Source organism: Eucalyptus grandis, chromosome 7 (genome assembly GCF_016545825.1).
Source record: "Eucalyptus grandis isolate ANBG69807.140 chromosome 7, ASM1654582v1, whole genome shotgun sequence".
Lineage (NCBI taxonomy): Eukaryota > Viridiplantae > Streptophyta > Magnoliopsida > Myrtales > Myrtaceae > Eucalyptus > Eucalyptus grandis.
Genome location: NC_052618.1, coordinates 29,107,672 through 29,251,850, shown reverse-complemented (window position 1 = coordinate 29,251,850; position 144,179 = coordinate 29,107,672). Strand labels below are relative to the sequence as shown.

General features: G+C 37.9%; 7 protein-coding genes, 2 long non-coding RNA genes and 5 pseudogenes across 12 annotated transcripts in view; 8 read left to right on the top strand and 6 right to left on the bottom strand.

Moving 5' to 3' along the window:
- Positions 1 to 1,130, top strand: part of LOC120296042 — a 2,031-nt gene extending 901 nt beyond the window's left edge. The window contains exon 1 of the mRNA XM_039317687.1: positions 1 to 1,130. This exon is cut by the window's left edge and continues 901 nt beyond it. Coding sequence (XP_039173621.1) covers positions 1 to 1,130 — 1,130 coding nt within the window.
- A 2,237-nt stretch (positions 1,131 to 3,367) lies between these two features.
- Positions 3,368 to 7,072, top strand: LOC120296041 (annotated as a pseudogene).
- Positions 7,073 to 7,753: 681 nt separating this feature from the next.
- LOC104428037 lies at positions 7,754 to 8,737 on the top strand. The gene is made up of 2 exons (XR_005552738.1): positions 7,754 to 7,838; positions 8,483 to 8,737. It is a non-coding gene; the product is annotated as an uncharacterized LOC104428037 (long non-coding RNA).
- Positions 8,738 to 23,470: 14,733 nt separating this feature from the next.
- Positions 23,471 to 25,507, top strand: LOC120296040. The gene has a single exon (XM_039317686.1). It carries the CDS (start codon positions 23,471 to 23,473, stop codon positions 25,505 to 25,507), a length of 2,037 nt encoding a protein of 678 aa, XP_039173620.1.
- Positions 25,508 to 30,133: 4,626 nt separating this feature from the next.
- On the bottom strand, positions 30,134 to 36,810 carry LOC104426439. Its single transcript, XM_039317685.1, has 7 exons — positions 36,672 to 36,810; positions 36,323 to 36,420; positions 32,009 to 32,248; positions 31,815 to 31,937; positions 31,268 to 31,383; positions 30,902 to 30,969; positions 30,134 to 30,482 (listed from the first exon to the last, which is right to left on the bottom strand). Exons 1-5 carry the CDS (start codon positions 36,808 to 36,810, stop codon positions 31,315 to 31,317), a joined length of 669 nt encoding a protein of 222 aa, XP_039173619.1. The 3' UTR covers positions 30,134 to 30,482; positions 30,902 to 30,969; positions 31,268 to 31,314.
- Positions 36,811 to 47,229: 10,419 nt separating this feature from the next.
- On the bottom strand, positions 47,230 to 49,343 carry LOC104453236 (NAC domain-containing protein 71). The gene is made up of 5 exons (XM_039316812.1): positions 49,146 to 49,343; positions 48,874 to 49,046; positions 48,496 to 48,755; positions 47,917 to 48,021; positions 47,230 to 47,807 (listed from the first exon to the last, which is right to left on the bottom strand). The coding sequence occupies exons 2-5, from the start codon at positions 49,043 to 49,045 to the stop codon at positions 47,463 to 47,465; spliced, it is 882 nt and encodes a 293-aa protein (XP_039172746.1). The 5' UTR covers position 49,046; positions 49,146 to 49,343; the 3' UTR covers positions 47,230 to 47,462.
- A 12,122-nt stretch (positions 49,344 to 61,465) lies between these two features.
- On the bottom strand, positions 61,466 to 63,454 carry LOC104453235 (NAC domain-containing protein 74-like). 4 transcript variants are annotated; one of them, XM_039316770.1, is made up of 5 exons: positions 63,394 to 63,425; positions 63,108 to 63,307; positions 62,732 to 62,980; positions 62,156 to 62,260; positions 61,466 to 62,035 (listed from the first exon to the last, which is right to left on the bottom strand). In XM_039316770.1, the coding sequence occupies exons 3-5, from the start codon at positions 62,852 to 62,854 to the stop codon at positions 61,691 to 61,693; spliced, it is 573 nt and encodes a 190-aa protein (XP_039172704.1). In that variant the 5' UTR covers positions 62,855 to 62,980; positions 63,108 to 63,307; positions 63,394 to 63,425; the 3' UTR covers positions 61,466 to 61,690. The 4 variants fall into 4 exon arrangements, 1 of the variants encoding a protein (XP_039172704.1); XR_005552931.1 differs by having other exon boundaries at positions 61,466 to 62,052; positions 62,669 to 62,980; positions 63,108 to 63,453; XR_005552930.1 differs by having other exon boundaries at positions 61,466 to 62,052; positions 63,108 to 63,452.
- Positions 63,455 to 72,560: 9,106 nt separating this feature from the next.
- Positions 72,561 to 75,960, top strand: LOC104455383 (annotated as a pseudogene).
- A 23,046-nt stretch (positions 75,961 to 99,006) lies between these two features.
- Positions 99,007 to 99,638, top strand: LOC120286120. Its single transcript, XR_005552883.1, has 3 exons — positions 99,007 to 99,062; positions 99,391 to 99,472; positions 99,566 to 99,638. It is a non-coding gene; the product is annotated as an uncharacterized LOC120286120 (long non-coding RNA).
- Positions 99,639 to 102,874: 3,236 nt separating this feature from the next.
- On the top strand, positions 102,875 to 109,144 carry LOC104420334 (annotated as a pseudogene).
- Positions 109,145 to 116,446: 7,302 nt separating this feature from the next.
- Positions 116,447 to 117,306, bottom strand: LOC120296039. Its single transcript, XM_039317684.1, has 3 exons — positions 117,265 to 117,306; positions 116,680 to 116,816; positions 116,447 to 116,601 (listed from the first exon to the last, which is right to left on the bottom strand). Exons 1-3 carry the CDS (start codon positions 117,282 to 117,284, stop codon positions 116,447 to 116,449), a joined length of 312 nt encoding a protein of 103 aa, XP_039173618.1. The 5' UTR covers positions 117,285 to 117,306.
- A 1,562-nt stretch (positions 117,307 to 118,868) lies between these two features.
- On the bottom strand, positions 118,869 to 120,187 carry LOC120296038 (protein NTM1-like 9). Its single transcript, XM_039317683.1, has 2 exons — positions 119,645 to 120,187; positions 118,869 to 118,964 (listed from the first exon to the last, which is right to left on the bottom strand). Exons 1-2 carry the CDS (start codon positions 120,185 to 120,187, stop codon positions 118,869 to 118,871), a joined length of 639 nt encoding a protein of 212 aa, XP_039173617.1.
- Positions 120,188 to 122,689: 2,502 nt separating this feature from the next.
- LOC120286202 lies at positions 122,690 to 126,345 on the top strand (annotated as a pseudogene).
- A 3,329-nt stretch (positions 126,346 to 129,674) lies between these two features.
- LOC120286379 lies at positions 129,675 to 138,084 on the bottom strand (annotated as a pseudogene).
- Positions 138,085 to 144,179: the final 6,095 nt, after the last annotated feature.

The following is a 144,179-nucleotide window of genomic DNA, read 5'->3' as shown; positions in this document are numbered from 1 at the left end:
TAGATTCATTTCTCAACAAGTTGGTATCCACCACGGATTACCTAAGGAAGCCCAGATACGCCACATGGGAAGTAGAACCTAACACCAATGTTTCTTACAAGGTTATAGATACACCATTAATATTTCGAAGGTGGTCAGAATCCATTTCTGCTTGCAACCTTTTTTCTGAGGCATTGAGGAAGAATCCGAGAAAGATATGTAAATGCAATCAGTTCAGGGGCATCGTTGTTTTTAAAAATATATGTAGTTTTCCATTTCAAATGGTTGGCAAGATCATCTCTTGTGTCTATGAAGCTGTTCGTATGGTTGATAGATTTTGTGGTAAAAGATCAATGATTGCCAATGCGCAATACGTTTCCAAGAATCCGTTTATTAACAAGCTATGGATCTTTCTCTTTAACAAGGTGAAAGAAAAATCTAGGAATGCAGATATTCCGGAAACGGTGAGCCAAATAGTTAAGGCTAGTGGTAATGTGTTTTTACCAGCGAGATTGCTGACGAGCAATCTCAGTGAAATTTCTGAGCATATCAATAAGGCTAATTTCCACATCCATATTATAAGGGCACACATTGCTACTGAAATTTGGTACAATATAGAGATATGCATCGGAAGAAATGATGAAAGAGAATTTAGTAAGATCCTTTCTGATTATATGTTGTATCTTCTACTTAATCAACCTAATGTGATGTCTGCTGTGGCAACGGTTGGCATTGCCCAAAAGAAATCAGCAGATACGCTGCGCGAGCTTCGGCACCTGATTGTCAGTGATGAGACCAAGGATCTGGAAAGGATTTGCAAAAAATTGTACAACAGAGTGGGCCCTCGAGCAGGGGCCGTGTTGGGTGGTATTAATCATTCGGAATCCGCGCTCGGCAAAGGGTTCGATATGGCCCTACGAATGGAAGATCTTGGGAAAATGAAGTGGAATTTCTTGAGCGGACAATGGTTTGGGATGTTGCAATATGCGGCAGTTAATATTAAGGGAGAGGCACATGTGCAGGTGTTGAGCAAAGGGGGAGAGCTTCTTGCCTTTGTTTGGCTGTTGATGGCTCATTTCGGTTGCTTCTACAAACCTGAATGGGGCATGTATTACGAATTCTGGGATGAGTGGGGTAAGCTTCTAGATTAATAATATAATGAATAATCTACTAAGATATTTTATCCATGTCAATTGTCTTATTTACCATCCTCACGACATTTCTACAGATGTTCGTTTGAATAAAATCTTCTAGTTGTGTATCTTTGTGATTAATGTTGGAGAATCGATAGATTTTCATTCCTTATAGTAAGCTTTCGCCTGTGTCTACTCTTATTGATAGTAAATAATCACTTCATACTTACAATTATATTAAAAAAAAAAAATCTAATAGGTTATGCTTCTTAAGGTAAAGTGATAGATTGTAAATTTACACAAGGGATAGTAATTTTCTCATAGACGGGGATGTAAATTCAGCAATATCGCGATTTTGTATCCATATTTAAAGACACCATGTGCATAATCATCCTCTTATCGTTGTGCAATTTTGACCAACTAAAGCATCATTGCTATTCTGACAACGTAGCCGACCAAATAACTATTCTTCGTGTAATATACCCGACAACTGAATGATTGCTTTATAGGAAATAGATATGAAATGAAAAACATATTTCGTACAAGCCAAAAGGGCAATTTTCATGTAACGACATATAATTTTTCAAGGGGTGTAATTTCACTCGATTAGTAAAAATAATCTTAATTTGACTCTTTTTGGTTGCGAGCGTAAAATGACTTGGTATATTGTAACGGACATGATATCAATTATCCCCATGAGCTTTAGCAATGGGATTGATTACACAGACAAAGATAGATGGCATCCAAGCTTGATGCTTAAACGCAATTCACCAACTTCATAAAAAGGACAGCATAAAGCCAATTGGCGATACCCAAATAGAGAGCCAGATAGATCCATACGATGACATGCTAACATAGAAATAGCTAAAGCATCACCGAGTCCTCATCAAGCAATTCGCTGATCGATCCCATGAGATGCAATATTACACCTAAGAATCGTGTTTCATTTTCCCACAATTGTAGAGCTGCATGAACCCGCAACCCGGAACGTATCCACGGAAGGTTACGGCTACGTAATTCCACCATGCTACAACACATAGCCGAGTCCCATCTACGCGGAGTCCGATTTGAAGTGCCGATGTACTGCAATAAGTCAATACTGGTTTGGAAAGGTCCGAGTCAGAAGAGATATGATTGAAGCATCAGAATTTATTAATACACCACTAACATTGTTCCCTCGAATAAAGGCATCGCCATACTTGTTTTTCAGCTGCCATGTTCATACTTCGTATATCCATCCAGGCAAGGCTAGAATACCTGCATAAAAGTTGAAAACTCCAACCCATCAGAACATATAAGAAGGCCGCGTAACTTTAGACATCACAAGATTTTGGTATCTTGTAATTGAGTAGTAGAACGCATGTGCAAGATCCTTGGTTTTACTCTTTTCTGAAAAACAAAACGAACACCTTGTGTGATTATCATTTAATCTCATATGAGCAGCCGAGAACTCAACCCCATATAGATGATTCCCGACTAATTAAAGTTCGAGACAAACAGCACATCGGATTCAGTACAATTGGTAACAAACAAGGATAGGAATAATAGGTAAACTCAGCATTATCAAGCTACATCGAGTAAATTTTTTTTTTTTTTTTTGTTGAAGAATGCTCCTAGCACATAAAGAGACCATGTTGAGAGAAGTACCTCGATAAATGATATGGCCGGTCCTTTCTCTCTTTCTCCACTCATCCTCCTAATCCTCGACCGGTGTTTCCTCCACCCAAAACAAGGAAGATCAATAATCATAATTCAATCGAGCGGAAAAAGAAATGAAAAAATGCCAACTAACTTATACGGAGAAAAGGCTCATGACAAATTAGACGATCAATCCATCATACTGCATTTTTCAAATTTGTTCTCCTACGCTTGTCTTAAGTTATTTCTTGGAATAATGGATGGTGGTGATCTTTTAGGTGAAGAAAATCAAAAATTGGACAGCGATAATGACGATGGGGAATCAGAGATTCCTGTCCAATTATATAGATTTTCAACAGTTTTGGTTTAATTTTTATTAGAATGTTAAAAAAAAGTTCACTCTAATTGTTATTTTCCTTTCTTATTTCTTTAACTTCCCTTTTCAACCTTTTTTTTTTCCTTTCTCAACAAATAACTTTCTTTATACGATGTTGTCATATGTTGTGCAAGCTGGTTTGTTTAAGAGAATGAGAAATAAATTTATTGATTTTTTTACTATAAGTTATATGATTTATCAAAAATATTTCTTAAATTAATCATTTTCACTTGTTTGTCAAATCGTGGCCTCCGTACATCGTATTGGTTGTCCAACCTTTCGAGCCGTGGGAGTCGCATCGCCCCGATCCTACACCACGGCGGACGACGGAGCGTCCGCTTCGACGGCAACCGCGATTCCGGTGGCCTCCGCCTCCCCTCCGCCCATCAACGCCGGATCGTCGATTTGGAAGCCGATCAGCTTGTGGCTCAGTACGTACTTCTCTCGCCCGTCGCCAACGCCTCATGGGAAGCGAGATCCGAGATAATCGAGGAGGTCGGCGATGCCGGTGCGACCGAGAGTGCTGCGTCGCCGGAGAGCGAATTGGTTCCGAGGAGTCCGTCTAGGAGCAGGACGAGCGTTTTTTACGAGTTTTCGAGTGATTATGTTGCTCGGAGATCAGTATAGGAATCCTTGGGATGAGATCAGGATAGGTAAGTTGGCGGAAGATGTGGATGCTCTCGCCGGGACTATATGCTGCTATAAGGTAAATTAAACTGAGCTTTGAACAACTATAGGATGGTGATGCTTTTGTTTTCTGCGATGTTTCTCCAGCTTAATTTTCTCGGTTTGAATGATGGTTCAATTGTTGAAATGTGGTTTTAACCGAATTTCGAGCGTTTTTTTCCCGTGCCTATTGCTTGTATTGACGCAGTGTGTACTGTGGCATTGTAAAAGAGAGAGTTCCTATGGGCTTTCTCTGCAGAAGATGAATTGCATATCATGTCATTGACACTGCTAGAGTTAGGTAATACAGTTAAGTGGTGGTTCGATAAATTCCTGATATAAAACTGACAGATGCCGGTGCTTAGTCGGTGGGTAACCAGTTCTAGTATTCTGCTGTTCAGTTTGAATGTCAAGTCCTCATTTGAATAATCTAGAATCGGTCATCTGGTAATTAAAGAAAATATTGTAACGACCTGCTGCTGCTTTGGTGTAAGAAGCACTTTGTCTCTATCATTCGTACATGTGCATATCTAAACTCTCATCAATCTTTGTCCATATCAAGTTCTGCAATCAGAATGCCTAAGTTCTTTAGTCATTAGCCGTAGTTCATATAGAGTGGGAATTCATTATTAGAATCGTGTGTAACAGAACATCCCTATTGTACTCAGCCTTTTGCTTTTGCACCAGCATTGCTCCAACAACAATGGCAACACAAGGCCTCTATATTAGTCACTGCTTCTGTAGAAAGAAGGGTTCTCAAGAGGCCAATCCATATTGACACTGACTTGCAAATAGCGCGAACTGTTACATGGGTTGGGCGCTTATCAATGGCAATCTAACTGGAAGTAACTCAGTCCACAGAAGGTATCTTATGGAACAATACTTCCAATCAATAATAGTATGCTTCTTCCTTCCCTCAAGGTAGTGACATTGCTTGTTGGCTTGTAGGACAAGAATATACATTTCCATCTGCTGCCACTAAGCAGTTGCAGGAGTCATGTTACTCCTGATCCTGATGGATGGTGTCACTTTAATGGCTGTGCCTTAAATGTGTGTTTATTCTTTACAAAACCATATCTACTCTTGCATGTTTTCTTTACTCTACTCATAAAAACTATGGAGAAGATTGCCAATTTGCTAGCCAATTCACCATTCTCTTATTACCAAAAATAAAAATAAATAAATCAAATCCATCCAAACTATGGAGAAGCTTGATCAGGCCAAAAGGCGTAGTCGATGGACAACAGGTGAATATTCCTGTACTACCCCTTGTTGGTCCCGAGGGACCTAATTAACATCCTCTTGCCAAGAAATATTGGCAGTTTGTCAAGGTTTTCGACATGTTCAAGCACAATGCTAAGATGTCAGATGTTCATAAGTTATTCTTTCCATGATATGGTCTCATTACTCATCCATTCTGCTGTTTACCTTATACTGATAATTTCCTGCAGAAATCTGGGATTCCTCAGATTCAGTTGCACTTACTGCCAACTTCACATTTGTGGCTCGTGATTCTAGAACTGGGAAATCAGCTCCAATTAAGCCCATCTCCCCAGAGATAAGAGAGAAAATTTACTTTGGCAAGAGGCAGAAAAGAAGGAATAAAATGAGGAAAAAGAAGAGAGATGAAAGTAACAGAGATACTTAGGTGGAGGACTTGTCCAGGTTTCAAGCTTTATCGGCTGAAGGTTGTGTCTTCTGTGATATGCCAGCTTTGGTAGACAGTGATAGCATTCTGATAAGCGACACTTGTTTTGAGAACTCATTAGTATTTGGAGGATTTAAATGCGAAGGACTTTTGAATTGGTCCTTTCAACCACATATGCCTTTGCTGGAGTGGTACCCCAGTTCTTTGAAGTTGACCATGTTGAATTCTTGAGACCTGTAAGTAATTGATCAAGTGCAGGATGTATTTCTTTGTCTGGGTGCTGCTGTTGCATTACTCAGCTGCTGAGTGTGGATCCGTGGCAATGATTACATGATATGTCTGGCGTCAGTCTTCTATAAGCACGGATTTCATACTTGAACCTTCACTCTTGCAGTTATATGTATATGTGTGAAATTATGGATCTGTTCGGTGGAAGATCATAAGATGAAGCATATTATTCTTGGGATGTAGGCGGATGTTGGCGATTTTCTCTGCCTCAAATGCCGTGTCCTGTCTACGGAGCTTGACAATCCAGATGAACCCCTGACGAATGTCAAAGTTGTGGCCCATGTGATGCAACCTGAGCTCAGGTCAAGTGAGGAACGGGTGGCCCATGCATGTTACATTTTCTTTTAGAAAATTTTGATAGCGTTCTAACTGGTGTCAATCGAATTCTACTTTACATTATCTATACGTCCTGAGGCCTTGATTGATGGATTGAGGATTCAGAAGTCCCATCCATGGAAGAAGAGGCGTGGCATGTCCTTGAACGTATGGATGCTGAGAGTTGTCAGACTTCATCCTGAATACACTTCTCCAGTGCCTGAAGTGAACCGCAATGCTTACTCGCAGGTTGAATGATAATTAGTGGGGGACTGAAATTGATACTCAAAAAACAGGACAACATTGCCAAGCAAAAGAGGAACTCGGGGACATCAGTCTAGTTAGGAGCTTAAGGGATGTCTAACCCACCAAACATGTATCAGCGTTGTGAAGTCCAATTATTTACTACTTCTGAGATAGTCTCACTGTACGATGACATGAACCAAAGATTAGAAGATGCCAACTACAATGATGTTGAGGAATAAGAGCTCCTGCCAATTAAAGTCTTACAAGGACATGGGACTAAACATGTCACTGATTCAATTGATGGATGTTGAAAAGCTGTGAACTTCCACATCTGCTGGCAATGAACTGGTACTATGGTCAACATTGATATGTGAGTGTTTTTGGCTTTGTGACAGAGTTGTATGCTTTGTCCTAATGCTAGGTGAAGGGACTACACGCTTGCCATTGCATTGATAATTGATAGATTTCTTATGATAAGGCTTCTCTACGGTGGAATTCTTTTGAGAAATTGGCTTGAAAAATAAAAAATAAAAAATGCTTGGAAGCAATTGGCAAGTGGGCACCCTTCATAAGGTAATCCATTAGCATTTTGGATTTGGACTGGTCAATAATCTGGGTTCAGAACTTGGGAGTTTATTGCTACCGGATCTAGTCGCATTTATGAGCAATTTATTTGAGATAATTCTCTGTTGAACTGCTTATGCTTGCCATATTTCTATTCTTGAATGATTGAAAATGGAAAAGGTTGGAGCAGAGCATTCTTGCAAGAATTCCTTGTTGAAACCTTGTTCACTTGCCTTCTTTTTTATTTCTCCGTAATAAGTGTCCAATAATCTACTATGTCCAATCGGCCCACTCAGTTGACTCTCATAATCAGGTCCAACTCAAACTATGATGTTGGTTCTATACCAATGAGACCTTGCGCAAGGGCATGAAAAGCCCTAGAAAGAGTCCTGGTGAGCAAAGCCTCAAGATTGTCAGTGTTTCGCACAGTTGGTCACTTTGTTGATTCTCTCGGGATGGTTAATGTTATGTAGTTCCATAAACAAACAATTAGCAAAGGACGTACAATTGGCATTCATGAGTACATTTATGTCTGTTATAAGGAGATGCTTAACCCAGACTTCATGAGCCTTTCATGCTTTAATTAGCACTATGCGACACACCATGGTTCCAACTATACGGTCATCGACAAGGAATCATTAGGATAAATTCATTGCAGGCCCACATAATTTTTATGTGGAGACTTCTACTGAAAGTCTATGTGTTACAAGTTAAATAGAAGTAGGGAATTAAATTTTTGCCCCGGGGCGATAGGCGATTTTAGAACAAATTTGTATAGCTGGTGTTGTTGATACCATTGTGACTGTGTCCAAAACCACGAGAATAAAGTGGTTTGGGGAATGATACATGCTAAATCTGTTACAAATGCGTTTTGCTTAGTGAATAGCAAAAGCTCACCAATTCACTGCAAGCGCATGTGGCGGCTTCTTGAACTGCACTCTCGGATGTGTACCGAGCCTGATGATTGCAAGGTTCCTCTCTGTAGGTAAGTCAAGGAACTTCTATGTTTGTCACCTCAATTTTAATCTGAAGAAGTTTCGATGGATGCCGGATGTGTCTAAATGGGACTGCCCGTGATGTATGAGTTGTCTTTTGTTAACGTATTCTTTCTTTCTTTTTTCTTTTTTTTTTGGATCAGTCCTATTCTAACTCTTCTCTCTCTTAAAGTTTTACTTTGCCTCTTTGCAGAGGTGGGAGTCAACTTCACATTTGAAACTAAACATCCCCGGCCTACCCAATTCCCTTACTTTGCCTTTTTGTAAAGCCGGGCTCAATGGGTTCATTCACCTAATTAATTAGGTCCTAGAAAGCATTGGATATTGAGCAAAACTCTCTCCAAATGGTCAAGTGAGAATTGCATTGCTGACTTGTAAGTTCGCATTTCAAGTGTCTTGCACGGAAAAGAGTCCAACACTGATTTAAAGAAACTGGTTGATTAGTCAACTTTTGAGGGCAAGAGTGTTTCTTCCCAAATGATTCTTCTATGATTTAAAATTAAGTGATGATGCGAGATGCATATCGGGGCGAGTCATCTTATTGGGGCATAGAGTTGAAGAGCAGCACCATCGTTGAACTGATTTGTATGGTGAAATTGAGTGCTCTACATTATGTCTCGTTTGCTTTTGCCAGGCAATTTAGAGTGAAGATTCGGCATCAAAGCAAGAAAGATGACTCCAAGTGGAAAATGTTGGTCAACAAAGTAATTGCGGCTAAGAATACATTGGGACCATTCTCAGCTCGGTGCTCAGGTTTATTGTGATATCTTTGTTTCTTTAAAAACCATGCTTGTCCACAAGCTTGATTCATCCCAATTCAAAAAGAATAAATAAATTACTGGGAACTTATAGTTCTTTTTTATATTATAAGTCTTTACAGTGACCTGTACATTAGTTGGCTGGATAATGTATATACATTACTCACATTAGACTTTTAGCTTCTCTCTGTTTTTTTTTGGTCGGATCAGAGTGCTTTACTCCATCAACCACAAGTCTTTATCTTTTTGCAATTGTATCATGAGTGCAACTGGTATTGGCAGAATTCTTGCCTAGACCCAGGTCCATAAACCCACTGCGATCAAGAGGGATTAGATCTGGATCGGACCCGCATAATCAAAAGTATTGTCCCAGGCCAGACAAGAAGTTTTCTTCCGTTTGTGCATAATATCAATTGGATTTTAATGAATCGCCCTTTAAATCAACTTTAATAGTGGAAAGCACAACCTAAAAATTCGAAAGGCATAAACTATCATCAGGTATTAATAATAGTCAGCATTGATGAAGAACTTACCAGCAATCTAATATACACATTTCAAAGATTATCATCATATTAATGGAATTTACCAAACTTTTGGATAGTTAATAAAGTTAAATGATATCTACTAATCCATATGTGCAACTATCTATGTGACATGAATATCTACAGTTTTTTTTTACTCTTGACGTCATATGCGAGTTGATGAATAACTTATCAGTATAAATCTAAATCAATAATGTAAGCATGTTGCGAAAAGGTAAACTTAATATACTAACTTTTCTTGAACATTTACCAACTCAATTTTAAAGGTGTGCACGTTTTTTTTTTTTGTTTAAATAAAACTCGAAAGTACTTTTTTACTTCCCATCAATACTTTAAAAGATTACTAAAATTTCGGAAAATTATGAAAAAAATTAAATGTGAGACTTTGAGTTAACATTTGAGTACTATGAAAGTTTCCGAAGTTTTGAATTTAAAAAAAGTTAAATGTGCGTGAACCGTATGATTTAAATTAAGCAAAAAAGTAAAAGTTATTCCATACATCCTAGTAATTAATAGATATTTATCAAAATATACTGAGAACGTCTTATTAGTTATCCGGGACAATACATAAATAAAATGTTGACTGCGCAAAATACTAAAAATCAATTTAAAATAATAAAAACCACCCAACACCTAAGCAAAATGCTTAAATGAATTTGCAAGAAGTGGCAGTTGGTGTTTTTAATGTATGGTTTTGCTTAGAGGGTATGTTAATGGTATTTGTATAAATAGAGGTAATAAGTGATCATTGGGTTCACAGTGAGATATGTTTTCGACACTTTCCCAAGTAGAAAAGGCCCTAGTCTAGGATCAATATAAGCATCACTTTACAAAATTGAACAAATGATACGCAAATCTCCAGCAGAAATGATGCAGCAAACTTGAATTAGCTACTTTAACGAGCGAATCATTTTCAAATATTCAATAAAGATGTACAACCTCTTTTACAACTTGATTCATATATTTCTAGCATTAATAAAAGAAGAGACGCTACCAAATTTAGTCCTTGAACTCTTAATAGATGTTCAATGATCGTAAATTTTAATTTGGTCAAATTGATATTTGTACTCTGTGAGTCGAATCAATTTCGTTTTTTATATGGTTCTATAGACAATGAATTAATCCTTTATAATATTTTATGAGTAATTTGACTAAGCTATACTAGCCCATTCTTAAGCAAATAATATGGCTTTGACAAATAGCATGGATTTCTGGTTTCTTGGCTCAATATACTATGATGAACGCATGCAAACCACTGTATGCATCTGTATTAATTATATAGCATTGTATAAGACTTCACCTATAAAATGGTGAGCACAGTCCAAAGATTATTTCAATTGAGAAACACTAAGATCCAAATATGATTCCATCATATCTTCATCAAATGCGTACCTATTTAGCCAATTCGTTGGGTATTACATGATTTTGTTAATTCTTGATTTGAATGTTTATTTGACATTTTGTAGAACTATCAAAATCTTCGAGTATGCTGATCTATATTGGATTAATGTAAAATCATTAGACATATCAAATAGAGTACTCTATATATAATTATAAATTTGAAACATTTTACTCGTTAAGTTTTTTATATTCAAGAGATGAGGACATGCAACTAGCGCGAGGTATTACCTCCTTTGAATCTAACCCATGGAAAAACATAAATTTGGCCAACTTATGTTCTCAATTTTAAGTTGATTTAAGAGGATATTTTTTTCCTGATATGGAAGATAACCTCCGGTTGAAATCTAAATTTTTGCTTGTACATCCTTATTACATTTGCCAAAAATTAGGGATTGAATTTGCAGACAACAACACAATTCAACCCCTAGAAAACAGTGATTTTACAAAATTTTGCACTATTTATCTTGTTGCATTTAGAAACTAGAGATTTTGTAGTTTGTTAATACCCAAGTTTCCATTCCCATACGCTCTTTATGCATTTTATAAAATTTAGGGACCGAATTCACCTCCCTAAAAAAAGCGACTCTACGTAATTTTGAATTCATTTATCTTGTTGTATTTTTTTTTCTACAGATAGAAATTAAAGGCATTGCAGTTTATAGATACCTAAGATTCCCCTCTTATGGACCACTCATGCATTTTATAAAAATTAGGGATCGAATTTGCCTCACTTTGGATCGTAGATTGAGGCCGAGGTAAGCTTGCCTTGCTCTCGCAGGCACTGCAAGCTCATTACCTCGGTCTACTGGTTCTATAACTCTCCTCTTAGCAATGATACCTTTCTATAGCATTTTGTTTAGTTGTTCTTCATGCCTTTATATTTATTTCTAACCCGTAATATATGCTTGTGGAGTCTAGGTTTCATCTTGGTTTATGGTTTAGTGTGTTCCATTCCATCACCATAGACCAATGTTGTAATCAATTTTTCTTGGATATTCTTACTTGGCTGTGATTTTAGGAGAAAATTGTCTAAAAAGTCCTAAACTTATCAAATTTTTTAATTTTACCAGTTGAGTCATTTTAGGAGAAAATTATCTAAAGAGTCCAAAACCTATTGTACTTTTGCTAATTTAGTATTGAATTTTTCAATTTTATCAATTGAGTATTAAATCTTCTCACTTTTTGCCAATAGAGTTTATCTAGCTAATTTTGGCCAAAAATTACTGACGTGGACATCCGCCGTGCTATGTAGATGGTTGGTGCTAATGTGGACAATTTATTATAATATTTTAATATTTTTCTCAATTTTTAATATTTTTTTTTTCTTCCCTTTCTTTTTTGTCTTGCCCCCTTTTCCCGCCACTAGACCTCATCTATGGCCAGAAGAGGTCACCAGCCTTGAGCGAGGAACACTCGGGCCTGGGCTAGTGAGGGCTGCCTTCACCCAGGCAGGCGAGGGCAACCTTCACTCGATCGCCCTTGGCCAGCGACGGGCGACTGGGTCAAGGCCAGCAGCTTCAAGGATCGTCGAATGTCAAGATTTGGGCTAGTAGGACCGCAATTGTGGAGAAAATCTCTCTCTCCGTCACGGCTTGCTCAAGGAGATTGGGACTCAGCATCCATACACCAACGGGGGAGGTACGAGAGAGCACGATTGGTTTTGAGGCGAAGGAAGGAATCTTCGTTTTGGGGTTTTTCTTAGAGAACACCATCAAAGCAACCCAGTCGTGGCCAAGAGATTTCTCCGTGCCGTTTACTGTTGTTCCTCGCAGTAAGCCAAAACCATAGCTATACCTGGGACCCCTTTGTTCTGCTTTGTTTTGCGGCCATTGAAGGTGAAGAGCTCGAATCGAAAGTACCATTGTCCTGCTTCAATGCTCCTTGAAGTTGTTGGCCTCGGCCAGTTAACCGTTGCTGGGAAAAAGGGAAAAAGAAAAGAAAAAAATGAAAAAAAAAAAATGAAAAGAGAAGAAAAGAAAAAAAAAGAAAAAGAAGAAGATTAATAAAAATTTGGAAAAATTAAGATATTATTAATATTTGTTTACTTCAGTGTTAGCTGTGCCACGTAGGCACAGTCAGCGTCCATATCGGCAATTTTTGGCCAAAATTGAATGGACTCAATAGGCAAAAAGTAAAAAAGTTTAAAACTGAATTAACAAAACTGCAGTAGGTTTATAACTTTTTGGACAATTTTCTCATGATTTAAGGGTCATGCTTCAGTAGATCCTTACCATTTGTTCATGCTTGCTTTGATATATTGCTTGTGTGCCTTGGTTTAGGCCGGTATTGAAGCTTGGCCTAGTGTCTCCATGGATCATCTAGGCTCATCCTCGTCTATGCTGATGTCGTTATACTTGTAATATTAGATTAGGGTGTTGTGATGTCTCTTGTGTTGGTTGTTATATATGTTTAGATTAAACCATTTGTTTAGTTTGTATATCCCACGTATGTCACATGCAAATTGGTTCTTAGGAATGATTTGAAGGTATGCTTGGCTTCATCTAATGTGTTACGAATGTTATCTATCCTTGCATTTAAGTGGAGTTGCATGTTAGAACCAATTGCAATCAAGTTGTTGTCAAGTTAGCATGTTTCTCAGAAATCTTTTGGGCTTGGTTCGCTATAGGAAGTTCTCGGTTGAGACTTGGGCTTGCTGAACTGTGGCTTGTATGGCATGTTCATGGTTCTTGAGTGTTCATTCGATGTGTTTTAGGTTGGTTCGGGGGCACCTAGTGGGTGAATAGAGGTCCAAACCTGCTGCCTATACCGCCTAAGGGGCTGACAACGAGCCTAGAGCTTCCATTCGGCCTCACTAAGGGTCTCGACATATCTCAGGACATTCCTTTTATATGACTACATCGTCTCCACGTCATAATCACATATTTGCATGATATCATAGTTCAATTTCTAGCCTTGTATCTAGTTTATTATATCTTAACATGTATATAGTATAGCTAGAGTTTAAATTATATTTATCATGGATGAAAAGGAAAAAGAAAAAGAAATAAATAAAAAGGATAAAAAAAATTGGAGAGGCATTTGGTAAAAAATGGTGTTTTTAGCGCTAAGTTTGATTTATTCTTAATTGAATTTCATTTTGTTTAATCCGGCAACGTTATCCCCTTGCTTAGAAAATTTACTTGTCTTAAACTAGGTTGATTGTGTATATAATTTAGTGTACGGGAGTCCTATCTGTGGCTTAAAAGTAAGGTGTTTTTATATTTATGACTCAGGTTCTACTTACTGTATTGCTTGTGATTATGTTGTCGTAATTTGTTTGATATATCACATTGTTTAATTTTTGTCATATGAGTTCTCCTCGCATGAAAACTTAGGTTTACATGTTTTTAGGAAAAAAAAAATGAAAATGAAGAAAGCCTACTTATCCCTCACAAACACACTCATTTGACTTAATTAGATTGTATCTTGTTTATCAATAATATCAACTGTCTTGTTAGACATGATATCACCAAACATTTCACCACACTACCTATTGAAGTTTGATAGTTTGAAACCTAGGTAATTATAGATGGATGTGCACATAAAATGGAGATAAGAACAATTTGGTGATAAAACATGAACTTGACACAAAGCAAGAAGCATCGTCCACATATATGATACTTTTCTTCTGCCATTTAATGCATGGGATACTTATAAATAAGTAATAATCTTTACCCGAAATTTTCAATCCTTTCAAATGATAGATCTGCATATAAAGAGAGGAAAAAGGAAAAGGTGAGGACAAGAGGAGAAGAAGAATATTTTGCCCTACAAGGACAAAAGGCAAAAGAGCGATGGAAGAGAAGAAAAGAATAGTTTGCTTGTTATATGGACAAAGCTTATTGAGCTCATGCAATCTTAACATACAAATTTTATATTTCTATAAATTTTAATTTTATGACATTTAATCTTGTCTAATAAAAAAGAAGAGAAAGTAAGGGAACCACTTAAGGTCAAAGCAATCAATAGTCCAAAAATAGAAAGAAAGATAATGAGAGATCCCTGAGATTTGTGGAAAATTTGTGCCTCTAGGAATGATTTGGCGATAAATATGAACTTGGTGCAAAGCAAGAAGCATCATTCACGCATCTAATACTCTTCTTTTGTCATTTAATGCATTGGATACCTGTAAACAAGCAATAATCTTTACCCAAAATTTTCAATCCTTTTAAATGATAGATTTGCATATAAAGAGGGAAAAAGGTGAGAAAGAAGAAGAAGAAGAAGAAGAATATTTTGCCCTACATGGACAAAAGGCAAAAGGGTGATGAAAGAGACGAAAAGAATCGTTTGCTCATTATTGGACAAAGCTTATTGAGCTCATGCAATCTTAATGGACAAATTTTGTATTTCTATACATTTTAATTATATGATAGTTAATATTGTCTAGTAAAAAATAAGAGAAAGTAAGAGAACCACTTTAGGCCAAAGCAATCAATAATCCAGAAATAGAAAGAAAGATAAAGAGAGATCCCACATTTGTGGAAAACTTGTTGACTCTAGGAACGATTTGATGATATAATATGAACTTGGCACAAAGCAAGAAGCATCATCCATGCATATAATACGTTTCTTCTGCCATTTAATGCATTGGATACTTGTAAATAGGCAATAATCTTTACTTGAAATTTTCAATCCTTTTAAATGATAGATCTACATATAAAGAGGGAAAAGGTGAGAAAAGAAGAAGAAGAAGAATATTGTGCCCTACATGGACAAAAGGTAAGAGGGTGATGAGTGAGAAGAAAAGAATAGTTTGCCCGTTATATGGACAAAGCTTTTTGAGGTCATGCAATCTTAATGGACAAATTTTATATTTCTATAAATTTTAATTTTATGACTGTTAATCTTGTCTAAAAAAAAAAAGTAGAGAAAGTAAGGGAATTACTTCAGTTCAAAGCAATCAATAATCTAGAAATAATATTAAAAAAAGATAAAGAGAGATCCTTTAGATTTGTGGAAAATCTATTGCCACTAGGAATGATTTAACAATAAAACATGAACTTGACAAAAGCAAGAAGCATCATCAACGCATATGACATTTTTCTTCCCTCATTTAATGTATGGGATACCTACAAATAAGCAAAATCTTTACTCGAAATTTTCAATCCTTTTAAATCATAGATTTGCATATAAAGAGGGAAAAGGTTAAGAAAAAAAGAAGAAGAAGAATATTTTGCCCTACATGGACAAAAGGCAAAAGGGTGATGAAAGAGAAGAAAAGAATAGTTTGCCTATTATATAGAGAAAGCTTACTGAGCTCACGCAATCTTAACAGACAAATTTTATATTTCTATGAATTTTATATTTTATGACAGTTAATCTTGTTTGATAAGAGAGAGAGAGAGAGAGAGAGAGAGAGAGAGAGAGAGAGAGAGAGAGAGAGAGAGTAATGGAATCACTTCAGTTCAAGGCAATCAATAATCCAAAAATAAAAAGAAAGATAAAGAGAAGTCCCTAAGATTTGTGGAAAACCTATCGCCACCATGAATGATTTGATGATAAAACATGAACCTAACAAAAGCAAGAAGCATCACCAATGCATATGATACTTTTCTTCTGTCATTTAATGCATGGGATACCTGTAAATAAACATTAAGTTTACCCAAAATTTTCAATCCATTTAAATGATAAATTTGCAAATAAAAAGGGAAAAAGGTAAGGAAAAAGAAGAATAAGAAGATTTTGCCCTACATGGACAAAAGTCAAAAAGGGTGATGAAAGAGAAGAAAATAATAGTTTGCTCGTTATATGGACAAAGCTTATTAAGTTCATGCAATCTTAATAGATTAATTTATATTTCTATAAATTTTAATTCTATGATAATTAATCTTGTCTAATAAAAAAAGGAGAGAAAGTAAGGGACCACTTCAGATCAAAGTAATCGATAATCTAGAATTAGAAAAAAAAGATAAAGAGAGATCCCTGAGACGTGTAAAAAACTTGTCACCTCTTGCTTTTGGTGGGAGATGCCTTCTTGGAACGTCCTCCTTATAGTAACTCCATTATGGCTTTGGCTCATATCAATCATCCACATTAAAGGGCAAGTTTTCTTTTTTCCATTTCTTTGGCTAAATTAAACTTTCTTATGGATTTTTGTCATTGGTTAAATCAAGGTCATAATTGAGTGAAAGGACATTGTCATTATCTTGCCAAGTACATAATAATGGTCGGGTTTCACAATTAATAACCTAATGGCGTCTTCCACTTTTGGGGACACATGATGCATTTGCAAAAATTTAATTTTACCCACTAGTGATTCAACCAACTCAAGTTAGATCTATCTTGAGCTCCATTATATTTGAGGAATGGATGGTTAATAATTCTTTTACCTTCCTAGATTTTTGAATAGATAAAGTTTTTTGACAAACAAATAAAGAGTTATCTCAACATGTATATGTTACATTTTGTTGCAATCCCGTTAAATCACTCGAGGTTTACTAGTCACTTGAGCTAAACATTCAATGTCATAATTTCATTAATTAACATTAATGAAATCCGCTGATATGAACACTAATCTCATAAAATTAATGTCCAAGGAGAAAATCTTTCGAGTAAGTTTCATACGTGTAGTTATTCACTTGAATTGCAAAAACAAATTGCACACAAACCATTTCTGCACGTACTGCTCAATTTGGATAGACCCTTTTTTTTCCGTACAATTACTTTAAACAGAATTTTCATCCACGTAACCCTAACTACTAATAGTGGGTTTTAGAAATAATTCCATAAAAACACAAAAACGACAAGAAAAACAAAGGAAAAGGCAATATTGAAATCTCTGCTTTTAACAGATACAGAGAATTTACTTCATCCTTTCTTTCTACATTTAATATGATCTCAAATGTAGATTTAAGGAAGAAAATGACATTGCTTTTCGCATGTTTATTTTCTTATGGCTCTCTCGCATTTTAACAATTATTAATGTTAAACACATGAAATCTGGGAAAACATACTAGAATGTCCGATACAATTTTCTATCCTTTTCCAAACCTCAAAACACCAACTTTTTTTCCAAATTTTGCAAGGAAAATGGTTAATGATTTTAAGGTACAATCGTACAATATATTAATTTAATTATTCAATAAGTTTATTTTGGAATAAAGAGCCAATAGTTGTGGATCAACTATACGACACCAACGTGACTCACAAATTCCTGTCAAAATTTTTTCTAAAGGAAAAAGCGTGACTCTCAAATCACGTAATCTCGTAAAAGTTAAGAGCATTGCGTGAAAAGGGGAAAAGAAAGAATATAAATGGGTCTGAGTTAAAGGAAAAAAGCAAAAAATAAAAATAAAAATCTAAGTTAAAGGAAAAAGGAGTAAAGAAAAAAGAATACGAAGTGGGTCCAAGTTGAAGAAAAATAATCAAGCTAAGAATTGTAGAATCGCTTCGTCGGATAGCCAATTTTTTGCACCACTGATTAACAAGCCTAATTTCATTATAAAAACCTTTATAATCTCAATTCAAACCAAATATTCTTTCGTCTTTTAAAAATTATCGACTTGCACTTTAGTCCAAATCTACCCTTGTCAACCCTTTATCCAAAAATTGTCATTAGTTTCTTCGATATTATCAATATTAGGAAGTTGCTGTCGTTTCATACAAGGGAGAGAATATTTATGAAGACGCAAGTTTTGATAATGAATCTCTAATTGGCCTCATTATTCATAATTTTGAAGAAACTATTTGCAATTTTTGGACATGTGGATAGGTGTAGGACTAGAGTAAAATTTGGTGAATTTTTTTAGAAAAAAAAAGTTAATGGAAAATTTGGAATTGCACCTAAAGTTGGGGGTTTTTTTTAGAGAATTAGACCCTCATTAACATGACCTGAAAATGACACGTGATTGTAAGTTTATTCAAATTGAGTTCAAACGGAATAACTTTTTCTACACAAATAAAAAATTGTGTTCTTTGCTAATTGACCTTTGCAATCTGTCTAGGACAGGCCAATACATGATTAGTTAATTGAGTTAACATATTACCTAGGTCAATGCGATCTAGTTAGATACACTTATTACTCATTTGAACATATTTTTGTAAGGGTTTATTCCTTAAACGTATCATGTTGAGTGACTCATTTATAAAAGTGTCATGTTGGGTTTTTAAAGGTATGGCGTGATTAATAAATGAGTCAAATATGTATGAGTGATGTAGACAAGCACATATAGAAAAGCAAACACATAAGAGATAAGTACAAAAAAAGTTATAAACTTGTTATATGAATATTAATTTAGTTCTAAATTTTGAATTTGGTCAATTTAATCCTAAACTTTTTAATGATTTGCTAGTCTTTATGGACAAATTTTCGCCTGAAATCATTGACATGGACGTGGTACGATTGGCATTAATGTTGACAATTTATGCAATTTTTAAAAAAAGTTCTGAATTTTTTATAAAACCTTTTTTTTTTCTTTTTCCTTTTCCAACATGATTAGTGAGGGTCATCGGGGCCTCGGTGATCGCTTGCAACCCTCGCCGGTCAGTTGATGAGGCCATTGTGGTTGCAGGCTAGGCAGCCCTCGCCCAGTGATTGACGAAGGTCACTAGCCATTGCGAGGCCCTAATGACTCTCAATGGCCACGGTGGAAAAAAAATGAAAGAAAAGAAATGAAAAGAAATATAAAAAAATCACAAAAAATGTCAATATTAACATTGATTGTGTCACGTAAATTATCAAAAAATTTAGGACTAAATTGATCAAATTGAAAATTTTAAAATTAAATTGGAATTTATGCAATAGGTTAATGACTTTTTTAATAATTCTTTCGAGTTTTGCAAGGAAATGATGTCAAATATGGAGAAGGGTTCAAAGTAAATGCTCATGCAAAATATATTCACACGTGGATGAAATAAATTTGAAAATAGAGGCAGTGATAGAGAAGACAATGAGTGGGCCAAATGCAACCATAGTAACATCCTCAAGATAAAGGCTTGCTCACTCAATGAGAAAAGTGGCTGCTAACTGTTCTACTAGTTTTCCTTTTGGTGGTGGGAAGTTTTGATTGCTAAGTCCATCCGTGCTAGAGACAAAATTCAAAATTCGAAGCTTGTTATCTTTCTCTAGGAGAAACAATGATGAAATCAAATAGTTGATGATGAGATCAATGCATCCCGTTCATTGAATTATGTGGACTCGGTATGGGACCCACGTAATTCAATTTCCACATAATTCAATTGTTGATATTGACTAAGCTTATTTGCATCGGGTTAATGCAAATGTCGACCAAACTTGACTCACAAACTTTGGCAAAAAAAATTCAAAAGAAGAAAAAAAAACACGACTCACAAATCATGTCCTAATTATCACTTATAAATCTCCCCTTTTGAAAATATCAAATACATTCTCGAGTTCTATCTTTTGGAGGCCACTTTACACATTTACATCAATTATATATAAAAATGTTATTTTCTTCAAAATCCTAAATTCTCACATTAACCCAAAAGAACTCGAAACAAAACAAAAACCAAACCACCCAAACCCTAACTAAGATGTTTAAATGAGTATGTTAGAAGGGGCAATTTGATCTTTGTAATTTAGGATTTTGCTTAAAGGTATGTGAATGGTATTTGTATAAGTAGAGGGTGTAATTAGTCACTGGGTCAACAATAAGATACATTTTAGGTATTTTCCCCATAATAAAAGGACCCAGTCTAAAATCAACATGAGCACCCCTTTACAAAAGTGGAGAAAATGATAAACCAGTTTATAAAAGAGATGATGCAACAAACTTTCCTTAACTATTTGAATGAGTGAGTCATATTTAAAGATTCAATAAAGATATATCACATCGTTTACTACTCGATTTCATCAACTAGTATTGTATTTTTAGATTAATAAAAAGAAGAGACAAGACAAAAATTTAGTCTTTGAATCCTTAATAGATGTTCAATTTCATCAGTGAACTTTAATTTTGGTCAAATTGATGCTTGTGCAATCAATTTTGTATTTTTTTTATATGGTTCTATAAACCGAGGAATTAATACTTCAAAATATAGTAGTGTGATCAAATAATACTCATTCTTCAGCCACATATGACTACATCGTATCTTGATTAAATGTCTATCTATTGAGAAAATCTTCGGCGGTTTATTACCACCGTATCAGCGTCATATGTGGCATACATTTTTCACTCATTCCACTAAAATATTGACACGTCCATCATTCCGTCTCAGATGACAGGGAATTTAAATAAAAAAATTTAAAAACTTTCACCCCTAAGCTCTCTCTCCTCTTCCTCTTCCGGACACCAGTGGAGTTGCCGGCCATCACCACTAGCAGAGTCGCCGGCGGTGTGATCAAGGCTGCGCATGACAACGCTTCTGTTCTTGGGAAGAGTTTTTTTTTTTTTTTTTTCAGAAATAGTTCTTTTTTATTTCTGCTCCGGGGAACAATTTCTGAGTAAAAGAACCCGTTTGGTAACGACACAAAATTTCTACTCCTGGAATAGAAAAAGAATAGAAATGCGTTTGGTAACGCAACAATTTCTTTTTTGTATTTATTCATTTTTTATTTTTGCCGACAGATTGCCGCCCCCGCCGGGCGGCGACCAGCAGCGGCGGCAACCGGCGGTGGCGGTGGGCGGTGGGCGGTGGCTCCGGGCGGTTGACAGTGGTTGCGGCAAGAAAATAAAATTAAAAAGAAAATCAGCTTACTTCTATAAATTGTTCCCGGAACAAGAAGCAACTTTTTTGCTTCTCAAAACTGTTCCCGGGAACAAAACGGGAACAAAAATTGAGAAATTGTTCCCGAACAAATGTTTTACCAAACAGGTTTCTGTTTTTTTTTTTTTTTTTTTTGTTCCGGGAACAAAAAAAAGAAATTGGGAAAACATGAGTGTTACCATGCGCTACCCAAGCAGATCACCTCTGCATCCAAGCGAGCATGGCCAGCTCCCTCTGTTTTCTCCATCTCGTCGTTCTCGAGATCTGGCCATCCATGGCCAACATCGTTGCTCGTCCATGTTTGTCATCGTCATTGTTCATCCATGGTCGAACTTGTTCAGGCGTTGTCTCTATCGTTCAACAATGGCCGACCACAAGCCGACTGCAAGGGACGATAGATCTCGATATCTGAGCTCTGTCCATGCCTTCGAGATCTCAACCTCGCCCGTTGCCATGGCCGATCACGAGCCAACTGCAAGGGACGACTGCAAGGAGATGGCTTCCTCTTTTTTTTCTCCCCCTTGATATCTAGGCTCTGTCCATGGCCTTCGAGATCTCGACCTCTCCTGTCGCCATGGACGAGACCAGATCTAGAGGCACGATCCGGTCTAGATCTGGACGGAAAACCACTGCGAGCCATCATGATGATGGAGGAGTGGCTCGGCTGTCGACGGGGCCAACCACGAGCTGACTGCAAGGGATGACAGAGCTGGCCGCGAGCAAGGACAGAGGAAGACGGAGAGCACGACGGAGGGGAAGCTTCCACGAGTGGACAGATGCAGATTTTTTTAGTTTTACATTTATTCCACATCAGCGGATTATTGGATTTTAGTAAAAAACACACACCACCTTAGCAGCCAATAAATATTTTCTCCTATGTATTTCGGTATTACATAATTTTGTTAATCCTCAATTTGAATGCTCATTTGATATTTTGCAGAACTATGTTGTTCTTTGACTAGGTCGATCTACTTATCCTATAAAAGCACACTCATATAACTCATCAATAATATCAAGTGTTTTGCTTAATGCTGGATCACCAAATATTTTATTTAACTCATATTGAAATTTCATAATTCAAAACTTGGATAGTTACAGATAGATGTACAAGTAGAATTGAGATAGAATCAATATAAAGATAAAACATCAACCCAACACAAATTATTTGCTGATAAACAAATAAGGAATAATCTTAACGTGTGTTTCTATATATATATATGCCTACTATTTTTCAATATATGTTGTAGTAACCAAAAATATATTAGAGGGGAGTGACAATATTCAAACTAAGCAAAAATATGGCACTCAATTTGCATATGTGCAATAAATAGAACATTCAAGGCTTCATCATAGGGAGCCTCTTGCTTTAGGTCTTTTTGAAGCTTTGGCTTTAAAACATTTGTGCATTGGCTTGCTGTCTTAATTAGAATTGTTGTATTAGGAGGGCATACGTGGACTCATAATTAACCTATCTAAGGCTGACCTGTTCATGTCGAGTTTTCAATGTTAAGATAAACTTTTTTAAGGAGGGATTTGAGGTGTTTAATATTTAATTTGCTGCGACCATCAATAAAATTAAGTTGTCCCCATAATATTATACCTTTTGAATATTTTTTTTTAAGTATACGATGGAGTTTTACATGACTTTAAATGTCTGTTTGCGTCAGTGTTTTAAAACTCAAGCTTCGATTAAGAAAAATGATGGGCAAATATCTTGTTTTCATTACGATGGTAGAGTGATAATATCATCTATTCTAACGGAGGAAAAAGGACAACCACAGTACAAGGCCAGCTATATAAATTCTTGTGATCCTTGCGGGAATGGGAGGCAGAGTAAGGCCAGTGCCCTGCACGTGCTTCTTCATCCTCCCAAGTCTCAAAGTCCCAAGCATTGACCCTCCCCCAACATCACCCAAACCACCTCCCAACCATTTGCTTTGCTTGTCAATTTCTACTTCAAGGCTTCCTTATAAAGTTTGCAATGCATTATTTTCTTGATGCACGTAAACTCTCGTGATGGATGTTGAGAGGATAGTTTTGTCCTAACCAACATTATATTAGAGAGAAGATACAAAATTCAAACTACGCAAAAATATGGCACTGAACTTTATCTTGGATTTGTGGAGAAAATGGAACATCCGAGGTTTCATCGTACTGAGCCTGTTGCTTCAAGTTTTTCTCATTTTATTTGCACCCCTCATAAAGAAAACAACGGATCGCCACATTGTTTTCCTCTTGTGGTTGGCCTATTTGATGGCTGATTGGGTAGCTGCATTTGCGGTTGGGCTCATTTCTCACAACCAAGGCAATTCAAGTGCTCATGTAGTAGAAGTCGATGAAGGACTTCAGGCATTTTGGGCCTCATTTCTCTTACTACATCTTGGTGGTCCAGACACCATCACTGCCTTTTCTCTTGAGGACAGTTCACTTTGGCCACGGCATCTGCTCAGTCTCATCTTCCAAGTCTACACTGCCATCTACGTCTTTGTGCGGATATTTCCTAGCGACAAGTCGTTGGTGATCCCAACGATTTTGGTGTTTCTTGCAGGGGTTATAAAAATTGCGGAGAGGACATTGTCACTTTATCTCTTGAGCCTTCCAAGGGTTAGGCAATCGACGCTTTTAGAAAAGGAGCTAAGAATGGCCGTAGACTCGCAATTGCTTGAAGAACTCAATGTTCTAGGGGATGGACATGGATGTTCCGATGAAGGAAGAGCAAAGCTTGATGAGAGCATCGTGATAAAGCATGCTTACTCATTATTTCAAATCTTTAAGGTTTTCATCGTAGATCTCATCTTCACAAGAAAACAACGCGAAATGAGCCGCGAATATTTTGCCAAAGTTTCTGCAATGGATGCGTTGAGAGTGATATCAGTTGAACTTGATTTCATTTATGAAAAGCTCCACATAAAAGCGTTGACAATACGTCACAAGTGGAGCTACATTTTCCGCATCATAACTTGCACTAGTGTTGTGGTGGCTTTGGGCCAGTTCAATCGCTTGAAGAAGTATGGACTCCCCAAGCTTGATGTGAAAATTACTCATTTCCTTCTTTTCGGAGGGATTATTCTTGATGGGATAGCTCTGTTGATGCTTGTTTTCTCCGATTGGACTATTGCAGGAATCAAGTATAACACCACAGGGTCATCTAAACTAGATTCATTTCTCCACAGGTTGGTATCCACCATGGATTACCTGAGGAAGCCTCGATATGCCGCATGTAAAGTAGAATCTTACACCAATGTTACTTATGAGGTCTTAGATACACCTTTAATATTTCGAAGGTGGTCAAAGTCCATCTCTATTTGCAACCTTTTTTCTGAGGCATTGAAGGAGAGTCCGAGAAAGATATGTAAATGCAATAAGTTTTGGGGCATCATCATTATTAAAAATATTTGCAGTTTGCCATTTCAAATGGTTGACAAGATCATCTCTTGTGTCCATCAAGCTGGTCAGACAATTGAAAGATTCTGTGGTAAAAGATCAATGATTGCGGATGCGAAGTATGTGTCGAAGAATCCCTTTTTTAAGAAGCTATGGATTATCATCTTTAACGAGGTGAAAGAAGGATCTAGGAAATTGGATGATCCAGAAATGGTGAGGCAGATAGTTAACACTAGTGGTAATCTGTTTTTCCCGCGTAGATCGTGGACACGAAATCTCAACAAAGTTTCAGACCATGTCACCAAGCCTAATTTCCATATCCATATTATAAGGTTGCACATTGCTACTGAAATTTGGTATAACATAGAGATATGCATTGGAAGAAATGATGAAAGGGAGTTTTGCAAGATCTTGTCCGATTATATGTTATATCTTTTACTTAATCGGCCTAATGTGATGTCCACTGTGGCGGCGGTGGGTATTGCCCAAATGATATCATCAGCGACGCTGCACGAGCTTCGGGACCGCATAATCAGTGATGTGACCAAGGATCCGGAAGGGATGTGCAAAAAATTGTACAATACTGTGGGCCCTCGAGCAAGGGCCGTGTTGGGTGGTAATTACCATTCGGAATCCTTACTCAACGAAGGGGTCCGATTGGCCCACGGAATAGAAGATTATGGGAAAATGAAGTGGATTTTCATGAGCCAAGCGTGGCTTGGGATATTGCTATATGCAGCAGTTAATATTAAGGGAGAGGCACATGCGCAGGTGCTGAGCAAAGGTGGAGAGCTTCTTACCTTTATTTGGCTGTTAATGGCTCATTTCGGTTGCTTCTACAAACCTAAATGGGGCATGTATTACGAATTCTGGGATGAGTATCTACGTTCACAATCTAATGAATAATCTACTAAGATATTTCATCCACATCATCTTATTTACCACCCTCATGACAAAATATACTAGTTTGTGTATCTTTGTGACTGATGTGGAGAATGGATGGATTGTTGTTCCTCATATAAGCATTGCATATGTCTACTCTTATTGATAGTAAATAATCAGTTCATACTTATAATTTTTTAAAATAAGAAAGTCTAATAGGTTTTGCTTCTTAAGGAAAAATGCTAGATTTTAAATTTACACAAGAGATAGTAATTTTCTCAAAGATGGGATGTAATATCACGATTTCGCATTCATATTTAAAGACACGAATGTGTATAATCGTCCTCTCATTGTCATTCTCATAAGGAAGCTGACCATATGGCTACTTTTCCTATGACTTTTTTTCTGGACAGCTGACTGATTGTTTTGTAGGAAATAGATTTGAAATGAGAAAGTGCAATTTTCACGTAAAAAAAAAAAAAAAAAAATTCAGGTGGTGTAATCTCGCTCGATTTGTACTCTGATCTTATGCTAAGTGTCAACTCGACGATGGAAGTTTAATAGATGAGTTTTTTCGGTCCAAAAAAAAAAAAAATCTCGCTCGATTTGTTAAATAATCTAATTTGACTCTTTTTGGTTGCGGAGTGTAAAATGATTTTGTATATTTGTAATGGACATGAAAGCAATTATTCCCATGAGCTTTAGCAAGGGGATCAATTACGCAAAGATAGACAGATGGCATCCAAGGTTGATTGAACACAGTTCGCCTTCTTCATAAACAGGACAGCATAAAGCCAATTGGCAATACAAAAATCGAGAGCTAGATAAATCCGTACGATGACATACCAATTAGGAAGAGCTAAGGCATCGCCGAGCCCTCGTCAAGCAATCCGCAGATCGATCCCACGCGATGTGGGATTATATGAAAGAATCACAAATCAGCTCTTAAATTTGGAATATGTTCACTTTCCGTATGAATCCTCTGCCCGGAATGTATCTATTGAAGGTTACTACGTAACTCCCATCATGCTAGTGTGCTAAGCCCCATCTGCCGGGAGTCCCGATTTGAAGTGCTGATGCACAGAAAATATATGACTAAAACATCAGAATTTATGACATTTAATGATTTTTTTTTACCATAAGTTATATGGTTTATCAAAAATATTTCTTAAATTAATAATTTTTACTCGTTAGTCAAATCGGGCCCAAAACTTGGCCCGCATAGCTCACGGGGCTGCTGATTTTCCTTGGCTGTTGACTGCTTTGCGCGGCTGATTTCGCACGGGATGCCAAGCTCAATAACACACGGGACTTCTCGCAGACGAAGGAGGAAGGTGAGCCGGCGGCGTGGGCTTCGGTGGGACAAAAACGGAGACAGCACGGAGGAGAAATCGCGGGCGAAGGGTGGACGGCAGAGAAGAAAATAAAGTCGCCGAATGGGGGGTGTGAGTCGGCCAAGGGGACGAAGATAAGAATGAAAAGTCAAAGGTGTGGGGGGAGGAAAGTTGGACACGGCAGAGAGGAAAGGGCAAAGGAAAAAGGGAAAGGGGACGTCGGCGTGGGGAGGGGTTCGTGTGAGAGAGAGAGAGAGAGAAGAGAGAAAAAGAAGGGAGAGACGTGGGCGTGAGTGGACCGAAGGGAGGGAGAAAAATAGGAAAAAGAAAAAGAAAAAGAAAACTAAAGGAAAATCCTACAATCGAAATTTCTTTGTCCCATTTGCTCTTGTTTAGTCCAATTTGATCCCCAAAAATTTCAATGCTAAAGCATTTGATCTTCACTTGCTTTCTTGCACCAAATTTCCCCAAACAACAAATCTCAGAACAAAAACAGCTATTTCCTTCAATTCCAAATTTTATTTTATTTATTTTTCTCGGAATCCGATTTTCTGAACAAACTTCTCCGATTGAGGTCAGATTCGTTGAGGAAAAAGCCCACGAAATTTCCTGTAACCAATTCAATTACACTAGATGCCAAAAGTCCCTTCAAATTGGCCAATCCGAATTTCTGCTCATTTTCCGAACTGTTCGAATCGAATTTCCGTGAAAATCTCAAACTCTCTGAAAAATTCTTGAAAGATGAGTCGACGTTCCTAAAATGACCTGTGACAAGACAGGACTTTCAATTTCTGAAATCGGATTCAAATTCGCGGTTGATTTCAATCCGATGCGATTTTAACGTGACATGAGGTAACTTTAGAAATTTTTAATGCAAATGACTCACGGTTAATTTTCCGAGCCACAATAAACCCATTCGACAAATTGGCGACTCTCGATTGTAATGAAAATCTCGATATTTCAATTATAGACACAATATACCAAAATGATAGAAAAATTAATCTAGTGTCGATCGACGAGAATTTTACAATTTAGTGAATTCACCCACGTTTAACCACATATCTCAATCAAACCGACCTATCTTTGATTTTTAATCAATCTTACTATGTTGTAATGATCTCGACAAACACGGTCGAGCAGTCAATTCTTGGTCGAATTCTCAAGTCTAATGTACTAAAATCTCCTAATGACTTTCCCAAGTAATCTAGTTATCCCACGAGTGATCGGCTCTGAGAATAGCACTATAGGCGCGTCGATGAAAGGCCCGATTTATTTGATTGAAAATAAAATTGAAAATCCAGGATGTCACACTTTATATCAATCAAGATTACATATGTCTTCCTATAATTGTGTGTATATCTTGATTGATACGTTGTATTAGATAGTCATATCATATAACCTATGGATAGATTAATGTACTCTTTATTACATACATTGAAATATATAGAAAATTTTGCAATTCTCTTTCGCTTTGATATTTTTAACTAAAGGGATATCAAAGTTAGTAACATCTTGATATATTCAAAACATAATGGAAAGTTATGTGATTTTAGGACTACACAATCAGGACACCATCCACATAACACCCCCCCTCCCCAAAAAAAATGTGGTGGGAACTTGGACATCTTGCTCTTGAGACACTGTTATTGGGAAGCGCATTGTGCAAGGACCATCATCTCTGGCTTCATAGTGAAGCTTGCTTCCATGGAGTTTGAGCTTTGAAGTTGCAGCTACAGAGGGAGAGAGGGGAGTGGACAAAAGATGACGGGGGAAGATAGTAAATAGAGATGTAATGGAGAGAGAGAGAGAGAGAGAGATTTAAAAAAAATTATGAAAGTGGGATCCATATGGACACATGTCAACATGTCATGGGCTAAATGAAGTGATTATTTTCCAAATTAGCAAAACCGTATCACCTAATGTTGTAAAAATAATTATGTAGAAACACTAGGATTTTACAAATTAAGTCAATGCGAAAATATTGGAGAAATAAACAAAAAAAAAAAAAATTAGAAATTTATGTGATTTGTTTTTAGTATTAATACCTACATTCATGAGCAGAATTAGTGACAAATAATTCACTAATCGGAGAATTAGAGTTACAATCACTTATACACTCGAATATTTTTCAAAATCAAGATTTAAGTCCAAATCTAAAGTATTTATAAATAAATAACTTGATTTAGATATAAACTCATAATACAAAATCACGTATATTCAAGCTCAAGCAAAATGCTTGCGTACGGTAAAACAACAATGGCGCCCTTTCTTTTGTCCTTCGTACGACGGCTTGCTTCTCACCGTGTGTGGCTTCTTGGCTTGTGCAGTGCTTCCTCTCGTTAAAGAAAACCCACGCGTTGTGTATGTTGCCCAGGAGTCAACAACTTTGACTTGGGCCCGAAAGAAAATTTAACCGTGGCTTTCATCTCCACTGTACGGTTTTGCCAAGAAGTCCAATTCTTGGTGTAACTTAGATATTTACGAAATTTACCATCTTAGCAAATAAATTGGATAAAGCCAAATTAACAGCCCTTGTTTTTATCATCCATCTAGGTCGCATTACATAAATGGGCTAAAATTCGAGATATAATTTGACACCTAATATTTTGTCACTTAAGAGAGTCCTTGCCAATTCTGACTTAGGAATGAAATATGGATCTTTTTGCGAGAATTCAAGTGAATCAAACCTCCGTAATCTGATATGATTACCCGAAGTGAGTTACTAATAAAATAGAAAAACTCTAGAGGTATCAAACGATTTGTTCACTTCTAGGAATCTATACAAGAGAAAGATAGTGCGCATTTAAAAAAAAAAAAAAAACATTGGACTTCTATAGTTTACTTATAGAAGCCTACAAGCTTCCCGGCCATGCTAGGCGGACCATCAATTTATAGCTTATTTTTGTTAGCCATATCAGTTCCGATAGGCGGCTCCCATTGTTATACATGATTTTATCAGTCAGGCTTCGATGACGACGACGTCCTTCGGTAGTTGTATCAAGAGAAAGTCCTCCTGGGTTTTCCCTTTGGAGGATTAGTGGATTGTTAGGTTACATATATTTAAAATGAGGGAGAAAAGAAAGTGGTTAGGATTATTAGGTCATACCTGTGTAAGGGGTTGCCATCTTACATATATGGTATGGCCGAAAGAATTAACTTTCCCAGAATAATGTATTTTAGTCATGTCAGATAATGTCTCTAGTTTGCCTAGATGGTTATTATAAAATTAATTTTGCCAGAATTACGAGGATAGCTTCCAACGAAAAGATCTAATCAGATTTTCATGGAGAAAAACGAGAAGGTCCACATGTTTCTCTTGCTATAGCAGTCCACCTTTGCATTTGTCTCATAGTTTGTTAGAACATATCTGTCATTCCTATAGAGAAACATTGTATCCTACTTGTCACATATGCATTAGGACCTTTTGTGGATACGCTGGCATGCAGTTCTAAATAGGTTTTGTCCATTGACAAGCTACATGCCCTAATGTAGGTGTGTGTGCAGAGATCCTCTGCATTCTGGAGAATAGAAAGGGCGAGGGAGAGAGACTGAAGAGCTGGGCAGAGTCTGCCTGGTGGACTCGTCGCATGTCACTATCCAAGGCGCTTGATTGTTCCGAGTCCTCTTCCCAATTGCCAATTGTAGATTCTCGGATCTGCCGGATTCTGTAAGCCATGTTCTTGTTACTAGGTAGAAGTTTGAGCTTCTTAGTAATGTAATAGCATATCATGAGGCATCTCAGCCTGGGATAAGTGATTTTCAACTTATTGATCCCATGTAACTTCTTCAAATAGAGTAAAGTAATATGACTAAATTTGTCATACTGCGTTGGGTTCGGAAACTGATTAAAACAATTAAAATCTTGCTACAGTTTGCAAATCTTGTCTGTTTAGAGTGACCTCTACCTTTTTCTACTGAGCTGTTTGTGAAAGCCAGGGGGCTTAGGTACCTGGTGTCTATGAAGCATTGTCATGTTTCAAATTTAGTCCCTTTTAGTTCTACTGCTTATGTGCTATCTGTGCATACATCTTATAGCTTTTAAGCCCTTGCTTGCCATAGGCAAGGAATGTCAATTTCGGTTTACCTTAGGTTTGAAGTCTGATGCTTCTTTTGTTGTGATGTCAATATGATCGGGTGTTCAGCAAGTGAAACCTGGCAGTGATTAGTAAAAATCAATTCTAAAACATCTGTCAACCTCTGTTTCAATGACATACAAATTGGCTATTCATTCAGAAGGATCAATTCATACTCTTTTTTAAGTTGTTGCTGTATTATCTTATTAATGGTCAAAAGAGGAGGGTGTTAGTGTCATCTACAAGCAAATTAGAAAGCCTTTGGAATCGATTTTGCAAGCTATTCAACAAGAAAAGCCAGTGGAGCAGCACAGCATTACTCTTTATGCAGCAAGAGTAGAGCCAAGAGAGTTGTCACCAACTTGAAGGTATTGTACTTCTCTAGAGAGGGAGATTTCCAATACGATGAAGGAAGCTAAATCTCTCAGAGAGGAAGATCGAGGCCCTTGCCCACCTCCACTCCAATCACCTGAAGAATCCCTTTGTTTATTATCTGACCAAAATCAAGACAAAACCATTATCAGGTGTGCAAAAATTGATGCCAGATTTTACTAGAATAGTGCCACAGAGATTAAGACTGGTTATTAGAATGATACCCAAAGTAATACTGCGGAATCTTGCGGGGTGTTTGGATGGATCCATGAACTTAAATGTGATTTATAATTTGTGGCATTATTTGACGAGAGTGCTCTCCAAGAAACTTGCCAACTCATATTATGTATAACCACTATCTGAAAACTGAAATGTTCCTAATTAAACATTCTTAAAATATCTTAAGAGCACTGTTAACAAAATCGGATTTTATAAATCAATTTAATATGCTCTCTCCTTTGTATCTAGCATTACTAAATTTAGTAACCACAACACCGGAACGTCCTTGAACAAAAAGGAGCAAGAAATTATGCTAAAAGAAACGAGGCTGACCAGTTCGACAATGAATGTCCCGATGAGGCCAATCATGCAAGCTCTGGAGTTCCAAATCTCGGCAGTTCTTGTGAATCCGAGAAATGGAGCCTGGAACTTGGGCTCTACTTTCGGCACTTCCACCTGTGCTTCCAGCAATCCAACATGAGCTGAAATTCTAGAGAGAGAGAGAGAGAGAGAGAGCTGATGGGTACCCGGAGGAGAGCTTGGCGGCTCGGACACTCAGAGAGAGGGGATTTCTGGAGGCTTGGTTGGGACTGTGGAAAATGAGAAACTGCTGATGGTGGCGGCCTCCATAGAAGATCTTCGAAGCTCTGGTCGTGGGAGCAAGAGAAGAAGATGAAAGGATGGTGAAAAGAGCAGCCATTTCTCTCTCTGTGGGGTCCTCCTAGAACTTCTGGTTTGTTGGCTGCTTGTTTTCTCCCACATTCCCCCTATCTATCAGAAAATGCGGACGATCGGTCCCTGAACATACACTGACTCTTCAATATGGCCCTCACATTCATAATTTTCTACAATCAAATCTCCATATTCGTAAAATGTTCCCTAATTAAGTCTTTTGGTTGCACAATTCCGGCAAATCGAGCTTGATGTGTCCGTCAGTCCTGGTCAAAATTTTTGGTATGTGAAACAAAAAAGTTGGTGTCACTATGGGCAATCAATTTGCGCCGACCAAAACGCATACACAATAGTTGGAAAAAGCTTCTAAACAAGCTCTCAATGGCTTTTCGGTTTCTAGCATTACCTATTATTTTCATATTGAAATTTTGTAGATGTTGGCTTCAATTTGCCAGAGTTGGAATATGAAGTGGATCAGAAAAATTTAACAAGTTTAAGAACGTGATTGCCTAAATTATCAGTTCGAGGATCACATTAAAAAATCATTGCAAGTAGTGCAACTTGAAGATTGAATGATTTTCTTGGATGTGCATTATTAAAAAAGTAATGGCGTGGTCATATTGCCGTATTGATCATGGGATGATTCTGCTGGAAGTTTGTGACCCACAGATTTGCCAATGGATGGACATGTGACGGTGGGTCCCGACTTAGATAAGGAGATCCTACTGAAATATCCTCAATCTTGGCCCAGGTTTGTGGACCAAAAAATGACTAGGCAAAAGGGAAAATGCTTATAAGAAGAAACAAGAAAAATAAAAGGCCGTAGAATAGAGGTTGAAAATTCTAAGTGGCAATTGATTAATCTATTATTGTATAAATATATAAACATTAGTCATTGAACGTTGCTCAGAGCTTTTGTACAAATCCCTCGAAATTTCATTTCATTATATATAGGAGGAACAATTGGGAGAAGTAAATTCTTTTCTCTAAAAAGTAGCAAAAAGTACACGCATGTTAGGCTGGCCGCGGGTGCACTGCTGTCGCTCACTTTTGGGTGCTGCTGGTTGTTTGGGTGGTGCGCTGGTTGGTAGGAGACTTCCGCTAGCTGCCATCTGGGGCCTGTTTCCTCTGTGTAGCTGCTGTTCGGATTCTGTTTTCCTCGCCTCTGGTTGGCTGCTCCGAGCCGCCTTTTCTTTTGTTGCCGCTGTTTAGGCTGTTTTGTCCTGTTTGGCTGTGGTGCTACCTAGCTTGGTGCCTATTTGTTTTTTGGGTGACACCCTTCCACTCGTTCTGACTTGTCTGTCATTATGAGGGTAAGTTTTGGTGTCGGTCTGTTTTGTATAGTTTTGGTTTAAGCTCAATATATTCTTACCTTACAAAAAATATATATTAAATATTAAAATTAATTTGGAAAAGATAGTTAAATGGTAGAGAGATGACAAATTTAAATGCAATTTGGAAAGTAAGATATTTAAGAATTCACTTCATAATTATCTTGACTAATCAATTTCTATTGTATATATTTTCTTGGACAACTTAATGATAACACGCCTTAACCATCCAAATGGCATTCAATGTATTTTTTAATATTATATTTGAGATTGAAAATTAATCATAGTGATGTTCAAAATAATAAGATTACGAAGAAGTCCATATGCTTATTAGAAGAAACTTTAAAGCTGCGGATTTTTTTTTTTTTTTTGTTATGGATAATAAGGGTGAGGAGGGCGACCAACATACTATGCTTCATAGCATTATAAAGGTTGCACCCTATTTAGTGAATTTTTTCAAAATTGGGGTAACCGAATAATCAATGATTTCGAATAGTAGATAAATTCCAAAGGAGGGTCATTAATGATAAATTAAATAGTTAAATTCGACTTCAAGTCAAAAGTGGATGAATTCTAACGTGCTTTGAAGTCTCAAGAACATTGCAAAGTCAAATTTTAGTTCAAATAGTAGATTGAAAATAACAAGTAAATTGCTTGAAATTTTATTCAATTAGAATATAGGGTGTCGCAACCAATCCCTCGGGGGGAGGGGATAAGTTTAGGGGTATTTCCTAAACGACAGACCTATGGTCCATGATTAGGCTTGAGCTCTACCAAGCCTATACCCCACGTGACATTAGGGTGTTCTCAAGAATTTTGCAATAGGGAATCGCCACTAGACTATTGGAGTTGGTTAGAAACCAAGTGAGGTACGGGAGTGTACCTCACTTCCTACGCAACTAGAGAATTTAAAGTCGGAGACTTGATTATACTAATTAACCAATCAGTGCCATTTTTTATACCTAATATTGTTCATTTTAAAATAAAAGATTTTTTTCAGGCAGTTTGGATTGATTTTATATCTATCCACTAACATATGAGGTGATTATGTGGGTACGCAATCATTAAAGTAACAATTTGCAACCAAAATCCTAATTGCAATAAGCTTTAGCACGTGCACTTAAACATAATAAAAAAAATGCAAATTAAACATGCGACATAATTAATATACGAGCAAATAAATGCCTAATTACACTAAGAAGGCAAGACAAGGCAATTCACAACCAAACCCTGCATTTTTTAGATTTTCATTTTTTTAAATTTTCATTTAAATATATATATATATTTTTTTTTTTTTTCGAATTTTTTTTTCTCGACCAAGCTTGGTTGGGTCCGGTCGACCTAACCAAGGTTTGACCTGGTTGGGGTGGGTTGGTCCAGCCCGCTCGGGTTTGGCCTAGTTTGGGGCGGGCTGGTCTCGAGCCTAAGCAGGTTAGGCCCGACCAACCCTGGTCGGGCCGTTGCTTAGACCGAATTGGGCCCAAACTCAAGCCCAATTCCCTTGTAAAAATGCCCCTTGAGAGTCCAAGCAAAAGAGGTCAAGTGGGCCAGAACTATCGGCCCATTGACCCCTACCTATGATTCTTCAATTGCGGCAGGGGGCGGTGATGGCGAATGGCAAGGGTGCTCCTTTGGCTAGGGCTGTCGATGTCGCTTCAGTCAGACGGGGCACAACGCGACCTCGGCCAGACGGCGGCGCCACTCCGGTGGCAACCACGACAAGACCACTTGGACAATGATTCGTGGGAAGTTACAGAGCCTTTGCAAGTGACCACTATGGAGGCCATGGCAGGAATTAGGGGTGAGCATGGTCCGGGTTGGTCCGGGCCACCCCCTAACCCTAGGACCAACCTGTACAGTGTCGGTCCTCAATTTTAGGACCGAGGACCGATCCTATTGAGCCTGGGACCAAGGACCGGGCCGACCCAATGGGTTCGGTCCGGTTGTGGTCAACCAGGACCGATCGATAATTTTTTCGTCTTATTTTTTATACTCCCTAAAAAAGCAAACTTACAAATTCAAATTACACATCCATCAATAATGCGACATTGTGCAACTAAACTATAAATACCAATACATATTTAGCAAATTTAAGATGACACAATAATAGAAATTTTGTATCTGCTAATCGCTCATCAAGATATGGGACAAGATGGAAAGTTCTTGTAATCATCTATCTTTAATATTCATAACATCATATGCAAAAGCGTTTTCCTGCATTTGATTATGTAGAGTCCACTCAACCAAAAAATGAGCTTCACACCACTTGACTAGCAAATCACCGTAGCAACTGTAGTACTACTCTACTCTTCAAAACCATCTACCATTTGACACAAATTGAAAAGCAAAGTGCAGCTGAAATTCATTAGTAAAATACAATTAAACCATAAAAAGTTCAAAATACTTAATATAAACCATGAATATATAACTTCACATCTTGTTAATTCACTTGAACTTCTAAACACCTGAAAACAAAACAAACGACACTTAATTAATACTCAACAAAATTTTTAAATTGAAATTACTATTAGTACTATTGATAGAACATTTCAATATAATATAATATAACAAACATTTTACTTAGGTTCGAATATATAAGAGAATTATAAATAATATAATATAATATAATATAATATAATATAATATAATATAATATACGGGGTTGGTCCAGGTTGGACCGACCCAAAACTTTTAGGACCGAGGACCAACTCCGCACAATGTTGGTCCCGGAATTTCAGGACCAAGGACCGACCCGGTCCCCCTTGGGAACCGGACCGGGACCCAGCAGGTTGGGCCGGTCAGGGTTGGTCCAGGGGTCGACCCTAGACCATTGCTCACCCCTAGCAGGAATCTAGCGAAAAGACTGATGCCTGAAATGGCAAACACAACAACACCCGCCTCAACAGAACGAATCAACTCATGGTGCTCAGTTTTAGCTAAAAACAGGAGGACAAAAACTAGATCTCACTGAAACATTTTGTTGAATAGGTGAAAGGCACTAATGAATCGTGAGGTTTCGAACCCAATTGGGACTCAAGGCAAGTCCAGGGTTCTCAGCAAGTGACCAACATCAAATGATGACCTAGCCAAGGACCTACAGGGGTCGAAGCTCACCGGAAACGATCGAAACGAGCTTCGACCAACTCGGTTCCGAAAACACACACAAAGTACTCGACGAAATGCCTACCTGCGTTTTGAGAGAAATGGCGGCGGTTGGCGGCAATCGGCAGCTCACTGGCGGCGGTAAGGCGTCCCTGGGAGTCCTTGGCTCCTTGGTTAAGCTCCACGAACCTCCTTTCTTGTGTTTCCCTCATGTTCTTGCTCATTCCTTGCTGTTTCTTCCTCTATGTTCTGCCCCTAGTTTCGCTCTGTCGGTGTGTTCCGCTTCTCCTCCCTACTCCCTCTCTTTTTCCTTGGTTATATCTGTTTTATCCTCCCCTTCGGTCCCTCTTTCCTCTCGGGTCGCTTCTATCTCTTCCCTGTTGTGCTCCATTTGCCCCCTTTGCTCCCGCTTCTATCTTCTACTCGACCTGCTGTTCTGCTGCTACTTCTCTGCTTTTGCTATAGGTTTGTGCATGCGAAGACACAGACATGAGGAGGAGGACTAGTTGGGCGCATGCTAGGCTAGAGGGGAAAAGGGCCAAGCCTAATGCAGGGGGAAAGGGAGGTAGGCGGTGGGCCGGGCCAAGGCAGGATTCAGCCCAACCCAACCCCTAAGCATTTTTCTGTTTTTTTTTAAAAAAAAAAAAAAAAAGGTGTCAACAACTGTCCCTCTTTGAATGTAGCCTCGAAGAGGTTGCATTTAAAGACATAAGTCACCTAAATTATTTCGACGGTAGAAAGGCCCTGGGTTCATAGGCTTGCACCAGGTCGGGCTATGGAAGTGCATCGTGTCAATAAGAGGAAGAAAGACCCCGGGCTACAAAAGAACGCCGTGTCATAAGAAGTGAGAGACTTTAGGTTACATAAGCACGCCATGTCATAAGAAGAAGGAAGACCCCGGGCTCCAAAAGCACACCGTGTCATAAGAAGAAAGAGAGATCCCAAACTACAAAAGCACACCATGTCGTAAGAAGAAGAAAAGACCCTAGGTTACAAAAGCACGACATGTCATAGGAAGAAATGAAAGACCCTGGGCTACAGAAGCACGTCGTGTCGTAAGAAAAAGGAAAGACCCTGAGCTACAGAAGCACGCCATGTCTTAAGAAAAATGAAAGACCTTGAGCTACAAAAGCACGACGTGTCATAAGAAAAAGGAAAGACCCCGGGCTATAGAAGCACGTTGTGTTATAAAAAAAAAGGAAAGATCCCAGGCTACAGAGGCACATCGTGTCATAGGAAAAAGGAAAGACTTCGGGTTACAGAAGCACGCCGTGTCATAGGAAAAAGAAAAGATCCCGGGCTACAAAAGTATGTTGTGTCATAAGAAAAAGGAAAGACCCCAGGCTATAGAAGCACGTCGTGTCATAGGAAAAAAGAAAGACCCCGGGCTATAGAAGCATGTCGTGTCATAAAATAAAAAAATAAAAAAATAAAAGACCCCAAGCTACAGAAGCACTCCGTGTCATAGGATAAAAGAAAGACCCTGGGCTATAGAAGCACGCCGTGTCATAAGAAGAATGAAAGACTCTGGGCTATAGAAGCACGCCATGTTAGAGGAAGAATGAGAGGAACCTCGGGCTACAGAAGCACACTGTGTCATAAGAAGAAAGAAATGAAGTCTCACCGTGTAACAACGGGTTTCGACTGGGTTGAAAATTCATGATTTGAAGAAAACTAATGAATCTTTGAAGATGACATGGTTTAAGGTTGATCATGAACCTTCGGAGATGGCATGGTTTAAGGCTGACCATGAACCTTGTAGATGACATGGTTTAAGGTTAACCATGAATATTTGGAGTGACATGGTTTAAGACTGACCACGAACCTTGTAGATGACATGGTTTAAGATTGACCATGAACCTCCGAACATGGCATGGTTTAAGGCTGACCATGAACCTTGAAGTCTTTAGGAAAGTATCCGCTAACCTCTTGAAAATTGCATAGCTTCATTGGGGAATCCTGTCAAACTCAACTTGAGCAAATGTCATTAGGGACGACATCAAGAAATGTATTGACAATATTGTAGTATTAATTGAACAAACTAATAATGCTAAGTCTAACTGATTTAAAAAAAAAAAATCGATGTCAATCAGCATCATGTGGTGCAAAGTTGTCATTTTCCTCGGGGATGTATCATGTAGCGCAAAGTTGTCATTTTGCTCGGGGATATATCATCAATCATCAAATTCTCTAGGAGACAAGTTCTTATCAAAACGATTTCGATTTGTGAAAAATGTTGGCACTTTGACCACCAAATTGGATTGAATTGGAGAGATTTGGTGTGAAATTGAAGATGGAAATGCTGAAATTCGTAGGCCTTGGGGGGCTGCAACATTTGGGCATCATTTGTGGCTTGTTTGGGAAGCTTTGGTAGGGAAATGGATATTGGTGATAGACCTGAAGACTTGAGTATTCTAGATCTTTTGGCTTGACTTTGTGGCCCCTTTGTCCCCCCTTCAATAGCAGCAACTTTTTCTTCTTCTTCCTCTCCCTCACTCTCCATTGTTGCTGAAACAAAACCATAGAACCAACAAAACAACCACCAGTCCTCACCAAACCAGCTAGCTCTCCTCCGCCATCGTCCAACCCGCCGCCAGTCCACCTGAGCCGCTCGCACGCCCGCCGATCGCCCGCGAGGCCAGCCCCAAGCTTGTCGACTAGCCAGCCTCCCGCTGCGTCCCATGCCTACTAGATGTTAGCCCCTAGCCATTCGTTGCTGCTAGCCTGGTCGCCCCTAGCCGTCCCCGAGCCATCGCCGTCGCTGCCTCCGACCCCTTTTCCCATCCTTGCACCAGCCAACCCCCTTCCAGTCGAGCCCAACCTCTAGCAATCTTCGATCCAACCCAAAATAGAAGCCATCTCAGCTTTTGAGCTGAGAGCTTTGTGGGCTTTTTCAGGCCCTTTCCAAACCTCCTTGGGTGTCGCCATAGTTTCGAGTCTTGCTTGTTTTCGTGTCGTCGTGAACCGGTTTATTTGCTAATCCAATGAGTTTACCTCTTAAATTTTAATTATGAGGTTAATTATGCTTAGGGCGGTTTAATTAGCCTAATGAGAGATTAGTTAGTTTAAGTGAGGTTAGAGTAAATTAGTTAGTTTTTTATTTAATTAAATTGTGTAATTAGATAAGTTAGCAATTAGGTGGTTAGTGATTTTAGTTAGTAGCTTAATAGGTTAGATTAGTCTAATTAAGTCCAATTAGGTGGTTAGATTAGTGTATATAGCTTAATTGGTGATTTATTTAATTATTTTACATTTATTTAATTATTTTATAATTTATTTAATTATTTATTAATTAGTGGAAATTTTATCGGGATAGCCATTTGCTAGAATTTAGTGCGATTATCGTGGTGTAGTTAGTTTGTGCAATTGACTATTAATTTGTGTAGTTGGATGCTGATTTTTTATTTTTTATTTATTATTTCAAAATATGGAATTTTGGTATTTAAGTATTATATAAAATTGTGGGTTTTTTTTTTTTTTTTAAGAGAGGATATCGCGTTTTATGGTTCGATTTGATTGTGTGCCCATGCACACCTATTTTATCGAGTGTTTTTAATATGAAGAAAATAGGCCAAGCACATTATTTAAATTGAGACATTTGAGTGCAAAACATGATGTCCTTGGCTGAGATTTGATATGTATGGAATCGTTATTGGAACCAGTCACGAGCATTTATGCCGGACAATGCTCCTTCGGGAATGCCCCATGTCAACAAATGCCGGTCACAATGGAGGCTAAGCTGATGCTCCTTCAGGAATGCCGTCTAGATTTAGACGTTGTTGTGCTCAATGGGGTGAGACAATGCCCGGCTATGCCAAATGACCGTTGACTGTTGGGTCGGCCGTGGCCATTGGGTCATAACTAATTGGAATGCTTGATTGAGTGATTTGATCACATCTGACTATGGGACAAAATTGTGTAGCACGGAATGAGATGTGTCATAACGATTTGGCCTTATAATCGAGACCCCTGTGATTGATTGATATGTGGAAAAGTGAAGCGTTTCAATTATCGAATACATTGAATGTATGCATATGTTATATGAACCATACTGATGTGTAAGGAGGTGCTGAGGCGAGGTGAGTCTCTTGGTGTGTGCTTAGGCTGCCTCTAGGTGTATTACCATCCTAATCAGGGTTTAGGGTGTATACTCGCTGAGACATTGTCTCACCCCGTCATGGCTTACAATTTTTAGGTCCTTCTATGGAGGTGAGACCCGTTCATTTTGGGTGGCCACGAGAGGCTAAAGAGCAGCGTACCGTCTTTCCTGTTCCTAGGAATCCTTGGAGCCATGAGCTCATCGTGACCACGATCTGGGTCGATGAGGGCCAACCTTAGTTGATACCTCATCAATTCAAAGCGTGGTTTTGTCGCGGGCCTGATGAGGTTCAAGAGGGCCCCTTGGATGGTTTTGACGGACCTGTCAAAGGTGCTGAGTTGGAGGAGATACTCAACCTCGTGTTTGACACCGATATCATAGCTGATATCAAGGCGAATCAGTTGCCCGAGGCTGAGGAGCCCACAATAGAGTTAGTTGACCCGTTAGACATCGACATCCCTGACGGTATCGTGGTAGACCCGGATCCCAAGTAGATGAGGTTCGGGGCAAGTTTAGTTTAGTAACTCTTTTTGGGGTCTAGACCTTTTTGTATATAACCTAGTTTGTTTATAAAAGTGTGTTTGTGAAATTTGATTGTCCTGTTTTTCTATCCCATATTTGTTTGTTGTCTGGAGATTGTTTATTTCGCTTTCACCTGTGCAATAAAATGAATGGGTCGGTGACGTGTCCTGGGAATGTCGCAATTCAATCGACCATCGAAGGATGTGCGTGCGCTCGAGATTCAGGGCGTGACATTTTATCGATGAAAATTAGAAGTTGCATAAAAGAATCATCAGTTTTGTGGTGATGCATAATTATAGGGGTAGGAAGATTGGGAAAATAGTGAAGAAATGCATCTAAGAGTAGGGAATAGAAAAAAAAAAAAAAGTTTCCACAATCACCGTGGATAATACTAATTCGAAAGACGTTGCAATTGGTTACTTGAGGGAAAAACTTTTAAGAGAAAAGTTATTGATATTAGACGAAGTGTTTTGCACATGAGATGCACGGCTCATTTATTAAATTTGATTGTAAGAGATGACTTGACTACGATGTGTGACTCTATTGCACGTATCCAATATGTTGTTAGGTATGTGAGGAGTTCTCCCATGAGAGCCAAAGCATTTCAATCCTGCATTAAGAGTGAATGGATCACTTATAAGGGTTTGATTATTCTTGATATTGCCACTAGATGGAATTCTACTTATCTCATCTTAGACACTGCCATAAAATTTAGAAAAGCTTTTAAAATAATAGAAGAAGATGATCTATCTTTTGCAAGTGAGCTTAACCACGAAATTCCTAAAGATGATGATTGAAAAAATGTTATCATTCTTTCAGAATTTCTGAAAGTGTTTTATGATGCCACCAATCGGATGTCAGAGAGTTCATATGTTACTTCAGATGATTATTTTGAAGAGATAATTTCGTTTTATATATATTTGAAAGTTGTGGCGGATGCTTCAGATCCTAAGCTTCAAGTTATGGGTATAGAAATGAAAGAAAAATTTGACAAATATTATGGAAACTTGGATAAAGTGAATATGATGATATTGATTGCAATTATGTTATATCCTAGAGCCAAGTTGAATTATGTGAGTTTTTTGTATGGACAAATTTATGATGATGAATTGAAAATTAAAGAGATGCATTACAAGGTGAATGACACATTAGAGCGTTTGTATGAATTTTATGAGCAATCTTCTCTTGTTTCAACTTCAAAGGATAGAAATTTTGTTTGCCATAGTTTGAGTGCAAGTAGTAGTGGTTCCAATACCGATGTGGGTGGTAATGAATGTATAAATAAGTATGACCAAGCTTGGAAGAAAATATTTTTGCACTCGAACGAATAAGAGTACAATGACAACAAATCCAAGCTTAATGAGTATTTTCAAGAAAAAAATAAAAAAGTTCTTGATCTTGACCTTTTGATGTGGTGGAAGATTGTTGACTCAAAATAAAACATCATTTCTTTGATGACTCGAGATATTTTATCTATTCCCATGACTACTGTTGCTTCAGAGTCAACTTTCAGTACATCAGGTTGTGTAATTGATGGCTTTCAAAGTTCTTTAACTCCTAAAGTAGTGAAAGCTTTGATTTGCATTCAAGATTAGTTAAGAGTCATTTGTGTACCGATTGATGTTGAAGAGTGCATCGAGAATGAAGAAAAATTTGAGTTGGGTAAGTGATGTTTATATATTTTAGATATTGTAATTCTTTTTGTATATCTAATAAGCAAATATTTTATTTAATCTATTCTTTTTCGTTTTTTTAGATATGGATTGTCTTAATGAGAAAATCATCGTCAGTAAATAGAGTTTACTAGTTAAAGCGGAATGAATATATGTGGTAAGTCCATTAGACTTCTCCATTTTTTTACCTAATTTGTATTATGCTTTATAGGGAAAAGAATAAAGAAAAGTTACAACCAAGCTGCATGGTTGTCTTCATCTTTTAAGAAAAGAATATATGTGTCGTAGTGGAATTTAACAATTAATCTCCTATTCTTTTCATCTTTTCTAGTGGAGAAGATCTTATCACGTATACTTTCTTCCTTTGAGGATTTGTTGCATATTTAGATATAATTCTTGCATTTTTGCAGTTGTTAGCAAAGCAATTTCCTTCTTGCTTAATATGAGTAAAGAAAGGACTTCTTTCTTTCCATGATTTATGATCAATTTCCCCTTTACTTTTAGTTTTGTTGTATTATCTTATGTTGTATGTATTTCATGAAAGGGCAATTCTTTCCAATGAATAGAGACAAGGGCAATTATGAAATGGTTGAGAGATATTCGTTTCACAACATCTGCTTCCTTGCATGGGGTACTAAATTTTGCTCTTCTTTTTTTTGTGCTAGATCCTGTCATGCTGGCAAGGCCTTTGATGATAACGCATGATTATATACTTGTTTATTGATGCATGATTTACACTTGTTTATCAGCCCCCCTCTCCCTCATTTGTGTAATGTGATTCAAATTTTAAATATGAAGAATTATTTGAACAATGAATGTAGGGATAAGTGCAATAGAAGTTCTAAAACTTGTAACGAAAATACAATTGAGTCCTAAAACTTGTAAAAAATGCAATCAAGTCCTAAAACTTGTCAAATTGGTTTAATTAAGTCCTAAAATTAATACCGTCAACCATTTTAATGGAAAATGTTGACATGGCGTGGACGTGGTATTTAAAATGAATTTTAATTTTCCATGTGGCTTTTTAAAATGATTTTTTATTCAAATTATATTTAAAAACTAGAAAAGAAAAGATAAAATTTATTTAAAAAACAAAACAGTTCAAAAAAAAAAGAATAAAGAAAATGGCAATCACTTCATCACCGCCTATCGCCGGAGGGGCCGGTGACGATCACATGAAAAAACCCCAAACTTTGCAAACTGTGACACATTTATCCCATTAAGGACATTTTCGTCTTAATCTTTATGTTTTTTTTTTCTTTTTCTTTTTTTTTTTTCTTCTCTCTGCTGGCATCGGGCAAGGGCTGCCCTCACTAGCGTTGGGTGAGGGTCGCCTTCGCTTGGGCTGGCTAGGGCCGCCCTCGCCGGTGTTCGGCGAGGGCGACCTCGGCTAGGTTGGGTGAGGGCCTCCCTCGCCCGATTTGGCGAGGGCCGATGCAGGCGAGGGTGGCCCTCACTCGACGCTAGCAATGAGTGCCATCACCAAACTCAGGCAAGGGGTGCCCTTGTCAGTGTCAGGCGAGGATGCCCTTGCCGGATCTAGCGAGGGAGGCCCTCGCCCAACGACGGCGAGGGCCGCCCTAGCCGGCCCAGGCGAGGGCAACCTCGCCCGACGTTAGCAAGGGTGGCCCTCACTGGATGTCGGCTTCCCTTCACCAGCTCCGCCATGACCGGCGAAGGGAAGAAAGAAGAAAAAAAAAAAAGAAAAAAGTTTTTAAAAGTAAAAAAAAAAAAAAAAAAAAAAAAACCAAAATGCTCCTATGATTTAGAATAAATGTGTCACACAAATGAAAGTTAGGGTTTTTTGTGTCACAAAAAAAAGTTTGGGGTAAATGTATCACAGTTAACAAACTTCGAAGTTTTTCATGCCACAAAAAAAAAAAGTTTAGGACAAATTTGTCACTTTGGGCAAAGTTTGGGGTATTTGGTGGTTTTTTCTCTTTTAAGTAAGGCCCAAAATAAGTTTGTTTCTCAGAAGAGTTTAAGAAAAACTTTTACTGAAATATGGCATTAAGATGACAAAGTTAGTCTCAAATAAGCATTAGCTCACCGACTAGCCAAGTCTTTGCCGATTGGCTAGCATGTGCTACCAATGTAATGACCCAGTCCCACGATGGTAGGAAGTGGTCATCAAGGCCAAAAGGCTTGATGAGGAGCAGCACCTAACAGGCTTGTAAGATGGCGAATGGAGCAAAAATGAATTAAATTGTGGACCAAATGGGGGAAGATTGACTCTGAATATGTATGTGAAAACTGGAATTAACTTACGGATGCGCTTTTTAATATAACAGTAGGCTTTGCTTTGGAACTCCAAGTTAAGCGAACTCGAGTTAAAGCAATGCTAGAATGGGTGACCTCCTTGGAAAGTGCCTACTTATGTGCCAAAGGATAACACCATGAGGCTCAGTATAGGATGGGTTAAACCAGACAATATCTCGAGTGAATTAATCCAAGAATGTCACAATATGGTGTCAGAGCTAGACCCCCCTCTAGTAGGTGTATTGGTTTAGGGACAAACAACACGAAAGTTGGTGGGTCTCTACCCAGTCTGACGAGAGTGGGGAGTGGTTGCTAGGGTCAAAGGGCCTAAACAATGAGTGGCTCTAAGCAAGATTCTAACATGGCCAATAGAGTAGGAATGAATTGAACTATGGACCAAACATGAGGACACAAATTTTGGAATATATATGTGAAAATTGAAATTAGTTAATGGAGATGCCCTTTGACGTAACGACAAGCTTTGTTTCAGAACTCCAAAGTCAAGTGAGTCCAAGCAAGAGCACTACCAAGATGGGTTACTTCTTAGGAAAATGCTTGCTCGTACGCTGAAGGACAAAATCATAAGGCTTGGTATGGAATGGGTTGAAGTGAACAATATCTCAAGTGAGTTAATATAGAGATATCACAACCAAGCTATGCCCAAGGTTCCGCCAATTTTTTTTTTCCTTTCTTATTCTTTCTTATTTGTTTTTTTTTCTTTTTAGTTTCTTTTCTTTTGTTATATTTTTCTTTCTCCTTCCTTCCACCGACGACTCACCTGACACTTTTTCTTTTTCTGTTTTTTTTCTTACTTTTTCATTTTCCTTGGTCCAAAGAAAACAAAAAGAAAAAGAGAGAAAGAACAAAGAAAAATAAAAAAATGCTATTGGATGAAAATGCCCTTGGCTATGACTTGGAAAGTGTTGCATGAGTTGAATGTGCTTGTTGGCGATGAAGATTTAGCTTGCGAGTGAGCTCAGCATCTTATTTGAGACTAATTTTGGCACCTTATAGCCTCATTTAAAATTTTGGGCCCTCTTTGTAAGAACATTTTAATCCAAATAAAACGAAAAAGAAAACAAAAAGAAAAAGAGAGAAAGAAGAAAGAAAAATAAAAAAATGCTATTGGATGAAAATGCCTTCGGCTATGGCATGGAAAGTGTTGCGTGAGTCGAATGTGCTTGTTGGCGATGAAGATTTAGCTGGCGAGTGAGCTTTACTTCTTATTTGAGACTAATTTTGGCACCTTATAGCCTTCATTAAAAATTTTGGGCCCTCTTTGCGGGAGCATTTTAAATAAGGCATGAAATAAGGTCATTTTCTTAAAAAAGAGTTCGAGATGAACTTTTACTTAAATAAAGTATTGAAATGACAAACTTAGTCTCAAGACCAAGGGCATTTCCATCCAAAAGCTTCTTCTTTTTTTGGTGTCCTTTCTTTTTGTTTATTTTTCTTTCTCTTTCCTTCCACAGGTGGCTTACACGACACTTTTTCTTTTCTTTTTCTTTTTCTTTCTTTTCTATCTTTTCATTTTCCCCGGTCCGAAGAAAAGAAAACAAAAAGAAAAAGAGAGAAAGAAAAAGAAAAGAAAGAAAACTAAAAAAAAAAATGCTGTGGGATGAAAATGCCCTAGGCCATGGCTTGGAAAGCGCCGCATGAGTCAAATGTGTATGCGGGCAACAAAGATTTAGTCGGTCGGTAAGCTTTAGATCTTATTTGAGACTAAGTTTGGCACCTTATATCCTTATTTGATATAAGATTCACTTTGGGCTGTCTTTTGAAAAATAATCTCACCATCAAACCTTATTTGAAATTTTCCCTTACTTTGCCCTATTTATCATCATGTTGAGAGTGGAGAGGCCACAAGAAAGGGTAAGAGACAAGAAATCAAAAGAGACCGAGAAAGTCGTCGTGCGGAATAATTGGCGAATGGATCAGGAATGGCTCTTTTACTTACAAATCACTTGACAAGTCATATGTATGGACTTGGGATTTTACAGCAATATAGGGAATTTCTCGTGCTGCAAGCCCTCTCAAGGGCTAGACGAACAAGCATACAAGCATAGTTGTGAGGAAAAATTAAGATAATATACGAATTGTGAGGAAAAATTAATACTGCAATATACAAGCATACAAGATTGATATAATGTCCCATCCTTGGAGAAGCATAGTTGGTGCACAGCATTATCACTGATATAACAAGCTAGGCTGAGATTAACGTCCATAAAGGATCTCCAAACACTGGCAATCCATTATCACAGTTCAAAACTAATCTGCAGAGCATAATCTACGCACACTGTAGTTTGGCATACTAATCCTTGCTCTAGTCGGAGAGATCCTCCAGACCGATACCGTCGCTTGGATCGCTAGGTCCGTCAACACGCTCATTATCATCATACAGTAAATGTTTCTCTTTGCATGTTTGAGTCTGCCTGGTGTTCTCGTCAGAATTCAAAAAATCCATGATACTGATGCTGTCGCTCGGAGAATTTGGTATATGACAACAGCTATCGCTATGTCCATCAACGTGCCAATTATCACCACAACACGAAGGTTGTTCTTTGCCCATTTGAGGCTGCTGATCAGGAATAGGCACGTTCCAGTCTGGTAAACCAGCATTCAACGTCTCAGTTGGATGGTCAGATTCAATAGTAACTCCTGGAATTGCCTGAGCGAAGAAAAACCGAAAAAAAGAATGAACATACAGTATTCGAGCCTTAGTGTAGTTAGATGTATCTCAGATCATATGTTGCTTTGTATCAACCAAATTTGCTCACCTGCGCACTATTCAGATGGCTGCTTAAATCGGTTGAAGCACTGGCAGTTGCCGACTTTGCTTCCTTACTTTTCCTGTTAATTATGTGACAGAGAACCATCGCTGTCTATAAAGACAAAATGATACCGGTGATGAGTTTCACGGTTAAGAAAACCAAAACTCTATTGTTGCACAAAAGTACATTATGCATGAGATACATCACGCATCACTTATCAAAACTGAAGTAATATGAATTTCAAGAAAAAATTGCCCCCTTCGTTGCGGCAGAATCACTTTATTTTTGGCAATCTAACCCTCAGTAGTCACTGGAATTTGAACTTAAAATGATTATTGGTAAGTTTCGTTTCTTTACAAAATACAGTGGGAAAAGTTCTGACTTGCGAAAACCAATGTTCAAAGTACAGCGGCATTAAAGGTAAATCGCACTTGAATTATGGCACAATCATGAACTCACAAAGCTAGAAAACCTCAAGAAGCTGAATGAGGAACATATCTAGAGAAATGAAATCAATTTTACCTGCACTTGTAACCATGTTAAAGATGCTAAATTAGGGGAATCAAAAGAAGAGAAGTCGAGTACCGGGTCCAAAATTTCACTATCTGAATCATCTGTATTTAGGTGATATTCATGCATGGCCACATCAGTCCTGGGGCCCCTTGGTTGTCGACCTTCATAGTAAACAAAAATCCTCTTGGTCCCCATCGGCTTACTGGTGTCTGGTGCTCGGATAACACGCTTTTTACTTGTCTCTTTCCAAAATCCCAACTGGGTCTTCCTCTTACGACCACGGGGACAAAAGAAGAAACACTCGCGTCCATCCGACGATTCACTAGAAAATCCTACAACCAAAGATTGTTTACCCGTTATTTTACTGAAGTCTTATTGGCAACTACCAATTAGCATCCAACCATGAGAAAACAGAGAAATAGAGAATTCTAAGAACTAAATGTAACTTACCATCGTATAGCAGAAATAAATCCGCAGGCTCCCAGTCGTAGATATATACCTCGGGAATAGCGCTAGCTTCCAATTCTCCTTTGAGCTTCTTTTTCAAGAAATGACCAACGAGTTGCTCCTCCGTCGGTTTGAATCCGTATCCCACCTGCCGCTCCTCCATTGATCCTGCCATGCTATATTCCTGCTGTCTCAAATTCAATTCTGCAATGGAAAGAAGAGGAGAAGAATAGAGAATGGGACAAGTGAAATAAGCAGAGGAAGAGAATACAAACACAGGAAACAAGAGTCTGCTCTTGGCTCGGCTTGGCTTTGCTTGAGAGTGCTAGCTCCAAACCCTTCCAAGTGGTTCAATTTATGTACACAAGAAAAAAAGTAATTTCGTTTAGCTTGATAGAGAAGGTAAATACTGTTCAAATGGATCCCACCTCAAGTTCAAGACGACGAAATTTCCGCTAAGAACAGCTTCTTCGAAGTCCACAACGCCGATTAAAAAGGGTTAGCAGGACCCATGTGGTCGTTGTAGTCAAATGGAAAAAGAATGAAAGCTTATAACTACATGACATGCATGCATGAATGCGCATGTGATTGTATAAAGTTGAATGGCGCTTCCTCAGCGAAGAAGACTCCAGAATTTTATGCATGTAACCATGCATGCAGACCATGATATGAAGATGTCTCAAGCGTTTCCTTGGTGAAGAAGATTCTAGAATCCCAAGTGACGTGCACCGTTTGAGCAATGACGTTGAAAGTAAAAGAGATAAGAAGATTCTCGTTAGTACGATTTCCAAGCACGATTGATTCTCTTCATATATTATATGCATCTTTACCTTCCGGAGTGTAGACTTTGGGGGCAAAGGTTCAAAAGGGCAGATTCGTTCTCTTTAGAAAAACTTAGATGCGTGTTCTTGACTCAAAAGTTTAGCTTATTATCAGAATTTAGAATCTTTATTAGTGTAAACCGTTTTATATAGTTGCCACTGGATGTGAGTTACATATCTAATTTTTATGTATGCGTCCCGTCTTTCTGATGATTATCAATATTGAATTTTGTTCATTACCGGTGGGTTTGACAATTTGTTGATTCTATCAGGCAATTAATTGCCGGCCTTATATTAACTAGTAGGTATTGTTCGAAGGAATATATTAGTAACTTTTCCATTAAAGCAGGTAAATAGCATCAAGGTAATAAGCTTTGGGTTTGATATATTTCCATAAGTTGGTAGATTAGATTATGCCTCCGAAATTAGAAGAGGATTGACAAATGTTCAAACAAAGTAAGTATATCCACATGTGTGTGAATTTAAATTGGCAAAATATGTGTCAAGTTTAAGCCCATTAAACCAAAACCTAACTTAAAATAAAGTTCCTGAAAGGCTAGAAATTCGAGTTATGTCCGTGTTTGGAGGAATTCTATCGTGCTGTACCCAAAAGCATGGATTTTTATCTCATGCTAATAAATCTCAACAGGTGTTGGTGTTAAAAATCTGTTAGTGAAAAAAAAAAATGATAGTTGACTACTTTTCTAGTAACTTTATAGTAACTTACAGACACTTCTGTGAAATTACAAATTTATAATTTGTAAATTAGCAATTTTATACTAACTTACCAACTTTTATTTACATAAGCTAGTGACGTTTTTAATTTTTAACTCTTATATGAAATTCGCAACCTGAATTAGAAGCACTTACCAGCCTTTTTTATATTGAATCGACGATTATTTTTGTGTTGCCAACTCTTATTTTTATTACTTATCAATTTTTTTTTTTTTGCATACTCTTTAAACTTTTCCATTGAATCACCAACTTTCATTTGCCTTGTTAATAACCACTTACCTTTACTAATTCCATTTAATGACTCAAAATTTTTCTAGCATTGACTACCATGTAGTATTAGATTACAAATTCTCATTTGAGTTATTTACTGATGTTTATTTGATTTCTTTAATTCGCCAATTTTTGTCACTTGGAAACCTTTATTACATTACTTAATTAGCAATGCCTTGAATTTACAATTTCTTTAAAAAGTACTAGCCTTAACAACCCACAAAAAAAAAAAAAATTATTAACCTTTGTTTTAGTATTTATCAACTTTTCTCCAATTAAGTTGTCAACTGGCTTTGGATTACCAACTTCCATTTGAGTTATTTAGCAAGTTTATTTTTCTTTTAACTTCGCCTTAAATATACAAACTCTTATATAGCATTACTAAAGTTAATCCAATTAAAGTATCAACTAGTTTTGGATTATCAACTATCACATTAATTACCAATGTTTAAATGGTTTTATTAGTTTAACCGCTCTTATCTAGGGTTACTTAATCAGGAACAAATTGGCAAGTCACTCAAATAGAGGCAGACTGATAGAACAAAAGGGCATCAACGTGTCCCCCGAAAATCTGTAGCAATTCTGCAGAAGTATGAGCCTCACGAATCTGAAACTGCAATCAACGCGCTTATAGATGCTTGGTGCGCTTTACATTGCGTCACTCAAGGAAGAAAACCAAGCAACGGAATGGAATGGACAAATCCGAAGCCGTGGTTCGTGAGCTGAGGCAAAGTCTCCTGCTGAATCACGACCACGACCACGACCACGAAAACGAACTCCACCATCACTCTCACCATTTCTATGCACATCTCTATCTTCTGCATCACCATTTCTTTTTCCTAAATATGTGGCTTTTTTTATTCTCCATTTTTATTTGTAATTTTACATTTTTATAGCTAACCTATTTGCTGATGTGGTGCCCATTGTTGCACTACCATGCCAAAAACAATATTAGCAAGCATCGCGTTGTAATTTGGCATGTCAAATCAGCAAATTGGTCGATAGAAAGACTTAATTACACCAGGTTGAATATGTCTAGTACTTGCTTGCTTATTAAGCCTAACATTTTAGACTTTTGGTACAAATATCTCTTTACATTACTAACTATACCAGTGAAGTCTACAACATACTAATTCTTTTGCACCTTGATAAATTCATCATGGTGAATTACTGGCTGAGCTATTAAAATTTGAAAGAAGTCGGTAATTTAAGGAGATATTGGCTAATTCCTTATAGAGATAATATTTTACTAACCATACTTGTAAACTTTCAAAAAAGTTGGACTGGTCTAGTTGGATATGTTATTGAATCCATTATTATGTTACTAGTTTACTAATCGAGCCTGTCAAATGTTAAAGAAGTTGGTTATTCACTAATTTATCGAGATGTTTGCTAAATTCATTATTAGGTTGTTCTTTTACTAACCGACTTGTAAAATTCAAAAGAAGAAGGTATTAAATATTTTGTTAAATGTTGTTGGGGCTAAAAAATACAACCTAAGAAGGGTGAATAGGTTGTGGTGAATAGATTGTTTTGAAATACTTTGATTTTTTTTTTTTTTTGAAAAATGTTAGCAACTTTGGAAGGATCAAGTCGAGTGGATATTTCAAGTAGCGTGAATCAAGTTGAGTGCTAATGCAAGCAAGAGTAAGAAAAATAGGAGCACACGATAATATATAGTGGTTTGACTTATCTCTAAGCTTCTAATTTCACTATCCAGACTAATAGCCACAAGCTGGATTGGATTGCACTAGTAATATGCTAGACAAGTTACAATTAGCAAACATCAATCCTATTACATAATATATCACATTATAAGGAGTCAAGTGTTACTATCACTCTATACACTTGATCTTTTGCATGATTACAAGTCAATAAGAATGCTACAATGAAGATCTTTAAGAGAATTAAACACTTCTAGCCAAGAGCACACCTTTCAACAAATTTTTGGATTCTATTTATTGTGCATCTAACATTTTGGCTTCAACAATCTTCTCTTAAATAAGTATCCTCAATCTTCTAGTTGGAGATGTCTTAGAGAAGCAAATGGCCATTAGAGTTCCATAGGTGTTGCTGTCCAAAGATAGAACTGCCCATACAGTCTTTCTTCCTGAACATTTACTAGGGGTGTGCATGGTCCGGGCGAGCGGTTCCCGACCTAGAACCAGGAACCGCCTGCTAAGGACTAGTTTTGAAAAATTGGAACCGGGATCCACCCGTTTGTTGCATGGATCCACCCGGGAACCAGACCGCCGGTCTGGTCTGATTTTTGGGTGGATCATTGAACCGATCTTGACGCAAAACAATTTTAGTTTTCAACATAGAACGACTACATGACATCAAAGCAAGCCAAAAAAACAAAAACCAAATTTAAGTACGTGGAACAAAAATTCATTTGTTGCAACTATAAATGCAACCAATGAAGGAATGGATGTACGTAAGTTGATATAGAGGCGGAGAGAGTAGTAAGTGTTTGGGAAAAATGGGTCTCTCTTAAAGCTATGAACTGGACATATCTCAGGTTCAGCAAAATATCACAAGTCGCACAGACAAATCAAAGGAGGTGAAATGAGGCACCATCCAAACATAGGAAAACAAAGGAAGTACAACTAAACAAGACTTTATTGAATACATCACCTTCATCATTATATTAATAAATAAACTAAACAACCAAAAAGCATAAGAATTCCCCAATATTCAGCTTTGTATTCATCCTACAGCAAAACAATTGCCACAAAACAATTGCTTTGTATTCAGTTTTAGTAATTTTTTTTTAATATTAAAAGGGAACCGGTCCTGGTCTGGGCGGGTGGGCGGGCGAATCCACCCATGGAAACCGGTTCCCAAAAATTGGAACCGGGAACGGACCGGTTTCCTCAAGACCGCCGGTTTCGAGCGGTTCCGGTCTGGTTCCGGGCGGTGGGCGATTCCTGGATATTTTGCACACTCCTAACATTTACAAGCTAGCCCGAAATGGCTTCTACTACTGTCTTATCACTAATGCTTTCAAAAGTATGACAGAAAGCCCGTTTCCATTTCTTAGAGGTCTTTCAATTCTTTTGTATGCATTTCCAAGTGACATCAGCTATATCAAACTTCTACATGGTCGTTGCTCCAACATCACCGACAACATAATTTAGCATTGACATAAACATTGTTATCATTTGGTCTTTTTAGTTTGTTCGTGCTGTTTGCGAACAAAACAAATTCGTGATTTTTTGCTTTTGTGGATATCAATTCTATCTTTTGTATAATATCACAAACATCTGCAAACATCTTAATAAATATTATATTAAGGATAGTTTGAGGATCATCAAAATTCTTTGAAATATTTCTCAATGTTGGTAAAATTCTCTATTGTGTTGGTAGTTTAAGACATGAACTTATAAATTTCAAAGTGGGTAACTTATTAATTTAATGGAATGTGGTAATTCTTTATAAATTTGATATTTTACTAGAATTTCAAGGAAATAGGCAATTTACAAATTTATTGAGATGATAGTAAATTCCTTGTATTGCTGGTATTTTACTAATAACAGTTGTGAAATTTACAAAAAAGTTAGTAACTTGCTAATTTATTTAAATGTGGGTAAATTTCTTTTAGGGTTGGTGTTTTCCTAATTAAAAAAGTAACAATTCAATGAAGGTGATAAGTTCCTAGCTTATTATATTGTCAATATATATTCATAATATTGGTAATTTTCATATAATACTGGGTAGACTTTTAGAAGAGTTAGTAATTTATTGATTTAATTTGAAAGTTGGTAAATTCCTAATAGTGCCAATAATACAGTAACAAGTGACCTACCATTCAAGCTACCTATTATACTTTCTTTACCAACCATATTAGAAGTTTACAAGGAATTTCAGAAATCCACCAACTATAAAAAAAAATAAACAATTAAAAAAAAATTCCAGCTTTTTCTACGATTGGACTCTAGACTCGTCCCCTTTAATGTGCTCAATCAGAGGGTCAGCAAGGCTTCTTAATTTTTAGAAGTTACCAACAATTTCAAAAGTGTAGCGCTATTTCCACTCCCTAAATGACCAAATCCATCCCTCCATTTATGCTGAGAAGACAAAACTGCCAACAATCTTTCACTGCAGTTTTAGGAAATGACCCCACTCCTTCACTTTTTTTCTATTTTTATTTAGGAAAGTTACCATAATTAAGCATTTCACGAATTTTGTTTTTAGTGTATTAAAGGAAATGAATTCTTAGATGATCCTATAATGTTTTACATGCTTCGTGTAAAATTATCTTACTAATAGTAAGGAAAGAAAAACATTCTTTGATATAGAATAAAATTGAATAGTCTATTTTTCATCATTGATTTTATAACAACATATCTATTTTTTGTCCCTCTTATATCGGAAACTTACTTTCTTTATTAATTTTAGTAGTCTAAGATATATAAAGTCTCTTTATAAACTAAGTCAAAAATTTTATATTTTTCCTTGCTATATTGGCAAGATATTTTTATATAGAGTATACAATACATTAGAGGAATATCCAGGGATACACTAAAAACATTATGCACAATGAGGCATCTTGAATAGTTTTCAGTAAACAGTTCATGGATGATATTAATTTTTGTCAATCCAACATTATGAAATTTCATCGGCATTTTCAAAGAAAATTTCTTACTTTATGCAATATTTTGATTTAACTGAATTTCATCTACTTAACAATTTATCCATAAATTTAATCGACAATGTAGAAAAGAAGCGAGTTTTTTCTTTCGGGGGGAAATTTCGGTTTTGACAAAAGAAAATTTTATTGAAGCAATATCTTACAGTTGAAAGAGACATTGTGCCTTTAATATACTTGGAAGATCTATATTAAAAAAAACTAAATATATGAAATTCTTAACTAATGGTAGGTAATAAATTTGAGACCACTGATTTAAATGCAATTAAGTGTAGATCGTAATTTTGTATTTTTAATGAAGATTGGGTGGATTTAGTTATATAAAGGGTGAAAATAATGCCACCCTTTCGGAAATCCACCCACTATAAAAAAGTTTCTAGCTTTTCTTGTGACTGGACCCTAGATTTGTCCCATCTAATGACCTTAATCATAGATTTGGCAAGGCTTCTAGATTTCAAAATTGTCCTCCATGCATACGAGGAAGTCAAGACTTGGACCTTGGAGTATTAAAACTTAGCAAAGGGGACACTTGAATGCCAAAAATTAGGAAATGTACACTTAAATGTCAAAATCAGAGCAAAATAGATTAGTTAAGTGCTCATGGTGAATAAATTGAGCCAAAATATTGACGTGATGTCTTTTCGGCGAGACAAGTTTAAAACAATGTCGTTTTACATGCCGACGTGGCTAGATAAGCTGAAAACAATGTCATCTTGCACGCTAACATGGTTAGGTAAGCTAAAAATGACGTTGTTTTGCCTCGAATTCGATTTTTTTAATATAAATATTAATTAAATTAAGTTTAGCCCTCACCTTCTACAATCTTCATCATCTTCCTTTTATTTTTAAATTTAGTTTTAAATTAGGAAGAAGATGAAGATTGTAGAAGGTGAGGGCTAAATTAAATTTAATTAATATTTATATTAAAATTCAAAAAAGAGGCAAAACAACGTCATTTTGGCTCTTCTTTGCTGACTTAACTCTCCGGCGAACCATGTAGGTGAGTATATTATTAAAAAAAATGCTATGTAGGATTTACGGCACTGTTTGCCAAAATTGGTACTTAAATATCCCATTTTTCAAAGAAAGTGGTACTTATGTGTGTCTTTCGTAACTTTTGGCACTAAGTGTCTTCTCATAGGTGCCAAAAGTTTTGGCACTTGTATTGTACTTCTACTAGAAGAAGTCGAAACATACAAAGCATGTTAATATGACATTAGCTTGATTCATGAACCGGAAATGATAACTCAATCTACAATATCACTTCAATTGATCCTCTGATTTACTTTTCATGATTCTAGAGATTGAGTGTTGACCTGATAGGGTGTCATTATCAATGCAGTTTTCCTCATTTTTACATAAAATTTGCTTTTTATATTCCATTGATAGTCATAATCAATAAAGTCATGCACATAAGTTGGGTCAAAAAGTTGGATGTTTCATTACTTCATTATGATCGAAATCATGCTTTATTTTATGGAAAAATGGCTTCCAAATGACATTGATAGCGAGGTAGTGACTTGGCTATAGTTGAAATCATGCTTTTTTTTGGTGAGAAGTTGTGAGAGATCCTACCATCCCGATAACACTAAATGCGAGGTCATGCTTACTAATCGCCTTTAATTTTCAATTAATACTCATAATCATATCATACACATAACAAACATCTAAGGCTGCTCGTTTTCTTGGTTCTTTCTTTAGCTTTGTTGGTGATAGCACGGTCTCGCCCTTGGAGAAGAGAGGAGAGGCAATGAGAAAGAAATACTTTGTGGGAATATTTTAAATAAGCCCAAAATAAGGTTGATTTCTCAAAAAAAGAGTTTGAGATAAACTTTTACTTAAATAAGGCATTAAAATGACAAACTTAATCTTAAATAAGGTGTTAAGCTCACTGACTTTGCTGGCCAGCTAGTTTGGGCTATCGAGCCATGGCTAAGGGCATTTCTATTCAAAAGCTTCTTTTTTTCCTTGTTTTTTTATAAATGTTTTCGTTATCTTTCTAGGTTCTTTTCTTTTGTTTTATTTTTCTTTCTCCTTCCTTCCATTGATGACATGACACTTTTTCTATTCTTTTTTCTTTTTCTTTCTTTTCTTTCTTCTCCGTTGTCCTCAATCCAAATAAAACAAAAAGAAAAAAGAGATCAAGAAGAAAGAAAAAGAAAGAAAAAAATGCTCCTAGACAAAAATGCCCTCGGCCATGGGTTGGAAAGTGTCGAATGTGCTCATCAACAACTAAGAGTTAGCTGGCCAGTGGGCTTTAGATCTTATTTGAGACTAATTTTGGCACCTTATAGCCTTATTTGGTACAAGATTCACTTTGAGCTCTTTGTGGGAGCAATTTAAATAAGGCCTACAATAAGGTCATTTTCTCAAAAAAAAAAGAGTTCGAGATGAACTTTTACTTAAATAAGGCATTGAAATGACAAACTTAGTCTCAAATAAGGGGGGTAAGTACACTATCAGTGCCAAAATTTGTGTACAACGCTCACTTCGATGCCAAAAGTTTATTTTGGATCATTTAAGTGCCAATAAATTTGAAAAATGATCATTTCAGTACCAACGCCGATCAAATTGGCTGGAAATCCGACGTGGCACTTTTTATTAATTTTTGAAGCTAACGTGAATTGTCGGAGAGTATAGTCAACATCCTAACAACAAAACGATGCCGTTTGGCATCTTTCCCCTAACTTGAAACCCTAATCCCCAAATTGAGAGAGAGAGAGAGAGAGAGAGAGAGAGAGAGAGAGAGAGAGAGAGAGAGAGAGAGAGAGAGAGAGAGAGAGAGAGAGAGAGAGAAGGCATGTCGTCTTCTTCTTTCCTAAAGAACAACACTAGCAGCGGCACTAGCAACGGCACCAGCAACGGCACCAGCGGCGGCGGTGACGCACCAACAACGGCACCTTCGACCCCTTTTCTTCCTCATTCTCCTCCTCCGCCCTTACCTCTTATTCTTCTTGCCACTTCTTGCTCAAGCAACAATCTCTATCTCTTCTCGCTCACTTGGTTGAGCAACTACGATGGTGGCCGAGCGACAGTGGTCGAGCGATGGCAGACGAACAACGGTGGCCGAGCGGCAAACGATAAAGAAACCCTAATTTCAATCCCTATATGAGCTATATCACGTTGTTTCTATGAGAATGTCCACGTTTGATGGCAAAACGACGTCGTTTCTTGAGGAGGATGGAAAACGACGTCGTTTTAAAGCCACCGCAACTTTTTTTAAAAAAAATATAAAAGCCACATAATTAATCTAGCCATAATCTCTCGCCGATTGCACCAAAGTGATCATTTTTTCTCTAATTTGGTACTTAAGTGATTTGACGGAAACTTTTGGTACTAAAGTGAGCTGCCGTACACAACTTTTGGCATTGATAGTGTACTTAGCCCCAAATAAGGCCTTGAACCCACTGATTAGCCAAATCTTTGCTGGCCAACTAGCATGTGCTACCGAGTCACGACCAAGGGTATTTTCGTCCAAAATATTTCTTCTTTTTTGTTTCCTTTCTCTTTTCTTTGTTCTCTTTATCTTTTTAGTTTCTTTTCTTTCATTTCATTTTTCTTTCTCCTTTCTTCACCAGAGCCTCACGTGACACTTTTTAGTTTCTTTTCTTTTGTTTTATTTTTCTTTCTCCTTTCTTCACCAGAGCCTCACGTGACAATTTTTCTTTTTCTTTTTTCTTCCTAAACAAAAATGCCCTTGGCCATCGCTTGGAAAGTGCCGCGAGAGTTGAATTTGCTTGCCAATGATGAAGATTTAGCTAGCCGGTGAGCTCTAGATCTTATTTGAGACTAATTTTGGCAACTTATAGCCTTATTTGACACAAAATGCACTTTCGATTCTCTTTGCAGGAGCATTTTGAATAAGGTAAAAAATAAGGTCGTTTCTCAAAGGAGTTCGAGATGGACTTTTACTAAAATATGGCATTGAAATGACAAAGTTAATCTCAAATAAGGCATTGACTTCACTGACTAGCTAAATCTTTGTTGGCTGACTGGCATGTGCTACCAATGTAATGACCCAGCTTGACAATAGTGGGAAGTGGTCGTCAAGGCTAAAGGGCTTGACGAGAAGCAGCACCTAGCAGGCTTCTGGAATGGCGAAGGGGATAGAAATGAATTGAATTGTGCATTAAGAATGATTCTAGAATATATATGTGAAAATTGGAATCAACTCATAGATGCCCATTTTGATGTAACGGTAAGCTTTGCTTTGGAACTCGAAGTTAAGCAAGCCCAACCTAGAACATTGCTAGGATGGTGACCTCCTAAGAAAGTGCCTGCCTGTATGCCAAAGGACAATATCATGAGGCTCGGTGTGGGACGAGCCAAAGCGGACAATACCTCGATTAAATTAATCCAAGGATGTCACAATATTGTTTCAGAACTGGACTCCCTCTAGTAGGTATATTGTTTTGTGGACGAACCACGCGAAAGTTGGTGGATCTCTACCCAATTTGACGCGAGCTAGGAGTGGTCGTTAAGGTTAAAGGGTCTGAACAATGAGCAACTCCAAGTAGGATTCTAAGATGGCGAATGGAATAGGAATGAATTGAACTGTGTATCGAATATGGGGAGACAATTTTTTGAATATATATGTGAAAACTGGAATTAACTAACAAAGATGCCTTTTAACTTAATGGCAAGATTTGCTTTGGAGCTCCAAAGTTAAGTGAACCTATGCAAAAGCACTACCAGAACGGGTGACTTATTGGGAAAGTGCTTGCTCGTAGCCAAAGGACAAAACCATAAGGGTTGGTATGAGATGGGTCAAAGCGAATAATACCTCAAATGAGTTAATCTAGAGATGTCACAACCAAGCTATGCCTAAGGTTCTATCTAAAAACTTTTTTCTTTCTTTGTTTCCTATCTTTTTCTTTCTTGTTTGTCTTGTTTTTCTTTTTAGAGTCTTTTCTTTCGTTTTATTTTTCTTTCTCCTTCCTTCCACCAACAACTCACGTGACACTTTAGAAAAGGAGGGAAAGAAGAAAGAAAAATAAAAAAAAAATGCTCTCGGATGAAAATGCCCTCTGCTATGGCTTGGAAAGTGCTGCGTGAGTTGAATGAGCTTGTTGGCAATGAAGATTAAGCTGGCCAGTGAGCTCTAGATCTTATTTAAGACTAATTTTGGCACCTTATAGCCATTGATTTAAAATTCACTTTGGGCCCTCTTCGCAGGAGCATTTTAATTAAGGCCTGACATAAGGTCGTTTTCTTAAAATAGAGTTCAAGATGCACTTTTACTTAAACAAAGCATTGAAAGGGCAAACTTATCCTCAAATAAGGCATTGAGCTCATTGATTAGCCAAATCTTTGCTGGCCAGCTAGCATGTGCTACCGACTCATGACCAAGGGCATTTCCATCCAAAAGCTTTGTTTTTGTTTCCTTTCTTTTTCTTCCTTCTTTGTACTCTTTTTCTTTTTAGTTTCTTTTCTTTCTTTTATTTTTCTTTCTCCTTCCTTCCACTGGCGACTCACGCGACACTTTTTCTTTTCTTTTTTCTTTTTTCTTTCTTTTCAATCATTTTTTTCCTTGATCCCAAGAAAATGAAAAAAGAAAACCAAAAGTAAAAGAGAGAGAAGAAAGAAAAAGAAAGAAAAAAAAATGCTCCGGGATGAAAACCCCTTGGCCATGGCTTGGAAAGCACTGCGTGAGTCGAATGTGCTTGTGGGCAATGGAGATTTAGCCAGCTGGTGAGCTCTAGATCTTATTTGAGACAAAGTTTGGCATCTTATAGCCTCATTTGATACAAGGTTCGCCTTGGGCCATCTCTGAGAAAATAATCTCACCGTCGAACCTTATTTGAAATTTTTCCTTACTTTGCCCTATCTATCATCATGTTGGGTGGTGCTGCCATTGAAGAGAGACGAGAGGCCACGCGAAAGGGTAAGAGGCAAGAAATCAAAAGAGACCGAGAGAGAAACCCGTCGTACGGAATAATTGGCGAATTGAGGAGGAATGGGTGTTTTACTTACAAATCACTTGACGAGTCATATGTATGGACTTAGGATTTTACAACAATGGAGGAAAGTCTCGTGCTGCAAGCCCTTTCAAAGGTTAGACGAATGGATATTGATGCATGACCAGTGTTGAGTAGATAAAATCAAGATAATACACGAATTGTGAGGAAAAATTAATTATACAATATACAAGCATACAAGATTGATATAATGTCCCATCCTTGGAGAAGCATAGTTGGTGCCCAGCATTATCACTGATATAACAAGCCAGGCTGAGATTAACATCTATAAAGGATCACCAGACGCTGGCAATCCATTATCACAATTCAAAACTAATCTGTAGAGCATAATCTACACACTGTAGTTTGGCATACTAATCCTTGCTCTAGTTGAAGAGATCCTCCAGACCATTACCGTAACTTGGATCGCTAGGTCCGTCAACATGCTGATTATCATCATACAGTAAATGTTTCTCTTTGCATGTTTGAGTTTGCTCGCTGTTTGCATCAGAGTTCAAGAAATCCGTGATACTGATGCCGTCACTGGGAGAATTTGGTATGTGACAACGGCCATCGCTAGGTCCATCAACATGCCAATTATCACCACAACACGAAGGTTGCTCTTTGCCCATTTGAGGCTGCTGATCAGGAATAGGCACGTTCCGGTTGTGTAAACCAGTATTCAACGTCTCAGTTGGATAGTCAGATTCAGTAGTAACTCCTGGAATTGCCTGAGCAAAAAAAAAAACTGAAAAAAAAAGCATGAACACACAGTATTCGAGCTTTAGTGTAGTTAGATGTATCTCGGATCATATGTTGCTTTGTATCAACCTAAAGTAACATTTGCTCACCTGCGCACTACTCAGATGGCTGCTTAAATCGGTTGAAGCACTGGCAGTTGCCGACTTTGCTTCCTTACTTTTCCTGTTTATTATGCGACAGAGGACCATTGCCGTCTATAAAGAAAATGATACCGGTGATGAGTTTCACAGTTAAGACAACCGAAACTCCATCGTTGCACGAAAAGTATATTATGCATGAGATACATCACGCATCACTTATCAAAACTGAAGTAATTTAAATTTCAAGAACAAATTGCCCCCTTTGTTGATGGAGAATCACTTTATATTTGGCAGTCTAACCCTCAGTAGTCACTGGAATTTAACCTTAAAATGATTATTGGTCAGTTTCGTTTCTGTACAAAATACAGTGGAGAAGTTCTGACTTGCGAAAACTAATGTTCAAAGTACAGCAGAGTTAAAGGTAAATCGCACTAGAATTATGGCACAATCATGAACTCACAAAGCCAGAAACCTCAACAAGCTGAATGAGGAACATATCTATAGATGTGAAATCAATTTTACCTGCACTAGTAACCATGTTAAAGATGCTCAATTAGGGGAACCAAAAGAAGAGAAATCGAGTACCGGGTCCGAAATTTTACTGTCCGAATCATCTGAATTTAGGTGATATTCGTGCATGGCCACATCAGTCCTGCGGCCCTTTGGTTGTCGACCTTCATAGTAAACCAAAATCCTCTTGGTCCCCATCGGCTTACTGGTGTCCGGTGCTCGGATAACACGCTTTTTACTCGTCTCTTTCCAATATCCCAACTGGGTCTTCCTCGTACGACCACGGGACAAAAGAGGAAACACTCGCGTTCATCCGACGATTCACTAGAAAATATTACAACCAAAGATTGTTTACCCGTTATTTTACCGAAGTCTTATAGCAACTACCTATTACCATCAAACCATGAAAAAATAGGGAAACAGAGAATTCCAAGAACTAAAAGTAAGTTACCATCGTATAGCATAAGTAAATCCGGAGGCTCCAGTCGTAGATGTATAGCTCGGGAATAGCGCTAGCTTCCATTTCTCCTTTGAGCTTCTTTTTCAAGAAATGACCAACGAGTTGCTCCTCCGTTGATTTGAATCCAGATCCCATCTGCTCCGCCTCCATTGATCCTGCCATGCTATATGCCTACTGTCTCAAATTTAATTCTGCAATGGAAAGAAGAAAAGAGTAGAGAATGAGAGGAGTGAAATAAGCAGAGGAAGAGACTACAAACACAGGAGACAAAGAGTACTCTTGGCTTGGCTTGGCTTTGCTTTGAGAGTGCTGGCTTAAACCCTTCCATGTGGGTCAATTTATAAACACAAGAAACAAGTAATTTCCTTTAGGTTGATGGACAAGGAACTAATGTTCAAGTGGATCCCACCTCAAGCTTAAGACGACGAAATTTCCGCTAAGAACAGCTTCTTCGAAGTTCACAACGCCGATTAAGCTGGGATAGTAGGACCCATCTGGTCGTTGTAGTCAAATGGAAAAAAATGAAAGCTTATAGCTACATGACATCGTACATGCATGGATAAGCACGAGATGGCATGAAGTTAAATAGCGTTTCCTCTGTGAAGAAGACTCCAGAATTTCATGTATGCAACCATGCATGCAGATCATGATATGAAGATGTCTCAAGCGTTTCCTCAGTGAAGAAGATTCTAGAATAACAAGTGACGTGCACTGTCTGAGCAATGACGTCAAAAGTGAAAGAGATAAGAAGATTCTCGTTAGTACGATTTCAAAGCACAATCGATTCTCTTTATATATTATCTTTACCTTAAGTCCTGAGCAGGACTATAAAAGGCTCCAGCCATCAGGCAGGCTGTCCTCCCCCCCAAGGAGAGGGAAGTGGGTCCCTGGATGGGGTTTATATCTTAGGGAGTTCCCCAGAAAAACTCCCAAGGAACAAGCCCGGGGAGGGCAATGAAGACAACCCAGGGGAATCGAAGCCCCTGGGGGTGAGCCGAGCCTCCCCCCCGAGCCCAAGTTTGGACCTGAGCAGGTCCTTAAAGTGCTCCCTCCTGAAATGACCATTCCGGGAGGTCTTCCCCTCACAAGCCATTTACAGGCAAGTGAGGGGGAAGTATGGGATAATGGTCCCATTGGGTAACCCGGCCAAGCCTTTCACGGGGTTAGGGACCCACCTTGGATCCCCGTGAAGCCCGGTCTCCTAGCTCTACTAGGCAGGGTTCAGGGAAATGACAAGGCCCGGCAGGGTTCAGGGAAATGACAAGGCCCGGTCTCCTAGCTCTACGTGCACTGTCTCGAGCAATGACGTCAAAAGTGAAAGAGATAAGAAGATTCTCGTTAGTACGATTTCAAAGCACAATCGATTCTCTTTATATATTATCTTTACCTTCTGGAGTGCAGACTTTGGGGAGAAATGTTCAAAAGGGCAGACTCATACGCTTTAGAAAAACTTAGATGCATGGTCTTGACTCAAAAGGTTACCTTATCATCAGAATTTAGAATCTTCATCAGTCTAGACTGTTTTATGTAGTCGCCATCGGATGTGATATAAGTGCAAATGTTTAGTTACATAACTAATTCTTATGTATAAGTCCCATCTTTCCAACAATTATCAATATTGAATTTTGTTCATTATCGGTTGGTTTGATAATTTGCCGATTCTATCAGGCAAATATGGCATCAAGGTAATAAGCTTTGGGTTTGATATAATTCCATAAGCTGGTAAATTAGATTATTCCTCTGAAATTAGAAGAGGATTGATAAGTGTTCAAACAAAGTGAGTATATCCATATGTGGATAAATTCAAATTGGTAAAATATGTGCCAAGTTGAGCCCATTAAACCAAAGTCTAACTAAAAATAAAGTTTGTGAAAGGCTAGAAATTCGAGCTATGTCCGTGTTTGGCGGAATTCTATTGTGCCGTGCCCAAAAGCATGGATTTTTATGTCATGCCAATAAATCTAACACTTCTGTGAAATTACAAAAGTATAATTTGTATATTAGCAATTTTTTACTAACTTACCACCTTTTATATACATAAGTTAGGGATGTTTTTAATTTTTGAACTCTTATATGAAATTGCCAACCTGAATTAGAAGGACTTACCAACTTTTTTTTTATTGAATCGTCGATCAATTTTGTGTTGCCAACTCTTATTTGCATTACTAAACAATTTTTTGTTATTTTTGTATCCTCTTTAAACTTTTCAATTGAATTGCCAACTTTCATTTGCCATGTTAACAACCACTTACATTTACTAATATCCCATTATGACTCAAAATTTTCTACCATTGATTACCACGTAGTATTAGATTACAAACTCTCAATTTGAGTTATTTACCGATGTTTATTGATTTCTTTAATTTTCTAATTTTTATAACTTGGAAACTTTTAATTACATTACTTAATTAGCAACGCTTGAATTTACCCATTTCTTTGTAAATTACTAACCTTACTAAAAAAAAAAATTATTGACCTTAGTTATAGTATTTATCAACTTTTCTCCGTTTGAGTTCATTAGGTAGCTTTGGATTACCAATTCTCATTTGAGTTATTTAGCAAGTTTTTTTTTTTTTTTTAAACTTTGCCTTAAATATACTAACTCGTTTCCCTAATTAAATTATCAACTAGTTTTGGATTATCAACTATCAATTAATTACCAATGTTTATTTGGTTTTATTAGTTTAACCGCTCTTATCTTGGGTTATTTAATCAGGAACATATTGGTGAGTCATTCAAATAGAGGTTGGTAATTTTATAGAATTGTTTATTAGCTTAAGGAGTTTGTAAGAAATGCAAATCAATTTTGATTAGATAAGAGAAGTTTTTGTTATGTCGAGATAAGAAAAGGTAGTAATTTTAAAACCAAAATCTAAACAAAATAACTAAATAGTCTCGCAAAGTTAGCATGTATGTTAATCATGAATAGGATTGGTATCCAAGGCACTAAGAAATGTTGACTACATAGAAAAGTTGGTATAATCGAAATATATATGTATCAAGCAACTCAAATCGAAGTTGGTAACCCAAAACTACTTATAAGTTGATAGAATAAGGTTTGTAACTAAGACAAAAGAGGTTGCTAATTCGCAGATAATTGGTACATTTAAGGCGTCACTAAGAGCATTAAATAAACGTTGGTTATAGATAAGAACAGTTTCTTTTTTTTTTCTTTTTTTATTGAGAGATAAGAGAAGTTGGTAATTAGGAAAATAAATAAACATTAGTAATTAACTCACATAAGAGTTGATCAGGCAAAACTAATTAGGAACTCAAATATCACTCTAAGTGAAGTTGATAATTTTTAAAGAGAGTTATAAAAAGTTGGTAAGTAAGGCAAATACAAGTGGTAACTCAATATATTAGTTAATAAATTTAAGAATTTAAGTAGCTTTGTTACTAACGTAAAAAATTCAAATTTTATTTGGCAATTAAACCTTGTTTGGAGCTTAAATTGCAAAAAAGTTTGTAACTCATGGTAATTTCATATAATAGTTAGTAAATTTAAGCTTTTGGCCAGATTTGCAAATAAAATTAGGTAAACTTTAGGATAAGCTTTTCTTCCTTTTATTTTTGTAAGAGATAAGAGAAGTTAATAATTAGAAAAAAAAAACAAGATTAATAGCTAATTCAAACCAAGTGTTGGCCGCAAGACTAACTGGATAATTTAATCAAAGAAAAGCTGTTAATTACTCTAATTGATGTTGGTAATTGTTTAGAAGAGTTGGTAGATGTTGAAAGGTGGCAAGGAAGTCAGATAAAAGTGGTAACTCAATAGAAATATTGGTAAAATTTAGGAAAACAAACAAACATCATAAAATAACTTAAATGAGAGTTGTTAACTTTAAGCTAGTTAGAGACTTAATCGAAAAAAGTTTAATAATTCACAAAGTAATTCAACGTGATCTTTGGTAGATTTAAACTTTGGTAAGAAAGGGAAAATGGTTGATTTGCAATAAAAGATGTTTTGTTGTGGCAAAGGTCGGAGAATTTGGTAATTTAAGAAAAAAACAAACAAATATTGGTAACTAACCCAAATAGGAGTTGGTAATGAATAATAATCAATAACTTAATTGAAGAAACGTTCATAATCACTCTAATTGAAGTTGATATTTTCTAAAAAGAGTTGGTAAATTTTAAAAATTAGTAAGGCAAATAATAGTAGTAGTCCATTGGAAAAGTCGGTGGATCAATGAAAAACAAATAAACATTGATTAGCAACTTAAATAAGTTTTGGTAACTTAAAACTAGTTAATAACTTAATTTGATAAAAAATTTTAAGTTAATCTAATGAAGGTCGGTACTTTTGTATAGTAGTTGGTCCATTTAAGCCATTGGTAAAAAAGCAAAACTAATATTTGTAAAGATAAGAGAAGATTTGTTTTCCTGATAGAGATAGGATATAAAAAGCAAAATAAACATTGGTAATTAATTCAAACAAGAGAAGATGACATAAAGCTAGTTAATAACTTTATCAAATTACATTATGGTAATCAATAGATGGTTATTTCTCAATATCGTTGGTAAATTTAACTTACGAAAATATAAGACAAATAAAAGTCGATTAATATAGAAATTTGGTAAATTTAAAAATAATAAAATAAACATTAATAAGCAACTCAATGATACTTGTTAAATAAAAGATAATTGAAATCTTAATGGTGGAAAACTAGTAAATAGGGATAAGCATGGTCTGGGTTGGGCTAAACAAACACCTAACCCAAAGACCAACCGCACAATATTGGTTCCCAAATCGAGATCGAGGACCAATCGTTGAGCCTAGGACCGCGATCAAACCGATCCTATGGGTCCAATCTAGACCTTGATTAGACAATTTTTTTTTTCATTTTTTATATATCTTAAAAGGACAAATATACCATTTCAAATTATATATCTATCAATAATACAATATTGAGCAACTAAACTATGAACACCGATATATATCAAATATAAATCTAAGATAAATGTAATAACAGAAATGTCCATTTGAGATTGTTGAGCTACATTCGTGAAGTAAGCCAAGAGCAACAAGTGACTTCACCAACTAAGCTATGCTCATGAAGTGCGCAAGGAGAGGCTAGAGGCGAGGCGAGCAAGGCAAGTGAAGAGACATGAGCGGCAAGCGAGGCCAAGCCAAGTGAAGAGAGTTTCCTTTTCCTTTTCTTTTTTGGGTCAAATCTAGGCCGGGATACTACTTTCTAATTTACATGGCATAACTACATAAGAAAGAACATAAGGGGTGGCGCTAAAGTTTAGAGTAAATAAAAATATATAATATATAACATATCATACATGTTTTATACATACATATATATATATATAGGGATCCTAAGATCCTAGGACCGAAGACCAATCCATGCAATATAGGATTTAAGGGTCTTAGAACCAAGGATTGACCTAATTTCTTTGGGAACTAGACCAAGACTGGGCAGGATTGGGCCAGTTTAGGGTTGGTTCAAAGTTAACCTTGGATCAATGCTTACCCCTACTAGTAAGTTAATCATATATAGAATATATAATAATCAAGAGAGAGACGAGGGATAGGGACAAGGTAATATATAGGTAGCAAAATGAATAGAGAGAGAAAAAAAAATCACTCATTATAAGGAGAATGATTACAAATCACAGTCCTCTATTGTCAAGTGATTGCATTTTGGTTGCTTTCTTTTTGAGTTATAGCAAAAATAGGCACACATGAATGTGCATGTAAAACAAGAAGAAAAAAAAAAAAATGACAATGATCTAAGTCTTTTTTTTATTCTTTTTCTTGACGAGGAAGACATATTTATTTTGATTGGCAAATCTCAAAAAAATGAAAAGTCTTGTTGATCTTGTAAGTAGATTAAGATGCTAGCTAAACTCGGATGGATAAGTTGTCACACCTTGAACCTCGAGCGCGTGCCCATCCCTCGGTGGTCGATTTGCGACGTCCCAGGACGCGTCATCGACCCATTCATTTTATTGCACATGCAGAAGCAAATAAATATCCTCTGACAATAACAGCTTGGGATAGAAAAGCAGGAAACAGATTCACAAATAAAACACTCTTTTATATACACATTGAGTCATATATAGAAGTCAATAACCAAAAACCTATAAAAGACCAGTTCTAAAAAAGAAGCTGTCCTAACCGATTACACTTCAGATCCCCTCAGCTCGACTCCAGGTCCTCCATCCTACGGCCCTGCAAAGTTAAAGCCCACGACGGGATGAGATATAAATCTTAGCGATTTCACGCTTTAAACCCCGATTAGGTGGGTAATATGTCTACAGGTGTCCTAACCACTCAGCCACACCATCACAAAGACTTACCTCGTCTCAATTTTTTCTTGCATGTTAACACAATTCATAACACAGACATAACATTATTCATGCTCAAACAATTGGAACGCCAATACTTTCATCTCAACAACACAAGGGGTTCCGATTATTGGGCCAAATCGTTATAACACGTCTCATTCCATGCCACACAATTTTGTCCCGTAATTCGGCGCGTCAATCTTACTCAACATGTGTTCCAATTGTTAATCACGGCCACACACGGGCACGGCTTACTCGAAATTCGACATCATCTCGCCCCATCGAGCATGGCAACATCACTTCGTCGACGACATTCCATAAAGGAGCATCGATCCATACTCTACTGCGACCGGCATCCATTGGTAGGGCATCCCATATAGAGGCACGTTCAGCTTAACAACTCGAGACGAGTTCACTTAACCAACACATGACCATTCAATCTTAGCCCAGGACACCGTGCCTTGCACTCAAATGCCTCAATTAAAATGATGAACCTAGCCTATTTTCTTCATATTAAAATAATACGGTAAAATAGTCGTGTGTGAGTACACGGTCAATTCACACCAAAAAAACTAATACCCTTCCTTTTCAAATCCCATTATTTGATATAGTCTTTAAAACCATTTTTAGCGTTAAAACCTAACACCCGGTAATTTCTAAATAATTACAAAAATTTCCAAATTTTGAATTAAATACTCAAAATTACAATCACCACTATTTAACACTTAATTGCAGAAATTAACCACATCATTACAATCAGCACGGAATTCCGGTCACTAGTTATCTCGATATAATTTCCATAAAATATTAAATAATTAAATAATTACCAAAATTAATTAAATAATTCAATTTAAATGCAATAAATAGAAACCTAGGCCGGAAATGCTTAATTAACCACCCGAACGGGTCGGGAAAATTTCTGAACCTATCAAGATAAATAGTATAGCTTATCTAGCCCTTAATTTTTCTAATCTAACCACCCAACATGAATAAACGGATAATTAAATTGCTAATCCATTCTAACTAATCACCTAAAACTTAATTAGCCTAAACTAATCATCCCCCAAGCATCATTAACTTCTTAAGCAGAGTTTAGCAAGTAAACTCCCCGGTTTTGCGATCCGATGAGTTCACAGCGATGGCGTTGTGGAGACGGGCGACAAATCTCCTAACAGCAAAGCCAAGCGGGGACGGGACGGGCCTGAAAACGGGCCACGAAGCCTCACTACCTTGCTGGCTTCGGCTTCTGCTTGCTGAGCCGTGAGGGCTGCTTGGATGATTGATTAAGGCTAAAATAGGCCAGACGGCAACAGCGGGCTACAATGGGGCTAGGCGGCGCTCGACGGTGGCTGGACGGCGACGGTGGAGCTCTAATGAGGCTTCAACTGAACAAACAGAGGCTCGGAAGGGGGCGGAACGGTGAGCTGGGCTTGCAAATGAGCAGGACAGGCAGGATGTGAGTAGCAACGGTGCGGCTTGCAATAGGCGGACGGACGGCGCTCGAGCTTCAGCGGGTAGTCGATGGTTCAAGGGAGGGAGCTATTGGTTTTCTCTGCAATTCCAAGCTCTTCAAATGCTCTCTATGGAGAAAGACAGAGCAAGGGATGAAGAAGGTGGCTACTGGTCAAAGGGGGCCACCAAAATATCCTAGGCACTTGAGTTCTTGCCCCACCATGCATGGCTATCATCCTCAGCCATTTGCAACTACCAAAGCTTCCTCAACAAGGCTCCAAGGGGTCCAAATATTGCATGCCACCAAGGCCTATGAATTTTGTGCAATCCCCCTTCCAATTTCATTCAATTTCCCTTCCATAAATCTGACCAAGATGCCCACACGTGAATTCACATTTTTCCTCGCTCATTTGTCCAACTTGAATCCCAAAAATGTGACAAAAAACGGTCCTATGATTTTCCCGGTAAAAAACAGCTCTATATTGAATTTTTGCCAAAAATCTCAGTTTGCGGAAAAATTTTCGGAGAATGAGTCGATGGTTCTAAAATAAATCAGACATGACAGAACTTTCAATTTCTGAAATCGAGTTTAAATTCGCGATTAATTTCAATTTGGAGCGATTTTAGCATGACCTAACCTACCGGGTAGGTTTTAGGAATTTTCAGCGCATTTAACCCGTGGTCGATTATTTTTTAGCCACATTGTATATCTTTGACACATTTGACGACTCTCAATTGTCGTGAAAATCTCGAGATTTCAAATACAGGCACATGGTACAGAAATGACAATAAAAATTAGTCTAGTGCTGTTCAACGAGAATTTTGCAATTAGGTGGAATCACCCACACACTAATCACATACCTCTGTCGAATCGACCTATCTATGGTCTCTGATTGATTTTGACAGTGCCGTAATGACCCTAGCAGATTAGCATGGTCAAGCGGTCGATTCCTGGTTACATTCAGTCTATTACGTTCAAATTCCTTAACGGTTTCTCAGATAGACTAGTTATCTCGTGAGTGATCAGCTCAGAGAATAGAACTATAGGCGCATCGATAAAAAAACCCGATTCATTCAATTGAAAACAAAACTAGAAATTCAGGATGTCACATAAGTCATGTACTAAATCGTTAGCAATTAGTGGCACGATAGAATCAAACTTGTACCACTCGCGTAATTCACACACCAAAAGACGATGGAGTCTAACTCATCGCTATCATCCGACATCGTACACAGTAGTTTCTCATCTTGAAGGGTCAGATATTGTACTCAGTTCAGTGGCCAGAGTAAAAAGAGAGAGGATCCCAGCTATTGTACGAAACACTTTAGCAGATTGATAGAACAAAACCTGTCAAAAAAAAAAGAAGATTGATAGAACAAAAGGGCCTCGCGAATCTGAAACCGCAATCCCCGCGCTTATTGCTCTATGCACATTACATTTAAGTCACTCAAGGAAGGAAACCAACCAACGGAACGGAAGCTGAGGCAACGTCTCCTGCTGAATCACAATGCCGACCGCTTCCACGACCACGAGCATGAACTCCATTATCACTCTCAGCAATTCTATGCACATCTCTTTCTTCTGTATCACCATGTGTGCTTCCTTATACTTATCCCCGAGCTCATCCATGCAAGGAGAATTTGTATGTACTTATATATACACATGTATATATATATATAAAGGCGTGATACATGGAGTTGACAGACAGCAATGAACATAAACCAGAAACGAGAGAAAGTGGAGAGTCACGGATTGAAGAAGCCATTATATTGGCCCTTCGAGAGCCCGAAAGACGTTATTGGCCCTTCGAGAGCCCGAAAGACGTTATAATAACTCTCTTTCTCTCTCTCTCTCTCTCACAAATGATATATGTCTGTCAAGTTGACAAGCAAGGTTGTCACGTGTTGATCCGCTCATGTTGGGACGAGACAACTTTCAAGATAGATTGGGGTGGCCATCACTTCATTATTGAGTTGTCAATGTTATACAAATCCAAATACTAAGTTTAGGTTGCCGGAAATTATTTTATGAGGACGACAATAATGCCTAATCTAAGCCGGACCGTTCATGACGGTGGGTCCCATCAAATTTAACGGCTTGGATTGAGTTTAGTATATATATGCTAAGTTTAGGAATTAATTACCTATAGGTTGGTGCATCAACGCTGCAAATGAATAAAGTTGATATTTGTCGGATTTATTCGCTAAATTACGTACTTATCCATCTCTCCACTTCTATTTTGTGCATGTCTATCTGTGTGTATACGATACCAAAAATTCATCAGGCAATATCGAAATAGTGACAAGTAATTCGATTTTGATTTTCAGCCGTGGCGTCCATTCCATTGACAGACTTCTTTTTCATTTCAAGGCCTCGTTCTATAGCAGATTTAATATTTATTTCGAGACTGGTTGCATATTTTCTTCATCCGCTCATGCGTTTAAATTCTCACATTGTGAGCTAGAGTTTCAATTGTCTAATTATCTCAATTGACCCTTCTTGTTTTCTTGTTCCATCTTCTAAGTTCATCGCAAAAAGAAATTAATTATGTCTTATTCTACGCATCTCATCTTGGTGGCTTGCTTAGCTGGGACTCTCCGTGATTCATGCGTTTTTGCCCTAGCAAATCTAACATATTAAAATATAGATTTTTTAAATTGCCTCAATATCGGCATGTACGAACTTAAGTGAACAAGATATCCGAGAAAATGAAGGGTCCCACAGAGGAACATCTCTAGTGCATCAAAACATAATCGCATATGGGCGCGACATCGTCCGCCTCTGGAAAATCAACGGACTGTATAGATGACAGAAACTTCAACTTGTCAACTTGTCTTTTTCTATTTCGTCTATTTTCTCAGTATGAAGTTTTAACGAGAGAGAGATGAGATCCTCTATTTTTGTTGGCGTATCTAGGGTGAGCAAAATGGACCGACCGAATTGAGAATCACCTGATCAGTCTGCTTTTCAAGAGTGCCGATTCAATTCCTATTTCCAAAGGAGGAATCAAATCGAATTAGATCGCCTGAATCAACTATTTATTTATTCATTTTTAAATGTAAACCTAATATCTAAAATTCCATACACAAATCTCCTCTTGCTTTCATCTTTCGGTCTTCCCGAATTTGTCCACGATGTTCACGCCTCCTCTTTAGATGACCTTGTATCAACGCACGTTTGAACAAATCATGCGTTCAATTAGAGTAAATTTATCGATTAGAATGTAGCTCAGATACAAGTGATACATACAAGATACTCATTTATGAGGGAAATCAATTTGGGTAACGTGAGATTTTGTTTTATACGATTTCAAAGTGTTCACAGTGAGATGAGAATATGGTGGCTATGTTTTGGATGGACTTGTTTACTTCAAGTGTGAAATTTCTCTGCAAAATGAAATGCTTAAAATGACTAGTTCCACTAGATCGCTTGGGAATGGGACTGGACTAGACAGACCAGTAAGCAGTTTCGAAAATTGGGATCCAATCCCTTCGATATGGGTGAGGGTTGCAATGCCCTCACCTATGAGTATCAATCAATGACCTTGCTAACTTAGGGTTAGGAAAATAAAAAGAAAAAGGAAAAAGATTATTCATACCGGCACCGAAAGCACCATGTAGGACAACTAGGGTAGATTGTCATATTAGTGATTTCTAGTCAAAATTGATTGAAATGACTAAATTGGCAAATTGTCATAAGTTTATTATTTAATTGACAAAATGTGAAATTTTTAAAACTAAATTAACATAATTAAAGAATTTCAAACTGAGTTGACACCATGCAATAGGTTTAGAGTTTTTTTAGTAATTTTCCCAATAATTAATCCACCCCAATAAAGATATTTTCATGAAATTTATGACTAACATGACAACGGTCAACATTCGTCCAATCACCAAGAGAAGACAAACATAATAGAGGATGCTTATCCTCAATGAGAATACTGCACTTGCGTTAAATTAATCTATTACGCCCGTTGAGGCTATATTTACTATACTTAAGTATTTATATGCATTTTGCATATCTGACTATTTTCCTTGGTTGGTAGGGCTTGATTTAGATGGTCATGAGAAATTTGTTGAAGAGGCTGTCAATACTGTAAACAACTATCATGACCCCATAACTGATGCAAGGATCGGAAAATGGAGGAGATTCGGCTATTCGAACGAGGAATCCACCAGCAGTGATCCTCATGATTTGCTCGATGTTCTGGTTATACTAGCTTCTTTTTCTTTAAGCAAACTTTTTTTACTTGTGTATGCGTATGTCAAATAGATCTCTATAGTACACTTTAATACATCGTCAAAATTGTATCGTTACATTAACAGAAACTCAATTTCACTTGAATTATATCCTATATGCATTATCTTTTTTTTGTCTTCAAATAAATTTTGAGGTCTAAACGGAACAGTAGGAAATTTATGAATGAAGTGCAATAACTAAACCAATCAAAATCTATATTTGCAAGAAATAATGTTTCCCACTGTTGACAATCCCTCAAACGCAGTTGAATGGCCCATGGCCGAGATGATAAACCAACCTGAAATCCTCAAGACAGCGACGGAGGAATTGGACAGGGTCGTTGGTAAAGAGAGACTAGTCCAAGAATGTGACATCCCACATCTTAATTATATCAAAGCATGCATTCGAGAAGCCTTCAGGCTCCATCCAATCGTACCTTTCAACCCTCCACAAATGGCCATGTCTGATGCCATTGTTGCCGGCTACTTTATCCCAAAGGGAAGTCACGTGCTATTGAGCCGTCTCGGCCTCGGACGAAATCCTAAGGTCTGGAACAAGCCGCTCGAGTTTAGGCCAGAGCGGCACTTTACTAGTGGCTTCAAAGAAGTTCACCTCACAGAGCCGGACTTACGCTTCATTTCCTTCAACACCAGGCAGCGTGGCTGCGTGGCTCCTAAGCTTGGGACTACAATGACCGTCATGCTTCTTGCGAGGATGGTTCAAGGGTTTGATTGGAAGGCACCACCTAATGTCACGAGCATCATTCTGGACGAGTCCTTTGAGGATGTATCTCTTGCACATCCACTTGTTGCTTATGCCGAACTGCGTTTGTCATTACATCTCTATCCTTGAGAGTTACTAGCTCTAGCACAAAATGCAAGAAAGTTAATGTTGTTTAGCCTGTTATGTGCTCTAGTGATTTGAGTAGAATAATGAATATTTTCAATATATTACCCGCTCCTTTCCCACATAGATCATCCAATGTGAAGGTTTTTAAGTTCGCTAACACCCTCAAAGTGCTCTTTGGAATATCAAATGATGAAGATAATGCAGCGTTAAGCCTTACTAGCTAGTAAAGAGATAGTGTGATGATGCCAGTTCACGCCACACAAACAAAGAAGCCTCCGCCTTTTAATTTTAGACGGCCCTCCAGCGCCTAATTACAAAAGAAACTAGAGAAGGTTTTTTTTATTCAGTGATCTATGCAATGTTGGAGAAAGAAAGCTCCTCCTTTCAAGGCAAGTCTCATTAACAATTTCTATGGGTTTCCAAACCTGCGCCCTCTAGTAGGATTTGAAGGATTCTGGGCCATATCCATGTCATCAGTCTTAGATACTTAGGGTGCGTTTGTTTGTATTTCTGTTCAAAAATTGTTTTAGGAAATATAAATAGAAAAAACTATTTCTGTCCAGGAAACAATTTTTGACCAGAAAAACGTGTTTGGTAAACTTGTTCCAGGAATAAAAAGAGAACCGAAATACGTTTAGTAAATTTGTGTTCTTTTTGTTTTTTTTAATTTTTAAATATTTTTTATTTTATTTTTCCTTTTTTTCTTTCTTTTTTTCTTCTTTTGGCTGGTCGCCAACCTCGGCCATGGCCGGTGACCGGCCGACAAGGGTCGGCAGCCTTGCCCGGCCACGGTGAGGCTCGCTAGCCCCTAACAAGGCCAAGGTCACCCAGCCACCGATCGCTTGGCAAAGGCCCTGGGGAGGCCGAGCCTCACCGGTGGCTAGCCGAGCTCGGCCTCGCCGGATCTAGGCGAGCCCGAGCTCGCCCAGCCAAGGCGAGGCCGAGCGTCGCCGGCGTGGACAAGGCTCGGCCTTGCCTTGGTTGGGCAAGCTCGGCTCGCCTAGATCCAGCGAGGCCGAGCTTGCCCAACCATCGGCGAGGCTAGGGCCTTGCTAGGCCACCACCAGTCGATGCCGACCTGGAGTGGCCTCGGAGAGGTCGAGCCTCGCTGGTGGCCGGGCGAGGCTGAGCCTCACCCGTGTCGGCAATGCTTGGCCTTGCCAGGGGCTGGCGACGCTCCAGCGAGGTCACCGGCCCTCAATGGCGTCACCGGCCCTCGATGGCCGGTCATCATTCATGGCCGAGGGCGGCAACTGGCTAAAGAAAAAAAAAGGAGAAAAAAAAAGAGAAGAAAAAAATAGGAGAGAGAAAATTTGTTCTTAAAAATTGTTCGTAAACAAGAAACAAGTTTTTTTTTTGTTTCTTGTTTCTATTCCAAATGTGTTCCCGGGAACAAAAACAGATTTGGAACAAAAACGCAAACAAACGCATTTCTGTTCTTTTTTTGTTCACAGGAACAAAAAAACAGAATTTTTGTTCATAAACAAAGAAAAAAAAAACACAACCATGCAGGCCCTTAGTGGACAAAACCACTTATAGTATAATATGATGAATGGGGTTGTTTGGAGTCCATCCCAAAGGGCGTGGGAACATGACTTACATGTGGTCATCATTTGATGCATCGTTGAATTTGTGCCACATGAGTGCCATAACTTAAAAAAAAAAAAAAAAAAAAAAAAAGATTAGTTAAGTGACATAACTTTCAATTAATTACTTGCTACTTATAAAAATTGGTTAATATCACCCAAAAAAAGTCCTAAATTAGTATACATGTGACAAATTTACCCCAAACTAGTTTTATGATCGCCAAAAGCCTCAAGCTAATACATTTGTGATAAATTATCCTTCGTTAGTTTTCATTAAATTAGATTAGTTCCATGAAAAATAACAAACCAATACACTTGTGTGTATGAACTATCATGTGATATCTAATTCAAAAATTTAATAATTAAAATTGATGGAAACTAATGAAGAATAAAATTATTATAGGTGTATTAATTTGAAGTAAGGTAACCATGGTCCGGATGGACGATTCTCACATTGGAATTGGGAATTACCCACTAAGAACTGGTTTCAAAAAATTGGAATCAAAACCTACCTATTGGTTCCATGGATCCACCCAAAACCAGACCACCGGTCGAATTTGGTTCCCGAGTTGGTATCCCCAATCCCTCTAAAATTGCATTCATCAAGTAATATCATTATGAATGTAGTTTCTATTTAGAACACCAAAACTTGTGTGACCTTATATTCGGATCGAATTGGGAGTTATTGTTTTTGATTAAGAATTGAAAATTATATTGCGAAATGAATAAACAATATTCCTTAGCTAAAATCTTATTTTCTTTGAAGGTCATGGTGTGATTCTCTTAGGGTTTCTCAACACCTGAAACTTGTGGAGAATTAGACACCAGTTTAAAAGTCCTAACCTCCAGATAAGTTAAAACATTAATTGCTTGATCCATCTTTTTTTAATGTCAACCTAATTTAATCTAACTATTGGAGTTTGTCTCAAATCTAACATGGAAGAGAGAAGAATCCCCACCTTTTAGAGAGGGTTGAGGTATGGACGATATAGTTTCTTAAAATAAGAAAGTAAGAATTTGGCAAAAAAAAAAAAAAAGCTAAGGAAAGACCTAACTATACTTCTTAAAACGAGCCTTTGGCTCTTAATAAAGACAATAAAGCATTACGATATTAATGGACATCTTCAATCGATTCTTTCCTTCCTCCTTCTTTGTTTATTTTGCTTTGGTTAAGAAAGCAAGTAAATAAATTGTTAAAATTAAAAAGAAAAAAAAAAAAGAGGGAAGTTAATTTTATTATATATCTAAGAGACAAAATTAGTCACTAATATCCAATAACTATATATGAGGCCAAAAATTACAAAGTAATTAAGTAATTAAGATGTAATTTATTTTTTAAAATATACTGATCAAGTCCGGATGGATAACCTAGAACTAGAAATCGAATTGATACTCACCGATCCCACTAAATTGAAACTAGGAACCAGACCAACCCTTATGGAAATTGCTAGTTCCAATCCAGTCCAGTTCGATCCTAAGGGTTCGTTCGTTTCGCAGAAAATGAGCAATTTCTGAAAATATTTTCCCAGAAATTATTTTCCATGAAAATGACAATATTTTCTAGTATTTGGCTAAAACCTGAATATATTTTGAAAAATATTTTCCGGTGTTTGGTAAGGAAAATATTTTCCGCTCCCCAGATTAGTGAGCGCGAGAGTCAAGCTCGAGGCTTGCTAGATCGATGAGTGCGAGCTTGAGATTGACAAACTTGAGATTAACCTGGTGACGGTTGATGACTAGCCAAGAAAGAAGAAGATGATGGGAAATAAAGAAAATAAAAAGAAAATAAAATAAATAAAAAAAGAAAATGAAATTAAAAATAATTCGAATTAAAAAAGAAAAAAGAAAATTTAAAAATAATTCAAATAAAAAAGAAAAGAAGAAAAGAAAGGGGAGGAGAAAATGAGAATTTATAGAGGTATGGAATAAAAGAGATCTAAGTGAGAAAATATTTTCCACTTTTCAAAAGTGGAAAACATTTTATCCTAAAAAGACTTTTTTTTCTTTTCATGGAAAACATTTTTTCCCAAGAATTCATTTTTCCATGAAACAAACGCCAAAAATCCGAAAACGTTTCCCATAAATTATTTTACGCGAAAAAGTTTTCAATTTTTTACACACTCCTAATTTGAGATTTTTATGATAAAAATTAATCTCGAATAAATTTATCATAAATTTATTAATTTAAGTTTTTGAAGATATTAAATTTTGTAGGCCAGTTCCTAGTAAACCTGACGTTGTCCTTACGCCGCAAACGCATCTGACCCTAGAACATATCGTGGACACCACCAACCGTCGGGTCCTTTTAAGCTTTGACACACGTGGATTTGCACTACGGAAATCCGGGAAAAGGCTGGAGCTGGAAGAGTGACCAGAGATTGTCGCACCAATTTGGTTATTGGGTTTTCTCGACGGGTCGATGTGACCGCTTCGTTGCTTGCTGAAGTGGAATAAATTGTCGCGAACTTGCCGAGGACCTCTCGGGATCTGTAATATGCATGTGGAAATAGACGCGAGGCTCTAGTCAAGGTATTCACTCTAATGATTTTTGGGTTAATACTATCACAAATTCTAAACTAATGTAATTATGATAAATTTATATATTTATAGTAAATTTTTTTTGTTAATTTCCTTTTAATTTTACCGTCAAATTACTAAATTTGATAATAAAGAATGATCCATCGATATACAAATTTAGGATTTCACCATTCATTTATTACAGATATACCGTAATTTTTTCATAATATTAATCTAATTTAACGGAATAACAAAGGGTAAATTGGGTTTTTAATGATCAAAAAGTTATTTTATGATAAATTTATTACAAATATATCAGTTTATTATTTTTTACAGCCAAAAAATCAATTTGAAATAAATTTATTATGAGTGTACCAATTTAAAGATTTTCATGATATTAGCTCATAATTTTTCCAATGCTTGCACACACGTAATATTCTTTTGGATTCATGACAACAATTTTGGGCTTTTGTGGAAATGGACCCAAGTTGATGGGGGCGGTAGTGGAAGTGCTCTGTCGCCCCTTACGAAGATGCCCTGACAAGGTTTCGTCGCTCCTAAATATCTGCATAAGGGTGATGTAAACTGCCCCGAAATGTAGTGTTGGATGCCTTCATTAGTACTAAGGTAATTCAATCCCATTCTATAAATTTTAATTAGAGGGGCGGTTCTTGCTTCATAAGAAGTATAGTTGAGAGCAACTACAAGTTGTCCAAAAAGGTAGGGGTATCAAAAAGGCTCCGATCAACCCGAACCGAGAAAGATAATAGGTATTACAAAAAAACACAAAGTGATATCATGGTAGTTTAGTTCAACTCAACCTAACTTGAACCACATCAAACATTAAATGCTCTCACTAAAAAAAAAAAGGCTTTGGAATTGTTTTTTACCCCTTATCAATCTTACCAAGAAGTTTCTCTTCTCCCCTTATTTTCTAAGCTATCTTCTCTTGTAGGCATTTGTGAGTGTGCTTAACGAGTTCTAGGAGGGACGATGAGTTTCGTGAGGCTAAGTGAGTATCGCGAGGCTTAGTGAGCCACGCAAAGCTGCTTGCTTCATCCTCACCCTCTACCCTCGAGAAGCTCCAACCTGAACTCATCAGTCTTAGCTCGGGAGCTAAGTAAAGAGAGAGAGAGAGAGAGAGAGAGAGAGAGAGAGAGAGAGGCAATTGAAGTCAAATCAAGGTACTCTTTTCGCGACCCTCTACGGAGAACTTAAGGTGGTTGAACAAGGGTGGCCAATGGCCACCACTATTGCTTTGCTCCTCGTGCTACTCTCACATTATGAGAGGAGGCTGTGAATCCTCTCTTGCTTCCTCTTTTAGTCTAGGCTATGTTGACATCTGAATTTCTTCGATAGTCTAAGTTTGAAAATTCAAAATTCAAAATTCCCGATCAAGAGGAGTCTCGTTTCTTGACAAAAAGGTGTTGTTTCTCGACTAAGAAATTAGATTAGTGTCATTAATATCTCAATTGCATAATAAATGTCAACGTAGCATATGCATGCAAAATTAGGCCTTTAGATTTCAAAGTTTCAAAATAATAATAAAAAAAGCTAGAAAAAAAGAAAGGAAAAAAATTATTATTATTTTGTTAGTCTCTAATCTTTTCTTAAGACATTTAATTGAGGGACCGTAAAATTTAAGGACCTTGGGTCTGATTAAATAGAATTCAACTTGAAGAGCCAATCCATCGTTTAGAGCATCATAATTAGCACAACAAAATTTGAGCTCGCACTCCTCGAGACCGCGTCGCTTGGCGCGGTCTCACAACTTCACAAGTCCGAGAGGAAATAAGCTGTTCTCCTCCTTCCCATCTTGAAGGTGGCAGCTTTAAAGGACAAAGAAAATTGTCTCTTTTCCGTTGTTAAAGAGCGAGAGTGGTAAATATGGGCCGAGCATTTTCTTAATTGGAGGTGGGCTGGGCCAAGTTATTTGAACATGAGTTTGGAGTGGGCTGTATCTTATAAATCGTGCTTGTGGGCCTATTTTGTTGACGCCGGTCCTTGTTGGGTTAGGGCTGGATAGAGAGTAGGGCGACAAGTGAGCTAGTTTCGTGAGACCAGTGGCAGCCCTGTCCGAAGACCCAGCCCGAGTCCCTATTTCCAGAATATTAAATTATGTATATATTTTAAAAATTAGTTGGTCAAAAAATTCGAAATTTAAAAAAAAAAAAATCAGAAAATGCTTAGAAATAGATCTTTGTTAGATTTCTTAAGCTTTAACATTAGATGTACCCTAGTTTTATTTAGTTAACGAGACCTTCAGTTAAGGGATTTTGGAGTTTACCTCCAATATGAGTTTAGTTTTGGTTGATTACTCTTTTAGTTAGAAAATTATACTTGGTTTGAATTTAGCTCATGGAGGTTGCTGTCCCGGGTTTAGAATAAAGCCATCGGTTTTTTCCCCCACATTTATCTTTTATGTGATTTTAATTACTTGGGTGTTTAGTTATTGCACTGTTTTTCAATAAACTGAGTGTTATTTTCCTTTTCTAGACTAGGTTAGTTAGTTTAGAATTCTAATGAAAATCACAAAAAAAGAAGAAGAAGAAGCATTTCCAAGATTATTGAAGTGACTTTGATACCTTTAGGATTATAGTTAGTAATAAAGATTGCATGACTGCTTAATAACACACATTCAAGTTATGTATCAAAAGGATGCTAATGGAAACATTAGCTTAATCAAGTCCCTATGCTAAAATTTGCATTAGGAATACAAGACGATATTCCCGTGTCTTGATTGATTTCTAACCGATCCCAATAGGTTAAGGATAACTTTTAGAAATGCATAGGATGTAAAGAAAAAAAAAAAAAAAATGTCAAATTTCACGTAAAGTATGGGATTAAAAAAGTCTGTACCCGAAATCGGTGGACCATTTGCAGTGTTTTTATTTGATGGATAGTTTGAGACTGTGACTTGTATGTACCATTCGAATCATCATTTTGAGTAAATACCTCTAAACCTATTCGTTGAGGGCGGCACCTAAAAAAAGTAGGTCAAGACATGCTCCTATCCTTTTTCATGTCTCCCTAAATCTAATCAACTATTGTTGTTTGGCTTCGTTTTCTCCTTCTATGCTTTTCATTGTGCTTTCTCCCGTACTTTTTTTAAGCCTATTGGATTGAAGATCACCCAAATAGAACTACACAACACGAGGACCTAAAGAAACAATCACTACCGTTTTTTTTTTTTTTTTTTTTGGGTCATTGTTGTGATTATTATGCTAATGTCCGCCTAATTTTTTAAAACAACTCAGATTTTAGATCATATCCCAATTCAATCCCATCCTCTTTTTATCTAAAAAAATTCACTAACTTTCACTCTAATCTTATCCCTACCGTGCATCCAAAAATCATCACTGGTTTTTTCAAAATTATCAACATTAAAAGGCTGTTGTTCTCCATAAGAAGGTGAATGTTTTGGTAAAGAAACAGATTTTGATAATAAATCTTTAACTAGTCTTCGTGTTGATAATTTTGAAGAAACTAGTGGTGATATTTTCTACGTGAGATATAGGCTTGGATTATAGTGAAAGTTCGTGATTATTTTTTACACAAAAGGAATTCAGAACAAAATTGAGGAGCTTTTTAAAGGGTATTAAGTGTGTTAATGTTGTTTGCTCAATGTAGAAGCTATAGATTATGTTGGTGATTCTCTGGGTAGTTGTTTGGGTTTGCAAAAGAATAAAAAAAAGAAGAACTAATCTGTTTTTCTAGGTTGGGTTCCACATGGGTCGGGCAAAAGGAATATGTAATTTTTGTGGTCGGGTTGGATCGGGTGAAATATCTACAGAGATTTGATTTGATCGTAGATAGACACTCATATCTAAAAGTTTCAGGGGAGCCAAACCCATACTAGGGGTGAGCATGGGCCGGGTTGGGCCGGTCCACCCCCTAATCCTAGGACCAACCCGTACAGTACTGATCCTTAATTTTTGGGACTGAGGACCAACCCAATTGAGCTTGGGACTGAGGACCGAACCGACCCAATGGGTTCGGTCCGGTTCCAAGGTCAATTCGAGACCAATCGATAATTTTTTATTTTATTTTTTGTACTCCTTAAAAAAGCGATTGAGGACCGGATTGACCCAATGGGTTCAATTCGGTTTCAAGGTCAACCTAGGACCAACCAATAATTTTTTATTTCTTTTTTTGTACTTCTTAAAAGGGTAACCGAGGATTGTACCGACCCAATAGGTTTAATGATGAGCGAGGTCAGCTAAGGAAGGCAAGTGGTGAGGGTCAAGTGGAGTGAGCATCGAATAGAATGAGCATCGAATGTCAAGTGAGGAGTTACAAGCCAAGCGAGCATCAAGCGACGAGCAGCACGAGTGACCCAAAGCGAGCGAGGCGAGTGTCGAGTGGCGATCTTTTGATTTTGGCAAATTGAAGACTAAGAGGACAAATAAGACAGAAGAGAACCAATATTAGAGTATGCCATAATGTGCCTTGTTGGACGCCGTGAGGACTCCTCACAAAAATATTTTCCTCCGTAAATTATGACTATTGACGTCGTAAAAGATATTAAAAACCTAAATTATTAAATAACAACATAAAATTACTTGAATTCCTCACTAAATAGTTGTTTAATGTTGTTGAAGCCGTTTATTTTAAGATTTTTCTATATAAAAAAATTTATAAATAATATTATATTTATAGAGTTAGGGTGGGTCCAGGTTGGACCGACCCGAAACTCTCAAGACCGAGGATCAACTCGCACAGTGCTGGTCCAGGAATTCTAGGTTCAAGGACCGACCCAATCTCCCTAGGAATCGGATCAAGACCGGCAGGGTTGGGTCAATCCAAGGTCGGCCTAGGATTGACCCTGGACCGATGCTCACCCCTAACCCATACTCTCAAAAAGAAAATTTTCAAAGGGAAAGCATTTACGTTAGTTACCGTGCCCCTATATGTCAAGCTACTACATGACAAAGGATGTCATCCTAATTTGTGTAATTTGGCAAAAACCTACTCTGTTACTTGAGGAGATGGGCCCATCATTAAAACTTTCAAACCAAATATCCAGTCTGATATAAATACACCAACCGACTTTGAAGAAAGAAAAGGGGAGAAACTAGAGGAGCTTTATCTTGGTTGTCGTAAGGAGTTGGAAGGCGATATTCCTGATGAGATAGGACATATTTCCTCTCTAAGAGTCCTAGATTTATGTTCTACCAAAATCCGTCGAGTTCCGAGAACAATTAACATGCTTTCGTGCCTCTTACCACTTGACTTAATGACGTGTGATGAGATTATAGAGTCGCCTGAGCTTCCAATGAGTTTAGTTTGTTTACATGGTCAATTTGGCGCGCTGCATTTATTCAATTTTCAAAAAGAAGAAGAAGAAGATATATATACATATATTATACCCATCAAAGCCCATTGCGAAGGGTTTCTATTCCGGAGAACTATTTCTTTTCAAAAATTGTTTTTTTTCTATTTCTACTTCGGGATCAATTTCTGAGTAAAATAAGGTGCTTGATAATTATACAAAATTTCTATTCTAGGAATAGAAATAGAATAGAAATGTGTTTGGTAAAAATTTATAATTTTTTATTTATTTGTTTTATCTTCTTGCTCACGTACCACTGCTCGTTGCCGCACAACCGCCGCCCGTTGCCGCACGACCGCCGCACGAATGCCGCACGATCATCGCATGACCGTCGCACGAATGCCGCACGACCGTCGCATGAATGTCGTATCACTGTTTCACGACTGTTGCACGATCGTAGATCCTCGCCGCAGGATTGCCGCCCATAGCCCACTGGTCGCGGGTGGGGGCGGTGGCCGGTGGTCTTGTGGCGCCAGATCTGGCTCGCCGGCGGCCGTAGCCCTTCACCAGTCCGGCGAAGGGTTTTGTTCAATTTTCAAAAAAAAAAAAAAAAGGAGATATATGTACATATATTATACCCATCAAAGCCCATTGCGAAAGTTTTCTTTTACCAAACGCACATTCAACTCAAAATCCATTTGCAAAAAAATTTACCAAACATAATCGCATTTCCCAAGTAGCTTTAGGCTTTAAGCATTTGCATTGGGCACAAAGCCCCTTGCAAATGCTGAACCAAACGCAGTCGTAGTCCCAAATCTCTCAAAGTTTACCAATCTGGTAGATTTGGCCCTATCCGATTTCTCTGTAAATCAAAATTTGTCAAATGTAAAGCACAAATGTGACCTGGGGTGGATTGGAAGGCTATCCAAACTAAATGAGTTGCGCTTGTATTTTCTCAAGTTCACTGCAACGGTTCCGGAGTTAGGCTTCCTTTCTCTTCTAGAACATCTTCGTTTGAGAGGACTAGACCTGCAACCCCTCAAGCAACTACCGCATTCTTTACTTTCTTTAAATCTTCACAATTTCAGCTCCACAGGATTGCCACTATTTAACTTGAAAATTCTGTCATATTTGGCGGATAATTGCTCGAGATTGCAAGAAATTCAACTCGGGGGACTTTCACAATTGCAGCACTTATCTTTGCTCGCCAGAACTTCGGAGCTTATCCATACCATATAGCTTATGGACATTGTATGTATGCTCTTGCCCTAATATGATTGAGATTTAGTCTGTTGGGATGTCGGCATCACTGGAGATATTAAATATCTATGAGTGCGAGTCAATTGGAAGGATAGTATTATGAAGTGAGGTAGGATCTCGCGGGGTCCTCAATCAATCAGAGTCTTCTTCGATTGAGACTACTGATTGTTTACCGGGAGTACTTCATCTTCCCAACGCCTTCAAGAAACTAAAATGCCTTAGATTGTGGATGTGTGAAAACCTACTTGATATTCAAGTCGTCAGTATATTGTTATCCTTGCAAACGATTGAAATTTATAGTTGCAATGCTATGGAAAATTTTAGCGGTATGTCGAACTTGAAGAACCTTCACCTTTCATTCATCGCAGGTGCTCTAAGCTGCGGGTTGTCGAGGGCCTTGACAAACTAGAGGTAAAGTTCTTTCAACAAGTCTATAGAATTCATTTTTTCACTTGCAAATGTCTAGGATTCTCAAATTTGCCCTACCTTAACAAACCAAAAGTCGCCATATGAGAGGAGTTATTTGTTTTTTCTTCTTGCTCACGTACCACCGCTCGTTGCTGCACAACCGCCGCCCGTTGCCGCACGACCGCCGCACGAATGCCGCACGATCATCGCACGACCGTCGCACGAATGCCGCACGGCCGTCGCATGAATGTCGTATGACTGTTTCACGACCGTTGCACGATCGTAGATCGTCGCCGCAGGATTGCCGCCATAGCCCACTGGTCGCGGGTGGGGGCGGTGGCCGGTGGTCTTGTGGCGCCAGATCTGGCTCGCCGGCGCCGTAGCCCTTCACCAGTCCCGGCGAAGGGTTTTGTTCAATTTTCAAAAAAAAAAAAAAAAAAAGGAGATATATGTACATATATTATACCCATCAAAGCCCATTGCGAAAGTTTTCTTTTACCAAATGCACATTCAACTCAAAATCCATTTGCAAAAAAAATTTACCCAACATAATCGCATTTCCCCAAGTAGCTTTAGGCTTTCAGCATTTGCATTGGGCACAAAGCCCCTTGCTAAATGCTGAACCAAACGCAACCGTAGTCCCAAATCTCTCAAAGTTTACCAATCTGGTAGATTTGGCCCTATCCGATTTCTCGTAAATCAAAATTTGTCAAATGTAAAGCACAAATGTGACTCGGGGTGGATTGGAAGGCTATCCAAACTAAAATAGTTGAGCTTGTATTTTCTCAAGTTCACTGCACCGGTTCCGGAGTTGGGCCTCCTTTCTCTTCTAGAACATCTTCGTTTGAGAGGACTAGACCCGCAACCCCTCAAGCAACTACCGCATTCTTTACTTTCTTTAAATCTTCACAATTTCAGCTCCACGGGATTGCCACTATTTAACTTGAAAGTTCTGTCGATTTGACGCTTAATTGCTCGAGATTGCAAGAAATTCAACTCGGGGGACTTTCACAATTGCAGCACTTATCTTTGCTCAGTTGTGAACTTCGGAGCTTATCCATACCATATAGCTTATGGACATTGTATGTACGCTGTTGCCCTAATATGATTGAGATTTAGTCTGTTGGGATGTCGGCATCACTGGAGATATTAAATATCTATGAGTGCCAGTCAATTGGAAGGATAGTATTATGAAGTGAGGTAGGATCTCGCGGGGTCCTCAATCAATCAGAGTCTTCTTCGATTGAGACTACTGATTGTTTACCGGGAGTACTTCATCTTCCCAACGCCCTCAAGAAACTAAAATGCCTTAGATTGTCGACGTGTGAAAACCTCCTTGAGATTCAAGTCGTCAGTACATTGTTATCCTTGCAAACGATTGAAATTTATAGTTGCAATGCTATGGAAAATTTTAGCGGTATGTCAAACTTGAAGAACCTTCACCGTTCGTTCATCAGTGGGTGCTCTAAGCTGCGGGATGTCAAGGGCCTTGACAAACTAGAGGTAAAGTTCTTTCAACTGGTCTATAGAATTCATTTTTTCACTTGCAAATGTCTAGGATTCTCAAATTTGCCCTACCTTAACAAACCAAAAATCGCCATATGAGAGGAGTTATTTGTTTTTCTTCTTACTCACGTACCACCGCTCGTTGCCGCATAACCGCCGCCGTTGCCGCACGACCGCCGCACGAATGCCGCACGATCATCGCACGACCGTCGCACGAATGCCGCACGGCCGTCGCATGAATGTCGTATGACTGTTTCACGACCGTTGCACGATTGTAGATCGTCGCCGCAGGATTGCCGCCATAGCTCACTGGTCGCGGGTGGGGGCGGTGGCCGGTGGTCTTGTGGCGCCAAATCTGGCTCGCCGGCGGCCGTAGCCCTTCACCAGTCCGGCGAAGGGTTTTGTTCAATTTTCAAAAAAAAAGAAAAAGAGATATATGTACATATATTATACCCATCAAAGCCCATTGCCAAAGTTTTCTTTTACCAAACGCACATTCAACTCAAAATCCATTTGCAAAAAAAATTTACCAAACATAATCGCAATTCCCCAAGTAGCTTTAGGCTTTCAGCATTTGCATTGGGCACAAAGCCCCTTGCCAAATGCTGAACCAAACGCAGCCGTAGTCCCAAATCTCTCAAAGTTTACAAATCTGGTAGATTTGGCCCTATCCGATTTCTCTGTAATTCAAAATTTTTCAAATGTAAAGCACAAATGTGACCGGGGGTGGATTGGAAGGCTATCCAAACTAAAAGAGTTGAGCTTGTATTTTCTCAAGTTCACTGCACCGGTTTCGGAGTTGGGCCTCCTTTCTCTTCTAGAACATCTTCGTTTGAGAGGACTAGACCTTCAACCCCTCAAGCAACTACCGCATTCTTTACTTTCTTTAAATCTTCACAATTTCAGCTCCACAGGATTGCCACTATTTAACTTGAAAGTTCTGTCAGATTTGACGCTTAATTGCTCAAGATTGCAAGAAATTCAACTCGGGGGACTTTCACAATTGCAGCACTTATCTTTGCTCAGTTGTGAAATTCGGAGCTTATCCATACCATATAGCTTATGGACAATGTATGTACGCTCTTGCCCTAATATGATTGAGATTTAGTCTGTTGGGATGTCGGCATCACTGGAGATATTAAATATCTATGAGTGCCGGTCAATTAGAAGGATAGTATTATGAAGTGAGGTAGGATCTCGTGGGGTCCTCGATCAATCAGAGTCTTCTTCGATTGAGACTACTGATTGTTTACCGGGAGTACTTCATCTTCCCAACGCCCTCAAGAAACTAAAATGCCTTAGATTGTCGACGTGTGAAAACCTACTTGAGATTCAAGTCGTCAGTACATTGTTATCCTTGCAAACGATTGAAATTTATAGTTGCAATGCTATGGAAAATTTTAGCGGTATGTCGAACTTGAAGAACCTTCACCGTTCGTTCATCAGTGGGTGCTCTAAGCTGCGGGATGTCAAGGGCCTTGACAAACTAGAGGTAAAGTTCTTTCAACAGGTCTATAGAATTCATTTTTTCACTTGCAAATGTCTAGGATTCTCAAATTTGCCCTACCTTAACAAACCAAAAATCGCCATATGAGAGGAGTTATTTGTTTTTTCTTCTTGCTCACGTACCACCGCTCGTTGCCGCACAACCGCCGCATGTTGCCGCACGACCGCCGCACGAATGCCGCACGATCATCGCACGACCGTCGCACGAATGCCGCACGGCCGTCGCATGAATGTCTTATGACTGTTTCACGACCGTTGCACGATCGTAGATCGTCGCCACGGGGTTGCCGCCATAGCCCACTGGTCGCGGGTGGGGCGGTGGCCGGTGGTCTTGTGGCGCCAGATCTGGCTCGCCGGCGACCGTAGCCCTTCACCAGTCCGGCAAAGGGTTTTGTTCAATTTTCAAAAAAAAAAAAAAAGGAGATATATGTACATATATTATACCCATCAAAGCCCATTGCGAAAGTTTTCTTTTACCAAACGCACATTCAACTCAAAATCCATTTGCAAAAAAAATTTACCAAACATAATCGCATTTGCCCAAGTAGCTTTAGGCTTTCAGCATTTGCATTGGGCACAAAGCCCCTTGCCAAATGCTGAACCAAACGCAACCGTAGTCCCAAATCTCTCAAAGTTTACCAATTTGGTAGATTTGGCCCTATCCGATTTCTCTGTAAATCAAAATTTGTCAAATGTAAAGCCCTAATGTGACCTGAAGTGGATTGGAAGGCTATCCAAACTAAAAGGGTTGAGCTTGTATTTTCTCAAGTTCACTGCACCGGTTCCGGAGTTGGGCCTCCTTTCTCTTCTAGAACATCTTCGTTTGAGAGGACTAGACCTGCAACCCCTCAAGCAACTACCGCATTCTTTACTTTCATTAAATCTTCACAATTTCAGCTCCACAGGATTGCCACTATTTAACTTGAAAGTTCTGTCAGATTTGACGCTTAATTGCTCAAGATTGCAAGAAATTCAACCCGGGGGACTTTCACAATTGCAGCACTTATCTTTGCTCAGTTGTGAAATTCAGAGCTTATCCATACCATATAGCTTATGGACACTGTATGTACACTGTTGCCCTAATATGATTGAGATTTAGTCTGTTAAGATGTCGGCATCACTGGAGATATTAAATATCTATGAGTGCCGGTCAATTGGAAGGATAGTATTATGAAGTGAGGTAGGATCTCGCGGGGTCCTCGATCAATCAAAGTCTTCTTCGATTGAGACTATTGATTGTTTACCGGGAGTACTTCATCTTCCCAACGCCCTCAAGAAACTAAAATGCTTTAGATTGTCGACGTGTGAAAACCTACTTGAGATTCAAGTCGTCAGTACATTGTTATCCTTGCAAACAATTGAAATTTATAGTTGCAATGCTATGGAAAATTTTAGCGATATGTCGAACTTTAAGAACCTTCACCGTTCGTTCATCAGTGGGTGCTCTAAGCTGCGGGTTGTCCAGGGCCTTGACAAACTAGAGGTAAAGATCTTTCAACAGGTCTATAGAATTCATTTTTTCACTTGCAAATGTCTAGGATTCTCAAATTTGCCCTACCTTAACAAACCAAAAATCACCATATGAGAGGAGTTATTTGTTTTTTCTTCTTGCTCACGTACCACCGCTCGTTGCCGCACAATCGCCAGCCGTTGCCGCACGACCGCCGCACGAATGTCGCACGATCATCGCACGACCGTCGCACGAATGCCGCACGGCCGTCGCATGAATGTCGTATGACTGTTTCACGACCGTTGCACGATCGTAGTTTGTCGCCGCAGATTGCCGCCATAGCCCACCGGTCGCGGTGGGGGCGGTGGCCGGTGGTCTTGTGTCGCCAGATCTGGCTCGCCGGCGGCCGTAGCCCTTCCCCAGTCTGGCGAAGGGTTTTGTTGAATTTTCAAAAAAAAAAGAAAAAAAAAAGGAGATATATGTACATATATTATACCCATCAAAGCCCATTGCGAAAGTTTTCTTTTACCAAACGCACATTCAACTCAAAATCCATTTGCAAAAAAAATTTACCAAACATAATCGCATTTCCCTAGGTAGCTTTAGGCTTTCAGCATTTGCATTGGGCACAAAGCCCCTTGCAAATGCTGAACCAAACACAGCCGTAGTCCCAAATCTCTCAAAGTTTACCAATCTGGTAGATTTGGCCCTATCCAATTTCTCTGTAATTCAAAATTTGTCAAATGTAAAGCACAAATGTGACCGGGGTGGATTGGAAGGCTATCCAAACTAAAAGAGTTGAGCTTGCATTTTCTCAAGTTCATGCACCGGTTCCGGAGTTGGGCCTCCTTTCTCTTCTAGAACATCTTTGTTTGAGAGGACTAGACCTGCAACCCCTCAAGCAACTACCACATTCTTTACTTTCTTTAAATCTTCACAATTTCAGCTCCACAGGATTGCCACTATTTAACTTGAAAGTTCTGTCAGATTTGACGCTTAATTGCTCGAGATTGCAAGAAATTCAACTTGGGGGACTTTCACAATTGCAGCACTTCTCTTTGCTCAGTTGTGAACTTCGGAGCTTATCCATACCATATAGCTTATGGACACTGTATGTACGCTCTTGCCCTAATATGATTGAGATTTCGTCTTTTGGGATGTCGGCATCACTGGAGATATTAAATATCTATGAGTGCGAGTCAATTGGAAGGATAGTATTATGAAGTGAGGTAGGATCTCGCGGGGTCCTCATTAATCGAGTCTTCTTCGATTGAGACTACGATTGTTTACCGGGAGTACTTCATCTTCCCAACGCCTTCAAGAAACTAAAATGCCTTAGATTGTCGACGTGTGAAAACCTACTTGAGATTCAAGTCGTCAGTACATTGTTATCATAGTTGCAATGCTATGGAAAATTTTAGCGGTATGTCGAACTTGAAGAACCTTCACCGTTCGTTCATCAGTGGGTGCTCTAAGCTGCGGGTTGTCAAGGGCCTTGACAAACTAGAGGTAAAGTTCTTTCAACAGGTCTATAGAATTCATTTTTTCACTTGCAAATGTCTAGGATTCTCAAATTTGCCCTACCTTAACAAACCAAAAATCACCATATCAGAGGAGTTATTTGTTTTTTCTTCTTGCTCACGTACCACCGCTCGTTGCCGCACAACCGCCGCCCGTTGCCGCACGACCGCCGCACGAATGCCGCACGATCATTGCACGACCGTCGCACGAATGCCGCACGGCCGTCGCATGAATGTCGTATGACTGTTTCACGACCGTTGCACGATCGTAGATCGTCGCCGCAGTATTGCCGCCATAGCCCACTGGTCGCGGGTGGGGGCGGTGGCCGGTGGTCTTGTGTCGCCAGATCTGGCTCGCCGGCGGCCGTAGCCCTTCACCAGTCCGGCGAAGGGTTTTGTTCAATTTTCAAAAAAAAAAGAAAAAAAAAGGAGGTATATGTGCATATATTATACCCATCAAAGCCCATTTCGAAAGTTTTCTTTTACCAAACGCACATTCAACTCAAAATCCATTTGCAAAAAAAATTTACCAAACATAATCGCATTTCCCCAAGTAGCTTTAGGCTTTCAGCAATTGCATTGGGCACAAAGCCCCTTGCAAATGCTGAACCAAACGCAGCCGTAGTCCCAAATCTCTCAAAGTTTACCAATCTGGTAGATTTGGCCCTATCCGATTTCTCTGTAAATCAAAATTTGTCAAATGTAAAGCACAAATGTGACCTGGGGTGGATTGGAAGGCTATCCAAACTAAAAGAGTTGAGCTTGTATTTTCTCAAGTTCACTGCACCGGTTCCGGAGTTGGGCCTCCTTTCTCTTCTAGAACATCTTCGTTTGAGAGGACTAGACCTGCAACCCCTCAAGCAACTACCGCATTCTTTACTTTCTTTAAATCTTCACAATTTCAGCTCCACGGGATTGCCACTATTTAACTTGAAAGTTCTGTCAGATTTGACGCTTAATTGCTCGAGATTGCAAGAAATTCAACTCGAGGGACTTTCACAATTGCAGCACTTATCTTTGCTCAGTTGTGAAATTCGGAGCTTATTGATACCATATAGCTTATGGACACTGTATGTACGCTCTTGCCCTAATATGATTGAGATTTAGTCTGTTGGGATGTCAGCATCACTGGAGATATTAAATATCTATGAGTGCCGGTCAATTGGAAGGATAGTATTATGAAGTGAGGTAGGATCTCGCGGGGTCCTCGATCAATCAGAGTCTTCTTGGATTGAGACTACTGATTGTTTACCGGGAGTACTTCATCTTCCCAACGCCCTCAAGAAACTAAAATGCCTTAGATTGTCGACGTGTGAAAACCTACTTGAGATTCAAGTCGTCGTACATTGTTATCCTTGCAAACGATTGAAATTTATAGTTGCCATGCTATGGAAAAGTTGACCGGTATATCGAACTTGAAGAACCTTCACCGTTTGATCATCGATGAGTGCGCTAAGCTGCGGGTTGTTGAGGGCCTTGACAAACTAGAGGTAAAGTTCTTTCAACAGGTCTATAGAATTCATTTTTTCACTCGCAAATGTCTAGGATTCTCAAATTTGCCCTACCTTAACAAACCAAAAATCGCCATATGAGAGGAGTTATCTGATACAGGCATCGGCATTGTGCTTTACTTTCCATTTTCTTTGGTCCGCTCTCTTTAGTCATATTCCTCAATCCATTGACTTCATCTAAATTTTCTGTTCATACAGACATAAAGTGGAACTTCCAACTAGATGTCTTGTTTCATATAGTGCGTATTTATTTAAGTTTCTGTAGTAATATTGTCTTTTCGTTTTGCTTATTTCATTAATACATTGAAGTTTGATCACCTGAATGTAAGAAATTCAAGATTAGAGATTTGCACTTCCGGACAATCTGAGGGATATGGAAGGTCATAATGTGTTTCATCCAGGAACTTAATTTGGAAAGTAAAACCGACTTTGAAGAAAGAAAATGAGAGAAACTAGAGGAGCTTTATCTTGGTTGTCGCAGGGAGTTTGAAGGCGATACTCCTGATGAGATAGGACATCTTTCCTCTCTAAGAGTCCTAGATTTATGTTCTACCAAAATTTGTCAAGTTCCGAGAACAATTAACATGCTTTCTTGCCTCTTAACACTTGACTTAACGAGGTGTGATGAGATTACAGAGTTGCCTGAGCTTCCAACGATTTTAGTCTGTTTACATGTTCAATCTGGCGTGATGCATTTGTTCAATTTTCAAAAAGAAGAAGAAGAAGATAAATATACATATATTATACCCATCAAAGCCCATTGCGAAGGGTTTCTATTCCGGGGAACTATTTCTTTTCAAAAATTGTTTTTTTCTATTTCTATTTCGGGATCAATTTCTGAGTAAAATAAGGTACTTGATAATTATACAAAAATTCTATTCTAGGAATAGAAACAGATTAGAAATGTGTTTGGTAAAAATTTATAATTTTTTTTTTCTTCTTGCTCTCGGACCACTGCTCGTTGCCGTATGACCACCGCCCGTTGCCGCACAACCGCCGCACGACCATCGCACGAATGCCGCACGATCATCGCACGACCGTCGCACGAATGCCGCACGACCGTCGCACGAATGTCGCATGACCGTTGCACGATCATAGATCGTCACCGCAAGGATTGCCGCCCATAGCCCATCGGTTGCAGGTGGGGGTGGTGGCCGGTGGTCTTGTGGCACTAGATCTGGCTCGCCAGCGGCCGTAGCCCTTCGCCAGTCTAGCGAAGGTTTTTGTTCAATTTTCAAAAAAAAAAAAGGAGATATATATACATATATTATACCCATCAAAGCCCATTGCGAAAGTTTTCTTTTACCAAACACACATTCAACTCAAAGTCCATTTGCAAAAAAAAATTACGAAACATAATCGCATTTCCCCAAGTAGCTTTAGGCTTTCAGCATTTGCATTGGGCTCAAAGCCCCTTGCAAATGCTGAACCAAACGCAGCCGTAGTCCCAAATCTCTCAAAGTTTACCAATTTGGTAGATTTGGCCCTATTCGATTTCTTTGTAAATCAAAATTCGTCAAATGTAAAGCACAAATGTGACCTGGGGTGGATTGGAAGGCTATCCAAACTAAAAGAGTTGAGCATGTAATTTCTCAAGTTCACTGCACCGGTTCCGGAGTTGGGTCTCCTTTATCTTCTAGAACATCTTCGTTTGAGAGGACTAGACCTGCAACCCCTCAAGCAGCTACCGCCTTCCTTACTTTCTTTAAATCTTCACAATTTCAGCTCCACAGGATTGCCACTATTTAACTCGAAAGTTCTGTTAGATTTGACGCTTAATTGCTTGGGATTGCAAGAAATTCAACTCGGGGGACTTTCACAATTGCAGCACTTATATTTGCTCAGTTGTGAACTTCGGAGCTTATCCATACCATATAGCTTATGGACATTGTATGTACGTTGTTGCCCTAATATGATTGAGATTTAGTCTGTTGGGATGTCGGCATCACTGGAGATATTAAATATCTATGAGTGCCGGTCAATTGGAAGGATAGTATTATGCAGTGAGGTAGGATCTCACGGGGTCCTCGATCAATCAAAGTCTTTTCGATTGAGACCGAGAGTACTTCGTCTTCCCAACGCCTTCAAGAAACTAAAATGCCTTAGATTGTCGACGTGTGAAAACCTACTTGAGATTCAAGTCGTCAGTACATTGTTATCCTTGCAAACGATTGAAATTTGTAGTTGCAATGCTATGGAAAATTTCAGCGGTATGTCGAAGTTGAAGAACCTTCACCATTCATTCATCAGTGGGTGCTCTAAGCTGCGGGTTGTCAAGGGCCTTGACGAACTAGAGGTAAAGTTCTTTCAACAAGTCTATAGAATTCATTTTTTTCACTTGCAAATGTCTAGGATTCTCAAATTTGCCCTACCTTAACAAACCAAAATCGCCATATGAGAGGAGTTATCTGATACAGGCATTGCCATTGTGCTTTACTTTCCATTTTCTTTGGTCCCCTCTCTTTGGTCATATTCCTCAATCCATTGACTTCATCTACAATTTCTGTTCATACAGACATAAAGTGGAACTTCCAACTAGATGTCTTGTTTCATATAGTGCGTATTTATTTAAGTTTCCTGTAGTAATACTGTCTTTTCATTTTGCTTATTTCATTAATACATTGAAGTTTGATCACCTGAATGTAAGAAATTCAAGGTTAGAGATTTGCACTTTTGAACAGTTTGAGGGATATGGAAGGTCATAATGTGTTTCATCCAGGAACTTAATTTGGAAATTAAAACTGACTTTGAAGAAAGAAAATGGGAGACTTTACACTGCATGGACTGCTGAATCATCATCTTTATGCAGCATATAGACTTCTGATGTCTTGCAGATAGGAGCCATGAGTCTGCTGTACCCTTGTTTGTGAAAAAGGCAAAGCCAATGTTAAGGAAAATATTTATTTGATGACAACTGCATTTTTGTCCTAGTATGCTAGCTAAAGAAAATCTTATTTTTCATGTAGGACAAGGCTAAAATGGAAGGGGATGCCGTAGAGCCCGATACCAAGCTTCAGTCTCCGTTCTATTCATCTGCAAGTTCTTGGGATCATGAAATTAGCGAGGAGCCTCCCTTTGACAGTGTCAGAGAAGGAACTCTGCCCGAAAGGTAAAATTAGACGGAAGAAGACTCGAACCGTATTTCCGCCACTATTGTCTATGTTTCAATCTAATATTATCATGTTACATATACTGAAGAAGTATATGATGAACTTAACCACAACCTGTTTTTGCAGGTCTTGATGAACTTGCTCCACCAAGAACTTTTTGTGATAGGTTCAGGATATGCTTAGCGAGCATATTGGAATGTGTCTGCAACCACGACTTTCCTAGCATTAAAGCTGAAGGGGGTTAAATGATGAATAGTCTTTCTGCAGTGTATGTTGATGATATCATGGATCCGTGAGGTGAGGAACGCCAATTCTTCAATTCTAGCGTGTAGGATTGCAGTTAGAGACCAAAATTTAATTGGCATAATGCTTAAATGGGCATGCAATTGGAAATGGAGGCTCCCATTTCTTAATCACGACTTGAATTTCATGCATCCCAGTCAGGCTGTATGCATTTTTTTATTTGTTTCATTACTGAATGTATCGGTCTCTTGTTTGTACACAATATTGCACTGGCGATAGATTGGGCATCATTTTTAGGACTAGATATTGAAGTCATTAATAAAATTGGAGAAGCAAGACTAATGCAATTATCGTTTTCTTTTGGCCAGACCTGAAACTAATAGTACTAACCTCATTGGAAGTATCGTGGCTTATCCTATGTAGCTATCTGCATTATGATTAAAATTTTCATCAATCCCTTAGGTGCAACCAGAATGAGCTTTGCAACAACAGAAGCAATACCAAGTGATGTTGATAAGAAAGATGAGGGTCCTGTATTTGTTGCTGGTGCCACTGGAAAAGTTGGATCACGGACTGTGAGGTTGCTTTCCAGAACTTACACTTCCAATGCAAACTGTTTTATACCTTACTTTCGTTTGATCAAGAGGATGGATTCTTCTTTAGGGAGCTTTTGAAATTAGGATATCGAGTAAGAGCTGGTGTGCGAAGTGCTAAAAGAGCAGTAACTCTTGTGCAGGTAGAAGGTTTGGTTGATCTGAACTTGCTCTCCATAGCTTGCCAGTTTCCTGCTATAATGACTCAGTTAATGACAAACTTCTTGCAGAGTGTCAAACAGAAGAAGTTTGAGGGGGATGACACGAAGGAGGGGTTTAAACGTAAGAAAATAAAATATGGAAAGCTGGGATTTATGTTCTGTTTCTTTCTTTCTAAATAATTCAAAGAGGAAATTTTCAGACGAAAGAAGAGTAGTACAAATCCATTATTGTTTATAAGATACTCTGTGATAACAAATAACGGCTATTTTCTGGTTTTTAGCCCAGCTGAAGAGAAGCTTGAAGTTGTGGAATGTGACTTGGAGAAGCCAGATCAGATAAGGCCAGCCTTAGCCAATGCTTCTGTGGTTATATGCTGCATTGGTGCAAGCGAAAAGGAAGTTTTGATGTGACGGGCCCATACAGAATTGACTATATGGCTACGAAGAACCTCATTGATGCAGGTAGATAAAGTCCATAAAATCAAGGGGGGTCACTTGAGTCCTGGCCACCGAAGATCATTTTCTTTAGTGCCTCAAGATTCTTATGCAACAATTAGATCGTTAGGTTTTTGCGTAAAGTAAGATCATTCAACTACAAGAGTAACAAATGAAGACTTGGCCAGGAGAATTGAGGAAGCAATTTGCAAAATCTTTATTGGATCTTTTACATTTATTAAAATAACTTGGTGAAACTGAATTTGACTAAACTTTATGAAAGAGAACTGTAGTTTTAATATGTGCCTTCTCTTGAAGTTGGCTCCATCAAATTGTGTTATCTCTGTTTGGACAGCAACTTCGGCCAAAGTTAACCACTTCATCATGGTTTCATCTTTGGGAACAAACAAGGTCGGATTTCCTGCGGCTATACTGAAGTAAGTGGGCTTTTTTTTTTTCTTTTGTGAGACTATTCTCTATTCATAAAGATATTTAAACATGATCTATTTACTGCTTTCTTGCCCCTTAAGTTTGTTCTGGGGAGTGTTAATCTGGAAAAGAAAAGCTGAAGAAGCACTTATAGCCAGTGGTACTCCTTACACTGTGAGTATTTCTTGAATCAACTTTTCAGTTGAACACAGTTTTTGAATAATCTTACTAATCTACAAGTGTTAATTCAGATAGTGAGGCCAGGGGAAATGGAGCGGCCTACTGATGCTTATAAAGAAACTCATAATATTACTCTGTCAGAGGAAGATACTTTATTTGGAGGCCAAGTTTCAAACCTTCAGGTAAAGTTGTCAAGTTTATTTGCATATGCATAAGTCAGCAAGCAATTTTAGACTTTCTAGCTATCAAGAAACTGAAGACATTTCTTTTTTACTGAAGGAAAAAACCAAACGGTATATAACTTTAAAGAAAGTAAAGATATTATTTTCTGAATATGCATAAAACTTTGCTAGGAGATCTATTTTGTTTGCTTTTGGTCTGGGTGAGTGAAGCAGATGGGCCAAGCAACATTCTGAATAAATTTTTTGCATCTTTGCAAGAGATCTAAGATTCATATAGCTGATCCTATTTAGTGGGATGAGGCTTCATTTATTGTTGTTGTTTTTGCACGATGTTTAGGCTTATTGGCAGTGGCAGGACAAAGTTCCACACATTGTATGTTCTGTTTTTAATCTATTTCATATCACCTTTTAGGTGTATCAGGTTTGTTCTATCATTTCAACTCCTGGTCCTTACTGCTTTGCAGATCTGTCTGAATTAATAGTATATGTATGAGGTCTTGCACTTGTTAAAATTTACCTCAAAAATGATGAATTGAGGAGTCACTTTTACTGTTTTTGCTAGCGTTTCAGTTTGCATTCTGAATAAATACTGCAAATATTTATTCTCTGTTTTGAATGAAAAAGATTTCCACCCTTGCAGGACTTGTGGGGAAAATGTTCTCAGGGATAGTGTCACACATTTTCAACATTGCCAATGGTAGGAAAGGCATTTCTGATTTACTATTTCAGGTGGCAGAACTCATGGCAGTCATGGCCAAAAACTGTGGCCTTTCATACTGTAAAGTGGTGGAAGTGATTGCTGAAACAACTGCTCCACTGACTCCCATGGAAGAGCTTCTTGCTAAGATACCATCACAACGCCAAGGACCACAGGTATGACTCTTTCCATGTATAACCTGCTAAACTTGAAGTTTCTATCAATATTATTATAATGCCTTTTACAATTATTCACAAGAGGAAATCCAGAATTTCATTACTTCTTTTAGAGTGTTTTTGCTTGTCTTAGCATGTTATGGCACTGAAAGGTAGTTAAAAGTCAAATCTAACATGCTTGTAGTAATGAGAGTGAGGTATTTTTTTGCAATTCAGGTTTTTCCTATGAAAAAAGGGTATTAATGATTCTAGTTACAAAGCATAGGCTTAAATTTGTCATGGTTAAGCAACTTCGGTCTATAAATTGTTGTTTCCATGCTAATGGTGATTTCTTAATCTTCACACTTTGTAAAACTCTGACGCTGATTTTTTTTTTTTTTTTTTGGGTCTGTAACTCTGATGCTGATGTTATAAGCAATAATTTTTGCAAAAACTGTTCTTGGTTAAGCATGCTTTTTGACACGGTCAAATCCTCCTAGTTAGAAATTAGTCATTGTTGATCAACTGTTACTCCCAAAAGTTTGAGGTATGGGGAAACGTATTAGCATTGTATATCAGGGTTGTATACGTCTTAGTACTCCCTTTGGTGTTTAAGCTATCTTATATAATGACATAGAATGTAGCGACAACCACATCAAATAATTGCCAGAGGGCAAACGATTGTGACAGACTTAATGACAACAAGAGGGAGTACAAAGATTCAAACCCTTCACCCGAAGCTACAATACCATGTTGAACAACTATTTTCTGAAAAGTATAAGCTAACAAAATGTGCTCAAAATTTCTATCAAGCATATATCTGGATAGTCATGTAGTGACTTGTCCTTCTCGTCTTCATGCTTAGTGGATTAGATTTGGTTTTTCTCCATACGGAAGATTTCATTAATTTAAATCTTCTATGAAGACACATTTTTGTATTGTAATTTTTAATTAATGTCCTTGTGCAGTAACAATGTAGCCGAAATAGAAATTTGGAAAAGAAGGATGAGTAATTCATATCTTTTGAAAATGTAGCGAACTTTTCAGGAACTAAAGTTCACATTTTAACATCTAGTTCTGCATATAAAGTTCATATGATTTAACTCACTGCACTTTTAGAAGTGTGAAATGAGGTTTCCAACCCTCAAATAAAATCATGAATCAAGATTCCATTTGTTTGGCTAAAAATAAATAATTTATTTATTTTTTAAAAATATCATTTATATTACTTGAAATAATTAATGAATGAAAAAATTTTCATTATCAATTAAAATATATATTTAAATATTTTCTTTAGACAATAAATATACTTTTTCGTCCATTATTTTTTTTAAGTGATACGAACTATCATTTTAAATGATTCATTTTTCGCGAAACAAACGCATCCTAATAATCCATCAACATTAGCACTCCAGAGAGCTCCATGTTTCACATATGCTACAGTATATTCAACAAATGTACTGTAAATCTAAGAATTGGAAGCTTTCATAAAGGGAATAAGCTACCAAAAGTCTCAAACTATAGCCACTATAACACATTTGCTTTAAACTTTTTCTTGTAACATGAAATATTCAAAATTTGTAGCTATGTGACACATTTACCATCCATTTAAGTTCTACCCCATAATTTTTTAGTTAAAATAACACCATTTTTATTTCACTTACTATGTCAATACCGTTTGCTTTTAGGTGTCCATGTAAGTAGATTTTTGATGATGTTTATTTATGGAAACTTGATGGAGGTAAGTATATCCTACATATACAAGTTTATAGTTTGTTAACATAAAATTTGGGGTAAATAAGTTATAGTGGATAAAATTTGAGATTTTTTTGTGGCTTTTTCTATTTATAAAATCAGAGCGAGTCTGATCTTGCCGGGTATCCAAAAGATAACTTACGGTTACCGAGCATCTCGGTTTTTCATGTCTCTCTCCACTGTCCACGTAACGTCCCACGATGCTCTGGTTTCCAAACGACCGAGAAGGTCGGAGATTGCGGTTGTGCTTTTGACCAGGTTTCGGTCTGCTACTAGAGCAGAGCATAAGGCCACTGTCCACGTAACGTCCCACGATTCTCATCTTAACGTCCCACGATTCTCTTCTTCTCCTCTCATTTGTCCGCGCTTGAAATCTCATCGGTGATCGTCATTACTGGATTGGATCAGGGGCATAAGGCCATTCTAAGCAACTGGACAGCCATGGCGTTCTTTCAAAGTATGATGTGGAATATTGATCTGCAGTTAGTTTTCTGATTAAAGGTCTGCTAGTTTCTTTGCTTCTGCGTGCCGTGCACCATGCACCATCCGCATGTACTTCGATCTCAAGCTTTCGGGACATTTTAGAAAGGAACTTGCGATCACTGAATTAATTTGATTTTTCGAGACCTTCATGCTCACGTGAGATTTTTCTGCAAAGGAGTGATCCGTTTCCGCGATTTTTTTTTTTTTAATAGGAATTGAAGTTGTTTGTGATTCGTGTAATGCTATTGATTTTCTCGCAACTCCATTAGTCTCTGCGGTTCCTTTTATGCTGTAGTTGTTCTTTCCAGGAAGTCCTGCTATTTTTGGTGACCAAGAAGAAGATGCCGATTGATGTTTTTGGGAGAGATTTTGATTACTTAGGAAATCAAAATCCAAACCGGAAGACCGAAGAACACATCTCGGGTCAGCACACGTGGTACGGAGAGAAGGAGGATGCAAGTGCCCCAAATTTGATATGGAGGTTTCTCACAATCGTATTCCTCGACTTACAAGTGGCCAAAAGTTACATTATTTGAGCTTGGGGGTGCTGGTTTTCACGTTGCCGTTGTTTTAGAATTAAACATGTCTTTGCATCGTTTACCACGATTCAGGTTTCTGGGAAGTTATCTGCTGCTTCACCTGAACGCCTCTCTGTGACATCTCCTGATGTTGATGCTGGGAAGCGCATCCATTCTCTACCTTCTGTAGCTGATGCTAATGTTATTCACAGACACCCTTGTCTCTACATGGTTGTAAACCCTAGGTATGGCGCATATTGGTTATGTGGTACTGGCAATGCAGCTAACAATAGGGTGACCCATTGAGGGAATTTGATTCATCAGGACTGAACAATGTTGCCTGGAAGGAAAGGGTTGATGGCTGGAAAATGAAGCAAGAGAAGAATATAGCTCCAATGAGCACTGCCCAGGCTACTTCTGAAAGAGGAGGTGGTGATGTCAATGCCAAGCACCGATGCGCTTGTGGATGACTCTTTACTGTGAGTCTCTACGATATTAAGCTTAGTCTTCTTCTTTTTTTGGCTTAGTATTTCCTACAGTCGAATTTGGCACGTGTCGAGCTAAAAGTGACGCTGACCATTTTCACTAACTTTTCCTTTGTTGATGTTTCTTAATTATGTGGTTGTCTCTGTTTTCAACCAAAAAAGCTGTCAACATATATCGAATTGCTAGAAATTCTCAAAAAATTTCCCGACGCATGCTTTCCATTAGTATCTATAAGTACCGGTGTAATAATGTAACTGTCACTACTTTTTAATAAATCGTTCAATCTGTTAGTCGTGTTCAGTCCTTGGCTGCATTTCGCATAAATATTTTTCTTATTCTGTGGGAATGACAAAGCCAGGCTACCGAACAACAAATCCTGTGACCAATGCCTACGCTCTGTGGTTAATATCTGTGATATGTGAGGTTTGGTTTGCAATTTCTTCGATATTGGATCAGTTCCCAAAGTGGTTTCTGGTAAACCATTAAACGTATCTCGACAGACTAGCAATTAGTAGTATCACTACTTCATGAATCTGGTAACTTAGGTTTTTCTTATCACCAACTTGTTTTGTCAGATCAGAATTTTTTGTGAAACTTTACATGGATATAGGCACGACGGAGAAGGAGAACCATCACAGTTAGCTGCTGTTGTCGGTACTGTCAACCCACTAAAGAACATCCTCTAGTGACAGCAAATACAGCATTCTTCGTTCTTGCAGTTGACTACCCAGTTGACAAGGTCTCATGCTATGTATCCAACGATGGAGCTACTATGTTAACTTTCGAGGTCCCTTCTGGAACATCAGAGTTCGCAAGGAAAGGGTTCCTTTTGTAAGAAGCATAGCATAAAGCCTTAAGCCTTGAGCCCCCGAATGGTGCTTCGCTCCAAAAATCGACTACTTGAAAGACAAAGGTCATCCGTCTTTGTCAAAGATCACAAAGCTATGAATGCATGAGTTTAGATCAGAATCTTGATAGTGTTTTGCAATCCCTTTGTACATTGCATCGATGTGACATGTTTACAGTTTCATGTATAGCAGAGAGTATGAGAATTTAAAGTCCTCATAAGTGGACTTGTTGCCAAGGCACAGAAGGTTCCCGAGGAAGGATGGATAATGCAAGATGGGACTCCATGGCCTGGAAAAAATACGAGGGACTGCCCCAGAATGATTCAGGTCAATTTATAATTTTTGGAATGTATCTGATATTGTGATTGAGCTCATAAAATCGTACCCACCACGGATTGATTCAGGTTAATTTGTAGTTAAACTATGGGGTAGCAACACAGCAATCTCTCTCTCTCTCTCTCTCTCTCTCTCTCTCTCTCTCTCTCTCAGAGTTCAATGGTGCTGCCACTGAGCCTCATATGCCACCAACCATAACATAAATTTTCATCGGAAATCTTCTCCTCCACCCAAATTACTTCAGCAACAAAAAGTGAAAGCTTTAAAACTTTTATTGTATGGGAAGTTATTTCTTGATAGGCCCTGATTCTTTTTTTCTTTTCTGTTTCAATTTGTTGCATTCTCTTCATAATCAATTTGAAATATATTATCTGATTTACTGATACTTATCAGAAAGTTACAATAATGATGATTACGTATCGACTGACTTAAAGTTTGTGATTATATCCACTCCATGAATTTGCCTTCCTAAAGTAACACAATGGATTAGTTTCTTAACTTTTTTCTCTTCGATAATGCAAGTATACATCAGGAACTCACAAGAGCCGAAATGCTACTTGGAATACTTTATGTTTTTTGGATAATGCTTCTTTTTTTCTGGGTACAATGCGACATTTGTGATGTTGTCAATTGGATAATAGTATCATTTAACTTCTATTACTAAATTTGATGGAGTGGAGCTCTCACGATAAATAAGTATGAAACTTATAAAAAATTCCAGGTTATTATATAAAGTTTGCATATCTTAAGATCTTATGGTTCCATTTTATAAAGTTCTCTTCTCATGAATATCATTGTCTGTGGCAGATTTCTCTTGTTTCCTATCGTGCTGCGTATTAAAGGCCATGACTCCACATCCAAGTTCTCTTGACTCAGTTATGATACGGGTAAAACTGTGGTTCCTGGATCCTGAAAGCAGCAATTTTTTTTCTTACTAAAACATTTGCATTACTCGCCTGCTGTCATGTTTTCTTAGGGCGAAGTGGAGGTCTTGATGCTAAGGGTAATGAGTTGCCACGTTTGATCTATGTTTCTTGTGAAAACGTCTGGGCTTCCAACATCACAAGAAAGCTGGTGCCATGAATGCTTTTGTGAGTAGATATGTCTGTTAATTATGGATGTCGATGCTTTCATGCTTTCCTTACCTTTTGTCTTATTTTATATTTAGGTGAGAGACTCAGCTGTCCTCACTAATGGACCTTTCTTGTTGAATCTTGATTGTCATCACTACATAAACAACAGTAAAGCATTGAGAGAAGCCATGTATTTCTTGATGGATCATAACCTTGGGAAACATGTGTGTCATGTTCAATTTCCAAAGAGATATGACGGTGTTGACAGAAATGACAGATACACCAACCGCGATATTGTGTTCTTTGGTTTAGGCTCTTTGTCTCTTCATTAAAATACATTTTCTTATGTTATGTCCAAGATTGCTACTTGCACTGACATCAGAATCACGTCCTCCACTGAAGCGAGTTCTTTTGTTGTGGACTAAGATCAAAACACTCTTCAGCTTCCTTGCATAACTCATTAGGCGGACATTCTGTCTTATGATCTGGACAAGCTTAAGAGGTTTGGATGGCATCCAAGGTCTTGTTTATGTTGGAACTGGGCGTATGTTCAATGGAACAGCCTTATATGGTTATGAAGCTCCTCATAAGCCAAAGCATAGAAAGTGAGGATTCCTGTCTTCTCTCTGTGGTGGATCACGAAAGAAAGCAAGATGAAGTAAAAAGGTTTTTGACAATAAGTGGCAAACATGTAGTTCCAACTGTGCCTATCTTCAGCCTGCAAGATATAGAAGAGGTTGTTGAAGGTACAGATCTAGCTATCTCTTGGATCATTCAAATTTGGCTGGAAACTTCCTTGCAACCTCCATAACAATTGACTGGTCAACAGCAGAGAGTGGTACACAAGTTAGTGAGGCCTTGAGATCTGGAATGTAGCCTCATTTAATAGTGGCCCTTGAGGTTTTGACACTCTTGCCTGAGGACGACTTTTGTCCCTGATGACTCGGGATTCTTACGACGATGCAATTTCTATATTCTTTCAGTAATGTAGTTTCTTAGGTTTTTCTAAATGTTTTCTTTTCTTGGATTTTACCCAGTTTCATCAATCACTTATTTCATTGAGACCTTGCTAATATGCTTTAATAGTTCATGCAATTTCTATATTCTTTCAGTAATGTAGTTTCTTAGGTTTTTCTAAATGTTTTCTTTTCTTGGATTTTACCCAGTTTCATCAATCACTTATTTCATTGAGACCTTGCTAATATGCTTTAATAGTTCATGTTGGCAATCCTGCTCACTATCCATTTTAATGCTGCTCCTGTGTGTAAGAGCTATTAAATATCGAACAGTTCATTTCAGGTGATAGTGTTAATCTTCTGCTTGAGACTTATAATGCTGTAAGGAGCTTTAACATTTATATTAGAACCTCTCTGGCTTACATTTTATTTTCATATTCATAGGTGCTGGATTTGATGATGAAAAGTCATTGCTTGTGTCGCAAATGAGCCTGGAGAAGAGGTTTGGTCAGTCTACTGTCTTTGTGGCCTGTACATTTATGGGGAATGGTGGCGTTCCTCAATCTACAACTCCAGAAACCCTTCTTAAAGAGGCTGTTCAAGTCATCAGTTGGGGTTATGAGGATAAAACGGACTGGGAAGTGAGGTATGTGAGCTTATTATAATATTTATTCCATTAGAGTGTTTGTTGTTTAAGAGAAAAAGATACATGAGTCATGGGCTAGCAGATCCTTGACCACATAATAAGCCATGCGGTGTCTAGCAAGTCAAGAAGACATCAAGCTAGCCTTCATTCTATAGTTGTTCCTAAGAATAGTATGATGAATAGCATCCTTGTATTATGCCATACTACGACCAGCTTAGCTCGAGCATTCAAACCCTTGAGCAAGATGCACGAAACATTTTAGGCATGACAATTGGTTTTGGCTTGCTATGGCCTCATAAGGAGAGTACATAAGCTTTTGACCAATTTGTGCATGGGAGGCTAACCCCGCCTTTGGAGTTTCTAGAGTTATAATTGTTCAATCTTAGTACTCTTAGACAAACGTCCTAACGCCACTTCCATGAACCAATTGTATCATCCCGTCTACATCACTTGCTCTTCACCTTGACGCCACAAAGTTCCACTCTCAAGGGTATATGAGTATGGGAGAATTCGGTCCGTGACATTCTCCCCTATTTAGTTCCACAACACCTTTGTTGTAGGCTGTTTAGTCGCTTCCTTGAGTCGCTTCAGTACCATAAATGTTGCTCGATCGGGTCTTACATGAATGGTGGACGCTCACCCAACAAACAAGCCACTACACTCCATTAGTGTCTTCCGCTGATCAAAGCTACTTGGGTATCTTTGGTCATTTGTGTTCTCCCTGCTAAGTGTGGCATTTTGAGCCAACTGCACTTTTCGTAGCACCCTCTTTCTCCTACTAAGCTTGATCTTAGTGGACCAACGAAGGTTTCTCCCTTGTTCAAAATGTGGTAGCAAACCCATCTCGAGATTTGCCAATTGATCCGAGAACCTTTTTTTTCTATTCAATGAGCAATTCGGTTTCTTCCTGTACTCCCATTGTCTTTCAAGAAGTAAGCCAAGACTCATACCTTGTCTGAGCCCCTTTTGCTTTGGCAATTCACTCTTCGCCATCATAGGATTAGGTAGACCACAAGAATTCCTTGAATTACCATATCTATTGGAGGGATTATGCCCTGATACCATTTTTCATGGGTTGATAAATCCTTGACTGTGAAAAAGACAAGTTGGCACTCAGCTAGTCGAGAAGACATCATTTTATAGTTGTTCATAAGAATAGTATGACAAATAGTATCCTCATTTTTGGTCAAAACAAGTAATTTTCCAACTTGGTAGGTCACTTTGTAAGATGAAATTTGACTTGTATTCTAGTATTTCTACTGATGCCTTTTTTTTTCCCTCCAATATTTTGTTTGATTGCTTGAACACGATCTATCTTTTGCTTGTAGTGTAATTATAAACCCCATGGAAGATGTCCTTCCCTGAGAAAGTGCCAAGGTCTATTCCTAGTTCCCATTATGCAAAATCACATCAAATAAAGCAAAATGGTACTTTCACATGCTCATGAACATTATCCAAGCAAAGGGATTCACAACTCAAAAATACTCACGAATACTAAAAATTAACATTCTATTTTTAGTTGGTAAATTGATTCCAAATTGTAAGGTGCTTAACTTGCTTCTTCAAAGTTCTCCATAACAAATATTAGGCAAGATGGTTAATTGAGGTTGAAATTCTTATCATAAGATGAAAATGAAAGGGTTCTTTGGAAAAATTTTAAAAAGCGAGCAATCATACCTTGAAATACTAGCTATAGTTCAAAAACTTATATATTTAGAATGACCCATATTCCAATAAAATCGTCACTCTTAGAAAGAAGGAATAACGAAGCAATGCTAATAATGAAGATCAAAACCTGGATACAAAAACTTATTAGCGAAGAGTCAACATATTTGGAAGTCACAAGAACTAGATAAAAATAAGTGTTGGTAGTAGAGATTTATGAGTTTGCCATGCATGGAAAATGCCAAGTAGGCGAACATGCCAAATAGGCAAAAATCCGATGCTCTAACATCGATGCCACCAAAGACAAGCCAAGAAATTGAGGAGTTGTGTAGTTGCAACAAACTGTTATGCACATAAAGAGCATCTCCTCTCTGAATTGCCCCATTGTTTTCAACAAATTGTTTCCAGACAAACTCTCTCCGCCGGGAGGCCAGTTTAGGATGCGCTTAAATAGTCATCTTGAATGCCCATCAGGAATTAAGAGTTTGTTTGGAAACAATTTGTCGGAAACAATGGGGCAATTTAAAGAGCAAATACTTTTATGTGCATGATAGTTTGCTGCAACTACACAACCTATCAATTCCTTGGCTTGTCTTTGATGGCGTCAATATTGGAACATCAACTTGCCTATTTTGCAAGCCCATAAATCTCTACTATCAAGACCTTATTTATCCAATTCTTGTGACTTTCAAATATGCTGACTCTTTTCTAATAGGTTTCTGTATCCAGGTTTTGGTCTCCATTATTAGCATAGCTTCGTTATTTCTTTTCTCTAAGAGTGACGGTTTTATTGGAATATGGGTTACTCTAACTATATATAAGTCTTCGAATTATAGTTGGTATTTTAAGGTATGATTGCTTGCTTTTTGAAATTTTCTGAACCCTTAAATTTTCATCTCATGATAAGAATTTCCACCTCAATTGACCATTTTGCCTTATATTTGTTATGGAAACTTTGGTGAAGCACTAAGTTAAGCACTTTATACTATTTGAAATCAAATTATCAATTGAAAATAGAATGTTAATTTCTAGAGTATTCATGAGTATTTTGGAGTAGTGAATCCCCCGCTTAGATAATGTTCATGTGCATATGAAAGTACCCTTTTGCTTTATTTGATGTGGTTTTGCATAATGGGAAGTAGGACTAGACCTTAGCGCTTTCTTAGGGAATGACACTTTCCATGGGGTTTATGATTATATTGCGAGCAAAACGGTAGTTGCAACTAGCAAGTGGTAGCTGTGGCACTACATGGGTGAAAAACACCTGCTAGTGATATGGACATTTGTGTCCACTATCCACAGTTCACTATGCTTGAAGAGGAGCAAATTTTCAAGAAAAAAATTGGATGAGATTTTTTACGTTAGCTTATAGTTGGAACCATTAAATAGGGGTGACATTCACACTACAATTCACATGTGTACATTTTTGGATCCAAGTGTGTGTATATATGTGTGTATGGCCAAATGCAAAAAGAAGGTGTGCACCATATGTGAGTATGTGTCCTTGCATGTGATGTCTTTTGCGTGAGTCTGGTTAAATGACTAGTAAAACATGTTTTCCCCAAATTATAGTGCTGGTTTTATCTCAAAAAAATCTTGGAGTACTGCACCGCTGTGTCTCATGTCTCATGTGGTGTATTTGGAGACGATGCAACAAAAGAAGATTAAATGCGTATGATGCTTATTTCTACTATGTTGAATATTTGTGCTTGTTTTTTGTATTCATGCTTGAATACTACCTATCATTTAGTTTAAGTAATTCTAGATGTTTCTTTCTTCTTCTTCTTTTCTCTTTGCTCTCAGGAATCTCCAATTAATAAGATTTGATGGTTCAAAAAGTCATTATCATTCCTCAAAATAATTACTTTTAATACCTTAGGTGTAGCTACAGTTGGTTTGCACCTACTAGGATTGCCTATTTGTAGAGAAGGCATATCTTGGTCAACGATCACTATTGACATTGTGGGACATTGCACATTGTAAGATTAAGAAGAACTTCTATAATGATTGATACATAGCTGATGACAAATGTTATAAGATAAAGGATGATGGTATAATTAGAGGCTATAGCACAGTTTTTAAAGTGAAAGAAAACCTTTTAAAGGAATACTTCATTTAGTTAACTACAATCAAACATTAGGAAAATCATGGTTAAAAAGTTCTTATTTGAGTGTCCTATTATTTATGATTGAAATAGTTTCTTTTATATTATGACATTTATCAAAGATATCAAGAATTTTAAATGACAACTTGCTAATGCAATAGATTGTATAGCACTGAAAATAACTCCAATTCACCAGTTCAATCTAGGATTGGTACCTCTGAAAATATACATCATCAAATAGCTAGATTCCTAGTTGCATTATGTCCTTTGTTTGAGATCTTTCTAATAAGCTTAAGTGGATAATAACCATTTTAAAGCAAGTTTGGAACTAGATGTCAAACCAGAAAGTATAGAAGGGAGAAAACCAAAAAGAATTCTAGTATGTGTAACTACATATTTTTAAGAAAGTGAACCACACTTCGAGAAATCTCATTATAGTTGTTCAATAAGCTAATTGTCTCATGTCCATTGTTTTGCTTTACTTAAAGATTCAGTGAAGGTGTCACACATTGAGGAAATGCTCCTTGTTTCTAAAAGTATTCAAGGAAGTAGTTTTACCCATTTAGTAACAACCAAACCATCAGCAATAAGTGATGATGTCATCCAAACCTGTAAGCATATCAGAAATGCAGCCAAAGGTTTTGAACCTAGTCGTGTAGCTAACAAGACAGTAAGGGTAGAATAGGATGTTAGAGTTATCACTCTTGCCAACATAAGAAGTCCCATGAACAAATGCAAGTATTCATTTAGAATTAATAATATTCTTAAATTTTAGAAAAGAGTTTTTTGTAACACAAAGGAACACATGGCCATAAAACTATGAGCAAAAAAATGAATACTAATAATTTATCTGCTCATTGTTTAATACAAAAAAAAAAAGCTGCCACAAGAACAAATTTGATTATCTTTCGTGTTTTGCAAATTATTCTTTTTTGAAATTTGAGAATATGAATGCTTATATTTATTCTTTTACCAAAAAACAATGCTTATATTTTTTCACAAGACTTCTTATGTTAGCAATGGTGATGGCTTTCACATCCTATTCTACCCTTGTTGCCTTATTGGCTATACGATTAGGTTCAACACTTTTGGCTACGTTTCAGATATGTTTATAGGTTTGGACAACATCATCACCTATTGTTGGTGGTTTGGTTGTTGCTGGACAAGTAATTCATTGAATACTTTCTTGAAACAATGAGCACTTCCTTAGTAGGTGACACATTCACTAGATTTTTAAGTGAAGCAAAGCAATGTAAATGAGATAATTAGCTTCCTGAACAAAACAAAAAAAAAAAATGAGATTTCTCATAAGTGTTGTTCACTTTTTTGAAAAATGTTGTTTCACATGTGAAAGTTCTTTTTTGTTTTCCCTCTTCAGTACTTTTCAGTTTGATATCTAGTTCCGAACTTACTTTGCTATGGTCATTATCCACTTGAGCATATTCAAAAGATCTCAAATAGATGACAAAGTGTAGCATGATATCTAAGACTAAAGGAGACGGGGAATATTATAGAGGTACCAATCCTAGGTTGAACATCTACGTTGAAGTTATTTTTAGTGCTAGTATAGCATATATAAAAAATTTGTCGTTGTCTTCTTTTAACCACCAAACTATTAGCAAAACACAATAGAAAAAGTATGATCCATTGCATTAGCAAGTAGTTGCCATTTGAGATTCTTGATATCTTTTTAGGAAAAGGTCTTAACATAGAGGAAATTACTTCCATCGTAAATATTAAAACACTTGAATGGGAACTTCTTGGCCATGATTTTCATAATGTTTGATTTTAGTAATTTAAGGAAGTATGTTCTTTTGAAAGTTTTCTTATTCGTTGCAAAGATTGTGCTATAGCATCCTTGTATGTGCCAGTGAATCATCATTTATCTTATAATATCAGCCGTCAGCTATGTTGATCATTATAGTTGTTATAATGTGCAATGTCCTGCAATGTCAATAGTGATCATTGACTAAGATATCACTTCTCTACATATAAGCAATCCTAGCAGGCGCAAGTGCATTTGGGAGTAAGATTATGACAAAGCAAGTATAGTTGGGTCTAGTGTGTTAGAGGTAGTTATTATGACGAATAATAATAACTTTTGAATCATCTTGATCTTGTGAATTAGAGATTCTTGAAAAAAAGAGAGAGAAGGAAACATCTAAAATTGCTTAGACTGGATGATAAGCAGTATTCGAGCATGAAAAAAAAAAAAAAAAAAAAAAAAACATGCGCAAACATTCAACATAGTAGAAAGAAGCCTCGTACCTAATTAATCTTCTTTTGTTACATTATCTCCAAGTATACCACATGAGACAAAGCAAAGTGCAGTACTCCAAAATTCTCTACGAGATAAGACTAGCACCATATTTTGAGAGAAATATGTTTCATCAAGATATTCATGACTCACGTGAAGGGTATCACCACATGCAAGGACACATACTCACATGTGGTATACGTTGGCTTTTTCATGTGGCCATGCACAAACTTGGATCCGAAAATGTACAAGTGTGAACTATAGTATGCCTGCCACCCCTATTAATATGGTTCTAGATATTAGCCAATGTCAAATGTCTCATCCTATTTTTCTCTTAAAAATTTGCTCCCCTTCAAGCATAATGGAGAATGGACACGTGTCCAGATCACTAGCAAGGCGATGTGTTTTTCCACACATGAAGTGACGTAGCTAACACTAACTGGTTGCTAGCTAGCATTCTAATTTCAAAAACATTAAATCATGCAGACATGATTTGTTCTAAGCTCGAGCCTCATTGTGATTGTTGGTGTTGGCCCAAGATTTGAATTCTCAAATGATGTCAATGTTTAACATCTCATTTTGTGGACATTCTAGTATGTTCTCTCAAGTAGTTAATATCTTACAATATAAGTTTTTTTTTTTACCTAGATTGAGTAAATCATCTTTATGTGTATAGTAGTTTGTTATAGCTACATAGCCTATCGGTTCCGTATGATGTCAACTTTGGAGTATCGAATTTTGCCTACTTCACATTTTCTATGGTAAGCCCTTAAAACCCTACTATCAAGATCTACTTTTATCCGGTTATTGTGACTTTCTAATATGTTGACTTCTCTAATAAGTTTGTGTATGTAATTTTTAGTCTCTTTTATTAGCATTGCTTCGTTATTCATTCTCCTTAAGAGTGACATTTTATAGGAATATAGGTCATTTTGACTATGGGTCTTTGAACTATATTTATTAGGAGTATTTTGGAGTTGTGAATCCCGCACTTGAATAATGTTCATGAGCATGTGAAAATACAATTTTACTTTGTTAGATGTAGTTTTGTAGAATGGAAACTAATACTTAGTGCTTCTTCCACAGCGTTTATGATTATGCTACAAGCAAAAAAATAGATCTTGTTCAAGCAATCGAACCAATTACTTAAGGAAAAAGATGTTTACACTTATTTTAGCCGGTGCTTTGACCAAAAAGTCAACTCCGAGTGAGGGGCGAGTCTCCACGATTGCCCTGCGGAGCTCCGAACCTCAGAGTAAGGGGACCGATTTATCGTCCCTGTACTAAAAACGAACACCCACAAAGCAAGGGCCACACAAAGAAACTAACAAAACAGCGTGAAAATTCATAAAGCCATGTCTAATGACCAAAATACGCTAAGGACAGAACGAGAATCAAAGAGGACGATGTGCATCTGGTTCAGGCATTTCATAAAACAGGTGGGGTGCATCGACTAAAGCGTGAACGCCAACAAATTCGGGCTCAGATTTGCATTCAGGTTCACAACAATCATCAAGCCAAGACTAAAAAGGACCGGGCACAATCCGGCGGGACCAGAACTCACGTGAGCCGAACCACGATGAATCCCAGTCTTGCGAGTCCGAAACGGGCCAAAACAGGGCAGAGAAAAAAAGGGGTCGGCGGTGCCCCTACCAGGCTCGGGTTGGCGAATGAGGGCGAGCTCGATAGAATGGACTACGTCCAGTCGCCTCGCACACCTCTGAGCCAGGATCCTCAGGAAATCAACATGGCCCGAAAGAAATAAAAGAAAATAAAGCCGAGACCTACCGTGGGGAAGCGGGAGTCGGGGTCGAAGGGGAAGGCGGAGCCGCTCACCCTGCCTTCGAGCTCGCACTGGACCTTCAGCTTTTGCTCAACTGATCTGCCGCCGTCGCCGTCCCTGTCGCCGTTGCAGTCACAGTCGCCGTCGTGTCGCCGTCACACCTTCAAGCTGAGACGGGAGGAGAGGAGACGGCCTAGAAATAGGGTTCGCCAGTTTGGTTAATGATTTTATTTTTAATTCGATTGGGTTCGATTTTCGGTTCGACTCCTGACATCTAGGATAATTGAGAGAAGCAGAGGAAGAGAACACACACACGAAACAAGAGCCTACTCGTGCTTGCGTTGGCTTTGCTTGAAAGTGCCTGAACCAGATCCTTTGATGGCTACGTATATATATATATATATAGGATATTAAGCTTGACAGACAAGGCGAGAAAAAGTCAATTCGGGTTAGTATGATTCAAAGCCCGATCGATACTCGCTATATATTTTATGCGTCTTTACCTTCCGGAGTGTAGACTTTTGGGGGAAAAAGTTCACAGGGCCAGACTCGTACTCTTCAGAAAAACTTAGACGCTTGTTCTAGATTCAAACGTTTAGCTTATTATCAAAATTTAGAATCTTTATCAGTGAAAACCATAATTTCGTTCATTATCGGTGGGTTTGATAATTTGCCGATTCTATCGGGCAATTAATTACCAACCTTATATTAACTAGTAGGTGTTGTTTGAAGGAATGTATTAGTAACTTTTCCTTTAAAGCAGGTAAATATGACATCAAGGTAATAAGCCTTGGGTTCGATATCCATAGGATCCAGCTAAGCTAACCGCACTGTTATATTGACTTTGTGACGGTGCTTTTAAAGCCACAAATCTTCCATTATTTTATAATTTCTTCCTTTGGACCACATGTTTTCAAGATTTTCAGGCATAAGAACTTCAGTTCTTCTCTGGGTCGCCGCCTCCAGCACCATCGCCCAATCAGCAGCCCTAGGCAGCTTACTCTCTTCTGGAACTGTACTAGAACCAAAGGATTCATCTCCAGATGTAGCTACCATTGCATTGATATTAGAATTGCTGGATGAATATTTACCTTCACCGTCTTTAGCCTGAGCAGTGCCAGAAAAATCATGGTGGTCAGCAACATTAGTTGCCCGGGTAGCACCAAATACTTTGCTTCCATCCTCTTTAAGAGCAAGGACAATTAATTCAATTACTTCATTGATATACCTGGACATGTGAGAAAAAGTATATATTAGCCACTGAATGGCATTAAGATCTTGGATTCAAGATAACATTATAACAAAATACGTATCATAGAACAACCATTCATTGGTTCCTAATGTTAAACTATAACTACCAATAATTAAAGCCCAAAGAGAACAACACCCCCCCCAAAAAAAAAAAAAAAAAAAAAAAAGCAGTCAATGCATGAGGAAATTTTGCACCACCAAATTCTCTTCATTTTCCAGTAGAAAAAATACATGGAAGCCAAACTCGAGATCCAGAAAATCAACTGCATGTCTACCCGATGAAATAAATTGACATGTACATACAAAGCAGGATATTAAAGCTTGCATTTAATTGAGAGTTTTCATGATCAAAAGCTTATTAAAAAAAAAAGACTATTTTGTTCTTATAGACAATATGAGCAGAGAATTATGTTTTAAAAACTTACGCTGGGCTTGCGAAATTCATGACAGGCTGGATGACTATGCAAGCAATGAGCTCGAGCAATGGATCTCACGACAGGGCAGTGAGCTTCTTGGTTTCAGAACTAAAGTTATAACTCCACCCATGAGACGCTGAAGCACCTGTTTGGAAATTCACAGAGATTACATGAAACAGAGAAAACTCAGTGGATGACCAGAAATCATGAGGCATACATATTACACCTCGCACCTTGTATTCACTCTCAGGAGATACCAATGCAGGATGAAGCTCCTTAGATGCCATAAGATGGAACTTCAACCTTTCATCCTCTCCTCGGACGACAAAGTCCCCATCACATCAGTACCTATGACTGCTTGGTTCCTTCTGAAATATTTAGAGGACGATTAACTTTACCTGTACCGACTAATATTGCACAATTTAAACATGAACTTTACTCAACTCCCATAAGATAAAGAAGTAAAAGTAAAAATATACCTGGTCAGTAGGCCAACAAGGTTAATTGCTTCAACTCTTCCTGATATCTCCCCAAGAGCATCCATGATTATTGCACAATTATGTGCTCAGGAAAATCCCTATCTGGTGTGATATCAGTGTACCATAAATCTATAACGAAATCCCTCAGGATTTTGTCGATGAACGGGGTCATTGCAGCTTCCGCAATAGGTGAATCAATTTTTCTCTTCCATTTTGGAGGAAATGGAGGAGTTGTAAGACGTGAGTCATTTATGGATAATTGCCTCTCCTTTAGAATAGATAAATAAGACCTGGAATGGACGGACCGAACTCTCCACTGGAAATCAACTTCATTGAAGACAATCCGCATTGCAGAAACAAATAGTATTGCTATATGTAAATTCATCCACATTGATTTACTTGTATCTGCAACATTATATACATCTTCAGAACAGTCATCTTACCGATGAATCAGCTAAAACTGATGATCAGATTTAACAGAGGAAAAGGCTTCATACATGGGCACCGAAATACTGAGGCAAATTAGCAACCAGTTTGTCGGCGAAGGACATCTTAATCTATCTGTGTGCGTGCGTGTACTTTTTAATGCTAAGTTACCCACTCACCTGTGTCTAGGGGGTATGCCTAATCTCGCATGCACATTGAACAGTTAAGTGTGAGACTCAAAGTCCAGGTTCAGTAATGTATGCAAATCGACAATGGCAATTTTCATTATTATATGTTTCCAGGAAAAAGGAAAAGAAAAAAGAACAGATTACAGTCAAACCGGATCCACATGTGCATTCCAAATTTTCCACAGTAGAATTAATTTCATGGCTAAAACGCTAGTAACCCTTGTCGATAGCTGCATTTTGATACTGCACATTGCCAGATAATGGGAAGAGAGTGCATCGACAACCGGAAACCACCACCAAATATACACTCCGATTCCAGCGGCGTGTATATTTGGTGGGAGAGTTTATAACAAATATACACTCCGTTGAATTAAATTAATATCACAAAAATCACAACAAACAGTACGCTTTGGGAAGGGTAAAATTTCAAATTAATAAATTCATCAATTATTATATATCACAGTAAAAATTAACAAAAACTAATAAAAGGTAAATATAAACAAACTTCCTCAAAGTAACGCTATAATAATGACTCTTCTTCAATGCATGACAGAGACTGATCAGGAATAGGCATCTCCATTGGATGGTCAGATTGAATACTAACTCCTGGATTTACCTGAGCGAAAAACCGAACAAAGAAAGAACAAACAATAGTCAAGCTTTAGTATGCTCGGACAATATGTTGCTTTGTTTCAACCTAAAGTACTATTTGCTCACCCTTGCACCATTCAGGCCAGCTGAGGCCCGGCTCTTGCCAACCTTGCTCTCCTACTTCTCCTTTTTACTATGTGACAGAGAACCGTCTATAAAGACAAAATAATACTGGTGATGAGCTTCAGGGTTAAGACGACTAAAACTCAATTGTTGCACGAAAATATATTATGCACGAGACACGTCGCGCATCACTCATCAAAACTGAAGGAATTTAAATTTCAAGAACAAATTGTCCCCTTTGTTGCTGCAGAATCACTTTATTTTTGGACAGTCTAACCTTCGTTTGTCTTTAGAACTAAAACTTAAAATGATTATTGGTGAGTTTCGCTTCTCCATCTTCCTCATGAAATTCTACAAAATACAGTGGGAAAAGTCCTGACTTGCGGAAACTATTGTTTAAAGTACAGCTGGAGTTAAAGGTAAATCGCACTTGAAATATGGCACGATCATGAACTCACAAAGCCAGAAACCTTAAGAGGATGAATGAGGAACATATCTGGAGAGATGAAATCAATTTTACCTGCACTTGTAAGCATGTTAAGTTGCTCAATTAGGAGAACCAAAAGAAAAGAAGTCAAGTACCTGGTCCGAAATTTCACTGTTTGAATCATCTGAATATAGATGATATTCATGATTGACCACATCACTCCTGCGGCCACTTGGTTGTCGACCTTCATAGTAAACGAAAATCCTCTTGAACCCGATTGGCTTATCAGTGTACGATGCTGGGATATCTCGCTTTCGACCCGTCTCTTTCCAATATCCCAACTCGGTAGTCCTCTGACGACCACCGACACAGAAGCAGTAACACTCGCGTTCATTTGACTTTTCCTTTGAAAGTGCTACAACCAAAGATGGTTTACTCGACCATGATAAAGTAGGGAAATAGAGAACTCTAAGAACTAAACTTAAGTTACCATCATATAGCGTAAATAATTGCGCAGCCTCCCAGTTATAGATGTATATCTCAGGAATAACGGGACGATCTTCCTTTGCTCGAAGGATGTATATCTCAGGAATAACGGGACGATCTTCCTTTTCTCCTTCGAGCTTCCTTTTTAAGAAATGACCAACGAGTTCTTCCTCTGTTGGCTTGAATCTGTATCCCACCTGCCGCGCCTCCATTGATCCTGCCATGCTGATGCTTGCTATCTTACATACAATTCTGCAATGGAAAAAAGAGGAGAGTAGCGAATGACACGAGTGAAAGAAGCAGAGGAAGATAATACACACACAGGAAACGAGCCTACTCGTGTGCTTGGGTTGGCTTGGCTTGAGAGTGCCTGAACCAGATCGTTCGAGGCATATATATATATAGGGCATTAAGCTTGACAGACAAGGTGAGAAGAAGTCAACACAGGAACCAAAATACTGCTCCACGACAAAAATTAAGATCTTTTCAATCCACAACGCCAATTACATTGATGTGCTTGAAGAGTCTGAAATTAGAAGAGGATTGATAAATGTTCCAATGAAGTGAGTATATCCATATGTGTATGAATTCAAATTGGTAAAATATGTGTCATGTTTGAGCCCACTAAACCAAAGCCTAAGTTTTTCCAAATATTCAAAGTAATAAATATTGGCCCTGCGCTTCACGCAAAAATAAAGTATATTTTTGCAATAATTGAGTTATACTATTTGTTATGTTGGATGTTAAAATTATAAATTTAAGTGTTTTTATTTTATCATGAAAATAGAAATGTCCGTTTCTTCGTAACACAAAGGTAGTTTTTCGCGTCTTCAGTTAGCATCTGAAATTGTTAGAAAGAAAATTGATTTCCACTCTTTCTTTAATATCATGCATTATTGGAATTCCTAGGTTTACATTCCAGCGCTCGCACCACGCTCGCACCAACTCGTTTGATGGCGACATTTAAAAAAGGAATGACTTTAAGCTTGACAGACAAGGTGAGAAAGGTCAAAATGACAAATGCTCTCAGCTCGACGACAAAAATTTAAAGAATGAAAGGTTGCTCTAAGGATTTTCCTGCTTTTCAAATTTTGTTGCTTGTGGTTCCCATTCCAACTATCAAATGTAATTTCTTTTTTTTTTCCTTTATCGCCTTGTGGGGCCCACTCTTCGGGCAAATTTGCTCGTCGCCCACGTGGTCAAGAAGAAGTGAACGTCCCAGAAATCATCTATTAAGATTTGTATAATTCTATGATTTTGACTAACTTAATTAGCCAAAAAAAAAAAAGAAAAGAAAATTTGCCAACCTTAGTATTTATGTGATGAAGTGAACCTGAGCCAACAAGTTCGGGCTATCCACCTGAGTATTTTTTGTTGGTCAAGTATCCAACTCTGGGCCAGGCTTTTTAATGTAACTTGATCCACGGCTCGGGTTTGTAACTATTTCATAAGTAACATCCCTTCCGAATAGTTACTTTCAGTGTTACATTCTGAGCTGTTTAAGCTACTTCTATCTTTCTGCATTCTGAGTCTACTCCTTTCGAGGATTTGGCCGATATGATACAAGCCGAATATTTAGTGGGCAAATGTGTAACATTCTAAGTAGCAAGTAACCCTTCAGCAAAAAAAATTAAAATAAAATAAAAGTAGCAAAAAACCCTTATTTAAATCAACTGAAGTTAGGAGTTGCATTCAGCAATGGAATTGGTTGAACCAAAAGAATCTCGAATCCTTCAAATGAACATGGTGTTTGATGAAATTATCGAACCAAAGAAATAAGAATAAGGTAATATGGAAAAAAGAAACTATTTGAAAATAAAATAGAAAATAACCCTAATTAAAATCAATTAGAGGTTACCAATAGATTTAGATAAAAAGTACAAATATAAACCAAGTAAGTGTTGAATCTTTCCATTGAACTTACTATGAAACTGAGTTATTGAACTAATGAAGTCAAGAGAAAAGGTGATGTGAGGGAAAGAACAATTTTCTTGAAACTAAAATAGTTGATAACCCTAATTGTCTGGAGATTAAGGGTTGCATTTAACATTATCATCTGCTCTAATAAGGGGCTTTATCTTCTCCCCTTCACGCCTCTCGTCTCCATCAGTTACAGACGACATCTCCACCACACGACACCGCGAACACCATTCCAACAACCACGAGTGACTTTTCGAGCATCATAAGCACAATCGCCGGGCCAGGCGACCTAGGTTGGATTTTCTTATGAATAAATTTGCTCTTTCTTTTCATTTTCAAGAAGCGATCTTGCTAAATAACGAGTTCTTGCGAAGAACTCTTGCTACATGTTGGTTTTTCTCTTGTGTGGGATGTGATCTTTTAATTTTTTGCTCCGTTAACACAGTTGTTTCAGACCGACCAAAAAACAAAACACAGTTGTTTCAGGCTTGGGTCGAACCCAGCCAGCCCGGCCTGAGAAAAATCGTGCCGGGCCAAGTTTTGCCCATTTGGGTCAGGCCAACAAACTCGGCCCAATAAAATCAAGGCTGAATTGTTCGGGTCGGGTGGATTCTTCTACGAAAAAACCCAGCGTCATTTGTGTGCCCTTACTGAAAATCCCACGTTGACCGAATGTACGGCAAAGGCTTCATCGAGTAATCCATAAGTAAATGCACACCTCAAAGGTAGACCCCACTGGGTTACCCCGGCCACTCCAAAAAGGGAAAGGAGGCCCAACTGGGATCCCCGCGATGATGCCGCCAGGTGAAACATCCTGGACGCATTACAGGGAAATGAATGAGCCAGCTTGGATAATAACCAAGTCCTGGGTGGCCGGCTATGTGGTCAACATTTACACCGATTCGGCTCGTCCCCAAAAGGATTGCTTGTAGTAACTACATATTTTGGAGTGGATTAAGACGGTGGTGGGTCCGACTTATGAATAACATCGGTATCAATTTGCTTAGACTCGCTTTTTTTTTTTTTTTTTATTTTTTTCTTTTCAAAGGTAAAAAAAGCAGCAATATTTTCACTCTATATATGACTAAATCCACCCCATTTTCAGTAAAAAGACAAGATTGCCCTCAATCATTCGCTTCCAATTTAAAGTGGTGGTCCCATTTCTTTTTTCTTTTCTTAATTTTCACCTCCATTTAGAATCTAGAGCCATAATTAAGCATTTCATACATTTTGTTTTGGTCTATTATGGGTATCCCATATATATTGAGGGCATTAGGTTTTCTTTTCATTTTTAAATTTTAATTATGTAAAAATAAACTTTTTGAAAAAGAATTTTTAAAGAAAATATATATCAAGTTTCTTTAATTACAACATCAAAGAATTTGAATTCTTTCTTTACTATTGGCCGGTTAATTTTATACAGAGCAAGTGAGACACTATAGAAGTATCTAGAAATACACTAAAAACATCGATGTGGAAAGGTTATGGATAATGAGGTATCTTGATATTTTTATCGTAAACATTTTATGTATGCTATTACATTTTGTCAATCCAAAATGACGAGATTTCATTGGCATTTGAAAATATTATTTTGTGCAATCTTTTAAATAATTAAATTTCATCTTTTAAAGTTTCACATTGGAAACTATAAATGTGATTTAATTTTGGAACCTTTAAAGAGGATTTTCTTTCTCCATCCTATCATCTCATTTAAGACAACTGATAAGAAATGGATTAATGATATGCACAACAAAAGTGAAAGTTTATAGACAAGTCATTGTTATTAAAAATTATCTATCTTAATTTTTAGAAGATTTTCTTTGGTAATCAATCCATAAGGTTGCTCGACAAAGTAAAAAGATTTAGGTTTCATGAATATTTCCTTTTCAACAAAACTAACTTCCAAGGAAATAAAATCTATCAATAAAAAAGAAAACATAGTGCACACGATACGCCAAAAAACATGTGAACTTCTCAAGTTTGGCAATTAGATCCTATATAGAAATATAAAAGCTAAGATAAGAAGGAAAGTAAAGAAATTTGCGACATGGGTTTAAATTGCAATGAATGAGTTTTGGCAATTTTGTCCTTTTATTGAAAGTTGGATGAATTTAGCCATATAAAAGGGGTGGAAATAGCGCCGCCTAATAAAATAAATTAAATGAGAATATACCGAAATCCGGGGAAAGCATTTGGCACAAGGAAATTGGGCCTAGGCCCATGGGCCGGTAGCACTTTCGATTAGGCAAAGTTTATCGGCTCCCTCTTCATCATCTTTCCGATTGGCCATGGTCATTCCTCTCTCATCCGGCCGCCGCGCGGAGCAGAAGCTCGAAACGACATGCTCCTGGCCGCCACGGCCTCTGAGCTCTCTCTCCCTTCGCCCCCCGCCGCCGCCGCCGCTCTTCCGACGGCCTCCGTTTCGTAAACCAGGGACGGGTTCCAAGTGAATCTACTTTCCACATTCTCATAGTTGCATATCTGAGTGCACCCATCCAAGGTTGCCTCGTGGGAGCATGCGGTATTTACAATCGCATGATCCAGTTAGGAGAGAATCAGCGTCGACTTAGTTTGCACAACGCTCTATTCAGAGCTCTGGTAATCGGCTCGGGAGCCTTGTCCAAACATCATCTCAAGCAAGCAGAGATTATATTCCATAATTTGGTGACATCTAGGCTCGAAATACACGAGGATATTTACGGAGGTCTCATATGGCTGCATAGCTATCCGGACACTATAGACAGAGAGCGGATCGCTGAACTTAGAAAGGAGATGCACGAATCTGGAATTGAAGAGACTCGAGAGGTGCTTTTATCTGAACTGAGTGCTTGCTCTAAGGAGGGGAGTTTAGATGAAGCTGAAGGGGTTTGGCTCAAACTTCAGCACTCGGGTAATAAGCTTCCTTCTCTACCTTATGCGTACAAAATGGAAGTCTATGCGAAGGTTGCAGAGCACATGAAGTCATTGAATTTATTCAGGGAGATGCAGGAGCGTTTGGGTTCTGCTACCGTGGCAGCATACCATAAAATTATAGAGGTGATTTGTAAAGCTCAAGATGTGGAATTGGCAGAATCTCTCATGGCAGAATTCAAGAATAGTGGTCTAAAGCCCCTCGGTCCTTCATTTGTTTACATGATGAATATGTATTTCAACTTAGGCCTGCATGATAAACTGGAGTCAGCTTTCTCCCAGTGCCAATAGAAGCGTCAGCCAAATCGTGTGATGTATGGCATTTACTTACTCGGATTCTTTGGTGAGGATTGGTGACATTAGCAAAGCCGAGGAGATTTTTAGTGAAATGCATAGTGGCGGAGCTATTGGCATCAGTGGGCGTAATTGCAACTCCATTTTAGGTGGTTGTTTATCTGCTGGGGACTATGTGAAGGCAGAAAAATTATACCATCTAATGTGTCAGAAAAAGTACAAAATTGAACCGGCCTCAATGGAAAAGCCTGACCCTATCCTTAGTTTGAGAGGAAAAGTGGTTAAGAAGCCATTGAGCCTCAAGCTGACCAAAGAGCAAAGAGAAATTTTAGTGGGTATGCTCTTAGGTGGTTTACAAATAGATTCTGATGAACAGAGAAAAAACCACATGATCAAGTTCTAGTTTAATGAGAGTTCTGGGATGCATTCTGCTCTGAAGAGACATATCTACGAGCATTACCATGAGTGGCTACATCCTTCTTGCGAGATGGATGATAATTCCACTCAAATACCAAATAGCTTCTCCACGATTCGTCATTCATATTTCGGTTTCTATGCAGATCAGTTTTGGCCCAGAGGGAAACCAGTGATTCCGAAGTTAATACATCGGTGATTGTCACCATGCGTCCTTGCATACTGGTACATGTATGGGGCTACAGGATGTCGTCAGGAGATATCTTGCTTAGACTTACAGGAAGTCAAGAAGGAGTTGAGAGAGTTGTTGAGGCGTTAAAAGCAAAGTCCTTGGATTGCAGGGTAAAGAGGAAAGGACAGGTATTTTGGATAGGTCTACTAGGAAGCAATTCTATGTGGTTTTGGAAAATGATTGAACCTTATGTACTAGACTTGAATTTTGCTCAAGAGGATGATGGAGAAATCCTCAGCTTCAATAGTGGTTCTGACTCTGATAAGAATTCTGATAACACTGAAGAGGATAGGTAGTGGAGATACACCTGAAGTTTGTTTTTGTATCCTGATATCATTGCATTGGCTTCACCGTGAGAAATTCCAAACCTCCACCGTAACACTGCAATTTGTGATGAAATCTAGGATATCATGTGCAATGGTTGGAATCTGGGAAATTCCAACCCCCCACCTTTATGCCATTTTGAGTTCATCTGAAGCTATATATGTATAATATATAAAATGTAGAGCAAGTTTTTACAAAGCGAAAGCGTGATGTACTAAATTAACCTCCTTTTCTTTCAATTCACGTTCATTGTTATGAATGATGCTTTTCCATTTCTGTGGGGGACTTATCTGTCATATGGTCAAGAGAGAGTGCAGTGTCGGGTGGCTGGAAGTGGCTTAGTTTGCTTCATCTTCTGTATTGTGAAATAATGTAACATGTGGATGTTGAGGCTAATGGAAAAACATGGTCCTCTCGTTCCGCTGAGGAGGAGCCTGCGTAGAAGGAGCAGAAGCTTGAGTTTTTCCGGGCCAACTCTCCGAGAAAGAGCTTGTCATCAAAGTGCGGAGCGCTTCTTGAGGTACAGGCACGGGTCACTACAAGAAAAAAAGGGGTTAACGGGGACTTCCTTTCGGAGACTTGACCTGTTAGTGTCACTCAGCTCCCATTGGGAACATTTTCCAGGAAACGCTTCTCGATTGATTGCTACAGAGCATGCGATACTGGGAAAAATTATTGGTGGCTGAGTATTTAGTGTCTCAGACGTGTAGGGACGATGCAGGTAGAGGTGGTCAAATGGGAGAAAATATTCAGTAGTATCATAGTACAATGTTAGTCAGGGATTGATGTGGTGTGCATTTACCTAGTCAAATTTGCTTAAATATGGACATGCGGTAAGTGACTTGAAATTAACTAAAAGCAAAGTAAAAGTCGGTGTGGCTGCGAAAGTCCTAGATTGAAAGGCCAGCCAAAGACTCATTGGTTTGACTCTAACCCATCTTTTACATTTCGTTGAGACAAAAGCTCCTTCCATTTTCGTTTCAGAAGAGCTCCGTTACAGAAGAGCCATGAAAACTTCTACTCCACAGGCTTCATAAGGATCACCATGAAAACTCCATCCCTTGAGGTTTCCATCTTTCATCTTCTTACAAAACTTATATCACGTAGACTCGAGGGCATATATCCGAAAAAGGGAAATTCAGAAGAGGTTATTAATTTCGTGATGATCGTTATCTTTAAATGATACGCGTCGGTGCAAATATGCTTGCCCAAAATAAAGGAAAAAATGCCAATAGAACAGTGAGAGTAGTATTTCATGGTGAGCCCACCCATTCAATATTAGTATAAAGGAAATGTATGCATATGGGCTGGGAATGGTGAGAAGAGAGAGAAGGTGGGGGAGGTAGGTGGGGTTCTAAAAGAAGTCGAGAGGCAAAACTATAAGACAGCCAAACAAATCCTTGCAATTTTCAATCCTAATGTTGAGAAAATATTAGCGCCCGTTTGATTTGAGAAATTATTTTCAGTTTTCATTTTCATAGGTACAAAGTGTTTGATCCTATTTTCTTGAAAACAAGTTGGGGATGTGGAAGGAAAAATGCACTCCGGGAAATTAAATTTGTCCAAGCAGAATGCATGACTCTTTTCTTTTTCTTTTTTTTTCTTTGTTAATTCAACAACATAAAAAAGATAAAAGGAGAGTTTTGGGGGTTGTACAGTAGAGAGCAGTGAGAGCATAAAATTAGTGCAAGTAGGCCTCGATTTGCCTATTCTCAATATTCAATTTTGTTCTTCATTTTTACCCCTCAAATGAACTCAATAGTATGACCTCACTTAACTTTTTTTTAGGTGACATTTTCCATTTTTCAACACTTTGACTATAATTCTCAACGCATTAGTGTTCTTCAACAAGACATAATTCCACATAAATGTAAGAATTTGCATTTAACATTGTACATCGCTAATCTCTTTTAAGTTTACTTTCCTCTATATTTTCAGAATCTACTTTGCATTCTTTAAGCATCGAAAACACACATGAAAGCCAAAATGAAACAAGTACATTGAATTGATAAAATTTTCATTTACGTAGACATATTGGATAAAGCTGCCTGAACCATCTCAGATTCAACCTAAATAGAAGAATGAATCCCTGCGAGGTACATATTTACTCATTAATGGATGGATATACTTTAGTGACAAAATGTCTTTCCCTTGTATTATTTTAATTGGTCATTTTATAGATTTTCAACTTTTTACTTTAAAATCAACTTGCTCTTCAATGAGATAAATTCGTAAAAGAATTGTTAATGCGAGAATAAGAGGCTTTGTCAATGTAGCACACACATATCTAGGGACATTTATGGACTAACATGCTCAATCATGTTTTTAAGTCAAATTACAAAGCACGCAGTGTGGATGATAGTCTTTTATTTATTTATTTTTTCTTCCGCTAGAATGTGTGGGTGATAGCCTAATAATAAGTGTCAATGGACTTTACGGATAGACCATGATGTTTAGCAGCTAAACATAAGGATGTTCCTAGTACTTTACGGATAAAATAATGGCCATCTACCAGCGGGACTAAGTGTAATATTTAAGTAGCATTAAAAATTCTTTCCAACGTGGTAAAGTTGTAGGTTCAAATTAAAAATAAAAGTTTTAAGATTCTTCCTGACGTTTTGAAAAACAATGACATTACTCAGTTGTTGCTGAACATTTAGCATTTACAAAAGAAAGACAGGTTATTGACAGAAGAGCAAGCAGCAAAGAAGTCGGTGCTGGTTGATGACCAGTATGATAGAGAGAGAGAGAGAGAAAGGAGTATTGGAACAAAACTATACAGTTACATCTCTGGCAATACAAGAACAGAAGCGACATCAACGTGGGAGAGTCAGCTGTCATTTGGTTCGGACCTGTGACTGCTCTTCACTTGGGAATAATCCTAAATGAGTTGCCCAACACGTTTGATATCAGGCCCAAACCAACGGATATTTGAAATGATTCAAGTCATTTCACGGACAAGTTACTCATCACCTAGCAACTAGAACAATAAGCTCCAAATAAGGCAAATAACATATGTTAAAAAACTTTCATTGATTAGTTACATACATGTTAAGACAGGCTAAGGATGTTAAAACAACCGGGTGAATCTACCAATTAAAATACCAGATGAACCTGAAAGCCCAGACAGATCCGATAGAAACATACCGAAAATTTCTAGCTCTCTGAAGGACTCATTTTAACTTTTGATCACATTTCTATTTTTATTTGGTTTTTGTTCAGGTCCCATTAAAGGTCAAATGGTACCTCAATTTTTCCACATTTACTATGTTGTCAAGTGCTAACCAGGCCATGCTTACAAAAGCAGGTCTCGAGCATTGCACAGGCTTAATGTTTACACGTTCTTCAAAAGCAACAGCAACTGCCGTCTTCATCTCTCAGCAATTAAAAGAGAAAACCATGTCTTCCTTCTCTGCTTCTACTTTCTTCTCCCACCTAGCTCTAGGGAGATTCTAATCATCACATGATCAATTAATTGGGAAACACCTTGCTTTTGCAGGCTTTTCTTTTGCATCTCTAGAACTGCGGCCTTTTTCGCAAACCTATGTATCTCTTTCAATGTACGTTTTGCACATTTGGTTTTTTTTTTTTTTTTTTTTTTTAATGTTCATTTTTCTTCTCACATGATGCAGCTGAGAAAGAGACAGGAACAAGATGAGGAGAAAATAGATAGGAAGAGGAAAAACTCCTGAACAGAACAGAACCGAAGGGTGGTTCATGCTTCCAATCTTGGATGACGTCCTTGGCTCTTGGTGGAGAAGTTCCCAGCCAGAAACCTCAATATCACTTAGAGCATAGAACCACCAGGCCCTTTAGGCCCATGAGCACAACAGTGGTCAAGGAAAATTCTTATCATGCCAACCAGCATAACCACATTATATCTGCCACAAATTACATCTGGACAATAAATGATCAGATATAGACATACCTGCTAGGCTTCTCATCACCGAAGATGATTTTCCGGAAGAGTAGTTCTATGGAAGAAAGAAATTATTGACACATATCAGACATCATTTGATTTGAGTACAAGTAAGAAATTATTCTTACGACTATTTATTCATATTATGATAGAAATTGGACACCTTTGAGGAAGCACTCAGGAAATCCCACACTTCATGTTGTTCAGCAACATTAGCTATCGACAAAAGATCCTGGAATAAGACAGCATAATTAAATTACAGAAAATGAAAAACAGCAAAAGAAATATAGAAGAGTCAAACGTAGTAATACTTGCAGGTACTTGTCAAGCTGAATGCAGCGCTGATGAACAAAAGCGTCCTCTGTACTTGATGAGAATATCCTCTCAGGTGGCAAATGTAATGTATAATTAGGAATCTCTTTAAGATGTCGACGCAACCGCTCAAAATTACTGTATCTGCTGGCCCAAAAATACTACCATAAACCAAAGAATCCTGATATCTATTGAAAAGGAATTCCCTAGGAAAATGCTACGTATTTCAGCAGTCAGCTCCAACCATTATATGGTAAAAAAGATTGGAAACACACCTTCTCTTGACAAACCATGTTTGGCTTTCTGCATCTGTCACGGCAATTGAATACACCGCAAAAGACTTCAATCCAAGTTTCTCAAAATATGCTCCCAACACCTTTAAGGCGACAATTAAATAAGAAAACAAATATGTGATACATTGACTGGAAAAGATATTTTGGCTTAAAGTAGGATTCTTCATTTCTCTGAAGACTTGACAGGAATTATGCATCTACAGGCCAAAACTCTGGTTTAAAAGCTTACCCAGCACTTGCGCTTGGGTGGACAAGGACCCTCATTTCGAATACCATGTCTGAGGAACTTTTAACTTTATAATTAAAACTATGGCTGCCAAAATCTGGGCTGTAGGACACGGCGATATATGCACCTTCACTATGTCCTGTAAATGCCTTTTTTGTGTCAGGTTCAACTTTTAAAGCAGAAGTGCTGTTTGATCTCTTCAGTATACTTCTCCTGTCATTAGCACCACTATTAGCAGCATCCTCCATCGTCTCCTCAAGATTGCCTCGTCCAAAAAGCGGCTGCTTTTCCTTTACTTGAAGAATCATTCCCAAGCTCCAGTGGACTATCAAAGACCGATGGGGGAGGCTGCTGGGCTACGGCTTTCTCTTCAGATCTAGTGGAATCTCCCGCTCCAGTGATTGATGATCCCCTTTTTTGACCTACAGAAGGAATAGAATGAACTGACCCACTGCCAACTGATTCCTGAACTGCTGCTTTAACTCTCTTGGCCTCTCTTATTTTATAATTTCTTCCTTTGGACCACATGTTTTCAAGATTTTCAGGCATAAGAACTTCAGTTTTTCTCTGCGTCGCCGCCTCTGGCGCCATCGCCCAATCAGCAGCCCTAGGCAGCTTACTCTCTTCTAGAACTGTACTAGAACCAAAGGATTCATCTCCAGATGTAGCTACCATTGCATTGATATTAGAGTTGCTGGATGAATATTTACCTTCACCATCTTTAGCCTGAGCAGTGCCAGAAAAATCATGGTGGTCAGCAACATTAGTTGCCCGGGTAGCACCAAATACTTTGCTTCCGTCCTCTTTAAGAGCAAGGACAATTAATTCAATTACTTCATCGATATACCTGGACATGTGAGAAAAAGTATATATTAGCCACTGAATGGCATTAAGATCTTGGATTCAAGATAACATTATAACAAAATATGTATCATAGAACAACCATTCATCGGTTCCTAATGTTCAACTAGAACTACCAATTATTAAAGCCCAAAGAGAACAACAACCCACCTCCCCCCCCCCCCACCCCACCCCCTCTCCCAAAAAAAAAATTAATAATAAAGCACTCAATGCATGAGGATATTTTGCACCACCAAATTCTCTTCATTTTCCAGTAAAAAATACAAGGAAGCCAAACTCGAGATCCAGAAAATCAATCTACTCAATGAAATGAATTGACATGTACATACCAAAGCCGGATTAAAAGCTTGCATTTTATTGAGATTTTTCATGATCAAAAGCTTATAAAAAAAAAAAAAAAGACTATTTTGTTCTTATAGAGAATATGAGCAGAGAATTATGTTCTAAAAACTTACGCTGGGCTTGCGAAATTCATGACAGGCAGGATGACTAAGCAAGTAACGAGCTCTCGAGCAACGGATCTCATGACAGGGCACTGAGCTTCTCTTGGTTTCAGAACTAAAGTAATAACTCCACCCATGAGACGCTGAAGCACCTGTTTGGAAATTCAGAGAGATTAAATGAAACAGAGAAAAACTCAATGGATGACCAAAAATCATGAGGCATATTACACCTCACACCTTGTATTCACTCTCAGGAGATACCAACGCGGGATGAAGCTCCTTAGTCGCCATAAGATGCAAGTTCAACCTTTCATCCCTCTCCTCGGACGACAAAGTCCCCATCACATCAGTACCTACGACTGCTTGTTTCCTTTTGAAAAGATCTAAGTGATGACCTATCAAATCAACTATGTCCCTGAAATATTTAGAGGACGATTAACTTTACCTGTACCGACTAATATCAAACGATTTAAAGATGAAGTTTAATCAACTCCCATAAGATAAAGAAGTAAAAGTAAAAATATACCTGGTCAGTAGGCCAACAAGGTTAATTGCTTTGACTCTTCCTGATATCTACCCAAGGGCATCCATGATTATTGCACGTATGTGCTCAGGAAAATCCCTATCTGGTGTGATATCAGTGTACCACAAATCTATAACAAAATCCCTCAGGATTTTGTCGATGAACTCGGTCATTGCAGCTTCCACAATAGGTGAATCAATTTTCTCTTCCATTTTGGAGGAGGTGGACGAGTCGTAAGACGTGAGTCATCTATGGATAAATTATCCATATTACACTTAGTCCTGCTGGTAGATGGCCATTATTTTATCCATAAAGTACAAGGAACATCCTTATATTTAGCTGCTAAACATCATGGTCTATCCGTAAAGTCCATTGACACTTATTTAGGCTATCACCCGCACATTCTAGCAAAAAAAAAAAAAAAAAAGACTATCATCCACTCTGCGTGCTTTGTAATTTGACTTAAAAACATGGTTGAGCATGTTAGTCCATAAATGTCCCTAGATATGTGTGTGTTACATTGACAAAGCCTTTTATTCTCGCATTAACAATTCTTTTACGTATTTATCTCATTGAAGAGTAAGTTGATTTTAAAGTAAAAAATTGAAAATCTATAAAATGACCAATTAAAATGATACGAGTGAAAGACATTTTGTCACTAAAGTATATCCATCCATTAATGAGTAAATATGTATCTCGCAGGGATTCGTTCTTCTATTTAGGTTGAATCTGGGATGGTTCAGGCAGCTTTATCCAATACGTCTACATACATGAAAATTTTATCAACTCAATGTACTTTTTTATTTTGGCTTTCATTTATGTTTTCGATGCTTAAAGAATGCAAAGAAGATTCTAAAAATAGAGGAAAAGTAAACTTACACTGAAGATGTGTTTGAAAAAGGTTGCGTCTGCACTATATAACGCATCGAAATTGTTCATAAAGATGGGATGGTGGCTAAGTCAAGCAGAGGACTTCAAAGCTGACAACCATTTTCTTTCAGCAAATGTTTATTTCTGATACCCTTCTTTTGCCCTGACAGTGGAGTCCTCCGAATGTTTGTGTGCCTATGTTGAATTTGGTGGACAAGATTTTTCAGCTTAAGAGGAGGGGTGGCGAAGGTCAGCTGATTGACCCTTTTCTTCTAGACCTAGAATGTGGTTTGTTTGACTTTTGTCCCATTAGCGATTGTTTGGACCATGAGTAATTCTTGTTAACTTATTAAAGAAATTATCAATTAAGGTTAGTTTGTAACTGTCACATAAATTTGCTGTCTGTACGTTTGTTGAATTAAGTTATGATGAGCAGCTTAGCCTGTTGAACTGAAAGTTATTTGTAATTTGTTTGCCAATGGCTGTAGAGGATTGTAAATTGTCTGTCAGCTTCCTTCACTGTAGAATGCAGTGCTATCAGCTAGTTTTGTTGCTCATTAGGAACACTAGACTGGGTAACATCTTAGTAGCTGGAATTTCTACTCAATGAACTGGCCATGTGAAGCCTTCAAACTGCAATTCATTTTGTGCTCAGTTTAAGAGGTTGTAATGGAATAAATTCGACTAATAATTTTATCTCAAATTGATTTTGTGCCTTGTGTGGATTTAGTGCCAATTCTCTTTTATTTTTATAGTATTTAAGAGATCAATAAAAATACATTGGAATGCATGGAATTGCACATTCAATAATTAGGTTGCTAATTATATCCATGGGCACGGATTACCTCCTTAATATCTATCAAACATATTGAAAAAGATGACTAAGTTGCCATTGCAATCTTTGATGCTCCTCCTATCAATTGCCTTCACCCCAGTGACTGTAAGGCACCATCACCAGTCAAGGGGATAATCGCCGGCATCTACTTAAACCCCACGATCGGAATACTGCTTGATGGAAAGCAAGTCCCCCATAAGAAGTGATTTACCTTAAATTTTGCAGCATAGTAAGAAAGAAAAAGTGAATTCATTGATGTATAACAGTTCAAGTTGATTGAGGAAAGTTCATTTGACTGCCTAAAAGTCCTTGTAATATAGCCTTGGTTCCGCATGCAATACTCCTGACTACATTGAACACATGGGGGCTAAAAATGAACTCACCACCTTGCAAGTCTGATATTGACTATATTCTTGTAAGACTGCAAAATGACCCCTTCTTCTGTGAAAAAAAATATGCAATTAATGAAACAATTTTCTGTCAAAGGACGTATTGGAAACATTAATAAAGTTGTTGGCAATCCTTGACAGTTGATTGTCAAAACTCTTGGATGCAGGAGACAGGTATTTTGGATTTCAAAGCAGATTCTACAGTTGGTAATGGAAGATGCTATTGATGATTGGCTCTTGAGGCAGATTCACTGGCTTCGAAGTGAGGAAACTATTGCCCGGGGAATTCGGTGGGTTCAAGATGTAAGAACAAAGAATGCTGTAGTAACAGCCTTCTCTAGTAAGGATGCAATGATGTGGGATAATTCTGATGTGAACATGAATGACTCTTAATGAGATTCATATATATCTAAACAACTGGCTAAAATATAACATACATTGAAACATGATCGTGTGGCCAAAATACAATAAACATCAAAACATGATTTCGTGTAGTTTCTTATGTAATGCTATTTAACCAGGCAGTATGCTTCAGAAGCGATATGACCTTTTCTTCTCAATGATCTGAAAGAAATGAACTTCTTTCAGGTTCTCTGGCCTGATGGTACATTTTTTTTATAAAATTTGGAAAAAGCAAGATTGAAGAAGATGATATGCAACCAAACGAGAGATTATTTCAGACTATAAATCAGTTTGGTGGCAGTAGGATATCCAAACAAGGGTCTTCATCCTTCGAGTTACACCTTGAAGCTGCTCGCAGAGCCCGTGAGATCAAGAAGATGTTATTTGGTAAGTAAATGGTAGCTCGTGATCCCCAATTTAATTTTGACATAGAGTAACTAATTATGTCGAAATTTTTGCTCTTTGATGGTAAAGATATTTTGTGCTGCTGGTTTATTTGCCTTTTCTGTCGGATAACTAATTGTATTCTAAATACTCAACTTAATGATCATATCTCGTTTAAGTATTTAGGTATAGAAAAAGAGGTGAAAAAGGAAGATGTCTAGCCCCTGCCCCTGCCCCAATGCCAACTATGATTTATCCAGTTGAGATTTTGCATCTCAAGTAGTTTGTGTATTAGATAACGTGGTTTTACTACTCAATTATCTAGTTATTTAAGCTTTTACCATGGTTTCATATATTTGGCTAAGAGCAATGTCCCATTAGCATTTCAAGGACCTTTTATGGATAGTAAAAATTAAGTTAATGTCTATTATGTATACAAAATTCACAATGAGGTGTTATAAGAAAAAAGAATTCTGCTTACTGCTGTGAATATATAATCAAGAAGGATATGAACTAACAAGAGAAAAACCAATTGATGGTAACTTAAACAGAAGCCTGTCTTTGATGGTAAGAAATTCCTTCTGTTTCAAAAAATTTGTACGTTCTAATTTCCATGACAACAATATTGTCCTCGTGGAAGGATCCTGTTTAATTCAAAGTACCCATTGTAGATATCAGATGGGCGGTTTCTTAATGGATTTCGTATGATGTCTGGGAGTCATTTGATCATTTTATGATGAGTCGAATGTCTTCATGTCGACTTATCTTCTAATGACCTAATTGGTGATCATCTTGTGAAAAAGATATATTTCTTTTAGCAATTAGTTAGGATCTTTTTGCTGGGGGTTCTTGTTATGATGGTTTTAATATCCTGCCTAATCATGAGAGTTGAAGTTGCAGCAAGGGGGCAGCGGATTACACCTCATACAGAACAAGAAAAATGAAGAAAAAATGCTAATCTATTATTCCTAGCTATTTACTCTCTGCAACCTGTCTCTTTCTAGATTAAGATACTTTGCTCTGTAGGACTCATTGACTGCAAATATCAACTATTCATAAAATCATCTTGCTTTTTTCTTTTTTGGGTAGAAATAAAATCATCTTGTTGAAATTGCATTTTATTGACCGTTTCCTCATGGGTAGAAAAGCTTACAACTTCACTAGTTAGTGAACACCATAGTAATGTTAAGCAAAAGGAGACTCAGTTGCACCAAAATCCATCAAGGAAATCAGTTGAAGTATAGCTTCCACTGACGGGCCTTGTTATTTAATTGCGCATAATTGGAATTGGGAGAGCAGGGTTAATGTAATAATTGAAGGAGATTGGCTCAAACTTTCAGTGGTGGTATGTCACAAGAAATAGGTAAAGAGAATGCAGAAGATAGCACATGTAGTAAAGAATGTCATAAATGATCATAGTCAATACAATCATATACTTTGTTTGCATAGCTTCCGTGTCTTATAAAGCACATAATGGGTGGAGTTGAATTTTTAATGGCTGACAAGCTTTCATTTTTGTCTCTATCCAATAAAGTTTCTTTCTTTTATTTACACGGGGGTGTATAGGTGCTTTCAATTTCAGCGTTCAGTGACAATTCATTGTTGGTCCATTAAGTACACGGCAGGATAATTGCCTATCCTTTAGAATAGATAAATAAGACCTGGGACGGACGGACCGAACTCTCCACAGGAAATCAACTTCATTGAAGACAATCCGCAGTGCAGAGACAAATAGTATTGCTATAGGTAAATTCATCCACATTGATTTACTTGTATCTGCAACATTATATACATCTTCAGAACAGTCTGCATTTTGATACTACACATTGCCAGATAATGGGAAGAGGGTGCATCGACAACCCGAAGCCACCACCAAAAACGTCGTAAATCGAACAAATAGTAATTCCCTAATAAGTCATAATCCGAAAAACGTCCAAGTAACTTAAACCTAGTGCCAAATTTTTGTGGAAGCCTCGTCCCGCTAATAGTAGGGGATAAGGCTCGGTTTTTTGCTATTGCCGAACTAAGTTTCTCATATCATAATCAGATATTCCCCTTCCTTGGGCATTCTATTCCAGGCATTTCTTCCTCAATAAGCAAAAACCGGGGCACAAGTCTTCACCCCAAATCCAAGCTACCATCCAACAGCGAATTTCGATAAGGACTAGAACCAAAAAGAAAAGAAAAAAGAAGAGGGGCACGACATTCCAATGCATCCTAAACTAACGAAATCGGACACCTCCCTCGGGGACAAGGAAAGGGGGCGCCGGTTCCCAATTCCGAAGAGGAGGAGAGAGGGGAAGGCGAGGAGACTTACGCGAGAGGAAGTAGGAGACGGCGAAGATGACCAACCAGGGCCCACGACACGGTCCGAGCCTTCGCCTCCTCGATCAGATCGTGCACCGTCTCCATGGCCCTCATTTCGACGCGGGGGAAACTATTCCTCTCTCCCCGAAGAATCAGACTTCCTCGGGCGAGTCCGATTCGAGCGGCGCCGGCGAGCGATCGGGCATCGGGCGACGATCTCCGGAATCGGGAGCTAGGGTTTCCGATCGGTCGGTCGGCGATCCGGGGGGGCGCGGGCTGAGAGGAATAATTACGAGCGCTCTTTCTCTCCTCTCCTCTCTTCTCCCTCTCTCTTCACCGCCGCGACTGGTTAATCCGTTGCTCTGGTGCCTTTTTTGTGAGAAATTTATCACAAATTTGCCAAAAATTTAAAACCAATACATATCTTAAATTAATTTTTTGACTGTTGAATCTTATTAATATCAGAAAAATCACAACAAACGGTACACCTACAGAGGGTAAAACCTCAAATTGGTATACTCATCAATTATTATATATTATCCAACTCAATAATTTGACAATAGAATTTAACAAAAACTAATATAAGGTAAATACAAATAAACTTTTTCAAAGTAACGCTATAACCGATAACTCTTGTAAATTAGTCTTTATTTAGAGTCATACAAACATATTAATGAATCGATAACTTCCAATAATACTGATTAGCAATAGGCATCTCGGTTGGATGGTCGGATTGAATATTAACTCCTGGATTTGCCTGAGCAAAAAAACCGAAAAAAGAAAGAACAAACAATATACGAGTATACCACCGGCCTTGGTGGCTCCGTTAGATAAGACCTTGAACCTTGGGGGGAAAGGTGTAAGGGTCAAAACCCAGTGGAAGTATCGGCGTCTTAAGTGTGATATCGGGGTGGTGGGTCCTCCGCAAGATTACTCAGGGTTTACGCAGCGGCATGTCCACTGTAGGCGACGAACGGGGCGATGGGTTCCCAGGTAAAAAAAAAAAAAAAAACGAGCGTTAGCGTGGTTAGATGTGTCTCGGATCATATGTTGCTTTGTGTCAACCTAAAAACATTTGCTCACCCGTGCACCATGCAGACCGGCTGAAGCCCTCGCTATTGCCGATCTTGCTCCCCTACTTTTCCTTTTCATTATGCGACAGAGAACCGTCTATAAAGACAAAATGTGATGAGCTTCAGAATTTTAAACAACCGAAACTCAATTGTTGCACGGAAAGTATATTGTGCACGAGACACGTCACGCACCACTCATCAAAACTGAAGGAATTTAAATTTCAAGAACAAATTGTCCCCTTTGTTGCTGCGGAATCACTTTATTTTTGGGCAGTCTAACCTTCGTTTGTCGCTAGAACTAAAACTTAAAATGATTATTCGTGAGTTTCGCTTCTCCATCTTCCTCATGAAATTCTACAAAATACAGTGGGAAAAGTCCTGACTTGCGAAAACTAATGTTCAAAGTACAGCTGGAGTTAAAGGTAAATCGCACTTGAATTACGGCACAATCATGAACTCACAAAGCCAGAAATCTCAAGAAGATGAATGAGGAACATATCTGGAGATCCATTTTTCCCGCACTTGTAAGCATGTTAAAGTTGCTCAATTGGGAACCAAAAGAAGAGAAGTGGAAGTACCCGGTCCGAAGTTTCACCATTTGAATTTAGGTAGTGATATTCGTGATTCACCACATCAGTTCGGCGGCCTCTTGGTTGTCGACCTTCATGGTAAACGAAAATCTTCTTGAACCCGATTGGCCTATCAGTGTTCGATGCTAGGATAGTACGCTTTCGACCCGTCTCTTTCCAATATCCCAACGGAGTCTTCCTCCGACGACCACCATCACAAAAGCAAAAACACTCGCGTTCATTTGATGGTTCCTCTGAAAGTCCTACAACCAAAGATGGTTTACCCGACAATGAGAAAGAAGGGAAATAGAGAACTCTAAGAACTAAACGTAAGTTACCATCATATAGCGTAAATAACTGCGGAGCCTCCCACTCATAGATGTATATCTCAGGAATAGCGCGATGCTTTTGCATTTCTCCTTCGAGCTTCTTTTTCAAGAAATGACCAACGAGTTGCTCCTCCGTTGGTTTGAATACGTATCCCACCGGCCTCGCCTCCGTTGATCCTGCCATGCTATATGCTTGCCGTCTCACTTACAAAGAGAAGTGTGGAGAATGGGACAAAGTGAAAAATAAGCAGAGGAAGAGAATACAAACACAGGGAACCAGACTCTACTCTTGCTTGGCTTAACTTTGCTGGAGAGTGCTCGCTCCAAAACGTTCTCAGGCAACAACGAATATATAAGAGCAAAAAGGTGATTTTAAGCTTGACAGAAAAGGTAGTACTGTTCGACGGCCCACCTTTTTGTTTTTTTTTTGGTCGAAAACTGAACGTGTATTATAACTTCAGAAGCTTACATCCAGATATTAAAGCACCGGCATATACAAGGTCATCATGGCTGGCAACATGGCTCACCAAGTCTATCCGATGATTATCAAATTTTAAGCTTGGTAAAATATGTGTCATGTTTGAGCCCACTAAACCAAAGCCTAAGTTTTTCCAACTATTCAAAGTAACTAATATTGGCCCTACGCTTCACGCAAAAAATAAAGCATATTTTTCAATAATTGAGTCATACTATTTGTTAAGTTGGATGTTAAAAATATAAATTAAGTGTTTTTATTTTATCATGAAAATAGAAATGTCCGTTTCTTCGTAACACAATGGTAGTTTTTCTCATCTTCAGTTATCATCTGAAATTATTAAAAAGAAAATTGGTCCCGAATAATTTTTGTTTTTAATAATTTTTGTTTTTATGACTCATGTATTTTCCTGTGACTTGTTACTTTAAAAAGAATTATGATAGATTCCTGATTTCTCACTTTTGCGTGGGTTGGCTTTGCCTGAGTGCACTTGTACCAAACGGTACCCTTTGAGTTAGCGACGGCTTGTATAGAAGAAAAATGATTTTAGCTTGAAAGACAAGGTGAGGAGGTCAACCCCAAGCTCGACGACAAAATTGGAAAGAGAATGAAAAGCTTATATAACTAACACATCATACACGACGTCCTGCTTTTGCTAAGCTTTGCCTTTTTTCTGACACGCATGATAAAATTTCTTTATTTCTTCATTTTTCTATTCGCGAAACAAATTTGAAATAAAAATATGTTTAGTGATATTATTTTATTTTTTTATTTTTGAGACAGATTTATATTCCAAAAATAAATTTTAAGCAGGAATCGAGAAGATTGTCCTATATTATCTATCCGATGTGTTTATATATGCTCATTATCGATTACATTTGAAATTTAAAAAAAAAAAAAATGTTCACAAACCCTCCTCAACCCAGATTAGACACATGTTCTCTCCCTAAACTTTCAACTATTATGTAGTGTTCAACCTCAACTTCCCGTTGCAATTTTATCTTTTGTGAAAGATGAATTATTTAAAATTATATATTTATGAGAATAAATGCTTATATCTCTCAAAATAATTAATCAATGAAAAATATTTTCATTATAGATAACAATTTATATCCAAATATTTTTGGTGGACCATAAAAATATTTTTGGCTTATTCAATTTTTAAGTGATGCAAGTTTTTGTTTCTCGAATTTTTTTTTTAAAATCATTTTTTTTAAACAAAACTATTGCAGCTCTTCATTCTCTCGCCCTCTTTTACGTGTAGTAAGTGAAAATGCATGCGATTACTAATGGAAAACATGCCTTTTAGTTTCGAATTTTTGTAATTTAAAAAAAAAAATTATCTGACGTTGCTTTTCTTTTCCGAATTCAAAATGTCCAACTGCCGAAATGATCTTTGATACAATTCTTTTGGTAAACTCTGTTTTGTACTCAAACGCAAGCTTTTGAGATGCTCCGAGAATATTCTATCTTTTTGAAAGTGTCTCTCGCCGGTATTTTTTTCTCAATACAACAAAGGGTAAGAATTTTCCACAAACTGCCGCTGAAGTTGCTCGGCGCGAAGCCATCCCATGTTGGATTTTCATTTTCCGTAAAGATCTTGATTTTTTTTTTTAATTATCGTCAGAAAAGACCTTGAGCATATGATTTGGGTACAGAAATTTAGAGTTGTTCAACGATGAAATGGTCCAAAGATCTCATGGTGGGTACAAGGCCTAGATTCAATTTAATTTTCCATCATGAAGGGCCTTCCGTTGTTTGATGATAATTAAAAATTGATAGTACAATATTAATAATGTCATATCAAATATGGAAGATCAGAATTAATTAATTTCATCAATTTTTATATAGCAAGATACTTATTATCACGATTAAATTTCTTTTGAACGAATCAAGCAACATTTCCTTTATTTACCAGATTAAGTGGATGTTTTATTTAACTGAATATTTTAGATCCACTAGGAGTTGAGATAGCTCTCCAGAAAGAAAGAATAGTTTAACACTGCCTGTTAAATCGAATGGAAAGTTTTTTTTTTTTTTTTTTTGCCTTTCCCGGAAACAGTCAACTCTCATTACTTAATAATATCATTAGTATACTAGTGGTGTTTGAACCGAACCAAAAAACCAAACTAAAATCGAAACCAATGCTAACCGAACTGAATTTTCATGCATTTTTGATTTGGTTCGGATTTTCGGTTCAGATAATGAAAATTAACCATTTTTTATTTTAGCTTCTTAATATTACAATTTACACGATCTCTTTCATTCTTCACTAAACCTCTTCATAATATTTTAAAAAAGGAAAAAGTAAAAAAAATCGAATTGAATTGAACCAATCTGAGGGAATGGTTTGATTCAAAGCTAATACACCCTAAAAAATTTCGGTCAGGTATTGAACTAAACCGTTGACACCTCTAAGTATATGGTAAATTGGCCTTCGAACATAAAATGACTCATAAAATTGAGTCGGATTAGATAGCCAATTACAGAGAAGGGTTTCACATTTTTGGGTCTTTACAAATCAATCCACTACAATTAATCATTCTAATGCAGTGGACTATTATGAATAAAAACATTTAATCCATGTAAGAATCATTTAAACTGAGAAGCCAGCCCTAGGTGATGACTAAGTATGCTTAATTTTCATTGCATAGTATACTCGTCCTACGTCATGTGCTTGATGGGATTCAAGATCGATTGATTGACTGAGTAGTCCATGATTTGTGAATACATGTAATCAGGATTGGAATTTTTAAACATTCTCAATTTACATTTGTTGACACCTAATTTTTAGCCGACGTATAAATAAAGATAAAAAAAACCCAAGTTTAGGATTTCCAATCGCAATGGAGCCCGTTTCTCAAACCAAAAGTGTTAGTTTTCATTTATTTTTCTTGGGCTTATCATTTTTAGGTAATTCCTAATCATTTTCACCAAAAACTTGAAAAGTCAAATTGTTGACTTTCAGGTTAACTTTTGGTTAAAAATTTGAACTAATGAAGTCAAGATTTGATCACAAAATCAAGTGAGTGTTAATTTTTGGTCAAATATAAACCAAGTAAGCGTTGAATCTTTCCATTGAACTTAGTATGAAACTGAGTTATTGAACTAATGAAGTCAAGAGTAAAGGTGATGTGAGGGAAAGAACAATTTTCTTGAAACTAAAATAGTTGATAACCCTAATTGTCTGGAGATTAAGGGTTGCATTTAACATTATCATCTGCTCTAATAAGGGGCTTTATCTTCTCCCCTTCACGCCTCTCGTCTCCACCAGTTACAGACGACATCTCCACCACACGACACCGCGAACACCATTCCAACAACCACGAGTGATATTTCAAGCGTCATAAGCACAATGGCCGCGCCAGACGACGGAGGTTGGATTTTCTTATGAATAAATTCGCTCTTTCTTTTTATTTTCAAGAAGAGATCTTGCTAAATAACGAGTTCTTGCGAAGAACTCTTGCTCTATGTTGGTATTTCTCGTGTGGGATGTGATCTTTTAATTTTTTGCTCTGTCAACACAGTTAGTTCAGGCTTGGGTCGAACCAAGCCAGCCCGGCCTGAGAAAAATAGTGCCGGGCCAAGTTTTGCCCATTTGGGTCAGGCCAACAAACTCGGCCCAATAAAATCAAGGCTGAATTGTACGGGTCGGGTGGATTCTTCTACGAAAAAACCCGGCGTCATTGGTGTGCCCTTACTGAAAATCCCATGTTGACCGGATGTACGGCAAAGGCTTTATCGAGTAATCTTATCCATAAGTAAATGCACACCTCAAATGATCATTACTTTATGTGGTCAACATTTACACCGATTCGGCTCGTCCCCAAAAGGATTGCTTGTAGTAACTACATATTTTGGAGTGGATTAAGATTGTGGTGCATCCTACTTATGAATAAC

Coding starts and splice junctions, on each gene's coding strand:
- LOC120296038 (XM_039317683.1), bottom strand. CDS start 120,187: ATGGAGGCGCGGCAGGTGGGATACAGATTCAAGCCAACAGAGGAAGAA. Junction 118,965..119,644: donor ACAGTGAAATTTCGGACCAG/GTACTTGACTTC, acceptor TTTTTCGCTCAG/GTAAATCCAGGAGTTAGTAT.
- LOC104426439 (XM_039317685.1), bottom strand. CDS start 36,810: ATGAGCAAGAACATGAGGGAAACACAAGAAAGGAGGTTCGTGGAGCTT. Junction 32,249..36,322: donor TCGCTAGATTCCTGCTAGGG/GTGAGCAATGGT, acceptor TCTGATAGATAG/GGGGAATGTGGGAGAAAACA. Junction 31,384..31,814: donor GGACATTCATTGTCGAACTG/GTCAGCCTCGTT, acceptor GATTTTGGTCAG/ATAATAAACAAAGGGATTCT.
- LOC120296039 (XM_039317684.1), bottom strand. CDS start 117,284: ATGAATTTCGCAAGCCCAGC. Junction 116,817..117,264: donor ATGAATTTCGCAAGCCCAGC/GTAAGTTTTTAA, acceptor TCACATGTCCAG/GTATATCAATGAAGTAATTG. Junction 116,602..116,679: donor TCAGGCTAAAGACGGTGAAG/GTAAATATTCAT, acceptor GTTCTAGTACAG/TTCCAGAAGAGAGTAAGCTG.
- LOC104453235 (XM_039316770.1), bottom strand. CDS start 62,854: ATGGGGACCAAGAGGATTTTGGTTTACTATGAAGGTCGACAACCAAAG. Junction 62,261..62,731: donor ACAGTAAAATTTCGGACCCG/GTACTCGATTTC, acceptor TTTTCTTTATAG/ACGGCAATGGTCCTCTGTCG. Junction 62,036..62,155: donor GCCATCTGAGTAGTGCGCAG/GTGAGCAAATGT, acceptor TTTTTTGCTCAG/GCAATTCCAGGAGTTACTAC.
- LOC104453236 (XM_039316812.1), bottom strand. CDS start 49,045: ATGGCAGGATCAATGGAGGAGCGGCAGGTGGGATACGGATTCAAACCG. Junction 48,756..48,873: donor TTTATTTCTGCTATACGATG/GTAAGTTACATT, acceptor CTTTGGTTGTAG/GATTTTCTAGTGAATCGTCG. Junction 47,808..47,916: donor GCCATCTGAATAGTGCGCAG/GTGAGCAAATTT, acceptor TTCTTCGCTCAG/GCAATTCCAGGAGTTACTAT.
- LOC120296040 (XM_039317686.1), top strand. CDS start 23,471: ATGGCTGATTGGGTAGCTGCATTTGCGGTTGGGCTCATTTCTCACAAC.